This window comes from Eschrichtius robustus, chromosome 20, assembly GCF_028021215.1.
Source record: "Eschrichtius robustus isolate mEscRob2 chromosome 20, mEscRob2.pri, whole genome shotgun sequence".
NCBI classification, from domain to species: Eukaryota; Metazoa; Chordata; class Mammalia; order Artiodactyla; family Eschrichtiidae; genus Eschrichtius; species Eschrichtius robustus.
Genome location: NC_090843.1, coordinates 19179419 through 19314320, shown reverse-complemented (window position 1 = coordinate 19314320; position 134902 = coordinate 19179419). Strand labels below are relative to the sequence as shown.

At 52.1% G+C, this 134902-nt stretch overlaps 7 protein-coding genes, 1 non-coding gene and 1 pseudogene across 9 annotated transcripts; 4 read left to right on the top strand and 5 right to left on the bottom strand.

Moving 5' to 3' along the window:
- The first annotated feature begins 4214 nt into the window (after positions 1-4214).
- Positions 4215-11837, top strand: NR1D1 (nuclear receptor subfamily 1 group D member 1). The gene is made up of 8 exons (XM_068531083.1): positions 4215-4854; positions 7560-7898; positions 8198-8286; positions 8384-8528; positions 8875-9518; positions 9810-9995; positions 10508-10718; positions 11357-11837. The coding sequence occupies exons 1-8, from the start codon at positions 4824-4826 to the stop codon at positions 11554-11556; spliced, it is 1845 nt and encodes a 614-aa protein (XP_068387184.1). The 5' UTR covers positions 4215-4823; the 3' UTR covers positions 11557-11837.
- A 1857-nt stretch (positions 11838-13694) lies between these two features.
- THRA (thyroid hormone receptor alpha) lies at positions 13695-35492 on the bottom strand. The gene is made up of 9 exons (XM_068531084.1): positions 35292-35492; positions 24496-24843; positions 21568-21635; positions 20918-21018; positions 18872-19019; positions 18056-18261; positions 16902-17048; positions 16112-16370; positions 13695-15490 (listed from the first exon to the last, which is right to left on the bottom strand). The coding sequence occupies exons 2-9, from the start codon at positions 24546-24548 to the stop codon at positions 15240-15242; spliced, it is 1233 nt and encodes a 410-aa protein (XP_068387185.1). The 5' UTR covers positions 24549-24843; positions 35292-35492; the 3' UTR covers positions 13695-15239.
- MED24 (mediator complex subunit 24) lies at positions 34989-67018 on the top strand. Of its 2 annotated transcripts, none has more exons than XM_068531081.1 (27): positions 34989-35110; positions 41996-42727; positions 43143-43353; positions 43442-43524; positions 52999-53037; positions 53387-53460; positions 53825-54057; positions 55702-55813; positions 55965-56115; positions 56408-56521; positions 57033-57080; positions 57490-57572; positions 57858-57944; positions 58385-58496; positions 58954-59096; positions 59867-59904; positions 60347-60429; positions 60770-60948; positions 61067-61166; positions 61481-61656; positions 63527-63791; positions 64092-64273; positions 64450-64540; positions 64863-64962; positions 65831-65911; positions 66167-66315; positions 66478-67018. In XM_068531081.1, exons 3-27 carry the CDS (start codon positions 43224-43226, stop codon positions 66592-66594), a joined length of 2970 nt encoding a protein of 989 aa, XP_068387182.1. In that variant the 5' UTR covers positions 34989-35110; positions 41996-42727; positions 43143-43223; the 3' UTR covers positions 66595-67018. The 2 variants fall into 2 exon arrangements, with proteins under 2 accessions (XP_068387182.1, XP_068387183.1); XM_068531082.1 differs by having other exon boundaries at positions 66167-66365; positions 66478-66595.
- On the top strand, positions 60165-60268 carry LOC137755682 (small nucleolar RNA SNORD124). The gene has a single exon (XR_011072072.1). It is a non-coding gene; the product is annotated as a small nucleolar RNA SNORD124 (small nucleolar RNA).
- Positions 67019-69168: 2150 nt separating the features above from the next.
- On the bottom strand, positions 69169-70808 carry CSF3 (colony stimulating factor 3). Its single transcript, XM_068531134.1, has 5 exons — positions 70784-70808; positions 70516-70670; positions 69967-70074; positions 69673-69819; positions 69169-69333 (listed from the first exon to the last, which is right to left on the bottom strand). Exons 1-5 carry the CDS (start codon positions 70794-70796, stop codon positions 69169-69171), a joined length of 588 nt encoding a protein of 195 aa, XP_068387235.1. The 5' UTR covers positions 70797-70808.
- A 6175-nt stretch (positions 70809-76983) lies between these two features.
- PSMD3 (proteasome 26S subunit, non-ATPase 3) lies at positions 76984-90583 on the bottom strand. Its single transcript, XM_068530484.1, has 12 exons — positions 90205-90583; positions 87640-87830; positions 85857-85994; positions 84500-84636; positions 83395-83585; positions 83117-83220; positions 79627-79741; positions 79403-79522; positions 79157-79260; positions 78716-78871; positions 77640-77690; positions 76984-77443 (listed from the first exon to the last, which is right to left on the bottom strand). Exons 1-12 carry the CDS (start codon positions 90422-90424, stop codon positions 77366-77368), a joined length of 1605 nt encoding a protein of 534 aa, XP_068386585.1. The 5' UTR covers positions 90425-90583; the 3' UTR covers positions 76984-77365.
- Positions 90584-93460: 2877 nt separating this feature from the next.
- GSDMA (gasdermin A) lies at positions 93461-101883 on the bottom strand (the record flags this gene model as incomplete). The annotated part of the gene is given in 13 exon segments (XM_068530988.1): positions 93461-93703; positions 94226-94299; positions 95018-95132; positions 95617-95678; positions 95681-95770; positions 96443-96463; positions 96979-97005; positions 97397-97444; positions 97960-98056; positions 98893-98956; positions 98958-99006; positions 99009-99057; positions 101848-101883. Coding segments are annotated over 13 exon segments (975 nt in total), but the record flags the coding sequence as incomplete, so codon positions are not given.
- A 21828-nt stretch (positions 101884-123711) lies between these two features.
- LRRC3C (leucine rich repeat containing 3C) lies at positions 123712-125375 on the bottom strand. Its single transcript, XM_068531742.1, has 3 exons — positions 125285-125375; positions 125093-125224; positions 123712-124694 (listed from the first exon to the last, which is right to left on the bottom strand). The coding sequence occupies exons 1-3, from the start codon at positions 125373-125375 to the stop codon at positions 123712-123714; spliced, it is 1206 nt and encodes a 401-aa protein (XP_068387843.1).
- Positions 125376-127260: 1885 nt separating this feature from the next.
- On the top strand, positions 127261-128930 carry LOC137755232 (ribose-5-phosphate isomerase-like; annotated as a pseudogene).
- Positions 128931-134902: the final 5972 nt, after the last annotated feature.

The following is a 134902-nucleotide window of genomic DNA, read 5'->3' as shown; positions in this document are numbered from 1 at the left end:
CGCTTCACTTCAAATACAGCTTCAAGACAAGTTGCCTTGTCTCTGGAGCGTCCTGGGCAAGTTAATAAATGTTTCTAAGTCTCAGATTCCCCATCTCTAAATGGAGAATGAGGACTTCCCTGGTGGCGCAAGTGGTTAAGAATCCGCCCGCCAATGCAGGGGACAAGGGTTCGATCCCTGGCCCGGGAAGATCCCACATGCTGCGGAGCAACTAAGCCCATGCGCCACAACTACTGAGCCTGTGCTCTAGAGCCCACAGGCCACAACTACCGAGCCCGCGAGCCACAACTACTGAAGCCCGCGCGCCTAGAACCAATGCTCTGCAACAAGAGAAGCCACCACATGAGAAGCCCACGCACCGCAACGAAGAGTAGCCCCCAGTTGCCGCAATTAGAGAAAACCCGCGTGCAGCAACAAAGACCCAACGCAGCCAAAACTAAATAAATAAATTTTAAAAATAAATAAACTAAGAATGAGACCTACAGCATAGGGCTGTCATGGACATTCAATGAAATAATGTGTGTAACACACTTAGCCCAGTACCTGGCATACAGTTGGTACTTAATACATATTTATTATTTCCTTTCCTTGGAAAAAGGAGTAGTGAGGTAAAGATAGAATCTGAGGCAAAACACATCCATGGAACCCAGCCTTGGATCATACCTCACCCTCCCTTTTTCTATCACCCCCAGAGAAAACATTAATTCGGACTTTAACCCTCCTACTTAATTCTCCTGAAATTCTCCCCAAGACATCAAAGCTTTTGGTAGGTTAGGGAAAGCTGGCTGGTCTTTCAGAGAACAGAAAAAGGATCTAGTAGGGCCGGGAATGAGTCTCTCCCAGGCACAGGGCTTGCTGCCTGGGTCTGGGGCATTCCCAGCGTTTCTGTCCTGGGTCTGCATCACCTGGGCAGGCAGGTTATTTTCCTGGGGCAGTGGTTCGTTCCATGAGAAAGGAGCGGGGAAGGAAGGCACCTACTGAAGGCTGACCTGGTTTCCAGCAAGGACCCACGCCAGTCAGTCAGTCAGTCAAGCAGTCAGCCCAAGATTTAGGCCACCCAGGATTTGCACAGGGTGTTGCCTTGTTACCCAGAGCATCCTACTGATGAGGAAAATAGGTCTTGGATCAAACACACACATCCACACACATTCTTGCCATTCACACTTACACACTCACACGTGCAGTCTCTCGTTCATAATCCTATGATCACACACACACTCTGGCCAGAGCTTGGAGCTCTCACTCTCTTCTCTTCCTCTACCCTATTTCTGCTGTCCTCCCCAGACCAAAGAAATTCAAGAGAATTTAAGACATAGTTGGAAACATATACACACACACAGGATTCCACCCGGCCCCTAAATGGTGAGGTCAGTCTAGAATCCCAGACTCTGAGGAATCTGAGCAGAAGTGGGCAACATGGAGCCAGGTGTGCTTTGCTGTGCTGGGTCTTGGATATGCATCCGTTCCCCATGGTTCTATCTGGGCACTGTTTATTAAGGGTCCATGTTGTTCTTGGGCTGAATTTCGCTATGGGAGATATGGTGTGTGAGCATGCACAGGTGTGTGTGTGTGTGTGTGAGAGAGAGAGAGAGAGTGTGTGTGTGTATAGAAGTGAACTGGAATGTCCAGCTGGCAGGAGGGGTGGGAGGCCGTGTTGAGATACACCTGTTGTCTTAGGTCAAGGTTGAGGTCATAGAGAGGCCAAAGCTAGATTCTATTCCAGGTTCCCAAAGGCCAGACGACCCAGCCTTTTCTCCCTCCATTTGGTGGCTCTGAGTCCCATAGTCTCTGTCCTTCTCCCAGCAGCTGTTGACAGAGAGACGAGCAGGATGGATAGACAGAAGCTTCTGGAGCCAAGGGAGAGTCCTGCCTTGTCATTTTTCTGTATCCTTCTCTCCAGTTGTAGAAGGAAGATCCCAAAGTTACTTCTTTGTCAGGGAGCAAAGGAGGGGCCCTATAAGAAGTGCAGAGGAAGGAGGGCCCAGAAGTAACCCCCCTCCTTTGCCTCCTCCTTCCCTGCCTCCGCCTTCATACCTCACACAGACTGCAAAACAACCCAGCTTCTTGCCAAGAGTCAGGCTGACTGCATTTCAGCTCTGGCTGCCTCTGCTTCCTCCTCCCTCTCACTGGCTGTAAACTCAGGGAGGGAGTCTTGACCCCTGCCCTCCCCGAATAGGGATAAACACCAGCAAGTAGAACAAGGGGTGGGCAGGGTGACCACAGCAGCAAGCAGAACCGTAGTTGCCAAACAGGGCAACTAAAGGGAGTGTGCTGACGGGGCTGCTGGGCTGGTGGGGAGCTAGAGGTCATACCAAGGTCCCTGATTTTGAGTCTAGCCCTGGCAGGTCCCTGGGCTCTGGCCCTGGCCCTGGCTCTGATGGAGACTCAGGAAGGGCGCAGAGAGCATGCATTGCCGGACATGGCAGCTCACCTCCCAGTTTTCCCTCCAGAGCCCAGCAGGAGGAGGGAGAGGGGGTGGAGGCTGAGTTCAGAACCAAGTTTTCCTGAAAAGCCTCTTTCCTTGTTTGTCCTAGCCCCTCCCAGGTCCTCCCACGCTCTGCTGCAGCTTCCCAGCTCTGGGCCAAGGGGCCAGGGCAGGCCAGGGAAGAGCCCACTGCCCTCTCTCTCCCACTGTTCTTGGGGGCAAGGGAACAAAGCTAAAGCCCAGGCCATTCTAGGGAGCCCATCTGTCTTCCCCTGGGAGTCAGAGGGTCAGCGAGTGGTCAGGCCAGCTGCCCAACCACCTCCCCTTCAGTCACCCTCACAGCCCTCTCTGCTTACTTCCTCACCACCCAGCTTACTCCTTCTTTGGTGTCCACACGCCTCCGTTTCTTTACCTTTTCGGTAGCTGTTTCCAGGCATCCATCAATGCTGTCCCAGGAGCTATCTGTGAACAAGTGGAGAAGGGCTTCCTGTATGGAAAAAAAAAAGACAACAAAAAAACCCTCCCTAGGAGCTGTGGGGCTGAGAAGGGACTAGCAGGAAGAAGCAGGTGGCCCAGGTTCACTTGGCTGCTTCAGGAAGAGGCTCGCAGCTCTCCCCGCAACCCAAGTCCTCAAACAGGATAGACCTCGGGAAATACCTGGCAGCCCAGTGGTTAGGACTCCCAGCTCTCACTGCCGAAGGCCCGGGTTCAATCCCTGGTTGGGGAATCCCACAAGCCGCACAGCCAGACCAACCCCCCCCCCCCCAACAGGATAGACCTCGACTGGAGACCCTCTTTCGCCAATGGGGCAGAGTTGCTCCTCTGAAGGGAGATGCCGGCTGTTTCTAACCCCTGTTCAGCATTTCACTTCCATGTCGGCCCACCTCCTTGATGGTGGTCAAATGAAACTAGCAATGGATGTCTGACCTTGGGCCAATCACTTCTTCTAAGACTCATTTTCCTCGTCAGTAAGGGAGGGAGGGTTAAGATGGTCTTTGTGTTCCCTTCCGTGGAATCCACGCTACCCTGAAGCACTGAGGGTGGGGATGGGGGTGTCACTCTGCCCCCAAGCCCTGCCTCACCTCTGGCCCCTTTAGGACTTCAAAGCACTTTCACCACAAAGTTCTCCTCGCTTGTCCTTTTTATTTCCTAGACAAAGGGAAATGACTCACCCCAAAGTCACCTTCAGTGGGTGGGGTGGTGTCATACACAAAAACAGGGAGTCCCCAGGGACATCCTCACCACGCCCCCCCCCCATGGCAACTCCCTTCCCTAGGGGAGTAGAATGGAACAGGGGCCACATTTCCTTTCCATCTCAGGACTTGGCTCTGCAGCAGAAGTTCAGCTTAAGCTCCTGACCGAGGGGATATTCCTACTTGTCATCTCTCTCGTGTCACCAGTAACCTCAAGGCGAAGTCAGTCCTGCAATCACGTGAAGCCCTCACGTTTGCAAGGTTTGCAGAAAGGGGCTGTTAGCTTTGATCTCCCAGGGAGCGGCCAAGCTTGCCAGCCCCTCCCCAGGAATTCACATGCCTCTGCCATACAGGCTTTCCAAACACGCCACCCTGACTCTCAGCGCACTCCACCCCACAAGGCTCTCAGCTCCTCCCCGGTTCCAGCAAGAGCTTTTGCGAGGCAGAAACGGGGAAATATACGCAGTCCGCCCACTTTGCCAATGGACTACATATCCCGACAGGCTTGGCTTTACGCAGGCGCACGGAACTCAACGTGCCTGCTGCTGGAAAAGTGTGTCACTGGGGCACGAGGCGCTCCCTGGGATCACATGGTACCTGCTCCAGTGCCGCGTGCGGCCCGGGAACCCTGGGTTGCTGGCGCCTGCGCAGAGCCCTCTGTCCCAGAGAAAAAGGCTGGGGCAAAAGGCCGTTGAGATTGGCAGAGTGAAATACTGCTGCCGAGGGAACGTAGCAGGGCACACGTCTCGCTTCTTTGCGCCTGGGTGCCCCGTTTCTCCCATCACGTACTTACTTCCTGACTGCAACCTCTCTCCCTCTGGGACTTTTGCACCGGGAGCTCCAGATTCGCTACCCTGCAGCGCTGCGGAGCCTTCAGGCAGTGGCACCCCGGGCACTGCAGAGACCCGACCCTCCTTGCTACCTTCTAGCCAGAACTACTGCAGGCTGATTCCCTCCGCCCCCTTCCCCCACACTCTCTTGCTTTTCCCATGCAAAGCAGACCTCCGTTGCCTCAGCGTCCTACCCTTCTGCAGGGCTGCAGTCGGCCACCCCAAGACCTTGCTGCAGGGTGCCTAGGATTCTTATCGTGAGCCGCGGGGTCCACTCCCCGTCCTCGGTCAGTTCCCAGGGGGCGACAGCGGCAATTGTAATCTCCAGTTTGTGTCAAGGTCCAGTTTGAATGACCGCTGTCAGCTGGTGAAGACATGACGACCCTGGACTCCAACAACAACACAGGTACTAAGATTCCTTTGCTACCATCATTCTTTCTCTGTCACTGTCTCCTCTCCTCCATCTACGCCTTTGTAAGGAACTTTGTAAGGGACTGGAGACTCCCTCGGCCTGGGGATTTGCTAGCGTGATGGGGGCCATAGGCTGGGATTTCCAGAGCGTGTTGTTCGGCCTGGGAATGCGCCCGGAGGCGCCCCACCATCACCCCTCAGAGCCCCTCTCTTTAGCCTGAAAGACTCGGATCGCGGGGAAGGAGGAAATGGAGAGCGGGTACGTGTGGTGAGATGAACAGTTTACAGGAACTGGGAGTTTTGGAGCAGTGCCCCGAAACGCCCCCATCTGTCCACCCCCTGCAGCTGTGGCATGCCTGGACTTCTCGGAAGGAGGACCCCCTCCTTCCAATCTTCCTCTTCCCTTAGTTCCTGCAGGCTCGAGGGAACTCGAGAAGCAGTGGGGCGATCTGGGTTCCAGGCAGGAGGGGCTGGGGGAATGGGTCGGATCTCACTGGTGAATCCTCAGTAGGGAGCGGCACTTGAGGAGCCCCACGAGTGGTGCTCTGCCCCAGGAAGGACACCCAGAGCGCCCCGGCAGCCCGGAGCGCTCACATGGCTGCGGAGCCGGGCCCACGTGCTGCGTTTGTTTTCATTCTGCAGAAGCCGTGGCCGCCACCCCATTGGTGGTTGCCTCCCGGCCCCGTTACATAATGAGCTCCGCCCCCCGTTGCCCCGGCAACGCGTGTACCCTTCTCTCCTCCCCTTAGTAGTCCTGACCCAGCTGGCGTGAGGGGCCCAGCCCTAGACTGGGACCCCGGACGCCGAGGAGGGGCGGGACGGGGGGCGGGGCTGCTGCTCCCAGTTGAAGGGAAGCGGAGAGGCGGAACCTCGGGTTCTGGGGTTCCTCGTTGGGGAGCCACGTGCAAGAGGCACACGTGGAGCCGGGACGTGAGGCCGGCTGAGGGCCCGGCTCCCGCCCCGCCCCGCCGAGATCTGGGTGAAGCTGGGCTGACTCACCGCCCCCGCCTGCCTCCTTTTCCTGTCCGCCTGCCCGGCCCCCTCCTCCTTCCCCATAACCGATGCAGAGTAAGACAGAGCCATCCCTGACCTCTCGTGGCCTCATGTTTACACTCCTCAAGGGGACCTCACATCTAGCCACCCTTCTCACTCTTTTCCTCTTTATTCTCTTTGCACCTACCTCACCGTACTGTCTTTAGACTCAGCTTCTCCCCATTACAAATTCTTTCTGTTCCCCAAGCATCTCGTTTCTTAGTCCTGCAAACACTGTCTTACGCCTACTCCCACCACACAAGAAGCAGTTTGTCTCCTAAGGACTTCCCTCAAAACAACTACATCCCAGAAACATAGCTGAAAGGATATTAAGTCTCTTTCATCTTTTTTTTTCACAGAAAGGAAAACTGGGACCCAGAGAGGGGAGTTGATTTCCTCTGGGTCACAAATCAAGTTGCTGGTGATAGATCCAGATCTAAAACTAGACTCTTTTGAGTGTGCCCCACACTTCCAGGTGGAAGTCTCTTCGGATGAGTCTTACTTCTCTTTGGGGGATGGCTGAACTGGGTCAGGTTCATTTACCACCAAATAAATATCCCATTCCCCCACCTCAGCCCTGAAACTGTAGGAACTGATCTATTGTGCAATTATTTTACAGGGAACTCGGTTCACCCTGACCAACCTTGAGCTATTTTAGGGTTGCTCTGCCCAGCTTAGTGTGTGTCAGTGGGTGAGCAAGACATGTGCCTCTGTAGACACGGTGGCATGCCCTGTGTCGGCTCACACGTGTCCTGGGATCCTCCCTCCTCCCACCCCATCCATGGCAGGCCATGCGAGGTACTTGGCAAAGGTGTGGCAGGCAGGTCACCTTTTTCTCCTGCTAATGCAATGGGAACACAGCCACCTGGTTGGCAATATAACTAGAGGGCCAAAGTCTCTGAATGGCCAGAGAGCCAAGGTCATTGTCATCAGGCAGAGAGATCTAGAAGGGGGAATTCCAAAGCCTTAGGCTGGACAGTTTGTCCTTCACTTCCAACTCCTGCAACTCATACTGTTAAGCCCTTCCTGGATTCAGGGATAGAGTCCACTCTGACTCTTGATCTTGGAGGCCAGGGGAACAGTACCTTTGGAGAATACGTCTTCCAGTTTTGAGGGAATGTGATTGTTTTACTCTTGTAAGACCCCCACTCTCCTCAATGTTGGCTAGCTGCCCCTCCATGGTCTCATCCCTGGAATGGTCTTGGTATGAAAATCAGCAGCTGGTTTTTTTTTTTTTTTTGAAGCCTGGGCATTATGAATGGTTTTCAGCTGCTCATCCCATCCCGAGGTCAGCTGCTGACAATTAAGTCATTAGCTGCGGTTGATATTCTAAAGGAAGGCATCCAGGGCGGGGGTGGGGGGTTGGTACATATGTGAAATACTCACAGAGCACCACAGAGGTCATGCCTCTAGAGAGGTACCTCACACGCCAGGCAGAAGCTGAATGTACCTGCCAAGAGTTGCGGTGGTTGGTTGGCCATGTCTGGTATGTGTTGGGGAGTTGCTTATTGTGGCTCTTCTGGGGACTCCAAGATTAGGTGTTTCACATGGTTAACTTCTGGGTATCCAACAGTGTTTTGGGAGGCAGGTGAGGGATGGGCAGAGTGGTGACCTAGGACCAAAGATATATGGCGGTTGACACGCCTTTCCCTTGGGTTCTCCTGCCAGGTGGCGTCATCACCTACATCGGCTCCAGCGGCTCCTCCCCAAACCGCACCAGCCCCGAGTCCCTCTACAGTGACAGCTCGAATGGCAGCTTCCAGTCCCTGACCCAAGGCTGTCCCACCTACTTCCCACCATCACCCACTGGCTCCCTCACCCAGGACCCAGCTCGCTCCTTTGGGAGCACTCCAACCAGCTTGGGTGACGATGGTTCCCCTTCTTCTTCATCTTCCTCGTTGTCGTCATCCTCCTCCTTCTATAACGGGAGCCCCCCCAGGGGTCTACAAGTGGCCCTGGAAGACAGCAACCGAGTGTCCCCCAGCAAGAGCACCAGCAACATCACCAGTGAGTAAATTTCCAGCCGATTTGGGGGGAAGGGAAGGTGTCCCGGTTGAGGTGGGGAGTTGACATTCATGTGACACGGTTATTCCCAGGACCTACGCTGGCCTCAGGGATTTCTCCTAGAGTTGCACCAGCTGCTGTCAGCCCTGTCTGCTCATTCGAGTGCCCCCTAGATACTTAAGCTCCTCCTCAGTTTCCCCCCCCACCCCGCCCCCCCGCCCAATCTCCAGCTCAGAAAACCTCTAGCTCTCTGGCCACTCAGAAACCTGCCCTGTTCACCCACTGCCCCTCTTTTCCTGCAGAGCTGAATGGCATGGTGCTACTGTGTAAGGTGTGTGGGGACGTGGCCTCGGGCTTCCACTATGGCGTGCATGCCTGTGAGGGCTGCAAGGTGAGGCAGGGTGTGGGTAAGGGCAGGTGACCCTCTCCCACAGGACACATAGGCCTGGCCTAGACGGAGGTGCTCACTAGCTGCCCCTGCTCCACAGGGCTTTTTCCGTCGGAGCATCCAGCAGAACATCCAGTACAAAAGGTGTCTGAAAAATGAGAACTGCTCCATCGTCCGCATCAATCGTAACCGCTGCCAGCAGTGTCGCTTCAAGAAGTGTCTCTCCGTGGGCATGTCTCGAGATGGTGAGGCAGCACCGTGCCCACGAACTTCCCCTCGCCCTCCCCCTTTCTTCCACTCGGAAGTTTCTGAATTAATCCCTCCCTTAAAAAGGCCCAATACTAGGCATCTCATTTGCATAGGGGATGCCCACATTTCATCGGGTCTCAGGTAAACACACACATCTTTCCCATTAGTCCCTCTGGTCACCTCTTACCGTAATTCCTACTTGGAAAACCCCCTCGATGGGTGTGGCCTTGTGGGTTTTATGTGGAACCCCAAGCCCTAAGGGGCTTGCCCATTCAGGAGGAAGGAAGAGAAGCATGTGAGTGTGTATGAGAACTTCCTGACACTGCTCTCATCCTGTCACAGCTGTGCGTTTTGGGCGCATCCCCAAACGAGAGAAGCAGCGGATGCTGGCTGAGATGCAGAGTGCCATGAACCTGGCCAACAACCAGCTAAGCAGCCAGTGCCCGCTGGAAACCCCACCCACCCAGCACCCCACCTCAAGCCCCATGGGCCCCTCACCACCCCCAGCCCCTGCCCCCTCACCCTTGGTGGGCTTCTCCCAGTTCCCACAACAGCTGACGCCTCCCCGATCCCCAAGTCCTGAGCCCACGGTGGAGGATGTGATATCCCAGGTAGCCCGGGCCCACCGAGAGATCTTCACCTACGCCCATGACAAGCTGGGCACCTCACCTGGCAACTTAAATGCCAACCATGCCTCGGGCAACCCTCCAGCCACCACCCCACATCACTGGGAAAGTCAGGGCTGCCCGCCTGCCCCCAATGACAACAACATCATGGCCGCCCAGCGTCATAATGAGGCCCTGAACAGTTTACGCCAGGCTCCCTCCTCTTACCCTCCCACCTGGCCCCCTGGCCCTGCCCATCACAGCTGCCACCAGCCAAACAGCAATGGGCACCATCTGTGCCCCACCCACGTGTACCCAGCCCCAGAAGGCGGAGCACCTGCCAACAGTCTGCGGCAGGGCAACTCCAAGAACGTTCTGCTGGTGAGGGCATTGGGGGTGAAGTGGGCAGGGGACTGGGGAGACTGGATTTAGCACAGGGCCGCTGGGTGTGCCTGAAGGCTAGGTGCAGGGAGGATGTTCAGCCCTGTAGGAAGGGCTCTGCCTGGGAATCCCTGATCTCCACCGGGCACCTGATTGCTACGTTACCTGAAAGACCCATCCTCCAAGGCCACAACTCTAACACAAGCAGAATCTGGGGCCCAGCACTGCTGGGGAAGCCTATCTGAGGCAGCCTGACTGATACTCCCCTCCCCAAATTCTTTCCTCTTCCAGGCATGTCCCATGAACATGTACCCGCACGGACGCAGTGGGCGAACTGTGCAGGAGATCTGGGAGGATTTCTCCATGAGCTTCACGCCCGCTGTGAGGGAGGTGGTAGAGTTTGCCAAGCACATCCCTGGCTTCCGTGATCTTTCTCAGCACGACCAGGTCACCCTGCTTAAGGCCGGCACCTTTGAGGTGAGTGACCCTTTGTGCTCCCTGCTCTTGACCTTGGGAAGGATCCAGCAGAAAGGGTGTCTGGGGTGGGCAGGGGCTCTGAAACCTTACTCGTGACGGATGAAGGAAGGGGCAGAATCCCCCCCAGTCCTGCCTATGGATGGCTAGGACTTCTGTCATCTCAGCTGGGGTCTAATTACATCCTACTACCCTAAAATAACACTTTAGGGTACAGCACTATTCCCGTTCTAGGCATGAGTAAATTAACTTTGGTGAAGTGCCTTGCCCAAGGTCACAGGGAGTGACAAGGTTGAGACTCAGATTCAGGTTGGATTCCAAAGCCAGTGGGATGTTCCCCATCCTAACACCTGGCACTCCCCCCCCCCACCCCCCCGCCTCATTGCTCACTCAGAAACTAGCCCCAGTCTTGACTGGGAAATCTAAGGCAGCACCAGTAACCCTTTCACAAAACTTTAGGGGCAACTTGGCAATTGCTCCTCCCACTCCACCCAGGATGACTGTCCCCGCTTTAGGTGCTGATGGTACGCTTTGCGTCGCTGTTCAACGTGAAGGACCAGACAGTGATGTTTCTGAGCCGCACCACCTACAGCCTGCAGGAGCTCGGTGCTATGGGCATGGGAGACCTGCTCAATGCCATGTTCGATTTCAGCGAGAAGCTCAACTCCCTGGCGCTTACCGAGGAGGAGCTGGGCCTCTTCACCGCGGTGGTGCTCGTCTCTGCAGGTAGGTCAGGCTCTCGCCTGAGCCTGACCCCGGGAGGAGGCGGACGCAGTTCGATTCAACACACCTTTTATGGAGTACCTACTCTAGGCCAGGCCCTGCACCCGGGCACTGGGGATACAGACATGATTCAGACACAGTCTAGCTCAGGAGACAGACTCATGCCCGACTAATTATAAAACAGTGAGATAAGTGTCACAGTAGAAGCATGAACCAAGGGCTTTGGAAGCACACACAACTATTTCTGCCTGGGGAGCTGGGGAAGGAGGTGACACTTGAGTGGCGCCTCAAAGGACAAGTAAAGATACTGCCAGGCAGAGAGAGGGGGAAGGGCATCCCAGGCAGAGGGAACTACAGAACAAAAAGCAAGGGAGCCTGGGCGTGTTTGGCCTGTTCAGGGAAGGAGAGCGGCCTGGTGGGGTGGGAGGGGGCCAGCCCTGCTGAGCCTGGGCTCCCAGATCGCAGGCACCTCCTGCTCTTGGAGAGGGAGTCATGTTCCCCCTCCTCCTCCTTCCCCATCGGCCCTCTGAGGGGCTTCGGGGAGAGGCCGCATGGCCGCCGCCGCGTCCTCACAGGCCTCCGGGTCCTCCTCGTCAGAGGAGCTCAGGGAGCCTGCCTCACTGCCGTCGTCTTCCCCACAGACCGCTCGGGCATGGAGAATTCCGCTTCGGTGGAGCAGCTCCAGGAGACGCTGCTGCGGGCTCTTCGGGCTCTGGTGCTGAAGAACCGGCCCTCGGAGACTTCCCGCTTCACCAAGCTGCTGCTCAAGCTGCCGGACCTGCGGACCCTGAACAACATGCATTCCGAGAAGCTGCTGTCCTTCCGGGTGGACGCCCAGTGACCCGCCCGGCCGGCCTTCTGCCGCTGCCCCCTTGTACAGAATCGAACTCTGCACTTCTCTCTCCTTTACGAGACGAAAAGGAAAAGCAAACCAGAATCTTATTTATATTGTTATAAAATATTCCAAGATGAGCCTCTGGCCCCCCGAGCCTTCTTGTAAATACCTGCCTCCCTCCCCCATCACTGAACCTCCCCGGCCTCCCCTATTTAAACCACTCTCTCCCCCCTCTTACTCTCTAGCCCCCCGATTTGTTCTATTCCTGTCTCAAATCCAATAGTTCACAGCTGAGCTGGCTTCTGTGGTGTGTGCTCGTTCTGGGGGGTGGGGCGGAAACGTGGCCAAGGCTGGGGGCACACCTCTCCATCTGGTCAGTTTGTGGGGTGGGTCCTCTGGCCAGCAGATGGGAGGATACAGGGAAACAGCACACAAGTCTAAGGGGGGGGTGCCCAAGGGGATTATTTTCATCATATATTTATTACATAAATATATAGTAAAATAGACGAGCAACAATTACCATAAAAATATCTTTCTTTAAAATCCTGACCCAAAACACAACGGGGTGAAAAATCGCACATAACAGACATACTGATTGTCAACGTGGGGCAGGAGTAGGAGCCCCCCAAGTCACCCCTACTGGCCCCACCCCTCCCTGGGGAAGGGACCTACCTCCTTCCCTGTTTCTGGCCACAGCCCCCCTCCCCCCACCCCAGCACCAGCTTCTCATACATTCAGTAGCGCCTGCAAGGAAGTGTCTCCCTCCTCCCACCCAGGAGTTCCCAGGGCAGGAATTACTGTCCCCCTTATGGACGGTGTCTGTGTCACACGCCCTGCCCTCTCCCAGCCCTGTAGACCCGCCACCAGGGGAAGGGGTAGGGGCTCCTCCTCCCCCACCCTCCCCAAGTCTGAGCAGGGAGGAGGCTGGATGAGGTATGTGTGTTATGAGTGATGGGAGGGGGAATACTGAGATGGAGAGGCGGGTGGTGGGGGCGGGGTAGTGGTCATGGCTCTGGCACCCCCTTGTCCTGGCCTGGCACCCTCCTCCTAGTCCCAGCAGCCCCTCCTCCCACCAACACTGCACCTGCTGCCCCACTCTGCCTGCCCTAGTGCCCCGGGCCAATACTAGGGGAGGCACGCTAAGCACCCACATCAAGGCCATCCCCCTCATTAGCACCAATGGCCCCCAGGAGAGGGCCCTGTCCCTCACTTCCAAAGCAGGGACTGGGACAGCTGCCTCTCTAGAGCAGGTGCGTGGCGCTCCTGAGTCCCCCCGGCTCCTCCCCCACCACGTGTACTTGCTCACACATTCACGCAGAGAAACGCACACATACACCCCACGTCACTGAGAGTGGGGGGAGGGGTCGGGGGTTATGGGGAAGAGTGGGGGATCACAGCTCATATGATTGGGGAGGGGGAGGGGGATTTCCCAAGTGCCTGTAAGAGGCCAAGCCTCTTGAAGGCCTTTTCTCCACCATGGGCATGGCTGAGAATGGGAACGGAGGGGTGGAGGTGGGGATGGAGGGGTGGGGAGACGGCAGACAGGTCAGGAATTCCACTGGGCCCCCAGGGGGTGGGAGGAGGGTACAAGAGGGCTTATCCATGGGACTGGAGTAATACAGGAATCAGTACCCCAGGAGAGAGAGAGGGTAGAGACGGACAAGGACAGCACGGGCAGCCCACGAGCCCAAGGGGGGGCGGGGCAGGCACACGCACAGGTGATAGCAGATGCTCTTCTAGGCCCTCCAGCCCTGTCGGAACACCTGAACAGTGGGGGAAGGACATGCCCTGATGGGCAGCATAGCATTGCCTTCCCGTGTGTGTGTGTGTGTGTGTGTGTGTGTGTGTGTGTGTGTGTGTGTGTGTGTGTGTGTGTGTGAAGGGGGCTGTGGCAGGCTGAGGGTCAGGGTGGGGTGGCAGGTTCCCCACTGCTTAAGACATTTTTGCCCCAATAGTGCAAAGCGCAGGAAGCCCTGGCACCCCTCCCCCCGCCCCCTGCCCCATTCCCCATGGCTTCCGGGGGCATCTGTGTCCACCCATCCATCCCTGCCGACATGCAGCCCTGAGCCCAGGGCCCTCTGGTCTGCTCCGTCCCTCTCCCACCCTCCCCTCCCCCCACCCTCAGAGGGCTACCTCCTCCCTCCCTCTCTCCCCTGCGGAGTGGGCGATAGCCAAAGGGAGGAGGAGGAGGGCAGCTCACCCAAGTGCAGACCAACAGAGCACTCCTCACCAGGAGGGTGGGAGGTGGCTCAAGCCAAAGTCCCTGAATTAGAGAAGAGAAGAGGGGAAAGGGGCTCCAGGGGCGCAGGGGCGGCTGGCCTAAAGAGCTTCAAAGAAAAAAGGAGGCGCACCAGCCGCCCCCTCCCCCAGGGCTTCGACTAAGTGCCATTTATGTAAGCACCCCCATTCCGGTGCCTGCCTGCCCAGAGTCTGGGATAGTGCATCGAGTGGGAGTGGAAAGGAGGAGGGCAGGGGTTAGAGAGAGCCCAGCAGACAGATGGAAACAGGGGCCTAAGGGGGTGGAGGCTCTGGGAGAAGCTCACGCACACCCCCCCCCCACCCCCCAGGGCAGCAGCATCTGGATCGTAGCTAATACTGCAGGATGTGAGGAGGGCGGGACCTTGAGCCACAGTTTTTCCTGTGTGGGTGCCACGATGCGGAAGGAGTTGGGGGGGGGGGGCACAGGGAGAGGCCCCTGGGGCTGGGCACTTGAAAGGGGAGCTGTGTGGGCAGCAGGGCAGGCTGGTGAGGGGCCAGTTGGCATCCAGCGTGAGAGGTAGATGGAACTCAGCGGGCACGAGTGGCAGAGAGCAGAGGGAGTACTGGCGTGGGGGGTGCCAAAGGGGCACAGAGGGAGGGGCAAGGCAAGGGGGGGTGGCCAGGACCCTGTTGTATTAACTCACAGCTCTGATCGGCAGCCCTACCCCTGGGGACCTGGTGTTGGGGGCAGTTCTCTCTGATTTGGGGGGAGGAGGGGCAGCTCTCAAAGTGCTTGGGGGTGGGGGGGGTCCTCCCCTCTGGCCAGCCTCAGTTAATAACTTAATATCATCTCTCTATCAATCGCTCGCTCTCTCTTTTTTCTCTTTTTTTCCTCTGTCTAGTATTTCTTCATTTATCTTCTCTCCGTGCCTGGTTTCCAAAGTGCAGTTAGAATGACTGTAATTTTTAACCTCCAGGGGAGGAGCCAAGCCAAGCCTTTCTTTGCACCCAGGCATCTGGGGAAGCAGAGAGGCCCTTAGCCTGGAGGGGGAACCTAGGCCAAGAGACTGGGTGGGGGGCTCTCTCTTGCGTGTGTGTAGGGGGGGTGAGTTGAGGGCATCTTCCCCCATCCCACATTCCTCCATCCCCTACGGTCAAGATGGCTTGTCCCCTCTTAGCTCTCCCTCCCTTCTCCTACCTTCTCGGAGGACGGGGTCCTGGGAACTGCAGGACACAGTCCCCCCCGCCCCCCGACCCCCCCGCCTCCCACACTGTCCTTTTCATAGCAAGTTCATTTGTTTGCCCTGCCCCAGGGCTGGAGGTTCTGAGGAGGGACGGGGCAATGCGGGGGGGTGTGTGGGGAGCTGAATCTATCCGAGGACGAGAGGGAGGAGAGAAGAGGTGTGGGGGTCTCCCTCAGCCCCCAGCTCTGCCCCTTCTCTCCAGGCTCCTCCCCACCAGCTCCGCACACCCTCTGGCCGCCTGAGGCTTTAGACTTCCTGATCCTCAAAGACCTCGAGGAAGAGTGGGGGGAAGAGTTCGGTGGGGCACTCGACTTTCATGTGGAGGAAGCGGCTGGCGTGGCAGGCCCCGATCATGCGGAGGTCAGTCACCTTCATCAGCAGCTTGGGCCAGAAGTGCGGAATGTTGTGTTTGCGGTGGTTGACGTAGTGCTCGAACGCCAGCAGGTACGCCTCCTGACTCTTCTCGATCTTGTCCACACACAGCAGGCCCGAGCGGTCTGGGGGAAGGAGGGGCAGGCGGGTGAGTGGGCGGAGGGGGGCAGAGGCGGAGAGGCTGGGGGAGAGGGAAGAAAAACACGTTCTGGGCAAGTGTAGGGGCAACCGCAGGGCAGAGGGAGGGGACCAGGGGGTGGAGGGGCAGGTAAAGAGGACAGAGGGCAAGAGGTAGGCCTGGAAAGAGAGGAGACCTGGAGACAGGGCAGAACTAATGGGCAGAGAGATGGAGGGGGGAAGAGCAATACAGAGGGCATTAGGGGCAAGAAAGGGGTACTGAGAACAGAGGGGGGATTGGGGAGAGAAGGTGGATGGGAACAGAGTGGGGGATGGGGAACAAAGGGGTCTGGGGGAGACAGAGAGCAGGTGGGGGCAGACAGAACAAATGAAGCCAGGATAGGAGTAGAGGAGGGACTCGGAGGTAAGAGATGGGCCTGGATATCAGAACGGAGGGGGGATGGGTGACAGAGCAGGGGACCGGGGACAGAGGATGGGCCTGGGGATAGAGAGGCAGCTTTGTGGAGCAGAGAGACCATGGGGTTAAAGAAGGAGCATGACAGGCCCAGGGCCCAGCCAAACTCTGGGCCCCTGGAAGCTCCCGAGCCCTCCCAGCCAGGCCTCGGTACCTGTTGACATTAGCAGCACAGCCTGCAGCAGAGCCACTTCCGTGTCATCCAAGTTAAAGGCAGAGAGTGACTTGCCCAGTTCAAAGATGGCATCGGAGACGACACCCAGGCCGCCATTCTTGAGCTGCTCCCGCTTGACAGCCATCTCCCCACTCAGTGTCAGGGTGTCGCTCTCGGGGTCATAGCGGACAGCCGCCCGCAGGGACATGATCTCCATGCAGCACCCCTTCAGGAGGATGATCTGGTCTTCGCAAGGCAGCTGCAGAACCACAGGGACACTCAGCAGGCCCCTCCGCATGAGCATCCCCCACGGGTGCCCCCTGGGAGCCGCAAGGCCACCACTGGCCAGGAACGTGTGCTCTGAACAGCTCCCTTGCAATGAGCGATGGATCTGCCCTGTTTCATTAAGCCTCCCAACTATGCCTCTGAGTTAGGTCCCGTCAGTGCCTCCATGCCCACCGCAGATGAGCGAAGGGAGGTATAGGGAGTTAGGCCACGTGGCCAAGGAGAACTTCTAGAGTCAGGATGGCTGCGTAGACTTCGGGGGAGACAGGAAGGGAAGGGCTGGGGAGGCTGGGCCCGTGGAGCCTGTTGGTTCTTTAGGGATCAGCTCACCCTGTGCGTGTGCGTGCGTGCATGCGTGTGTGTGTGTTGGGTGTGTTGACCTACAGGAATTGCTCCCCATCCAGAGAGCTTCAGATGAGCACGAGCTGGGACTGGGTGACCTGGGGAGCAGCCCGAGGTTTCCCTCCAGCGTGGCACCGTGTCTCTCCTCCCATCTGCCACTCACCTCAGAGAACATGGGCAGTTTTTTGGCAAAGTCCACGACACGGGTGATGGCCGGGGTGATGATCTTGGTAAACTCGCTGAAGGCCTCAAGGTCCACCTTGTCTCCGTCCGGCATGGAGACGATGGGTGACTGGCCAATGTCATCCGGCTAGAGGGAGAGATGGGGGTCAGCTGGGGCTGCAGACCCCTTTCAACCTCTCACCGAGGCTCCCTGCCCACCAGGGGGAGCTCCAAGGCAGCTTGGGGAAGCGGAGCCACTAGCACCTGGGGGCAGCTGTGTCCCAACCCAGGGCTAAGGCTTCTCCCATCTTGGGGCAGAGAATACACCAGCGCCAGAGCTCCAAGTTGGCTAATAATCACAAGGATCATAATAGCAGTAGAGGTAATGTCATAACAATAGAAGCTAGATTTATTGAATATTTAACATGTAACTAGGCATTAAGCCATGTGTTTTACACATACTATCTCATTTAATCCTCACCACGACTTATCACCATTAGTTGATGTTATACGTATCATCATTTCACAGATGAGGAAACTGAGACAGACTGCAGCTAAGTAATAAGCCCAAGGTCATGTGACTAGTAAGTGGTAGAAGCAGGATTGGAACCCGGGCAGTCTGATCCCCGACAGTTACACACACACGTGCTTGGTATCAGAGCCAGTGCTCCTAGGAGCGTACTGTTCCACCTGCTGACACACTCCACCAGGAGTTTTCTGCCTTCCCCACCATACACAACCAACTATCCATCTCCTCCCAAGCTGACCGTTTACTTGGCGCTCTGTTTTGCCGGGGCCTAAAACAATGCCCAGCACCCAAGAGGTCCCCCAAAATACTGTTACATGACTGCGTCCTCACCCTTCCTCCCAGTCACTGTGGGCAGGAAAAAGAGGAGAGCTCACCTCCGTTCACTGGAAATTCGATGAGGAGGGCAAGGCCCTGCCCCCATGGAGCTCCCAGTCAGGTGGAAAAGGCAGGACCCTGACAGCAGCGACACTTACACAGGTGTGCGAATCAGCACTGTCGAGTTGCAGAGACTATCAGCCTTGGGTCAGACTAAACTAAGAAGGCTTTCTAGAGGAGGCAGGACTCTGAGTTCACTCTCCTCTCCTGGCTACCTGGCTCCCGCTCCCCCGGGCTCCCTCTCTCCTTACCAGGAATTTCCGCCTCTGTTTCCAATGGCTGCCCTGGGCATTTGTGCTGCGATGGGCCTCCGTGGCAACGTGGATCAGGTCCCACTCTTCGGGAGTGGGCTCTGGTCGCTGCTGCAGTGATCGGATCATCTCCTCCTTCCGCCGCCGCTCCCGGTTCTGCTCAATCAGCTTGCGTTTGGCCACCCGCTTCGAGTCATCTAGAACCACTGTCAACAACAGACAGGCACGATGCCCTTTGCATGGCACACTCCGTAACCCACTCAGAAACTACTCTTCCCAGTAGGCCAAGAGAGGCTAAGTGACTTCCCAAATCACCTAGCAGTCGGGTGGCACAACCTGGATCATGAATGATCACTGGGACCACATCAACTCCAATTTGGGCTGACCCAGAGGAATACCATGTTCTGATCTAAAGGGTTATAGTGACAGTAGTTACTAGAAGACTGCCATCCAATCCCTAGCTAATGAAAAATGCCCTCTCTCACCCAGAAGTGGGGTGCCTTCTCTAGTAGTCAGAGACACTGTGCTATTGGGGGGGGGGTACTCAGGACTTATTTCGACCCAACAACTCTAAGGCCCTGGAGTGGTGAAAGGCAGGTAGGCACTGAGGCCCATGCCCAGAGCCCAGAGAGGGATCCTGTTACCTTTTCTTCAGGGATGAGGGCAGCAGGGACCAAGATTCTGAACATTCATTCTGCCACCAGCCTGACCCAGACTGTCTCTCTGCCCTGTGGGTACCTGGAAGGGAGCTGCCATGTCTGAACGCACCCCCCCCCCCACAGCTGCCTGGCCCGCTTCCCCCACCCATCCCCTTACAGTCCATGGCCATGCCCACAGCGATGCACTTCTTGAAGCGGCACAGCTGGCACTGATTGCGGGTGATCTTGTCAATGACACAACAGCTGTCATATTTGCACGAGTAGGTGGGGTGGAGGTTCTTCTGGATTGTGCGGCGAAAGAAGCCCTGGAGTTGGGGGAGGGCAGGGAGACGGAGCATGTTGTGATCACAATCTTCCCTTCCTGAATCAACCGTGCAGTTCTCTGGGGTGGGGGGGGCGGGCTGGGGAACTATTGAGGGAACCTGGCATCCTCTCGACACAGCAAGCCCCGCATCACTGGGCTCTGCCAGGACTTAGAAATACACATCCTCAGCTCCCCCAGCTGCCTAGGGGCCGGGGTACATGGGTAGTGGTGGTGGCAGAGTTAAGGATGGTGACCGCAGTTAGGAGATTTGAGCCTGGGATGGTGTGAGGTGCTAAGAGGCCTGAAGGAATAGCCGCTTTGGACACCAATGAATACCTGATTTTCCATCTTGTTAAACGACTCTAAAAACAACACTGGCCCCAAAACCATTCTCATACATGCTGCCTGTTGCCCATGCAGGTAGAATTCATGAAATGGGGGGCGGGGGGTCAAAAAGTCAAGAAAAGGCATTGGGTATGAACTCTACTAGCATGAAGATAATATTTTCAATTTTATATAGAGAGTTTAGTCTTTGCTTTAAAGGAAAAACCTCAAGACTCAAGATGGCAGTAATAATATGAAGAGCTAATGTCTGTTGCATACTTACTATGTGTCGGGCACTTATAAGCCTTTTCTATCCTGTATCATCACATTTAACGCTCATGTCAACCCCATGAGGTAGGAACTGTTATTATCTCCATTTTGCCGACTAAGAAACTGCAGCTTGGAGAGATTAAGCACTTTGCTCAAAGTCATATGGCTAAATGGGCAGCAGAGACTCAGAACTGGACCTGAGGTATAAGACACAAGGTCTGAGCTCTCAGATTTTGGGGTGCAATTATAATCACCTTGGGTAGCCATCAAAAATACAGACTCTTGGGCCTCACGTTAGACCTACATCAGGCTCTCTAGGAGTGGGAAGGCATCTCTGTCCTTTCGGGATGCCCCGCTGGGACTCAGATGTCCTTGAGGGTGAGGTTCCTTGTTGTATATTACACTGCTGGCATTGCTTGCAGGAACACTGCTAGGGGACTCTATATCCCTGGTGGTCTTGGTCTGATTGACACCAGGAAAGAGAGGAACTTGAAGCCTTGACATATTCTTAAAGCTTTCTGTTTCTTGAAAGGTCTTACACTGTCAGGAAGTGGTGATCCTGGAAAAACCATGTAGGCTGAAATGTCCAAAGTGCGATCTAATTAAGCCTCCCCAAGTCATAGACCCCCTCTGCCCAGGGAGACTCTGCCATCCTCTTCTCTGGGCTCCGCCATGCCCCCCAGCACTGGTTCTCACCCTTTCAGGTGCAGTGGAAGCAATCCAAGGCAGATTCCACCACAAAAGATTCTGATAGAGTAGGGTTGGGATGAGGCCTTGGGATCTGCACTTAACAAGTACTGCAGGTGGTCCAGGAACTACATTTTGAGAAACACTGATGTTGCTTTTAACTGATGTCAGTCTTTCTCTGGTAGGCTGTGAGCAACTTGAGGGAAGGGCATATACTGCACATGTCACACTTAATACGTTGAATGGATGGATGAAAGCAGACATTTATTGAGTGCTTCTTTTGTACTTGGCACTGTTTTAAGTACTCTATGTGCATTATCTCATTTTATTCTTCTAGCCACTCTATGAAGTAGGTAGTATGTTTATCCCCATTTTATAGATGAAGAAACTGAGGCTCAGAGAGATTAGGCATCTTACCTATGAGTGGCAGAGCAGGGATTATGCATGAACAAATGAATGAATGAATAAGAGAAGAGAAATGATGATATAACAGGTGGGCTTTAGGTTACCTGTTTATAGAGCTGTCTGTTGTGCCAGGTGCTGAGGGACTTAAAGGGAATGTGATGGGGGGGTGGCGTTCAGGTGGTGGGGGAGGGGCAGGAGCTGGCTGGTCCATACCTTGCAGCCCTCACAAGTGATGCAGCGGTAGTGATAACCGGTTGCCTTGTCCCCACACACGACACACTGCTCGTCTTTGTCCAGGTAACTAGGGATATACCCTGGGAGGGAGGAAGGGAGGCAGGCAGGCAGGCATGGCTTGGGTCCCCAGCAGAGAGGCTCCTACACTTTCTCCATCCCCCAGCTTTTCCTTCCTGGCCCATCCCCTAGCCCAGCCTCCCTGAAGGGTTCTCTGTCTCCAGGTATAATCCTGGAGACACATCAGAGGTCACCTTGTCCATCCCCTTCCCTAAGAATATGGAGAATCCAGTTCTTCTGACTGCCCCATTCAGGGCTTTTCTCTTGCTGCATGCCAGGGGCAGGGGATACGGGAGAAGGAGAAGCAAATGTCAGAGCGGCTCATCTTGAGGACCTCGGGCAAGGGGGCTATGGGGGAAGGGAAGAGGCCCTTCCTGACCTAATCCATCCTCAAAGGCTGGAGCGTACCCCACATCACCCCTCTCACCCCAGACAAGTCCATCCCACACTCTCCAGGAGGCTCTCCCCATGCGACACAGGAACTGCTGGTATAGGCCCAGGCCCTGGAAGTGCCCTGGCCTGGTTCTGTCGGGTTGAGGGTGGGAAGGAAGGGCACACGCAGCCAGGCTCACCTGACATGCTGGTTTTCAGGGAACATTGGCCGTTCTTTCTTTTTCGCTTTCCATCTGGTGACCTGGCACTGGATGGGGGCAAAGTGGGCCGAATCAGAGAGCAGTCCTTGGGCAGCCCCCCTTCTCATCCAATAGGCTGAAGTCATCCCCCAGGCCTGACTCCCTCCTTCTTGTGTCCTCATCCTACCTCCCACCCCCAGGTCAACTGACAAAACTGAGAAGGGTCTAGCTATCTGGAAGCTTTGGGGCGAGAGATAAAGGGCTTGGCTGGGGCACAAGCATATTCTAGGGCCCCAACATACACACACACACACACACACACACACACACACACACACACACAAGCACGCTCATAATCTATAAGATAGCCACATATTTAAGCCTTCAGTACATGACACGTATGCAGAAAGAATCTTCAGGACATGCTTAAAGCTATATAACCTTTAGAATACACACAAATATGTGCAACATAAGACCAGCACACACGAACAACTATGCTGCCTTCAGTATAAACCCAAGCACGGTAAATAAGCAGCAGGCTCTACTATCTATATCTATGCAACTTGCAAGGCTTTCTCAAATGTGTTATATGACCTCTAGGATATGCCCACATGTTATACAACCCTCTAGACGGGCACCTAATAATACCATGCCCCTCCCCCAAGTGAACATGTGACTTGATTTCCAGGTCATGCACACATGCTAAATAACCACAGTGGGACTTTCCTGGTGGCGCAGTGGTTAGGAGTCTGCCTGCCAATGCAGGGGACACGGGTTCGAGCCCTGGTCCGGGAAGATCCCACATGCCGTTGAGCAACTAAGCCCGTGCACCACAACTACTGAGCCTGCACTCTAGAGCCCGTGAGCCACAACTACGGAAGCCCGCGTGCCCGCCACAGCTACTGAGCCCACATGCCGCAACTACTGAAGCCCGCACACTGCAAATACTGAGCCCGCGTGCTACAACTACTGAAGCCCGTGCACCTAGAGCCCGTGCTCTGCAACAAGAGAAGCCACCGCAATGAGAAGTCCACGCACCGCGACGAAGAGTAGCCCCCACTCGCCACAACTAGAGAAAGCCCATGCGCAGCAAAGAAGACCCAACACCAGCCAAAAATTAAAAAATAAAAATAAAAATAAATAACCGCAGTGGACCACTAGAACCTAGACCCAAGAATATGAGAAAAGGATGGGACTCCCAGAGCTGCCCAGTCCATGACCTCCCTTTAGCAGAGCAGCAAACCTAGGCCCCACTTGTGCCTGGTGACACTGTGGCTGGAGTCAGAGCCAGGACAAGGACCCTGGGCCCCTCTAAGTAAGGTATTAGCAACCCTCAGCCACTGCACACATATGTTGCCAACCTCTCCACATACATGTTACATAACCTCGGCACACACAGGTTACATAAGCTTTCTACATGCATGCACGGATTGTATAACCTCCCACACCCACCCTGTGCGTGGCATGTTGCAGGGTCCTCCCCCCCCCCCACCCACCCGCCTGGGGCCTGATGCGGCTCCCAACACACTGACACAGTGACCTTGGCCAGGGTCACAGCCACAGACAACTCTGTGTTCCACACGCCCTGGGGATTACCCCTGTCTGATGTCTACAACAGTTCGAGGGTCGGATCTCCCTCCTGCCTCTGGAGGGGTGGGTGTGGGGGGAACTCCCCGGCCACCTAGGCCCCAGTCGAGCTGGCAGTCTTCAGCAATTAACTAGACTCACAGCCTCTGGGTGCAGTCCCAGGGACAGCCACAAGGTGGCGCAGGGACATGGGGGAGGGGAGGCAGACAGGGGAGGGGCTGCAGTCCTGGGGGACCAGGAACTGGCATTCCCGCCTTTCTCAGAGTTAGCAGCAGACTTTCCCAGACCCACAGAAGTCTGGGCAGGGAAGTACAGAGGCTGTAAGTGAGAGCTACGCAATGACAGGCTAAATCTTTTTCAGAGCCCCCTGGGGTGGGGATTGCGGGGGGGGGGGATACCCCCATTGCCCTACCCAGCTGCCAGCCCCATCCACTTCCTCTACCCCTCCAGGGACCCAGTCTTGGGCCCCAGGGCTTTGCTGGGCCAGGCCTCCGGCCTCCTGGCTCAGGATCTGGTCTCCTAGGCAACGGCCACACTACTCCCCAGAGCACCCCTCCCCCACCCTCTCCCTGGCCATAGGCACAGGCTGTACCCAGCTCCCAGGGCACCACGCCAACTGAGACTGAGCTCTGTGCCACTTGGAGCCGATGGGAGAGGCAGAGACCCTCTGGGCTCCTGAAGCACAATGCAGATCATAGGTAACCCATCCCTCGTTGTGTGTGCAGGGCTGATGCCTCCTCCACGTGGAGCAAAACCTTCGTAGCTGGCATTCACTCTCACTTCCTGGGAGGAGCCCCATGGCAATGCCCGCCCTTGCCCATGAACAAGGAAGAGCTTGTGAGGCTCCCAATAGGTTCCAAATATAAGCGTGAGCTGTGACCAACAGCTACTGGTGCATGTGCCCTGAAATGTCATGTCACACGCACCATGGCTTCTGGACCACACGCTGGTGGTCAGAAGTGAACAAGCTGGTAGGGAGAGGAGGGAAATGGCAAGGCTTGGATTCCACATGCTCAGGTGAGGGTGGCTGAGGGGACACTGGGGGGCATTTGAGACTCCCAGCACTGTCAAGGGAGGGGCCACGTGTCTGCTGCCTGTAATTACTCTGCTCTGCATCACCTCCCGCCTTCAAAATGGGCATCTTTCCATTGAGGTGCCTAATTCCCTGCCGCATGGGAACATGACCTCATCTCCTGGGCAAAGGTAGGCAGCAGGCTTGCTGGCCTCATGCCCATCCCCCCAGAGGTGCTTAAAAGGCCCAAGCTCCACTCTCTCGGGCCCAGCCAGGTGACCCTTCCTGTTGCCTAGGAGTTGGCACGACCTAGTTGCCAGACCCATTACCTGTTCTCCTCTGGGTCTGACCCACACTCCACCTTGCTTGGCTTCTGTTCCATTCACTTTAATTCCATCCAGGATGCCCTCCAGCACGCCAAGAGACTGGGGTGGGCACACTGGCCCCCCCGGCACGCCCACAGGCCGCCCACCCCCCGCCACCCAGGCCCTAGGGCCCAGCACCCATGGTGCCTGTCTCAGCACTTGGCCTTTCACACCATGCCCTGCGCCCCAAGGGGGGCGGGCGGTGAGAGGGGCCAGGGAGTGGCAGGTAGTGGGGTTGGGGGGGAAGCCGGGTCTGTGGGGGGGTCCTGGGCTGGGGGAGTAGCTTCGGAATCTTGTCCTGTCCGGAGGTCCCTGCAGAGAGAGGAAAGAGGCAGGGATAAGGCGGCGCCATGGTGGGGCTAGGTGAATAGGATTCCTTTGGTGCCAACATTTTGGGGCTCATAACGAGGTGGTGGTAGTCATGGAGGGCAGGCACAGGGAGAGGACCAGGACAACCCTTCAGACCAACAGACAGCAGCCAAGACTGGAGATCCACATCCTGATCCCCAGACATGGAAAGGGATGGAGGGAAAGAATGAGGTCATCCATGTACCTCGTCTCACTCCTCACATTCAATCAAGTGCCTGGCCCTTAATATGCGTCTATTAAACATCAGCTGTTGTTACCACCCCCCAGTTTCCCTAAAACTCATCAGTATTACAGGGCAAGAGGCCACCAGAGATGAGCAGCTTCAGCCCAGGCATGGGGGGTACTGGTGAAGGAAATGTGGTTTGTGGGGGCAGCATGCAGGGACATGGGTGCCTTCATGGAGAGGGACATTGAAAATAGTAGGGAACCCACCTCCCCGGCTGCTGGCGCACTTATGACTCCCCAGTCCCGGCCCCCCAAGGAGCTTCCCATACAAGGTCCCAAATCACACTTCCCAGTCTGAGGACCAGACTTCCCAGTTGGTTTAGCTGAGCTGCCACCCACCAGGATGGCAAGAGGAGGGGAAAGGAAACTAACCCGCGTTAATGGAATAGAGAATATAGGCCCTCTGGTATCAGAACTTCACAGGTGAGGAAACAAAGCCTCAGAAAGCTTGACCATTCACTTGAGTTGGCACAGCTAGTAAGCAGCCTGCCTCCAATGCTTGCCTTGTCCTGCGACCTGGGGTCCAGGGCAGTGCCAACCTGGGCCAACCATTCCCCCCACGCTGCTCCGCTGACCCCAGACTGCAGACCCGAGGCTCCGTGTCTGCACACACAAGGCAGGTGTGGGCACGTGAGAGGGGACAAAAGGTGCAGCTCTCCGCACACAACCTCCATCGAGTGGCTGCTGCACCAGAGTCCTTGCCCCTGGGCCCCCCGGCCCCACCCCCAGGAACTGATAAGGAGCCAGGGTGGGAGGAGAAAGGAGAGATAAGTCAGGCCATTGGGCAGGGTAGGACAGGGCTGGACCATGGGACACGGCGTCTGCACTCAGGCAAGTCCCCATGCTGGGGAGCAGGGCAGTAGTACAGAAGGGTGGCCTACTCTGCTTTCGATGCCCCTGCAGACCAGAACTGGGCACTGGGGGCTGGACGGGAGACATGGGGTGGAGGGGTGCGAGCAGGGAGCCTTAGCCCAGGGAGCCGTCAAGAAAGTAGGTCAAGTTTTTCTTGGCTTGCGGAGAAATTCCTGTTATAAATTTATAATGGCGTAGCCAGCCCTAAGGGGTGGAGATGGGGGGAGAAGGAGTGGGTGGGGATGCCCAGGGCCTGGGCATAGGGGCCTGCTGCGCTCAGCCAGAGCAGTGAGGGGCTGGGGGCCGAGACAGGCGTGGGCCTTGGGCTGGACAATAGAGGGCTATTTTCTGTCGCCTCTGTTTCCACTTCTATCTGTGCCCAGTGAAGCTTCCTTTGGTCTGTCTGTCTGCATCTGAATGTCTCTCTCTCTCTCTGGGTCTGGGTGTCTCCCTGTCTCCCCCTCCCCCCAAGACTGTGCCTCGGTGCTTGGCACACCCTGGCTGCGGTGCTGCCCCCGCCCATCTCCTGCCCACCTGGCATACTGCCACCACTTGTTTACAGAAGCTGGAAAAATCCACTCGCCAGCCTGAGGCCCGAGTGCCCCCGGGGAGGGGAGGAGGCAGGCACAGGAGTGGGCATGCTGAGAGAGGGGCAGCCCTGCGAGCAGGCCCTGGAGGCAGGTGAAGGGAACCGTGGTGTGTGGGAATGGGCATCAGCGGCTATGGGCCAGACAAGGCAGGGAGCACCGGTGGCAGCGCATGGCATGCGCAGCTACTGCCCCAGGCCATAGCTCTGGAGGACCCCTCCCCCCGACTTCTGCCACTGCCAGTTGCTACAGGGCACACCTGGGGCAGTGCCAACCTAAGCCACCATGTTTATTTTCCCTTCCCCCGACCCAGACTGGCCTTAACTCCAAATGTGGCTGGGCACTGCCAAGGGCTTGCACGTGCCTGCTGCGGGGGGTGGAGGGAGGAGGCCCCCACTCTGCCCCACCTCTATGCTGAGCCGAACGGTGCCTGATGCCGCCCAGGGCCCACTGAGCCCCTGGTAGTGGGCAGAGGAGCAAGGTCCTGCCCTCACTGCTTAGGGCACCCTTGCCTGGCACCTAGCAAGAGGTTGGAACCCTTGGGGAGTCCTTGTCATCTCTCTGGGGACATACCTGGGCCTCTGAGGCGACAGAGCAGGCAGAGGGCCCAGCATGCGGGGAGGCACATAGCACATGAGCTTGTGTTAGCTGTGGGCAGAAAAAAGTCAGTAGGGCAGGGGGGCGGGGCAGAGATACCCATGCTGAAGGGCAGCCTCTCTCCCCTCCTCCTGGAGTCCTGCTCAATACCCCCAGTGCCTGCCTGGCACATCCCCTGCAGAGGAAGAGGCTCAGTATCCCCCCAAGAGGCAGAGGGCTGGAGCTATGGGGCTCTGAGACCAGGCTGGACAGCCGGCAGGCAAGGCCCACCTGTTGGCTGGCCTGGCCACCCACTCCCTCTTTGTCAGATAAGAGATGCCTGGTGGCAGTGTGGGCAAGGTGCCCGCGGAGGGGGAAGCATTTCATTAAGCTTAAGTGCTTCTGCAATGGGGGGACTGAGACAAGAGGCCAATGCGGCATCCATAGGCACCATGCCATGTTCCCGCTGCTGGACTGTCCCACTCCGCAGTCCTGTGGACCCAAGGGACTCCCCGGAAGGACTCCTAGGGCTGCCAGAGGGGACCCTCTGCCCCAGAATCCAGCCCCAAATTCTGTGCCCACCACTCTCCTGAGTGTCTGCTCTTGGCTTTGGCCCCACCTGTCAGGGCCCGTGAACTTTGTCCTTAATGCTCTAAGGAAAGCCCAGCCCTCCTCCTTGCCAACCACAGAGGGAAAGACTCACATATAGAGAGGGGGGCTGAGAAAATGGGAGAAAGAGAAGAAGCAGAGGGGTGAAAGGGACGATGGGGGAAGAGGGGAAGAAGGATGAGGAGGGGCAAGAACAAAGAGATGGGCAGGGGTGGGGGTAGAGGCAGGGATGACAATGAAGTCAAGGGAGAGGAAGAAAGGCAGCAAGGAGGTGGGAGTGGAGAGAGAAGGGTGAGGGAGAGAGGAGGACAGAGGAGGGAAGGAGAGACAAAGGCAGAAAGGTAACAAAGAAAGATGGGTGGGGGGGTGCTTCATGCCCCGCCTAAGTCCCACCTCATGGAGGCTGGGGGGAGGGGAGAAGAGAAATGGTTTCCACGGTGACAGCTGGTTCTTGGTGGCCTGGCATGTGGGCTATTAATAGTGCTGTGGGGAGATTCACACCTCCCTCTCCCCTTCCCCTTTGCCTGCTGCTAGGGTGGGGGGAGGTATTTCTCCCCCACTCCCAATTATCTGGCACTGATGCCCTGACTCCACACCATGGGGGCCAAGAAGGGTGGCCAGGTGGCCACTGTAGCCCAAACACACACACACACACACACACACACACACACATGCGCGCGCGGGCATGCACAGGCAAACACAGGCATCTGTGTGCAGACACTGCTGCCTGTGCCAGCGTGGGCTCCCATGGACAGCCACAAACACCAACAGCCCCGGGAGTCTGGAGATGGTGGAGGCTGCGGCAGCAATACAGGCACCCAGGTTGAGGGGCAGATGCCTCTCAGGGCTGGGACCTCTTCCTCCTCTCCCAGATCCCCCCGGTTCTATTCTCAGGTATGGACTGAAGGGGACTGCCCCACCCAACTCCCTGTTATCCTAGTGCCAGGAGAGAGAGGAGGAGTGAAGGCGGGAAGGGAGGTACTATTTGGCAGGTGTGACATGGCAGAGGAGTACACAGACACAGGCACCAGCTTGGCAAGCGCGGCGGGGTGGGGTGGGGTGGGCGGGGCGTGGGTGGGCAGGGGGCGAGGCAGCACTCTTTGGTGGGCTCTCGCGGGGCCCGCATGAGATGGGATTCTGGCGCTTAAGGGCAGTGACCCTTAAGTCTGATCTCCTAGCCACTGTGGGGCCTTGGAGGCTAGAGAATGGGAGATGGGGTTGGGGGATATAATATAAGGGGGAGATAGGTTACTTAAACAAAAGGATCCTCTCCTCCAAAAGAATATAACAGGAAATTCCCCCCTGCAGGTCACAGACAGAAAGACATAAACAGTAGCCTTGACTTGGGCCAGATGCCCAGTATTAACATCAAAGACTCTGCTTCCCGCCCAACCCCACCATAACCTCACCCACCTGCTGCTCTCCTGTCCCTCCTCCCACCCCAGGCCAGCTCCAGTCAGGCATTAAGGTGGGCACCCAAGTCTAGGGCTCACCTCCATCCCCCCCACGCCTACTGACGATGGTTGTGCCCACATCCATGCTCAAGAGCTCAGCCCCTTCCCTGTCAACCCACAGAACTTCGTGCCCCATGCCCCAGTTCCCTCCAGAAATGGAGGGGGAGATCCAAATAGCCAAGAAGGCAGAGTTAGGAGCACCCCCAAGCTGGACGTACTCTCCCTGCCCTCCCCCCAGCAGCCAGTGGGTAACCGGAGCTGGGAGGTGGGGCAGCTGAAGGCTGGAGGCATGAATGTCACAGGGCCAAGGCGATCACTGCAGATGGCATCAGGGGCACAGGGCTTGGGGTCCTCCCTTCCCCACTCCCCTCTTCCCAGGAGGAGGCTGCAGAGAGGAGTCTGCAAGCCCTGGGGAGCACGCCCAGGAGGGAAGGGAATGGTGGAGGGGAAAAGAAAAGCAGGGATGTTCTCCCAGGCACCCCAGAGAGGCGGGAGATAGCCCCCACCCAAGCAGAACTGGCCGAGGCGGGGAGGCGGGGGAGAGGGACGAAGAGAGAAGGGGGGAGAGAGAAGCCGGGAGAGGGAGGGAGGGAATGGGGGGAGAGAGAGGGAGGAGGAGGGGGGGAGAGAGCGAGAGATTGAAAATTGTGTGTGTGTGTGTGTGTGAGTGCGAGAGAGAGAGAGAGAGAGAGAGAGAGAGAGAGAGAGAGAGAGAGAGAGAGAGAGAGGGAGAGGGAGAGAGGGAGGGAGAGAGAGGAGCGCATACGAGTGAGCAAGGGAGAGAGAGCAGGCGAGAGCGAGCAAGTAAATGCAGCTGAGTCTCCCGCACACACACGGACACGTGCAGACACATACACTCACCCCGCATGCGCAGAGCCTCGGGCTCCGGGTACCCCATTCCAGCAGATATTCAGAGCCCTCCCCAGCCCACACATGCACAAAACACGCATACATGGATTGCGCGCGCACAACACACCCACTCACTGATGTGTACAAAGACGCTGATAGCCACCAAAGCCTCAGGTCCCGGTCCCCTTCCCTCGCCCACGCCCCACGCGCCTGGGTAAAAGAGAAAATGAAACAGGCAGTTAAGGCTCTAGGAGCCAAGAGCTCATCTCTTCCTTACAAGAGGAAGAGAGGAGGAAGAAGAGGGCTGGGGGCTGGGTCCAATCACACTGCTCTTTGCCACTGCTGGAGGTGTGGCTGTGCCTTTGGCCCTAACCTTTAACCCCAGTCCCCAGTGCTGGGTGCCCACCTCCAAAGCAGGGGACCAAGGATAGCATTTTCTGGGCACCAGTAAGTTCCATCTTGCTCCCCTTGTCTACCCAGAGAACTTCTGACCCCTCCCTCTGGACCACCTCACACAATGGCATGCAAGCGGGAGGTCCCCTTTGGTGCCCCAGCCTTGGCCTGCCAGGGAGGAAGGCAGGCAACACCATATGCCTGAAAACCACATGCTCCCCTCCCTCCACCAGCCCCAGATGCCTCTGTGAGAGACTGAGAACTGTCTCTGGTTCCAAGCAGCACGTGTATCCGCACCCTGGAGCGTTCCAGGCCTTGGGAAGAGAGGAGAATCCACAGGCGTTGCTTGCCGTGCCAGGATGCAATACCGACTGACCACAGGTGTCACCCCACATTATGTTACTTACCCTCACTCTGAGTGAGGTGGGCACCATTGCCTCCAGATTATGAAAACCTAGGCCCAGAGTCAGCAACTGGCAAATGGTGAAAACCCAGCCTCCAACTCCCAGCCAGTGCTCTTCCCACCATGGTCACACTTGCCTCCCTCCCCAAGAGGCACAAAAGTCCCCCAAGCACCTTTACAGCCATGAGAACCAGGGTTGAGATTAGCCCCCTACCCCAGAGGCTCCCCACTGGCCCACCACAAGGCATATCCCCACCACCGTCCTGGGGGAGCTGCATAAAAGGGATTTGGGGGAGAGAGGAGTCTTATCACCAGATGCACAGAGGAAAGGTGGCAACCCAGGACAGACCCTGGATCTCGAGGTGCCACGCTTAACACCCTCCTTATTCACTGCCACCGTCCTCCACACTAATGCCCCCTCCATGCAGGGGTGGGGAATCTGTCAGCCAGGGCTGGGTCCTGGTTGATTGATCAATGGTAGGTAGCTGAGATGCTGGGTCCCCAGGAGAGAGGAAGGGTGCCGTACTCTACTCATAAGAAAGGAGCGGGGTTGTGGAGAGAGCCTGCTTTCCTTGTTTTTTCTCTCCCCCATTCCCAGTGCTCTCAGACTTGTCCTAACCAGAGATGCAGTGATGCCCAAATATTCATGCATTTGCCCCTAAGTGGGCAGGCGTGTCCCAGGCTGAGATGTCAAGAGCTCCTTTTAAGAAGCAGCTAAAAGGTGAAGATCAGAGGAGGGCAAGGCAGAGGGGCTCCAGGCTGCATAAACTCACGGGGGAGAGAGAGGGGACATGGAGGATGAGGAGGCTGGAGATTAGGGACCCACTATCCCTACCACCCCCCCCTCCCCATCCCATCCCTGTGATGTCTAGGAGATCCAGTTCTCCACCAAGCTTCTCCAAGAAGTGACCTACAGACTTCCTCGTTGTAACAGCTAACACATACAGTGCTTGTTATGCACCAGGCACTTTTTAAAGCATTTTGTATATTCTGACTCCTCTAATCCTCAAAAAGCTGAATGAGGTAGGTATTATCATCCTCAATTCACAGACAAGGCAAGGGAGAGGTTAAATCGCTTGCCCAGGATTATACAATCCACAAGTGGCAGAGCTGGGATTCAAATCCAGGCAATCTAGCTCCAAAAAAAAACCAAATATATATATATATATATATCTATATATCCCTGCTTTTAACCATTACAGCATATCACCTGCTAGAGGAACAACATCTTGTTCTTTCATCCAGCTATGTGTTCCCTGTGACCCAGCCTCAGTTTCCCTTTCAGTAGCAGCCATGGATTCTCTATGGTAGAATCCCTACCAGTGCCTCCTCATCCATGGTCTAGGCCACAGCTAGAGGGGAGCATGGCCAGAAATGGTAGATGCCCCCTGCTCAAACTCCCTCTCTGGAAGACTTGCCCATTCTGCCACTCTGGGCTGGAGGGCCAGCCCATGGGAGAGGGCCTCACACAGCCCCACACAAAGTCTGGGCAGCTGTACCCTCAGAACCAGGCTCTGAGGCTGGACAAAGCAGACACAGCTGTTGGGCATCTCTGAGGTGGGTCTCAGCTGCCAGGGGTGTGGAGAAAGGCCATTGTGAGTCCTGCCAAAGACCCAGCTCAGCCGGGTCCTGCCAACTCCTGCCACTGCCCCTGGGGGGCGATTATTTTCCAGCGGGTCAGTGTGGAGGGAGCCCCCTCACCGGCCTGTTTGGGAGCTAGCTAGCCATGGCCTGCACACCCAGGCCTTCCACCCAGCTGGTGTCCCCTGGCTGAGCCTGCCAGCCTGAGAGGTCAGCATGGGCAGTGGCTGACCCCCTTTCCTTCTCCCCCCCACTCCCAGCCCCCCAAACTCGCTGGCCGCAGCTGCAGTACTGAGGAAGCGCAGGATGTCCTGAGCAGCCAGCTGAGCCCCCTGCCCCCCACCCCAACCTCCCGCTGACCCCAGAGGCAGGGCAGGCGGGCCGAGGGGCGGGGTTTGAGTATTAACAACTGGAGAAGAATGAAGAACATCACCACCAGTTCCCAGCTCTGAGAAAGGAGGCTGTGGCAGAAACGGAGACCAGAACAGGGGTCGACGGGGGCAGGGACAGGTGAGAGTTACAGACTAGCAGAGAAACGAGGAGGGAGGAGACACAGCGGAGACAGAGCATTGGAGCGAAATTCCAAGTCAAAAATACACATCACTCACCCAGACACTCACCAGCATACTGCCTCCTACGGGAGACTTCCAAGTTTAGACAGGAGGGCAGAGGTGGGAAAAGGGGCCAGACTCACGGTGGGAGGCAGGAACTCAGCTGGGGGCCCGTGAGCATCCCCAGGAATGGCTCAGACAAACAACCCCAGCAGGGGCAGCTAGGTTCCTTATTTGCTTTGGGGTAGGGATAAAGGCTGCTTCCTAGGAGCCAGGTCTCCCCAAGACCCCCCTCCCCCCAGCAGCCAGGATCATCCCAGCTCCTGAAGTCACTGAACACTGCTTCAGGTCCATGACTCGGCCCTCTAGAACTCCCCTACCCACTACTCTCTTTGCTCTAATTTCTCTGTCCCTCAAAAAAAAAGAACCTCAAAAAAGAAGACAGGAGGAAGCTTGAGGGGAAAAGTCTATGACTGTATGTGCATCTAGGGGTGTGCCTGACTGCACAACTACACTGTGTGCATCCAGATTGTAGACCTGTGACTGTGTGGTCCTGAGCCTTGTAAATGCCTTCTGCACCTGAGTCCCTGGGACTGTGTGCAAATGAGTGTACCTGTGTCCGGAGTTCCCACAGTCAATCAATTAACAAATATTTACAGAGCACTTCCTATGCTAGGCTCTGGGTGGGATCCAGAGCAATTCCAGAGATTCTCCCAGGTCTCAAGGAGCTCACCATCTGGGGGAGGGGGGCGGGGAACGACAAGCGAAAGAGACGGAAAATGTTATCGTGAATGCGTGCCTTACACCATTATGGGAGCAGGGGTTTTGTGGTATACAGAACCTCAGAGAGCCACAGTAAGAGTCCAGGAAAATACTTGTTGCTAAGCAGTGTATCCGTGTGTTGATGTGTAACTGCATTTGCGTTTGACTGAGTGACAGCGACTGTTACGGCAAGGAGATGATGCCTGTGTGACTGGGCTCATGCGAGCACGTGTGTGCCTGTGAGTGACAGGGTCTTTTGTAATGTGCGGCTGTGTGCAATTGCTCTGTGTTCATGCAGGCGTGCGATAGTGACTTTTTCTGTGTGGGTGACAGCGACTCCTCCTTGTTGTGTGTGACAGCATCTCCGTGTGACCCTGTGCATGGGTATGTGCATGGGTTGGTCTCCCTACGGTTGGTCTCCCGTGGGTGTGTCCCACCCCTCTGAGCTCCCCTGTGCAGCGGCAGCCAGCCTCTTCCCTTGTCCCCATGTGGGTGTGTCCAGCAGCTCCTGTCCTTGAATCCGCCTGGGTGTCCCTGGGTGTGCATGTGGCTGTCTATGTGAGCATATCTGTGTGTCTGCATGTCACGTTTGCTTCCCCCCTCATCTTGGACAACAGCCCCCTTCATCCCTTCCCCCTCCTGGGGCCAGAGCCAGCACTGAGAGGTGGGCTCCCACCTCACTGACTTTCCTTCTGCGACCTCCACCCCTGGAAACGCGTGGTTCTCTCCACTGCCCCTATCATCCCCCACCCCGCAGGCTTTTCCTTCACACTGGACTAGGGAGGGCCCCAGGCAGAGAAGGGGCACCAGAGACACGTTGCAAGGGGAGGGAAACGGGTGGCACACACAACACGGGTCCATTCCTCCCTCTCTTCCCTAACCACCCAAGCTTGCAACTCCCCTAATCACCTAGGAACCCTCAGATACACCCCCCGCCCCGCACACACACACCCCCCCCACCAGCCGCGTTTTTGCAATTAAGAGTGTTGCAACCAGAGAGCCATGTTCAATTGGGGAGGCGGGTGAAGGGGAGGGGACTTCCTCCTCCCGGGGCCAGTGCAAGCCCACCCCCCACCCCACTCCTACCGCCCTCCGCAGCTGGAGGCAGCTTTGCAAAGGCCACTCGGCCTCGGCCTGGGAGGCTAGGGGTGGGAGCTGGGGGGGCAGGCCTCCGGCGCACCGTAAACAAACCGCGGCGCGGCGGGCGGGGGAGCTCCGGCGGCCGGCAGCGGGGCCGGGCCCGGGAATGCGCAGCGGACGGGCCGGACAGAGGCCGGGCGGGCCCTCGAGGGGGAGGCCCGGATGCCATCTCCGCCGGCGAACCCCGGGGCCCACCGACCTCCCAGCAACGCCTCTCTTCCCCAGGGCGTAAGTTGCAAGCTCCCGGCCAGTGACAGGGTCACCGGGGCGTCCGGGAAAGCTGAGGCTGGCAGCGGGTACCCCTCGGGCGCCCCAGCCCGCCTGGGAGCTGGCCAGAGAGCCCCGCGGCTTTGCATAATCAATCGCGATGCATTTGCATATTAATGCCCCCTCGCTCCCTCCCCCTTACCTCGGCGTGGCGCGCTGGACCGGGCTGGGCAGCGACGCGGGGGTCTCAGCGCCCCGTGCCGGGGGCGTCCATGGGGGGCCGGTGGGGCCCAGGCCGCCCGCCTCCTGCGCCCGGGTGTGAGTGCGAGTGAGCGCGGGGGGGCGGGGGGCGAGTGTGGCGGCCCCGCGGCTCCTCCGGCAGAGGCGGCGGCCGCTCTTGGCTCCTCCCTCCCCCGCCCCGCTCTGGCTGGGGCTCGGGCTCTGCGCGCCCGGCCGGCTCTCGGCTGCTCCCTGCAGGCCGCCTAGCTGCCGCCGCCGCCGGCCCCCGCCCCCCGCCGCGCCCCGGGACCCCGGCCAGCCGCCCGGCCGCCCCTCGGCCGCCTCTGCCCCCGCCCCGCCCGCACTTGCCCGCCCCACTCCAGGCGTCTCCGGCGGGAGTGGTACTTGGTGACATATTTTGGAAGAGATGTCATTTAGAAAATAGCCTTCCCTTGCTGGAAGAATTGCAGGGTTGGGGGAGATGCACCACGGGGATGGAGAAGGGCTTATCGGCGAGCCGCCTGCACCTTAGAAGTCGGGGGGAAAGTCTAAATACCAGACCCCAGGAGGTTTAGAGTTTGTTTTGAGTTCGGGTCCCTTCTCTGCCAGTAACTCACTGTGTGACCTTGAACAAATCACCACCGCTCTAGGTGGCAGAGCTTCCTCAACCTTAAAATTCGAGGATTGTGCACGGTTACCCCTGAGGTCCTTTTAACTTCAATCATCCTATGTTTTTAACCCTTTTGGAGGTATGCTTCCCCATTCCCTCCCTTGCAGGCTCATTTCTAACATCATTACCTGATCCACTGCCTCCTCTTTCAAATGTCACCCTCCTCCAGTATAGGCTTTTTCTATTCACTGTCACCAGTCATTTCCTCAACAATCTGGTCCTCTTGCTGAGCTGGGGAGGGGGTAAGGCTTGCCCTACCCCGTCAACTCTCAGCTTCACAGAGGTGGGTTTTCCTCCCATGTTTGCCCCCCCCCAACCCAATCCAAATGTACAGGGCCAGTCTAAGGAGGAGGGTGGGCTGTGTAAAAATGGATTCCCTTCCCCAAAGGAGAGGTCTCCATAATGCCAGCCCCACCCCTCATGCACACACACACACACACACACACACACACACACACACACGTGCATTCATGGACATAAAACCAACCCAGTGACGCCAGATCCTTTCATTTCAGGATCTCCCAGCGCCAGGCAGAGCCCTCATTACCCCAGCACCCCCCCTGACCCCGCCGGTTCACCTGCTGTCATTAGCTCAGTTTTTACCAGCGGGGGCCATAGCCTTCCCACGGCTCCCAGGGCGGGGCCCTGTCTCCATGGTCTGCTCTTGGAGAGGTGTGTGTGTGTGTGTGTGTGTGTGTGTGTGTGTGTGTGTTAAGGGGAGCTGTTCTACCAGTTGCCCAGTTTGTACTGAATCACTTGTCAAATGTGGGGTTCTGACCAACAGCCTATCTGAACTGGGCTGCCCTCGCTCTTGTTAGTCTCAGCCACCTGCATCCTCAGCTCTGTTGGAGCCACTTCTTTTAGGGGGTATTGGGGTTTGCAATGCATGGGGGAGGGGAGGGTGACTCTCTTGGGACCCCCTGGAATCAAGGGGATGACAAAGGCAGTTGGGATGAAATGCATGGGATGCAGAGTGGAGTGGTGGTGATGAGGGGTTTGCAGTGGGGGAAGGGAGCCTGCAGTGGGGAATTGGGGCTGCAGCGTGCAGTGTCAGCATGCAGTAAATGAACCTGTGGGTCCAGCCTGGGCTCACGGTGGACATGCAATAGCTGCAGTGTGGGGCAGGAAGCTGATCACGCAGGGTCAGGGCAGCATGCAGGGGGAGGTGCAGTGATGGTGGCTGTCTGCCAATCAATGCCACCTCCTCAGTGATCGGGTTTGGCTGATTGGGGAGGGGGGTCGCGGGGCAGGGCTGCGGTGTGCAGTGCTTAGGGTGCAGGCTGTACCATGTATGGAAATTGTCCCTTGGGATTGGGCTGCCCAAGGAGTTAGGAGAGAATCTCAGTGCATAAGATACATTTATGAGATGAGGTGCATGTATCCTCTGCATCCATCAGCCAGAACCAGGAGGCAGTGGAGAGGTCTAGCAGCAATCTGGATTAGGTAGGGCAGGGTGATGGAGTCCAGAGCAAGAAGGTGAAAGTGCTATGGTTTTTGTCTCCCCTCCATTCTGGATTCCCCACCACATCTCTTTGATGAAAGGCCCTAAAGTTATTGGATGAGGGAGACTTTTTGAAATCCTAGACCCAGAGCCATAGAAAATGAAGTGCCTCCTGATCCATCTTTTTTCCCCAGGGCCAGAGCGAGCACCTTGAACTCAAAGACAAAAGTTCACCATTCTTATCTTCTCCTTACCTCTCTCCCTTTCCTTGCCTCCAGATGTGGGCTGGTAACAGACCTGGGCAAGGGCAAAGTGAAGGGCATACTGCCTCCAAAGCAGGCATCTTGCCAGATGCCAGGATCCAGCCCAAGTCTGTGCTTATAGCCCCTGGCCCTGTGTTGCATCACTCCCCTTCCCACCGCACTCACCCTGCCTACCCCCATTTCTTGAAGCTTATAACTCGCCTCATAGTCATTTCATCCCCAACTCATGTTCCCTCCTTGCCATGAAACCTCTACCGGGCTGCTCCTCCCATCCCCGCCACCCCTGCTTCAGTGCTGAGTCGAAGGGGAGAACAGAATGGTGGGGCATGACTGAGGATGGATAGAGACCCCGCAAGGGGATACATCTGACGGCCCCCTCCCTCTTAGATTTTGGTTGCCAAGGAGGCAGCAAGAACAGCCTGTTCTCTGGGCTCCCATTGGAACAGCTATGCCCAGGCCCCTCCCTCTCTTCCTTCCCTTTCCTTCTCTCCCTCCCAGACTGTTGCTAGGAAGCACCCCAAGATTTCTCAAGGGTCCCACCCCTAGAAACCAGGGGATCCAGATTGCTTTCTGAATAGCTTCCCCAAAAGCCTGGAAGCCAAGACCCCACACAGCATTCTCCACCCCTGCCAAGAAGCCCCAAACAGTTTGGGGGAACAGGGGACAAGCCCTCTGCCAGCCTGCCCTGGAACTAGCTCAGTGGCCTGGGCCTCAGTAATTCCTCTCCCCATCTCATCTTGACCTCCTGGGCTCTGGGTGATGTCAGCAAGTGATGAGGTGTCCAGCAGATACCCCTTGACTCTGCAGACACAGCCCCACTTATTGGGGAGTTCTGGAAAGACTCTGGAAAGCAGAGGAAACTGGGGTATCACCAACTAAGAGAACTTAAAACCTAGGTATTTCTCCCTCTTACCAATTTTTTAATCAAGAAAAGATGGTGGAAATGGAGGAAAGAAAGGGGGGTCAGTTTATGGGAATTGGGGATCAAGTGTCTGGCAGAGATGAGAGACTGGGAAATTAGCAAACAATTGTCCTGCTAAGAGTAAAGTGGCCACTTAATGCCCCCCTATCGACCACATTTGTCCCATCACGTGCCCTGGTTATGGGTCACAAAAAAAGAATCAGCGAAGGGACTCAGGCCTGGCTGAGCCTTGCTTTTGGTATCTGAGGATAGAAGTGGAAAAAGAAGCTGACACCTTCTCCAGGTTGTCTTTCAGAGTTTCTCCTACATTTATTCATTCATTTGACACTTTGTATTGAACATTTAATACATGCCAGGTATTGGATCCCCTGAACTTGCCCAGCTTCTGGTTTCTCTGCCGTGTGGAACCCCTTAGTCCTGCTTTGCCAGGAGGAGAGAGGAGGGGAGGGGGAGGGGGCAGTCTCCTTTACCTACCACACTGCAGCCCTCCCCCTTCAGTTAAAGGAAAGATGGGACAGGTTGATGTGGAGGCCAAGAGGACAGAGTGGCTTTCAGGGCCCGGAGGAAGGAGCAGCTGGCCTGTCCAGGATTCAGGATCACAGCACTCTTTCCTCCGCGCTGGAGGGTGCGGGGAGGGAAGGCATCCTTCAGGGTGTTAGAGAGGAAACAACTCCAAGGATTGGTTCAAATTCTGCCTTTCACTGTCCTGGCTGGTCTCTTTCTGGACCTTTCCTGGGGGCAGTGGGAAGACAGAGATGGAACTGTGGGCATCCAGGAGGTGTCCCTGGAACCACCTTGTAGGCTTCTCCCCCATCCTCCTCTTCCCCAGATAGACAGAGAGCAGGGATTCTGAGGTGGGGACTGGTGGGGGGAGGGAACTGGTTTGGAGCCAGCTGTGTATGAGTGTGTGGGAACAACTCTCTTTCTTTCCCACCCACCTGCTGCCAATTAACTCCCCGTAGTGGGGGGACCCAGGCAAGCATCCAAAGGAAAATGTTCCAGTTAGAGGAGGGAAACGAGTCAGTTACCCTATAGAGAGAAGGGAAGATGAAACCCTTTGTGCGTTGTATGCTTACCAAGTATTTCAGTGTTTCTGGGTCTAGACTTGCCACTTTTCCTTATACTTCTTTCCAGCCTAGGTGAGGAATGATTCCATGTCCTCAGTTACCAAAACCCCAATTCTTCACAGCCTCTTACCCCACCCCAAGTCCTCACTCTGACCTAGTTCCTTTTCTGTTACTGCTCCAGTGTCGCCATATCACTCTGCCTGGCTGGCTTCTATCTACCCCTCTTCTCCAGCCAGACCCCTTCCCCAGCCAGACCAGCCAACAAGATGAAGAGCTTGGGGCTCAGGGCTACAGAGCAGAAGTGGGAGCCCAGTCTGTATCAGTGCTGGGGGAGAAGAAAAGGACAGCCAAGGAAAGTGGAATAAGTAAGAGGGATATGTGAGAGGGGCTGTGTGTGGGGCAGGTTTCCTTCTACACCCAAAGGGGTTGTTGGCACCTCTTCTCCCACCCACAGGAGTATTATCATGGAGTCCTGTCCTTGTGGAGGGCAAGCCAAGAGCTTGTGGGTCCTAGGAAGCTATTCTGGTCTGAAGGGAAGCGGTGGTGTACAGAAAGGCTGTCTCTGAAATTGACAGACTGGAGAGTCAGGACAAAGTAGAGAAATTGGAAATAGCCCTTGCCCAGAACTAAGGAAGCCCTTTTAGGGAATTCCCTGGTGGTCCAGTGGTTAGGACTCCACGCTTTCACTGCCAAGGGCCCAGGTTCAATCCCTGGTTGGGGAACTAAGATCCCACAAACCATGCGGCATGGCCAAAATAATAATAATAATAATAATAATAATAATAATAATAATAATAAGGGAGTCCTTTTACACCCTTAGGAGTCCAGTCCTTGGGGAAACTCTGCCAAGCCTATAGAAAGGGCTGCTGGTGACAGGTGGGGGATAGGGAAGGCAGACGGTCTCACTACAGAAGCCACCTCCCTGCCACTGTAAAGTGGGGAGGAGGTGCCCCCCTGGAGATCTGCCAGCTTCCTGACAGAAGGGGATGATTTGAGTTCAGACTCTCACTATCCTCAGGGCCCAAACATTCTCCACTCCCATGTGTATTGGACCAAATACCTACTAAGTCAGGAGGAGTAACAAAGTTGACAGTTTTTCTCCAAGAGGGCAGTTTGGGCTCTGAGGGATGGGAAAGGAGCTGCAGGATCCAGGGATGGGTCAAGGTGGGGAGCCCTAAGCTGCAGTAACAGCAAAGAGATGAGAGGAGGGAAGCAGGCAAAGGTAGAGTGAGGGGCCTGGGAGAAGAAGGGAAGCCAGATATGTGAGGGACTGCTGAGAAAAAGGGTCTGTGGCTGTCTCCAGTTTGTTTGTGTGTGTGTGTGTGTGTGTGTGTGTGTGTGGCTGGGGGGATTTTGGAGGTTAAGTGTGAGGAGTCTGGGTTCTCCCTCCTTCCTGCTTTGGAAGCTTTGGCTACACATATTTGGCAGCTGTTTTGTATAAACATTATTTCCCCGTGGTGTCACTTGGGCAGGCACTAAAGGGAGCAGAATGGAAGGGGTTGTGGGTGGGTTATGGGGATGGAGGAAGGCCATAGGCAGTCATGACCTTAGAGGGATGTGATCTGGCTCTCCTCCAGGTGCACTCTCCTCTTCAGAACAGGAGTTCTTGTCTCCCTGTTTAGACTATGCTCCAGATACCCAGGATCCTGTTATTCTCTTCCCTGAGGGCCTCATGTTTGCTTCCAGGGCCTTAGTGGACTGCTCTTCCAGAGTCATCCCTCTGAGAACTGATTTTGCCACTGAAAGTATGACCAAAGAATGGTTATTGGGAAATATGGATTGAGCTTGGACTCATGGACGGGGATATGAGGCTCCTCACGGTATGGGATGGGGGGCTGAAAATAGGGGTGGCAGGACACTGGCTGGAGGCTTCCAAGTTCTGATTGTAAATGTTAGCGATGACCTGTCTACGGGACAGGACAGGGATGAGGGCTGTGTATAGGGAAGCTCAGATGAGGCCCAGATGTTGGAGTCAGAGGTGGGTAGCATTTGCTTTTGGCTTCTCACTGTGGGGAACAGAGGAAGAAGGGCTAATACCCCAAACACTGGACATAGTTATCTACAATATGGTTCCACAGGATAAAGCGAGACATCATATTGTTTTTAATAAAAGTTTCTTTAAAGAATAGTTTTAGATTTATAGGAAAACATTTGAAGATAGTAGAGGGTCCTTATGTACCCCACACCCAACCGCCCGCCTTTAACCTCTTACATTAGTATGGTACATGTTACAATTAATGAACCAATATTGACACATTTTTATTAACGAAAGTCCATGCTTTATTCAGATTGCTTAGTTTTCACCTAATGTTCTTATGTTTCAGGATCACATCCAGGATACCAAGTTACATTTAGTCATCGTGTCTCCTTAGGCCCTCTTGACTGTAACAGTTTCTCAAACTTTCCTTATTTTCTATATCCTAAACCTCAGTTTCCTCCTTACGTCTCCCTGTAGTCAAGCAGTATTCTGGGCCAAGAGATTCTGAGAGGACTTCCAGATTTGGGGGTGAAGTAGTGGGTGAGGTGTGTACAACTGACAGAGACTCAATGTCACTTCTGGAATACAGGTGTGGAAATGAGAAGAACTCAGGTAGACCCAGGGGTTTAGGGGAACAAAAAGAGGCCAGGAAAGAGAAAACCTATTGCTGAACGCCACACCTTTGGTGTGCCTACTAACTACGGGTAATGAAAGGGTGTCGGAAAGTGATTTAAATGCTCGGTCGATAGTGACGTCACTGGACGATGCCTGAGAGCGGGAGACCTTTCGAGAGCCTTTCTCCCTAAGCCCCCCGAATCTTTGCGATGCCTCAGCTCCTAGTAGTCTTTCCCTAAAGGAGAGAAACAATGCGAGCTGACCAGCTTCGTCTCTTGGGTTCCTCGCTTAGCGTCCTCGCTAGCGGACTCCAAGGAACTACAATTCCCAGAAGACATCGTGGCATGAGCGATCTCTTGCTGCATTCCTATTGGTTCATATTTGTTACTCCCAGCCAATAGAAAATTAGCTCTTTGATAAGTGCCAAAATGGCGGTACCTAGGATCTAGAACTAGATTGTCCGGTAGGCTTAAATTTGGTGAGGTGGTGGATGAAAAGGAAAGAGGGGATTATAGTTTCAGGGTTGGGGAAGGTGGAGGGAATGGGTGGCGGGGGTGGGGGGTGGGGGCGGAATCTGGATTTGGGGTAGTAGTGGCTGAGGGACGCAGCCAGAGCTAAGGGAGTATTTAGGCAACCGGAACTGGCTTAACCCCTTGCTACGCATTTATTCTTCGTATTAAGCCGCTTTGACACCCTCTTCTTAGTGCTCCAGTTTAGAGAAAGTTGACTCAGGAGGGAAAAACCTGACAGGATCCCTACTTTGCCCCTTTCTCCTTTTTCCCATTCTAGTTCTGCCTCCCTTAAATCTTCCTGTATCTTCTCCATTCCATTTAACTCTGTGCTGCTCCCCCCCCCCCGCCCCCCGTTCTTTTCCTCAGAATCCCCTCGCCCCTTCTCTAGCTCGACTTCTCCCACCTCAAGGCTGACCGCCACCGGCCCCGCCTCCTCAGAGTAAAATCATGAAGGTGGTGAACCTGAAGCAAGCCATTTTGCAAGCTTGGAAGGAGCGATGGAGTGACTACCAGTGGGCAATCAACATGAAGAAATTCTTTCCCAAAGGAGCCACCTGGGACATTCTCAACCTAGCAGGTCTCAAGTGAAGTAGGAAGGAAGGGTGGGAGGGTTAAACCCAGAAATGTTGTAACCACTCAGTCTTCCTTTGTTATTCCCCTTGCAGAAGCACTACTGGAGCAGGCCATGATTGGACCTTCCCCCAATCCTCTCATCCTGTCCTACCTGAAGTATGCCATTAGTTCCCAGGTAAACTCTTCCACCTATGCCAGAGAATGAGGGTTTGAAGGTAAAAGACTTGGAATACAGTTGTCAGCTCACACTTTTTAGGTGAATTTGTTTGAACACATCATTTCTCTGAGCCTCAGTTTTCTTGTGAAAATAATAATACTTCATTGGTTATGATGACTGTTACATTAACTTATTCTATCAATAAATATTCACAGATGCTTGTATGTGCCAGACGGTGCCATAGGCTCTGGGGATTTAGCTGTGAACAAGGTCTAATCCAAGCACACAAGGAATATAGTGGGTAATACAGGCATGTAAATAAGCAGTCAGTCACAGGATGGGATTATGATATAGGCTTGGACAGAGTACTATGGGAGTACATAGGAGGGATACCTAATCCAGTCTGAGCAACCAGGTAGGGAGTGATGTTTAAACCAAGACGTGAGTGTTGAGTGGGAGTTAGCCAGGCAGATTGATGAGCGTGTACAAAGCAGAGAGAAAAGCATAGGCAACGGCTGGGAGACAAACATCACATGACGTTTAGGAACTGAAAATAATGTGGTATGGCTAGAGTAGCAGTTTTGGTTTCAGGACATTTTGTATTCTTAAAAATTGAGTCTCCTACAGAGCTTTTGTTCAGATGTATTATATCTATTCATATTTACCACTTTAAAAATGAAAGCTGAGAAATGTAAAAACTATGTATTTAAAAGTAATAAAAAGTAAACCCATTATATATTAATATAAGTAAGATTTTAATGAAAAATAACCATATTTTCCAAAACAAAAAAAAATTAGTGAGGAAAGTGGCATTGTTTTACATTTTTGCAAATCTCTGTAATTTTGGCTTAATAGAATACAGCTGAATTCTCATAGCTGCTTCTGCATTCAGTTGTTGCAGTAGGCTGTTTCAGCTGAAGTATATGAAGGAAATCTGGCCTCACACATCAGGTATTTAGTTTGAAAACGGAAGAACATTTTAATAAGCCTTTCAGATAAATGTGGATATTCTTTGACATTACGCTAAAGTTCAATAGGTGATGTGAAATCACATCAATGAACTTTTAATACTCTGTTACATTAAAATCCATTGGTCTCTCTCTTGCGCTTTGAATAGAACTTTTACCCATGCCTGATTTTATAAATTGTGAATTGGTCATTTGGTAAATATCCATTACTAAGTTATATAGATATTCTAATTGTTGACACATTTAATCACATAATGTCATCACATGTCATGGAGCCTCTGGGACATTCCACTGTACAATTGTGAGAGAATAAGAGTAAAAAAAGGGGGGCCTCCCTGGTGGTACAGTGGTTAAGAATCCGCCTGCCGGTGCAGAGGACACAGGTTCAACCCCTGGTCCAGGAAGTTCCCACATGCCGTGGAGCAGCTAAGCCCATGAGCCACAACTACTGAGCCCGTGTGCCACAACTACTGAAGCTCGCACGCCTAGAGCCCGTGCTCCGCCACACGCAAAGAGAAGCCACCGCAAAGAGAAGCCTGCACACCACAATGAAGAGTAACCCCCACTCGCTGAAACTAGAGAAAGCCTGAGCACAGCTACAAAGACCCAACGCAGCCAAAAATAAATAAATAAATAAATTTATATAAAAACGCACACACAAAGCATCCCATTGCTTTAAAAAAAAAAAAAAGTAAGGCAAATGACATCTTAGTATTTTAAAAACAGTTTTGACCTCACAGGTCCCCAGGGGCTCCTGGACCATATTTTGATTAACTGCTGGGTTAGCACTTCAAGGAGGAGAATGGTTTAGAGAGAAAGACAGAGGTTAGGTCATAAGTGACCTGTGGATGATGCTAAGGAGTTTGGACTTTATCTTAGGGTGACGAATAATCATTTAAAGGGTTTTAAGTGGAGGAATAGTGTGATAGGATTTATATATATATATATATATATATATTTAACGTGCAATAAAACGTATAACTCTTAAGATTAATTCATTGCGTTTTAGTTATTGTGTATACCCATGTCACTAACTTCCGAAATAAGATACAGAATGTTTCCATTCTCCCAGAAAGTTTCCTTGTACCCTTTTCTAGTCCATCTTCCTTTTCTAGTCCACGAAATGTTTTCTATCATCATAGATTACTATTGCCTATATTTGGATTTCATAGAAATGGACTCATATAGTATAAACTCTTAATGCTGTCTTTTTTTATTTAACATAAATGTTGTTGAGCTTTATGTTGTTGTGTATGTCAGTAGTTCATTCTTTTTTTTAATACATTTATTTATTTATTTTTGGCTGCATTGGGTCTTCGTTGCTGCGTGTGGGCTTTAGTTGGGGTGAGTGGGAGCTACTCTTGGTTGTGGTGCGGTGGCTTCTCTTGTTGCGGAACATGGGCTCTAGGTGCATGGGCTTCAGTAGTTGTGGCACGTGGGCTCAGTAGTTGCGGCTTGCGGGCTCTAGAGCACAGTCTCAGCAGTTGTGGCGCACGGGCTTAGTTGCTCCGTGGCATGTGGGATCTTGCATTGGCAGGCGGATTCTTAACCACTGCGCCACCAGGGAAGCCCTTCATTCTTTTTTTAAATTGCTGAGTAGGGACTTCCTTGGTGGTCCAGCGGTAAAGAATCCACCTTACAATGCAGGGGACATGGATTTGATCCCTGGTCAGGGAACTAAGATCCCACAAGCTGCGGGGCAACTAAGCCCGCATGCCACAACTACTGAGCTCGCACGCCTCAACTAGAGAGCTTGTGTGCTGCAAACTACAGAGTCCACGCGCTCTGGAACCCGCATGCCACAACTACGGAGCCCACGCGCCCTGGAGCCTGTGCGCCACAACTAAAGAGAAAACCCGCACGCCGCAACTAGAGAGAAGCCCGCGCACCCGCAACAAAAGATCCTGCATGCCTCAACAGAGATCCCATGTGCCGCAACTACAACCCGACGCAGCCAAAAATAAATATAAATAAATAAATAAATAAATAATAAATCTTAAAAAAAAAAAATTGCTGAGTAGTATTCCTCAGCTGGCTCATGGTTCTTATGCTTCCTTTTTCCTCTTGGCATTAAGTCTGCTTTCTGTGTTGGCACATATTCATCTACCTTGTTCTTTTTTTTAATAAATTTATTTATTTTTTATTTATTTATTTTTGGCTGCGTTGGGTCTTCATTGCTGTGTGCGGGCTTTCTCTAGTTGTGGCGAGTGGAGGCTACTCTTCGTTGCGGGGCGCGGGCTTCTCAACTGTGGTGGCTTCTCGTTGTGGAGCACGGGCTCTAGGTGCACGGGCTTCAGTAGTTGTGGTGCGTGGGCTCTAGAGCACAGGCTCAGTAGTTGTGGCACATGGGCTTAGTTGCTCTGCGGCATGTGGAATCTTCCTGGACCAGGGATCAAACCGGTGTCCCCTGCATTGGCAGGCAGATTCTTAACCCCTGCGCCACCAGGGAAGTCCCTACTTTTTTCTTTTTAACTGCTGCCTAATGTTCCATATGTAGTGTAATTTAAGTTGTTTTAAATTTTTTACCGTTATAGTCAATATTTCACTGAACATTCTTGTACTTGCCTCTCTGCATATCTGGGACTGTTCCCCTAGGATAGATACCTAGAAATGGAATTGCTGATTTGAAGAGTGCACACATATTAAATTATAGTAGATCCTGCAGATTGCCCTCAAAAAAAGGATTGTATCAGTTTACACCTGCCCCATAGTGCTTGATAGTATTTCCCCACACCTTTGCCAAGGTTGAATCTTTTAAGATTATTTTCTAGAGAGGCAAAAAATTACAACATGTTATAAGATGTATTTCCATGATTGTGATATTGAGCATATTTTTTCATATGTTTATTGGCTCTCTGTGTATATTCTGTGAATTACTTGTGAATATCATTTGCCCATTTTTCTGTCATTAGTTTGTTTTCTTAAATTTTTTAGTAACAGCTTTATTTGAGATATAAATCACATACCATACAGTTTACCCATTTAAGGTGTAAAATTCACTGGTTTTTAGTATATTTAGAATTGTGCAAACATCACCACAGTCAATTTAGAACATTTTCATCACTCCAAGAATTCTTACTGATGTTTAAGTCTTTTAGTATATTCTATCTTGTAATCATTGTCTGTTTTTTATGTTTTAAATTTTCTATCACTTTTTTACTTTATCATTTTATTTTTCTTAGCATGCAGAATTTTATTTATTTATTTATTTATTCTGGCTGCACCGTGTGCCTTGCAGGATCTTAGTTACCCAAGCAGGCATTGAACCCAGGCCCTCGGCAGTGAAAGCGTGGAGTCCTAACCACTGGACTACCAGGGAATTCCCCAGAATTTTATTTTATTATTAATTTTAAAAATATTTATTTATTTGGCTGCATCGGGTCTTAGTTGCGGCACACAGGATCTTCGTTGTGGGTGCGGACTTCTCTCTAGTTCTGGCTCACGGGCTCTAGAGCGCACGGCCTTAGTTGCCCCACGGTATGTGGGATCTTAGTTCCCCGACCAGGGATCGAACCCACGTCCCCTGCATCGGAAGGTGGATTCTTGACCATTGGACCACCAGGGAGGTCCCTCCCCAGAATTTTAAATATGTATTTGTTGTCAGATTTAACCACTTTTTCCTCTATATGGCTTTTGTCTTGCATAAGGGCTTCCCTGCTCCAAGGATCAAAATATAGTCCTTAATTTCTGCCAACACTTCACTTTGTTTAATCCATTTAAAACTTATTCTGGTGTGAGGAAGAGATCCAAATTTATTTATTTTTCCAAATAGATGGACAATTGGCTCAATTGCCTTTATTGAATAGGCCATTCTTTGTCATATCTTAAATTCTCTTACAGACTAGGGTCTATTTCTTGACATTCTAGTATATTTCATTGACATATTTGTATTTTCTTGTACCAGTACTTCACTGTTTTAATTACTATACCTTTATAGTATGTTTGATATCTTGTTAGGGAAGTGTTCCCTTAGTTGTTTTATTTTTCAAAAATTTCTTGGCTGTTTTCAGGCATTTTCTTTTCCAGACAGATTTTAGACTCAACTTAAGTTCCTTAAAAAGGCCTTTTGCATTTTGATTGGGGTTCCCTTGACTTTGTGGATTTGGGGGATTTGTGGATCAGTTTTAGAAACATCACTCTGATTGCAATTTGAAGAATGAGTTGGAGGGAGGTAAGACAGAAAGCAGGGAGACAATTTTTCTGTAAAGGACCAGATAGTAAATACTTTCAGCTTAGCAGGCTGTATGGTCTCTGTTAGCAGGCCTGTAACGTGTAGGCGATACAGAAGTAAGTGGACATGGCTGTGTCCTGATGCAGCTTTATTTACAAAAAAAGGTGATGAGCCAGATTTAGCTTGCGAGCTGTTGTTTTCCATCCCCTGATTTCGGCTGTTGCAGTGATTCAGGTAAGAGATGATACTAGCATAAACTTGAGAAGTGGCAGCAGAAAAAAAAGATGAATTCAAGAACAAATTAGGAAGTGGCATTGCGAGGACTTGGTGATTAACCGGATGAAAGGTGTGAGGGAGAGGAAGAAGTCAAGGCCAGTGTCTAGGTTTCTGGTTTGGACATCTGGATGGCTGATGGGATCGTAAGGAGACGGTGGGAGAAGAGCAGGACTGTTGTTCACGTTGCAGATGAGGGGTGGAGATGCCTTGTTTGATTCTGGCCTTCTTTCGTGGAAAGCGCCTGTGTGGGCTGTCAAAGAGAAGACACTCAGTAGGCAGTAGAACATCGATGTCTGGGACTCAGGGGGAGAGGTCAGGGCTGGAGCTACGGTTCAGGAGTTGTCAGCCGCAGGTGGTAATTGAAGCTACAGGCATGGATGAGATTTACCCAGAGAGAGCGTGCAGAGGGAGCAAAGAAGTGACCCAAGCCATATTTCTAAGGAACCAGTCACGTTTAAGGAACACACATAGGAAAAGAATTCCTCATAGGAGACTGAAAAGAAGGGACCAGTGAGGAGAGAAGGAAAACAAGGGAATGTGGTATCAAGAAAAGCCCAGGGGGGACTTCCCTGGCAGTCCAGTGGTTAAGACTCCGTGCTTCCAATGCAGGGGGCGGGGGTTCGATCCCTGGTTGGGGGACTAAGATTCAGCATGCCTCAAGGCGTGGCCAAAAAAGAAAAGCCCAGGGAGGAGAGGACCAAAGGATGAGGAGGTGTTTCCTGGTGTGAGATGCTGCTGAGAGGTCAGTGAGATCATAACTGAGAAGTATCCATGGGGTTTAACAAGTTTGTTGATGAGCTTAATGAGAGATTTCATGTGGTGGGAAGGACAGAAGTGATTGGAGTGGGTCGCATTGTGAATGGAAGGTGGGGAGGTAGAGTGTAGAGAACTCCTATGACTGTGAAGAGAGCGTGGTGGTTAATTGGAAGTATAGGGTCTGCGGGAGTTTCTTTTAAAAAGAGAAGAATCTTGAGATGTGTAAACTGGTGGCAAAGGCAAGAGATAGGAAGAGCCTGAAGTACCAGTGAGTGAGAAATAAATATATATGCAAGACCTCCATGACTTGTAAAGTGCTATGCAAAATTAGTAATTTATTCTTCCCTCGGAGTCAAGAGGCTCTTTGGTCCAGTGCTGTGCGTGTAGAGGGCACTTAGGAGTAGTTGAAGGCGTCGAATATGAAGAAGAGAAGGGGGATTAGAGAGCAGCTGCAGGGTCTCTCTGGGCTGGCCAGGTGTGCACTGCGCTGTGTCAATGGGCTCCAGCCTCGGGGGCTGGTGGTAGTTTAGAGCTTCTCCGTTGATAGATATAGTAGGACTGAGATAAGTTATAAGTCCTGCTGTGAAAAACAGTTCACCATGTGGAAAGTATTTTTAGGTCTTTAGAGTAGAGGGCTTTATTGATACTGTTAGCAGAAATTCACTGAACACAATTCTGAATTTGGAGACGATAAATTCATAGTAACTAACAACATCCCTGAGAACGTACAGAATTGGGGCTTTCTCTTGTGGTAGTTTGGGGTCAGCTTCTAGTGGAAACATCCAGCTCCCCCTTCAGGTTGGTATCCAGCAAGGTTCAGTTCACTGCCAAGCTCTTGCTATGGGGACATCAGTTATAAATAAACAAACACTCGCCTGGAACGTTATGGTCATCCTGCCAGGCAGGCTCCCAACTTTCTGGTCCCTGTCAGACACCAGCTAGTGCTTCACAGCATGACCCGCTGAGAGTGGCACTAAACACTAATTGTGTATTTAAATCCTCTGTGTGTTTTGCTCCTCTTTATCCAAGAATACTGGTTAAAAAATGTCTGAACAGAGAGCAGCCTGTTCATGTGAGGGAGAAATTATACATGGAAGGCATTGCCAAGCATGTGAAATTTGCCATACTGAGTCATTGAGGGTGACTTAGCTTTCTTCTTTTTTTTTTTTAAATTTATTTGTTATTTTTGGCTACGTTGGGTCTTCTTTGCTGCACGCGGGCTTTCTCTAGTTGCGGCGAGCGGGGGCTACTCTTCCTTGCGGTGCACGGGCTTCTCATTGCAGTGGCTTCTCTTGCTGCGGAGCACGGGCTCTAGGTGCACAGGCTTCAGTAGTTGCGGCTCGTGGGCTTCAGTAGTTCTGGCTCGCGGGCTCTAGAGCGTAGGCTCAGTAGTTGTGATGCACGGGCTTAGTTGCTCCGCGGCATGTGAGATCTTCCTGGACCAGGGCTCGAACCCGTGTCCCCTGCCTTGGCAGGCTGATTCTTAACCACTGCGCCACCAGGGAAGCCCTAGCTTTCTTCTTAAATCTTTGGAAATTTCTTTTCCTCTAGTGAAGACAACCTGTGAGGCAGGTGATTATCCTGACAGTTTCTGGCATTGTATTCTGCTTTTTATTTTGGTATATTTTGCCACTGATTTTGAGTATAGAGTTGTAACTATTTTCTATAGTACTATTCATATTTGATCAGCATGCTATAATTATTTTTTAAAAATATGACAACTTAAAAGCTCTCTGTAAGGTTTGATTTCGTTCAGGACAGATTATTTCTTTTGAACTACATCTCCAATCGTATAATGGTGATAATAGGTTTTACTAATAGAAATTTGTGTTAAGGTAAAATTTTTTCAGAATGCTAGTTACTAGAATTCATCAAACCAAAGCAGTCCTACTATGTGGTAGGCCCCAGACTAGGTCCTAGGGAAACATATAAATTTAACACGATTTCTGTTCTCAGGGATCTTGCTGTTCAGATGGCATTTTGCAAAATGTGTTTTGCAGATACTAGTTAAATGAGATTCCTTGGTCAAATACATTGGAAAAATATTGCTTGCTTCGTCTCCAGTGATCTTAGAGAGTCTCATTGTATACAAGTATATTGTTATGGGTAAGAGCAGTCCTACAGTAAAGAAAGTTCTTTTCTAAAAGAACCCTTTAAAGAAAGCTCTTTGTATATGTTTATTTCAGGGTTTTTCAAATTCACATCACACAGAAGCTCTGTGCATGTGTAAAAGTTTTTAACATCTTGAGGACCCTTTGGAACAGCATTACCCAATAGAACTTGCTACAGTGATAAAAATGTTTTATAACTGCACTGTCCAATACAGCAGCCACTAGCCCCATGTGGCTGTTGAGCACCTGAAATGTGGTTACTATGACTAAGGAACTGAATTTTTAATGTTATTTAACTTGAATTTAAACAGCCATATGTGGCTAGTGGCTTCCCTATTGGACATTGCAGCTTTGGAAGCTACTTTGAGAAATATTGATCTAAGGGTGTGTTTTACTTATTCATTCTACAAACATTAACAAGTTGATGGTGGTCACTGAGTAAAAGCACCCTTGTCTTTTTTTTTTTTTTTTTTAACATCTTTATTGGAGTATAATTGCTTTACAACGTTGTGTTAGTTTCTGCCGTATAACAAAGTGAATCAGCTATATGTATACATATATCCCCATATCTCCTCTCTCTTGCGTCTCCCTCCCACCCTCCCTAAGCACCCTTGTCTTCAAGGAGCTCCTAGTTTGGTGGGGGCAGCAGGTACCCACTGTGTAATGATGGGTCTAAGGGGATTACTTGGAGCACCGAGAAAGGATTTCAGCTTTGGGTGGTGTCCTGGAGGTATCCTAGAGAATGAGTATGTGTATGGAAATTCACTTCCTATTTCAAAGTGGAGTTACTACCTATTCATTGCAGGAACAGTTCGTATGTCTCCATTCTTGTCCAGATAAAATCACCCTTGGTAGGAGTTGCAGGAGTAGAGTAACATGACCTCACTCGTGTCCATTCTTCTGCCCACCAGCAGTCAAACCTCGTACTATACGGTGGACAGTGTGTGGCAGGTGAACATGAAACATGGCCCCTTTGGATACCCCCGTATCATCTTCTTAGTGGGTTTATGCTGGTGCTGTCAGTCTTAGTGAGTTTGATGGAAGCAGGGGGCACAGTGCCTGGTGTTACTGCCTCTGGGCTTGTGGAAGGCCTCTTGAAGGGGTTGAGATTTTAGGAGCAACTTTAAGTGTCTGTGTTTTGTTCCTCTCAACTGTGTTGTTCCTCTCAGACACCAGTTGTCTGAACTTTATCTTTCTTCTTTCCTTCCAGATGGTGTCCTACTCCTCCGTCCTCACAGCAATCAGCAAGGTATGACCATAGCCACTCACAAGCTAGATGGGGGATGAGGGGGACAGAGATGTGGTAGTGACAGATGGGGCCCCACCTCCTTGACTGCTCTGATCGAGTGACCTCTGTGGCTGGGCAGGCAGCACAGCATGCCTCTGGCTGGCATGGCTGCCTTCCATTAGAGGGAGGGGGATCCTGGGAAGTGGGCACTGGCAATTAGGAGCCAATTTCCAATGTTGAAAGGCTGCCGAGTCTGAAACCTGGGGTTGGAGGAAAGATGAGCAGGACTCCTGAATGTGCCAGCTGCCTCACGTGTGAGACCGGGGGGTGACTGGGACACTCCGTCGCATCGCCACTGTTCTCTCCACAGTTTGATGACTTTTCCCGGGACCTGTGTGTCCAGGCTTTGCTGGATATCATGGACATGTTTTGTGACCGACTGAGGTAATGGCAGGGATGAGGAGCTCACCACCTTCCAGCATTATCTTAGTGTAAAGGAGAAGCTCCCGGCATATAGGCTCAGACCACCTCTGTTGGTTCCCACACTTCTTCCCACCTGCTCGTCTGCACCCACCCATCCACATCTTTTTCTACTTACTCCCTTAGGACTAAAGTGCCTCTTCTCTATTTGGAGTAGCTCATTTGAAATCTTATCCAGTGAAAGCCAACAGGGCAGTCTTCCCCAGGACTTTGCAAGCTTCCCAACTTTCTTCCCTAGTAAGGGAGTGCCAGGCACTCTGGGGAACATGGGTGTGGGTCGGATTTCAGCCTTTGGATCAAAGACAGATTTTGCATCCTTTCCCGGTAGCTGTCACGGCAAAGCGGAGGAGTGCATCGGGCTGTGCCGGGCCCTTCTCAGCGCCCTCCACTGGCTGCTGCGCTGCACCGCAGCCTCTGCAGAGCGGCTCCGGGAGGGGCTGGAGGCCGGCACCCCAGCGGCTGGTGAGAAGCAGCTTGCCATGTGCCTGCAGCGCCTGGAGAAGACCCTCAGCAGCACCAAGAACCGGGCCCTGCTCCACATCGCCAAACTAGAGGAGGCCTGTATGTCCCCTGGTTCCCTGAGCCCCACCTGTCACTGCTCCCATAGCCGGTTCTTTAACTGAGAGGGGAGAGGCAGGATGCCATCCCACTTTTTTCCAGGAGGATCTGAAATCATCCCACTTCCTTTTTTTTCTCCCCATAAGCATTGCATACATCCCAGGGACTTGGGCAGGGTGGCACCCGAGCCAATCAACCAACAGGTATTTACTGAGCATTATTGTATGCCCAGCACTGTGCCAGGTGCTGGGGGTGGGGGCGGGGGGCTACCAAAGGGGCATGTGGCAGGGTCCCTGCCCTCAACAAGTGTACATGCTAGTGGGGAGCAAGGCTAGTACATAATATACATGGAAAAAACGAGAGGACAAGACAAGCACACCATCCATCACTGTGTTTGTCTCCATGTTACTCATCTGAAAGCAAATAACTTTTGTGTTTGAGTGCTGCCTAAAACATCCCTTTAAATGCAGTACCTGCCTGCTGCCAGGCCTGTTGAGCCATACGCCTCTCGACTCAAGTGCAGATATTAAATGTTGGAACCCTCCAGAGCCCGGGATCAGACAGATCACCTGGTGGGAGGGAACACGGGTATTTCTGGACATGGGGCCTGAAGGCCACGGTCTTGCTGATGAGGCTTGGGACTACCTAAGGATCTCTTGTTCTCCAGTAACGAGAATGCTGGAATGGGTTACACCCAGGTCTTTAGGACCTGGTTGAAGAACTTGTTATAGAATTAGTATATTTATTACTTCTCAAAATATGGTTATTGGCTATGAAAAGTCCAGAAAGGTGATCAGTATGTAAAAATGGGCTGTGTTGACAGTTTATCTATTTAGAGCGCTTGACAAATGTTTATTGGCTGAAAAATGAATGAATTTTTAACTTAATTTTATTGGATCTCAGGTCTTATCTTTTTGTTTTTTTTCCCCTATGCTACATGGAGGTTAATGGGCTAGTTGGTGCCATTATTCATCATTTGACCCTCTGGAAGTGTAACTAGGATAAGTGACTTATAAGTGCCAAACTATGTGGTATAGACCATGAGTTCAGGCATTTAGGAGTAAGAGGTCAGTGGGTTGGACCAGTTGGGTAAGTTGTTAAAGGAGCTGGGGCTTGAGCATAGACTCGCAGGATAGTGAGAGTGTGAGGGGAGAAGGTGAGTAGGAGGGGCTTTTCAGAGGGGAGAACAGCGAGAGCAAAGGCCCAGCCAGGGAGCAGGTGAACACAGAAGGCTGTTCAGGAATCCGGCTTGACTGGGGTGGAGAGCGGTGGCCGCTGGCAAGGCTGGCCCACTCTCGAAATGATTTGTGGTCACCTCCCTGTTCTGGCCACTGGACTGCAAGCCCCCTGGGCCTCTCCCTATCACTGCCTGTCTTCTGCCGTACCTAGTCTCTGAAGTCAGCTGTGGGCGACCCCTAAGGAATCGGGCTTCTGGGAATCGTTTCTAGCGGCTTCATTATTGGTGCTCACCCCCATTCTGGAAACAGTGCATGCTGCCCTCAGGCCCCTAGCCTCCACGCCATCCTCGGGGGAAGCCTCCCTGCGTGGTTTTTGTGGGCCCAGGGGGGGCCAAGTCAAGGAGTTTGGGGCCAGTCTCTCTCTCTCCTCTGCTCCCCATCATTCTCTGCATTTTCTTTTCTCTGCCAGCCTCCTGGACTGCCATCGAGCATTGTCTCTTGAAGCTTGGGGAGATCCTGGCCAGTCTCAGCAACCCCCAGCTCCGGAGCCAGGCTGAGCAGTGTGGCACGCTCATTAGGAGGTACCTGCTCCCGGGGTGATCCGGTGAAGGGAAAGAGCAAAGGCCCGGGTATGGGTGGGAAGATGTGGCCTCTGGCCCTGACCCCTCTGCTCTCACCTCCTCTCTGACTCTTCCTCACCCCCCGCACGCTGTCCCCTGCGTGTCCCCTCAGCATCCCCAGCATGCTGTCCGTGCACTCTGAGCAGCTGCACAAGACTGGCTTCCCCACCGTCCACGCGGTGGTCCTGCTTGAGGGCACCATGAACCTGACGGGCGAGACGCAGCCCCTGGTGGAACAGCTGATGATGGTGAAACGCATGCAGGTGGGAGGCCAGGGCTGCTTCTCTGTCCCCAGGGTGGGCCGGCTGTACGGGGGCGGGAGGGAGGATCTTCTGGTCTTTCAAGGGAGAAATAGGGTTTCTCCTAATTCGTGGTGGAACGTGCATGGTTCTGTCAGGTGGAATGGTTCTGCCATGTCACCTGCTGTCCCTGGTTCTTGCACAAGAGTCGGGGAGGTGCCTGTGCTGCCCGCCTGTGACCCACTGACCCCGGGGGGTCAGGAGACGGGAGGGTAGGGGGGCGCCCTCTTATGCTCTCCCTTGGGTCTTCCCACAGCATATCCCCACCCCGCTCTTTGTCCTGGAGATCTGGAAAGCCTGCTTCGTGGGCCTCATCGAGTCTCCTGAGGGCACGGGGGAGCTCAAGTGGACAGCTTTCACTTTCCTGAAGGTACCGGGGACGTGGGAGCCACGGAGAGCCAGTCTCAGGATGGTTCTCAGGAAGAGCGGAGACACCCTGGACCTTTGCCCCGCATTTCTCCCCGCTGACTTCGTGCCCAGCTTGCCAGGTCCCCCAGCACAAGTTGCCCTTGGTGATTTTCCCTGAAGGTCCCAGGGCCGTTCAGCCTGCTTGGCAGGCCTCTGCCATGTCTTGGCCCACAGGTGCTGGGAGCTTGGTCATCAGCCATGTTGGCACGGGGCAGCTCCGGGAGCCCACTTTCACTTAGAGCATTTCCTTGTTGAGCCACGGAAGTGAGGGGTTCCTGGGCCCTGCAGGCTGAGGGCAGCAGGCGCTTGGGTAGACGTCAGCTTTCTCATTTGGCTCTTTGAGTGCTCTCACTTCCAGGGCAGGAGTGTTCCTGTCTCAACCCAGAGCAGGGGGACGGAAGGGATGCCTTTCGTTCTGGGTGAAAGAGAGAAGAAATTGAGCTTCCTGTTTTTCCCCCTGCCTCACCCTCTAGATTCCACAGGTTTTGGTGAAGTTGAAGAAATACTCCCATGGGGACAAGGTAAGTTCAAGAAATGGGCTGGGGAGTTGGCATGGGAACGGGTGAATCCTTGTTACAGCTCTGGAGAAACGAGGGCAAGGGAAGGGTCACTTGGCCCTACCTGGGCAGTAGTGCGTCCTTGTGCTGGGGAAGGCTGGAAGCGGGGGCATCCCCTGAGCATCCGCGGGCATCCACGCACAGAAGGCAGCCAGGCTGCTCCGGAGGCGCGAGTGCCCGAGATGCCCAGGGCCGAGGTGGCAGGGAGCAGCGATGCCCCATGCTGTCCTCGTCCAGTCGCTGGAAGCCAGCAGTGGGCACGGCCGGCCTGTAGGCTGCTGTACCCAGCAGGGTGTCTCCGTGAGCCCGCCTCACGGGCCATGGGTGGAGCGGAGGACCTGGAAGCCAGATGGCAGTTTCTGTCTTTTTGCAGGACTTTACCGAGGATGTCAGTTCTGCTTTTGAGTTCCTGCTGAAGCTCACGCCCTTGCTGGACAAAGCTGACCAGCGCTGCAAGTACGAGGTCCCCTGCTCACCTCGCTGTACTGGAAGGAGTTCTGGCTCTTCCCCTGCTCTTTGTGCCAGATCAGCACCAGGGGACTGGCTCCTTGCTCCTGCTCTCGGCAGGGGCAGGAGGCAGTAGCCCTGTGGTTGCCGAGCGCCCAAGCCCCTCTCCCTTCCCTCAGGCCCTCAAAATGCTCTTCACCCTAAAGGAGGGAGGATGTTGGGCAGGGCCTCACGTCTCCCCATTAATAATCCCTGCAGTATGCCTAGGCCCCCCATCATCTTTTTCCCTCACAGCTGTGACTGTACAAATTTCCTACTCCAAGAATGTAGCAAGCAGGGGCTTCTGTCTGAAGCCAGTACGAACAACCTCATGGCCAAGCGGTAAGTATGAGCTCCCGGGCTGGCCCAAGGGCCCCTTGACCACCCGCCTCATGTCCAGACTGGGCTGCTGGGTGCCTTTCCCCTCCTGTCGAGGGTTTGAGTGTGGGTGACGGGAACCACACCTAGGGTTACCAGGGACAGGAGACGCTGATTTCTGCAGACCAGGGTTTTGCACTGTTAGGGCTTTAACCCTCGCCTTCCTTTGTGATCGAAGTAGAAATTGTAAAACTTCCCTTCAGTCTTAAATGAACTTTCAAAATAGATGTAAGGACTAGAGACGGTTTGAAGCAATTGCGATACCGGATGCACTTTCATGAGCATCACCGAGCCCAGCGGTGCTTATGTGCTTCGCGCCTTCTCTGTGCCTCTGCTTCTGGGCCTGGACTAAGGAGCGTGTCAGGAATTCATCTCTGTTCCCTGACCTTCTCTTGTGGCCACAGCAAAGCAGACCGGGAGCACGCACCCCAGCTGAAATCAGATGAAAATGCCAACATCCAGCCCAACCCCGGGCTGATCCTCCGCGCGGAGCCCACCGTCACCAACATCCTCAAGGTGAGTGCGCTGTTCCCTTGCCACCAGGGGCATGCCTTCCCTCTTTCCAGTTTCCCTCTTCTTCCAGATAAGTAAATAGGCCACGGACCTCTCTCTCTTCTGGTTACTTTGGAAGTAGAGAAAGGGGGAAGTTGAGGGAAGCGCCCCTGGAAACAAGTGTTTGTTGAGCTTCACTGGTCAGCCAGGCGCTGTGGTGGGTGCGGAAACAACGCTGAATCGCACAGCAGAGACCTCGCCCATCCTGACTCCAGCGCCATCGTCCCAGTTTAGTTGAGAGGAATGGATCGGAGAGCAAAGAATTTAAGGAACGGATTTCCAGATTGGAGTCAGATGTCGATTAAATGGCAGGTCCTGGTATCCCGTTTAATGGAGACATGCAGAGAGAGAAACTGTGGCTAGGCTGTATCTGGGGGGTCTTCAGTGTCCTTCAGGACTTGATGTCCTGTCTTGTCCCCAGACAATGGATGCAGACCACTCCAAGTCCCCGGAGGGGCTGCTAGGGGTCCTGGGCCACATGCTGTCTGGGAAGAGCCTGGACTTGCTGCTGGCTGCTGCTGCGGCCACTGGGAAGCTTAAGTCCTTTGCCCGGAAATTCATCAAGTAAGGAAGCCTGAGCCCCTGACCGGGGTCTGGGAGGCAAGTGTGAAGGAGGAGGTGGGGACTTCCCTGGTGGCCCAGTGGCTAGGACTCTGTGCTCCCGATGCAGGGGGCCCAGGTTCGATCCCTTGTCAGGGAACTAGACCCCACATGCCGCAACTAGGAGTTCACATGCTACAACTAAGAGTTCACATGCCGCAGCTGAAAGATCCCACATGCTGCAATGAAGATCCCGTGTGCCGCAACTAAGACCCGGCACAGCCAAATATAAATAAATAAATATTAAAAAGGAAGAAAGCAAAAAACAAAGGAGGAGGTGGCAGAATGAGGGCGAGGCACTGGGGTCTGAGTCTCCCCAGAGATGCCAAGGCAGAGCATCCCAGCTGGAGACCTGGGGGAAGGGCCCATTCTCTGGACATGAAGTGCTGTTTTCTCTTCAGCCGAGGATGGAGTGGAGGTGTTTGGCAAGGTGACGAGGTGTTGAACAGCAGATGTGGAGGGATTGTGTTCATACCCACTTATTAATAAGGGACTCTCAAATTCTGCTGACTTTGTGGATTGACCTGGAATTTGATGTATAGAAGGTTGTTCCATTCAGTGAGCCATTCTCTAGGCCTTGGAAGTCTTTTAAAAAGAGAGTTCTTGTTTCTGTAGCAATGGTGTTCCTTTTAAGTTGAACCCATAATTCAGACTCTAGTGGGCGGAGCCCCTGATCCCAGCCGCTGCCCAGCCCTTGCCCTGGTTGATGCGACCTGTCTCCATTCCTTCTGCAGTTTGAACGAATTCACGACACACCGCAGTGAAGAAAGCAGTAAGTCAGCGCCACACGCCCCCAGACCCAGTGGTGCTGAAGGAGGGGTGTGGAGGGAGAGAACAGGGGAGGGAAGCGAGCGCTTTTGCTCATCCCGGGGAGGCTGTGTTCTCCCCTAGGCATGGCTGACTGAAGCTTTTGGGGAGCCTTGAAAGAGGGTCATGCTGGGAAAAGCATTCTTCCCAAACCACCCTTTGTCTCTCTCCATCCCCTGTTACGATTTGGTCAGGTGTTGGGGGAAAGGAGGGTTCAGGAGTCTTTGGTTCCAAGGAAGGGATGATGTTCCAACTGAGACTCAAGAAAAGGATTCTGAGCCTCAGAGCTTTGAAGGAGCCACTCGGTCCCTGACCTTCCTCGAGGCAGATCCTGAGCCCCTCCCGACCCAGACAAGGCCTTTGGGCCCCTGCCCTAGGCTAGGGGTCAGCCTTTTCATCCTTCACAGCCAAGGCGGCCTCAGTTCGAGCCTTGCTCTTTGACATCTCCTTTCTCATGCTGTGCCACGTGGCCCAGACCTATGGCTCAGAGGTGAGTGACGGGGAGCAGTCAGGATTGGGGCACTTGGGACAAAGGGGAAGGTAACAACCAATAACTCTCCCCACCTCACACCCCTACCCCACCCCCTGTCAGTGTCCCAAGCCAGTTCTCCTGGCTGCAGAAATCAGATGCCCCCGCCCCAAGTCAATAGATGCCCCCTTGTCATGTCCTGAATCCTTCAGTTCCACACCCACCACTGGGTGGCAGCATAGCCCCTGTCTTTCTCCCTCAGATCAATTTGTCCCCAGTTCTTCAGGCTGGGAGCTGGGAAGCCACTGGGCAGGAAACCAGGTGCAGGGTGCTGCACCTCCCAACCCCCCTCCTTTCTCAGGTGATCCTGTCCGAGTCAAACACGGGAGGAGAGGTGTTCTTCTTTGAGACCTGGATGCAGACTTGCATGCCCGAGGAGGGAAAAATCCTGAACCCTGACCACCCCTGCTTCCGGCCCGACTCCACCAAAGTGGAGTCCCTGGTGGCTCTGCTCAACAATTCCTCGGAGATAAAGCTGGTGTCAGTGGCCTGGGCGCCCACTCCAAGGGTGGTAGTGCGGGTAGGGCCCAGACCCTCTCCCTCAGCCCATCCCACGCCCCCCAGTGGTGATTTTTCTGCCATTCCCACCCTCTTGTAGGCAGATGAAGTGGCATGAAGCCTGTCTCAACATTTCGGCGGCCATCTTGGAAATCCTCAATGCCTGGGAGAATGGGGTGCTGGCCTTTGAGTCCATCCAGGTAGCCCCACCTTTCCAGCAGCCTTCTCTCTTCCCTGAGACTCAGAGGCAGTCTTCGATAGCTTGTTAGATTTCGTAACAACGAAAAGGCCCTTAATCCAGGAGCCTGTGTGTGGCTCTTGATCTTTCTGTAGTCAGAGTCTTAGCTGCTCCCTCCCCGACAGGGAACTTGGGGAGAATCAAACTTGTGGTGAAAAGAGGCGTGGAACGTGGCCCTGGATCCCACTGCCGCGTTGAGCTGCCCACGGAGGCCGGGGCAAGTGGTGGCCAGGGAAGGGGAGAGGGTGGCCCCATCACCCTTTTCCCCTCCCCCAGAAAATCACCGATAACATCAAGGGGAAGGTGTGCAGCCTGGCAGTGTGTGCCGTGGCCTGGCTTGTGGCCCACGTGCGGATGCTGGGGCTGGACGAGCGTGAGAAGTCGCTGCAGATGATCCGCCAGCTGGCAGGGCCGCTGTACAGCGAGAACACCCTGCAGTTCTACAACGAGAGGTCAGTGGCCCATCCCCTCCCTTCTGGAACTCTGCAGGTCTGTCCTGAGAAGGCAGCGCCTCCAGAAACCACTCTCTTCCTCTTCTCTTACCTTCCCAAACGTGCCGCTCGCCTGTGCACTCTCTTCCTCACTCACTCACGTTCTCAGTCACGTCTTCACTCACTGACTGAGCAACACTTAGTGTGTGTCTCTGTGCCGGGAGTGTTATTATCCAGCACCTGCTGTGTGTGCGCCAGAACTACAGACCCCACGTGGCGATGATTCCTGCCCTCAAAGAGCTCGAGTCCTGGGGAGCTGGCTTGCCAGAACGGAATGGTTATCTTAGCTCTGTCACTCTTAAGGAACTGTGAGCCCATCTGTAGATTTTATAGGCCTTGGGCCTGTCCACCCCCTCCCTGCCCTGCCCCTCCAGGCCCAGCTATCTTCTGTGCCATTTTCCTGCCTGGGCTTTTCAGGGACTTCGAGGACCTCCCTAGCGACTTCAGCTGTGTTGAGTTCAGTGGTGTTGGTTCATTTGCCCATCCAATAAGCTTTTTTAAAACAATATGGTAAAAACTACATAACATAAAGTTTACCACCTTAACCATTTTTAAGGGTACAGTTCAGTAGTGTGTTAAGTATATTCACACTGTTGTGAAACATATCCAGAACTTTTTCATCTTGTAAATCTGAACCTGGACCCGTTAAACAACACCCCTTCCTGTCCTTCCCCCAGCCCCTGGCAACCACCGTCCTACTTTCTGTTTCTATGAATATGACTTCTTTAGGTACCCCATGTAAGTGGAATCATATAGTGTTTGTCTTTTTGTGGCGGGCATATCTCACTTTGTGTAATGTCCCCGAGGTTCAACCATGTCATTGCATGTGTCAGAATTTCCTTCCTTTTTAAGGCTGGATTGTATGTGTATACTACATTTTGCTTATCCATCCCTTGGTTGATGGACACGTGGGTTTCTTTCACTTCTTGGCTTTTGTGAATAGTGCTGCTATGAACGTGGGCATGCACCAAGCAATGAGTTATGAGTGATGACCCACCAGGTAGCCATCAGGATGTCTTTTAAGAGAAGTGGAAACACTGAGCTGAAATGAGGTTGGGAGGGTCTGTAAAATGACATCTCCTCTTTTTTCCCTCGCCTCCTCTTTATTCCTCCCCTCCCTCATCATCCTCCCCGCAAAAGTAATGGACTGTTTTCTATGACGTAATCCATTCTAAGCACCCTGACTCCTATCTGGGAAATCTGTGGCTCCATCATGCAGGTGGAAATAGTGGCCGTGAAAGTCATGGTGACTTTCCCAGAGCCACCCAGTGTTCCCCGAACGGTTAGCGCTCAGGCCCAGGCCTGCATTCACTGTCGAAGACTCTTCATGAGAAAATTCCTGGATATACACTTACATTTGCCCAGCTACCAACGGCCGGGAAAAGTCTTGTGGGGCAGCCCTTGGGCCCCTGTCCTGGAAGTAACAGTTACTTTGGGAGGAGGCCAAGGCTGGGTGGGGAACCCCCGCAGGCACTCAGCCTAGAGGGAAGTGATTGTATTTATTTATGCCAGAGGATTGTCGGGGCCCAGGCCTGGGGGATGGAGGAAGTTGGAGAGAGAGAGTGAGAGAAAGTATGAATATATTGCTAGAATGACCTGGGGGAGGCAAGTGCCCCCACCCCCCGTAGGCTGGTGCCGGAGCAGGACTCGTGGGGTCAGGTCTCCTAGGGGTTTGCAACTTCCCCTTGTCTCCTCCCTCAGCATAGAATGGGGTTAATTTGGTATTCCGAGTCCTGGGAAGAGTCGGGCCTGCATGTTCCTGCCCCCACCCCAGCTATTGAACCTGCTGCTGCCTGAACCACAGGCCCTCCCGCCTCCCTCCTCCCATCAGGGTGGTGATCATGAGCTCCATCCTGGAGCATATGTGTGCGGACGTGCTGCAGCAGACGGCCACACAGATCAAGTTCCCGTCCACGGGCATGGACACCATGCCCTACTGGAACCTGCTGCCCCCCAAGCGACCCATCAAGGAGGTGCTGACGGACATATTTGCTAAGGTGCTGGAGAAGGGATGGGTGGACAGTCGCTCCATCCACATCTTTGACACCCTGCTGCACATGGGAGGCGTCTACTGGTTCTGCAACAACCTGATTAAGGTACTGGGGTCGGGGGTGGGGGTGGGGGTGGGCTGGGGGGAGCAGGCGTCCTCAGACTGCTGGAGACAGCTGAGAAGACGCCTGACAGGACCAAGCGTGGTCTGGTCCTCTGGTTTCCCAACCCCCAGCCCAGTCGGCCGGGCTTCTCTGCGAGGCCCACTGAATGCAGAGAAGATTCCTTGGACTCCAGAGGCCGCTCCTCGCCTCGGGAGCTCCTGGGGTCTGAAGGGAGTTGCAGGACGTCATTGGCCACGTTGAGGGCCCTCAGCTCCTCGGTCCTCCTCTGCCCCGTCCATCCAGGAGCTGTTGAAGGAGACGCGCAAGGAGCACACGCTGCGGGCGGTGGAGCTGCTCTACTCCATCTTCTGTCTGGACATGCAGCAAGTGACCCTGGTCCTGCTGGGCCACATCCTGCCTGGCCTGCTCACCGACTCCTCCAAGTGGCACAGCCTCATGGACCCCCCTGGCACCGCTCTCGCCAAGTAGGATTTTGTGGAGAGCCTTAAGTCCCCCCAGCCCGGAGTGGGCACCCTGCCTGGGCCACCCAGGAAGCTGGGCTGTGGGGAAGCCCTGTCGGGTGGGGCCTGATCAGCATGGGCACAGAAACCGCGTTGGGGCCTCTTTGATTTTACCCCCTTTTCCTGGACCCCTTTGCCAGGCTGGCCGTCTGGTGTGCCCTGAGTTCCTACTCTTCCCACAAGGGGCAGGCGTCCTCCCGCCAAAAGAAGAGACAGCGTGAAGACATCGAGGTAGGATAGGGGCCCCTTCCCCCGTTCACTGCCCTTGTGCTTGTTCAGCAGATGTTCACTGAGCCTCTTCTGGTAAGAGGCGCCTCTCCGGGCACAGGCAGCCAGGCATGGTCCCTGCCTCTGGGCCACTGTGTCAGGGGTGACTGTGTGGGAGGGTCTCTCCCTAAGGTAGTGGGAGGGGTGAGGAGAGGGAAGCTGACCCCCTGGAGATGCTGCCTGCGGCCTATGGGGGCTTGACTCCGACCTGAGCTCCAGCCCTCTTCCCAGTCCTGGAAGATTTGGGGATGCAGCTGTGGGTAACAGTGGCTCTCCTGCCCCCCAGGATTACATCAGCCTCTTCCCCTTGGATGACATGCAGCCCTCGAAGCTGATGCGACTGCTGAGCTCCAATGAGGAAGATGCAAATATCCTTTCGAGTCCCAGTGAGTGTGTGGACAGGGGCCGGGCGGGCTGTTTCCTTTCCCGGGAACTCACTCCTTCTGAGAGCTGCTCTGCATCTCGCTGGCTGGTCAGAGAGGCTGTGGTAGGAGTCTGCCCCATTCTGTCCCCTACAGCTGCTCTGTTTCCTATCCTCGAGCGACCAAAGGTTGCTGTGGATCACTCCCTCAGGGCTGAAGCTCTTCTGCCCAGATCCCATCCCAGCCCGGGGTGCATAGTTGACCCTTCCCCACTCCTCACGGCGATGAGTTCAGTGCCTTGGGCACAGTCTGTGCCACTGACTCACAGCTCTGGCCTTCCTTCCCCTGAAACAGGCCCCGAGACCTGGAGCAGGCCTGGGCTGGTACTTGGGACTGCTTCCCACTCTTCCTGCCTGGAGAGCACCCTGACTCCACCTGCTTCCCTAGATGTCATCGCCTCTCCCTGCTAAGGGCTCTTCCGTGGCATTTAATTTTTCCTGTTTCCAGAGATTTCTCCTGAGCCTAGAAGTTTCTCTGAGGTCTTTTAGGGACTAGGGGACCAATGGTGCACTTGAACAGAGGAAAGATGCTATGACCTTTGGCTAGTTACTTAGCAAATCTTAGTCTCAGCTTCTTTGTCTATAAAATGGAGACGTGAGGATTGGCGGTTTCAGCCATATGCAGCCCGCAGATTGGCACCTGGCGGTGCTGACCAGATGGTAGTTCTTCTCTCTTACCTGCTTGTGGGGAAGTCTGTATTTGGGGCCCGTGTGACTGGACCCAAGCATCTTCTCCGGCCGGGCCCTCCACCCCCGACAGGTGAGGGCTCCCGTGGGCGGCGGTTTGGAACGCAGGAGGCCGTTTCCTCAGTGCTCCCTCACTTGCCCCGCAGCGGACCGGTCCATGAGCAGCTCCCTGTCGGCCTCCCAGCTCCACACGGTTAACATGAGGGACCCGCTGAACCGAGTCCTGGGTGAGTCCTCCCACCCCTGCTCTGACCCTCCTCCCCTCGGCCCTCCGTCTCGGCTGATTGCCAGCTCTCCTGTCTCCCCCGGGCCCCCACCTCGTCCCTCTCTGGCTCGCCCCCAGCTTTCCTTTGTACTTTCTCTCTTTGACGTCCGCATTTGGGGGGACACCCTTAGCACTTCTTTCTTCTCCCAGAATCTGACCTCTTCGCAAACCCTTCTCACGGAATCCTTCTCCTTCCCCCGCCACCCTTTCCTCACAGCCAACCTGTTCCTGCTCATTTCCTCCATCCTGGGGTCTCGGACCGCCGGTCCCCACACGCAGTTCGTGCAGTGGTTCATGGAGGACTGCGTGGGCTGCCTGGAGCAGGGCGGCCGAGGCAGCATCCTGCAGTTCATGCCCTTTACCACCGTGAGTGCCGCGCCCCCGGGCCCGCCGGCCCACCCTCCAGCTCAGAGCGGGTCAGCAAGTCTCAGGAGAGCTTGGGGTCCGGCGGCCGGTAGGGAGGGCTCCTTCCTCCTGGGCATCGCACCCACCGTTACCTTGCTGAGCAGCTGTCTGTCTGTCTGACAGGTATCGGAACTGGTGAAGGTGTCAGCCATGTCCAGCCCCAAGGTGGTTCTGGCCATCACGGACCTCAGCCTGCCCCTGGGCCGCCAGGTGGCTGCCAAAGCCATTGCCGCCCTCTGAGGGGCTTGGAGTGACCGCAGGGGCTGGCAGGGAGGGTCCCAGCCCCGGGCGCCTCAGAAAAGGCCGTGTGGAAAGATGAGGCATCATTGCTCATATCCACAATGTGTAACCGCCCTCGGTCGGTTTCCGGATCTTTCCCTTGCTCCTGACTTCTGACCTCTAAGACAGCTCCCAGTTTCTTTCATAATTTCCTTCCCCACTGCCAGTACCTGATGCGTGTGAGCAGCCTGGTTCCTTGACTCAGGGCGGTCTCACTGCAGCCCTCCCGCCCGACCCCTGTGCGCGCCTCCCGCTTCCAAGGGTGGGCTTACCTCCGGGGAACTTGATAGGTGCAGGGTATATGTGTATGTATGTATTATCTCTTTTTACACGTGGTGTGTTCACCTGGGCTGGCTTGTAAATAAAGACCTTGTGGATCCCTGTGTGCCTGTTGGTGCTGTGGGTGCCTGTGTGCGGTGGGGGTGGGGAATGCCGTGCGGCCCGTGGTGGAGGGAGCAGGAGGGTGCCCAGAGGAGGGCTGGGCTCAGGGTCCCTTGTTTCCGCACTCAGTAGGGGCGGGGCGGGGCGGCGGGAGCAGCTTCCCTTCCTCATACCTGCCTGCCGCTTCCCCCCACCTCGCAAAGTCAGACTTACTCTGGAAAGGGAGAGGTCTTGGCTAAAGGCCCGCTGGTGCTGGGGTAGGGTGTCCTGTTCTGATGTTCCCCAGCCCGGCCAAGCCCCACCCAGCGTCTGACTGGCCCTGAGCTGGATCTTTCCTCTCCAGAAGAGGACTGGGGCTATGAGGGGTGAGGGGCTGAGGGATGAGGGGGGGTGAAGGCAGGAACTCTGTTTAACCCTTCTTTGCCTGCTCGTCTCCAAGCCCCGTTTCTTCAGGACCAACTAGAGGCGGGGGGGGACCCTGAGCCGTGCAGCTGCGGGTTCTAGCCCCACTCAGCCCGACCCTGCTTCTAAGGAACCAGATGGGGAAGGGAAGTGGGAAGTGACTCAGGAGCTGAGGATGGGGAAGTCTTGGGAGGGGACCTGGGGACTGGTTGGCCATCTGGACGTCCTTGGTCTGGTGGTGGCAGCCTGGAAGCATACGTGCGTCTTCAGCTGAGAGCACAGAGAGGCTTGTCTTGAACCTGTGCTGTGAAGCGGCCCCTCCGGTCTCCCCAGGTGTGAGCTCAGGCCTCTTCAGCCCATGAGGCCCGAGACAGGTAGGAAGGCTGCGGGCTCCCTGCCAGATCAGAGGCAGTGCTTGACGGACAGAAGTGCAGAGCCTGGAATTTGGGGTCCAACCCAAGCTGTCACCTTGACCTCAGCTTCCTAATCGGTAAAAGGCCCTTCATAATTCTATCTTTGTGGGCAGCTGTGAGCATGGATGGGTGAAGGTTTATGGAAGATGGTAAACTGAAGCCCTGTGCACATGTTAAATCCTCCCTCACTTCAGGCCCGTGTCCATCTGTGTCTGGACTGTTGAGCCCCCCGTCCCCCTCTCCCAACCCTACTCTCTCCTCTCCCGGTACGGGTGACCCATCTACTTTCCATCCTCCCTGCTAGGCGGTGGCTCCACGAGGGCAGGGACCACGCCTGCCTTGTTCACTGCCGTGTCCTAGCACCCGGCCCAGTGTCTGCACACAGTGGGTGCACCTCCTCTTCCCCTCCTTCGGGCCTCGCCCTCCATTCAACTCCCCGCCCGCGACCCCTGGCCAGGCACCAGCTGGACTCAAGAAGGAGGAAGGACATTTACTGGAGACAAACACTTTATTATCGTGAAGTTTGGCTACAATGAGAAAGTGGGGGCTGAGGGGGAAGGTGAACAGTCGAGCGTCCCTCTCACACCCCGTCACACGAGCCCCCTCATCTTTTCCCTCCCACATTCCCAGTCCCACCCGGCAAGGCAGAGACACGACTGCCCAGCCTGAAAAGGAGTCAGAATCCCGACCCTGACCCCGGCGGGGTGGGGCAGGCGCCACTAGCCTGATGGTGTCTGTAGCGCATCCAGAAAAACAAGAGGCGTCGCTGATGCCTGGGCTCCCCACACAAGGAGTCAAAATGTGCCCCCAAAAAATCTTAAAACGATTCCCCAGCAAATTTGCGGGACCCCAGGGTCAAGCGTCCCGGCTCCGGCTGCCTCTGACGGGCTTCGTGCCCGAGGCAAAGGGGACTCAAGGGAAGCAGCCAAGTCAGGCCAGAGCCAGGGGTGCAAGGACCCAGTTGGGGAACACTGCTGTTTAAATATTAAACAGGGCTGTCTCATCTCCCACGTGGGAGACTTCCCGATGATTCCAAGGGCCCCGAGGTAGGCACCCTCAGGGTAGGGGTTCGCTGTGGCTCTCCCCAGAGCCCACCACGGAGCCAGGCAGGGAGCAGTCACAGGAAGTAATACTTGGTATTTACCAACTCCCTCCCAGTCCAGGGGACGGGAAGACGGGAGTTTTTCTCCCTGCTACAGGCAGGAGAATGAAACTTGGAGGTGCAGGGAAGGACCCAGGAGTCTGGGGCTCCTTTCTGTCTTCCCCGTCTTTAAATACTAGGTTTAAATAAGCATAAATATTAAATAGAGATAAATACACTGGAGAGGGAGGGCTTTGCTCAGGGCTCGGCCAGGTAGCGCAGGACACGGTACGCGAGCTCCAGGAAGCTCTGCAGCTTGGAAGCAACCAGGACCCCTCCTGCCCGGCGCTGGAAGGCCGAGGTGAAGGTCGGCATGGGGCCCTGGGTGGGCTGCACGGCAGGGGCCACCCCCAGGTCTTCCATCTGTGGGGGAAGATGAGGTCAGCAATCAGGCCCTGCTGAGTGGGTAGTTAGCACAGGGAGGAAAGGCGAAGGGCTGATGGGCTGCAGACGATCCAGGGTTCATGGTGAAGCCAGGACCGAACCCAGGTCTCTTTAAGGTCCAGTGACCCCGCCTCATGCCCTCAACTAGGGGGGATGGGGGAGGGTCCTGGGATGAGGTGGTAGCTCCCTACATCCAGCCCACCGAGAATGTTCCTGCCCCAGCCCTAGAGAACTCCGGGGTCCCCAGGCTGGCAGCACCACATTTGAGGACCGGCTCGGTCTGGGCCCCTAACGCTTGCTGCTCCCAAAGAGACTCACCTGCAGCCAGATGTTGGTGCCAAAGTCGGTGACGTCCAGCTGCAGTATGTCCAAGGTGGGGGCCAACTCTGGGGAGATCCCCGCCAAGGCCTGCAGGAGGCCCTGGTAGAGGAAGAGGCCGCCGTGCAGCTGGCTCAGGCAGCCTGTCTGGGAGATGGGATAGGAGAGTCAGGGGACGCTGCCTGGGCTGCTCCCCTCAGGGCCCCAGCATGGAGCCTGGAGGACTGGGGAGCCTTCCAGGTCATCCTTTCCCGCCCGTCCCCCTCATCTCCCTTCTCCCCTCCGGACACTCACCAGCTGCAGGGCCTGGCTGGAGCAGCTACTCAGGGAAGCCTGGGGGATGCCCAGAGAGTGCCCAAGCAGCACCAGCTCCTCAGGGTGGCACAGCTTGTGGGTGGTACACTGGGGATGGGAAGGATGCTGAGTGAGGGGCACTGGCAGAGCCGGGCGGCTCCTTCCCGAGTGCCCCCACCTCTCCACATCCACATCTTCCCCTCCCTCCACGTCCTGCCAGGCTTCTCAGCCCCGTTCCTCCGTCCAAGCCCCCAGCCAGCCCCTCCCAGCACTGTCCCGTAGGGGTTCTTCCCCCAGTTCCCCACCAGCCGCCCAGGGCTCTGCCTCTCCTAATTTTCTCCCATTTCCCCTGAGTCTCTCCTCTCCCATCCCATGTCCCTTCCTGATGCCGTCTTCCCCACGGTTCCCTTTGCTTCCCTTTGCTTCCCTTTGCTTCCCTCTGCTTCTCTCTCTCCCCTCAGCTCTGCCCTGCGCAACTTCTTTCCTCCCTGCCCCCTGCTGCAGCATCTCTATCCCCTCCCCGCCCCTCCGCAGGCTGCCCTCACTCACCAGCCTCTCCTGCAGCTCGGTGCCATCAGCCTGGATTTTCCTCACTTGCTCTAAGCACTTAAGCAGGAAGCTCTGGGGCAGGGAGCTGGCAGGGCCGAGGGGGGTGGCTTCTTGCACCATCCAGAGTGCACTGTGCCAGAGCAGCAGCTGCAGGGCTGGGAGCAGACAGGGGCTCAGGAGACGTGCAGACCTTTCTGGGAGCCCAGGGACCCTGCCCTCTGCCACTACGGCCCCCGCAGCTCTCCCCTCCTGGGGCCCGGACACTCACCCATCAGCTTCATGGGGCTCTGGGCAGCAGGTTCAGCCGGGGGTCTGGATGGGTCTGTAGGTTCTGGGTTCTGTCAGGGACCAGGTCCAGGGGCCTTTATACACAAGCCCATGGAGGCCTGGGAGGAAATTACCTGGTGCTGCGACTAAGGCTTAGTAATAACTTCCCAAGATTTATGCAAATTTGGTGTCCAGGACAATGCAGGGGGGTTGGGACAAAAAAAGTGTTTGCGAAAGTTTTGTGAAATTGTGGAATCTCTGATTCTTCTTTGACGTCTTGCCCCCATCAAACTCCCTTCCTCCCCTCAGCCCCACCCAGGTCTGAATTGCCCCAGAGTGTTTGAACTGAACCGCTGAACAAAAGCTGAGCCAATGATAAAAGCCAGGGAGGCTGGAGTCTGGTCGACCCTAGGGAAGAGGCAGGCCTAGGCCTCGGGGCCCTCCCTCCCGCCCTCCCCTGGCACATCTCCTGGATCAGCCCCATTTGCCACTCTCCCTTGGGATTCTCAAGCCACCTGCTCCCTAGGCCACCAATTCTGAGAAGGAAGAAACTAGTTGCCCTATTTCTATCCCCCCAATTCCCAGAGGCTGCCTCTCTGAGTGCCCTCTTGAGGGGCCAGGGGCCTGAGATAGGAACACTGGGGTCTTGCCTCCTGTCCCCACCCCACATGTTGAGCGGCATCATCCTGGTTCCTGTGCCGAACTGGTTAGCTGGGAACTCCCCAATCCCCCCCATGACTCATTCCTTTAAGCCCCCGGAATCCTGGCAGAGACCAGAGGAAACCGGATGTGTGTCCCGAATGAAGCAAGACCCTTTGAGGCTCTCGGTTCAGGTTCACCTGACCTTGCCCTTCCTCCTCCTCCCGCCCACACTGCCCCTCCCCCCTAGTGTCGCAGTGCTTTGGAGTTGAGGGTCTGGGACAGGTGGCTTCCCTGGCCAGGTTCACTGCCAGCGGGCATGTGTGTGCTGCCCTGAGTGGAGAAGGGCTAGGGTGAGAAAGAAGAAACCACCCGGCTTCAAACCCGAGAACCACATACTGTTAGCGCTGGAAGGGACTTTGGAGTCCGTTCCAACCCTGTGAACCGGGCCAGTGAGGGAAGAGGCTTGCCCAAGGTCATGGGTAGCAGAGTCAGAGTTGTAATCCAGACCTCTGCCTTGGGCCTGAGAGTTTTCCACAGGCCATTGGGCCTGCCTGGGGAAGTCTGACCAACCGCACCCAAGACTGTCACGTTCTGTCCCAACAGAACGTTGTTCTACCCCACGACGGGCCAGAACAGAGTCTCTTCGGATGAGGAGCGGGTGTGTCTGACTGGGCCAGGCCATCTCTGGGGTGGGGGTGCCCCCTGGTGGCCACAGCTGGCAGGGCCTTCACCTGTTAATCAATTCACGTCCTGCCTCTGGTCCCTGGTCCTGCGGGGCAGCCCCGGCCTCCAACTCCACCTTAGGCCAGGCAACTGGCCACCATGCCCCTATTAAGCCCAGTTCTGTGCCCACCTCCGTGGGAGGAGAGGGGTGGGTTTAACAGAACTGTGGGGGGATGGCAGAGGTTCTCACAAACATGCCTCCTCTCCTTCCCCCTAAGAACCTCCAGAGGACCCAGCCTGCCCCAGATGTTGTGCAGAGCATGCCCTGTACATTGGCAAATGCATCGCTTTCAATAAGCCTATGAGGAAGGTACCAGAACCATTTCCCCTTTTACAGAAGATGAATCTGACCTTGAAGAGTTTGACTTGCCCAAAAATAGCAGAGCCAAGGTCTGCCCTGTGCCAGAGTCTTTAACTCTTAACCATTGAATCTCTTTCATTCATTCATTCAGTATTTATTTATTTAAAATTTGTTTATTTATTTGGCTGCGTCAGGTCTTAGTTGTGGCACGCAGGATCTTCCTGGTGGCACACAGGCTATTTCGGTGCAGTGTGCAGGCTCTAGAGGGCGAGGGCTTAGTTGCCCCACAGCATGTAGGATCTTAGTTCCCTGACCAGGGATCAAACCCCCATCCCCTGCATTGGAAGGCGGATTCTTAACCACTGGACCACCAGGGAAGTGCCCACCATTGAATCTCTTTACCAATGTTTGGTCTTCCTCACCCATAACCAGGCCAGCTCTAGACCCAAACTTTAATTTTCACTTACAGTCCAAGTGTGTCAGAGGTTTGGCTCAGAAAATGCTACTTCTAACAAGGGTGGCCAGAATGGTGAAAGGACTTGAGATCATGATTTGAAGAAAACAGGCCATTTTGTCTGGTCAAGAGGAGAGGGTTGTTGCGTGGTCTCAAGGGCTAGAAGAGGGACAGGGAGTGGAAGCCCAGCTACCCAGCTTTCAGCTCAAGGAAAGAGCTTTCTAACCGCCAGAGGTGCTGGAGGATGGGGTGGGCTACTTCCAGAGGAAGTGAACTGCCTGACCAGGGAGGTGTTCTGGCCTCCATTCCATAGAGAGAAAATCCGAATGTTGGCTGGCGGTTACCGGACACCTCTTATATGCCAGGCACCTTCCATTACACTTGTGTCTTTCATCCTATCAACCAAGTGTGGATTATTCCCGTTATAGACAAGGGACAGCCTCAGAGAACCAAAAGGCCCAAGATCACAGAACAAGTCGGGGGCAGAGCAAGGCAGGATTTGTGATCAGCCTTCCCAAGCCCCCATCATTCCTATTACACTATCTTCCTGTTCAGAGAGCTGTATGTACTTCTTGGATGATGGCTCAATCCAGACTTCATCCCCACCCATGAGAGAATAAAGACCAGGCAGAGAGAAAGGCCAGTTACCAGTCCTGACACATGCGGGCTGAGCCAGGCTGAAATGATCTGGCAAAGGCCCTGGCTCCAGAGACCACCCTAGCTGTTATTCATCCTTCCAGCTTCCTAAAGGCTTTCCCACTTATTTCTCAATGGCCAGAGGGGGTGAGTGAGTGGCTTCCACTCACACTTCCTGTTTTCATCTGGAACTGGGCTTGGAGTGTCCTTTTAAAGGCTTCCGCGTAATGCCTTTGTTGCAGGCTTGGCCTGTGGGCCAAGATATGTAAACCCTGAGTTAAGAATCGGTTTTACATGTTTTAAGTGGTTGGAAAAAAATCAGAAGATTTTTTTTCTTTGGCTGCATTGCGCAGCATGCGAGATCTCAGTTCCCTGACCAGGGACCTCGCCCCCTGCAGTGGAAGCACGGAGTCTTAACCACTGGGCTGCCAGGGAAGTCCCAAAAGAATATTTTATCACAGGTAAAAATCATGAAAAGCCAGTGTTCATAAATAATTTATTTACATATTGTTTATGTAAGGCCCCTTTCAAGAAGGGCAGAAGTGAGTAGTTGTGACAAGAGCATATGGCTCGCAAGCCTAAAAAACGTACCATCTGGCCCTTTAAGAAAAGTTCGCAAACTAGTACACAGGACATATGTACAAGGGGACATACAGAAATGTCCTTTGCAATGTTGTTTGTAACAGTAAACCAATGGCCACCAATAAATTAATAAACAAATAAATTGTGGCCCATTCATACCACAGGTGCCTCTCCACCCTTCCACAATAGAAAATCCATGAGGAAAGCAGTTTGTTTTATTCAGTTGTGTTCTTAGTCCCTAGAACAGTGCTGGGCACGGGTTTAAACGTGATTAGATCTCAAAACCCATACTGAGTGAAAGGAACTTACTTTCACGTGACACATCATTTACAAAGATTTAAAAACTCAGGACAATACTATATTTTGTAGTAAAAGTATAAAAACATAAACTGGAAGGATACCCACTGAATTCATCAGAGCGGCTGCCTTTAGAGAAGGAGGGAGGAGGCCTGGGAAAGGAAGATGGGCTTTTAACTTATCTGTCGCGTTTTATCTTGCATGAAAAAACTTGACACGATAACAAAAGGTTGATATTTATTAAAATTGGGTGGAAAGTGCATGGGTATTTCTTATGTTATTCTTTGTACTTCTCTGTAGTTTTCTAATTAAAAAACAAAACTGGAAGGTAGAGAACGCAGTGAACTCTCCAAGCATAAAAATAACACTGAACTTCTCCAGGAAAAGAAAGCTAAGCCAGTGGCGATGAATTACAAGAAACTTCCAGACCGTGAGCAGACAGAAGAATGGTCTATAGACTCAAGGTGGGTGAGAACCAGGAAATCATGACAAATGACCCCAACTCTGTGTAACAGGATGACAGACTCTCCAATCCATTACCAACCAGGAAAGGGTATGGGGCACTTTGGGCTGGGTGCTGACTTTAAGATTTGTCATTGGGAATAATAATAATTACAACTAATTATCACACACTCAAAAAGAAGGTCATTTTAGAGGTCAGGTAAAGTGGTCATGGGTCAGAAGGACAGCCATGTAGGGACAAAAACCAGCCAACAAACTAACCAACCAAATAACAGAGCCACAGACTTGAGGCTGGGAGAAGGCTGCACAGCCTACAGAACGCGACCTGAACTTGGTAGCACGTAGGCCAGTGTTCACGTCCCACCTAAGCCTGTCCTCACACCCTGGAAGGGCACGGAGGGGTGCTCACCGTTAGTCCCCATCCTTCCTGGAAGGGAATTAAAGATCTCCTATTAGATTTTTGAATTGGCCTGTAAAATGGGGAAAAGATTGAATCCTTTAAAAAAAAAATAATGGAAAGTTTGGATGCTGGAATAATAACATCTTCCACAAAGATCAAGGGGGGAGTTTGGGAAAAAAAGTGCCGTTTCACAAAGCAAACTTTAAAAAGTTTCACTAGGTACTTCCCTGGTGGTGCAATGGTTTAGAATCCACCTGCCAATGCAGGGGACATGGGTTCGAGCCCTGGTCCGGGAAGATCCCACATGCCGCGGAGCAACTAAGCCCGTGCGCCACAACTACTGAGCCTGTGCTCTAGAGCCCACGAGCCACAACTACTGAGCCCCTGTGCCACAGCTACTGAAGCCCGCGCACCTAGAGCCCGTGCTCCGCAACAAGAGAAGCCACCGCAATGAGAAGCCCGTGCACCACAACGAAGAGTAGCCGCCGCTCAGCGCTACTAGAGAAAGCCTGTGCCGCAACAAAGACCCAATGCAGCCAAAAAAAAAAAAAAAAGTTTCACTACCTGGGGAGGTGGCAGAAACTTAAAGGAAGTGGGCAATACCAAATCACTGTGACCGAGACTGGGGTGGGATCAGGAACCAAAGCAAGGCCTGTCTAAAACATGCCTTTGATGGAAGTTAGGGCTATCAGGGTATGAAAACCTGCAGCTGGTGATGAACACATGGTGTACCTTTCCTAACAAACAAGACATTATCCAGCTCGGTGTGCCAGGTACTGAGCAAGGCCCTGGGGGGACAGAAGTGCCTCATGCTCTTTAAGAAGTTACAATCTAGTTGGGAGGATAAGGCTTTCACAGTGACAACCTCCTAAGAGAATCTGATTATCAAGTGAGTGGTTCAGAAGCCAGGGAGTTGAGTCACTGTGAGGCAGGATGCCTGGAAGATGTGTAGCAATCAGCAAGGTGCAGAGCGAGAGCTGCACAGGAGAGGGAATGCAGTTGAGGACAGGCAGAAACCCACGAGGCATCGTTCTGATAGCAGAGCTGGCTCAGCAGGAACGAAGGGCACACGTACGGCAACGCCCCAGGTGCCAACCAGAGAACGTCAATGATGCGAAGGACCCAATGTGGGGAGCACCGCTGGCAGCGGCTGGGAGACTTAGAGAGACCCTGGCAGGTGCATTTTCCCACCACATGCAGCTCGAGGAGGTGGGCTGGGGGTCCACAGGGAGCCCCCTCTCGCCCGACCCCCGCCCTGCTCTCAGGGAGGAGCCTATCCCCCACTCCATAAGGGCCACTGGGCAGAACCCTGCTCTCAGCCCGCCGCAGCCTTGCTGGAGACCCTTCTCTCCTCTGCGAACCTCACCTGAGGGTCAGACTCGCACCTTGTGTTTCATCCACTGGAAGCCTAGATTCCCAGTTTTAGAGCCAGGAGGTCACCGAGTCTTATCATTTATTTGGCAGATATGGGAAAGGGGCCTGAGAAGTTTGGAGAGCTGCCAGTTATTTGAGAGCCAGTTGGATGTGAAAGAGTAAACCCAGGCCCTCTTCTCCACCCAGCCCTCGGCCTCCTCCTCCTCTACAGCTGCTTCGGGTCCTCGGGTCACGCCTGGGGCCAGCACTCCCAGGCCAGAAAAAAATCTGGGCCTGTTAACATTGCACATGTGAGAGTGAAATAAGAGTAATTAACTGACGCACAAAGAGTCCCGGAGAACTTTTTATTGTTTAAAAATCACAACTGAAGCTTCAAAAAACATACAACCTAACACATGTCCCAATTCAGTGCCCTACGCCCTGGAGGAGAGTACAGGGCTAGTCCCTCCCATCTTGCTGCCCACACCGCTAGCCAGGACCCTGCCCTGGGGAGGCTGCCTGCTCGCCCTCCTGCCCACGTGTGCTAAGTCACCGGCTGGGGAGGGGCCCTGGGATGAGGTGCGGGTGCCTGGCTCCCTGCACCCCTCCCCCCTGCACATGTGCAGTCTGTGTGCAGCGTGTGGGAAAAGGGGCCGGTTCCCTGGGCAGGGGCCCCAAGGGGGGAAGATAAAGAGCCAGCCCCACTCGTCCCACCCCTCCCCAGCCCCCCAGCTCAAGGAAAGCTGTCGTCATCGTCCTCTGCCATCTCCTTGGCAAACTCCAAGTCCTGCTGCTCCCGCTCGCGCCGCTCCTGCGGAAAGAGGGGCGGGGCCGGGCTGCTGAGGACAGGTCGGGCTCTCTCACTCGTCTACACCCAGCCCGACCCACCCAGGGCCAGAGATCGCCCAGGCTTCAGAGGTGCCCCAGCCCTTCCAGAAACCTCCCCTCTCCCCTTTCTGTAGGGAAGTGTGATCTTTCAGTCTTACCCAAAGCAGAAGGCAGCTTACCTCTGCAGACTCCAAGTCCTTGTTGTACGATTTGGGAGGAAACCTCATGGCCTGAAGCACAACGGAGAGAGGAACAAGGTGAAGAGGAGGCATCAATGTAACACACACTCATCGTGCTCCCGCGTGCCAGGCGCCAGGATGTGCGCGCGACCGGTGATCACTCCCTAGTTCAGTGCAGTGGGGGAGCCAGGCATGGAGACTAATTCATTACTACGACGCCGCGGGATAAGTGCTAAAGACGGAGAATTAGAAGAAGCCGCCGGAGGTATAAATGATTAACCCTCCTGATGGGGCCGGGAGAGGCACTGGCACTGAGAAGGAAGAGGAGGAAGAACGGACGGGCTGTGGGAGTGGAGGAAGGGCGTTCCAGGCAGAGGGTTCAGGCTGTGACAAGGCCGGCCTGAGTTCAGTGGGGCCAACTGGGGTGGAGGGGAGGGGTCGGCGGAGCGGTCCTGGGGAGGGAGGCCAGCGACGCAGGGGGCCAGATCACGAAGGGCCTTTCCTGTCTAGCAGAGCACAGCATTTGCCTGGTTTTAAGTGAAGCTATATCCCTGGTTTCCTGGGGGAAGAGAGCAGGAAAAAAATCGGCAGCCCAACAGTACCAGCACCTAACCCAGCGCCTGACACAGGGTAAGAGCTTAAGAGCCTTTTGTGGAACGAGACGGCAGCCCTACCTTTTACACAATTCAGACTTCGCTAAGTGCCCCAAGACGTGATTTCATTTAATCCCGTCAACCCTGCGAAGCAGGCAGGGCAGGTAATACCTCGTTATCAGCTTCACAGAAGGAGAAACAGGCTCAGAGAAGGTAAATGACTCAAACTTGGAACCAAATCCAGAACACTGCACTCTGAATCCCTGTCTGATCCTCCCTGGCAACCAGACCCCTGAAGAGCAAAGGGAAGGTGTTGTGGTCCCACAAGCAAAGTCCTTTGCCCCTTCTGGACCCCCCAGTGATTTTACAGAGGTCGTCTGGGAACTGCGCCCCAACCCAAGCCAGTCGTCCCTGAGGAACCCGTGGGTGTGGAGCGGGGCATGCTGCTGCCAAGCATCGCCTCTGCAGCCCAGGGCTCCGCACCTTGACGGACATGTTGTGAATATCCAGGCAGAAGGAGATGCGCTGGTGGAAGGCTAGCTGGGGCTCACGGGTGGAATAGATGTCAATCATCTCCTTGGACTGGACGTAGCCCTTCTCGTGGTTGATGCTGGCCTCAATGACGCCATCCCGGATGGCCTGCAGGCCCCAAAGGGAGGAAGAGTCACCAGAAGGTCCATCTTCTAAGTCCTAGAACATCTTGTCCCATCTCTTTGTCCTCCTTGATCTCTCACACACTCACTGCGTACACACACTCTCTCTCTCTCTCTCTGTGGCAACTTCCGGGCTTCACTGCAAGACGGGCACTCCCTGAAAAGACTATGCCACTGCTTTAGCCATTCCCCTCCTTGGTCAACCTCCTCCCACCCCCATCCCTGAAATAAGGCAGGAAGGTGACAACCGCGGTCCCTGAGCCAGGCCCACCTTGGCAACAATGAACTCTGCATCCTCCGGGCTATCAAGCTGCAGCTTCTGGGCGATGTCCGCCAGGGAGATTCGGGAATAGGAGAGGCTGATCATGCGCACCCCTGGGCGAGGAAGGAGCGGTGGCGAGGCTGGGGCGGGCACAGACCCTTCACCCGCCCAGGCGCGCACAGGGTTGTCCCTGCCCCTGGAGAAGCCTAGTCCGGGTCCTGCTCTGCCAGGGGCCCCTCAGACCCTGCTCCACACCTGTCTTGATGACGTTGTGTCGTAGTCGGATGATGAGGGTGTAGGTCCCATCTGCTTGAAACTTCTCCCCAAACTGATCCAGGACCTGGTTGAACTTGGCCAGGTTTCCCGTCCTGACAGCTGCAGTGGGGAGAGGAGTGGATCAAATGCTGCGCAGGGTGCACACAAAAAAGGGGCCACAGTGCCAGGGGTCCGGCAAGCTCTGGGAGGGGACCAGCCCTTACCCTGGGTCAGAAGGAAGTAAGGCATGAGCGAGCGCTTGAGGGATGGTTGACGGAACTGCAGCCGGTCCGGGATCTCCCCCAGCAGCAGCTCCACCACAATCAGAAGCTTGTGCACCTGGCAGAGTGTGACACAGGAACACAGTGGGCAGGGAGCCCCACCGGGTGGGAGAAGAGAACGAAATGGGGCTTCGATGCAGTCAGACACACGGGGAAAGAGGGAAGGTGGCACTGGGACCAGGCCCACAGAGAGAGGAAAAAAATCCTCAAGCTGTGCTGGGCGTGGAATTGAAGCTCTGCCTTGGGAGACAGGCCTTGTGAGCTTCTGACCCTTTGACCACACCAGGCCCTCAGCTTCATTTCATCTGGCCAATCGGTGCACAGCGCCCTGAAATGGCAAAGCTCTAAAGTACAGGCAGATGGGTAGGTTCTATGGCTCAGAAATGGTGAGGAAGCAGGGCCAAGAGGCCTAGGCAATGGGATGCGAGTCAGCCAAAGATGCTGGTAGGGAGGTGAACTATGTGCAAAATTAGTTATCTGGGTAGAGGCAGAAGCTCAGGAAAGGGCCTGCAGAACCTGAGTGAGCCGGTTGGCTGGAAAATCAGGCCCCTCCTCCTCCACAAGACCTCCTCCAAATACTACTGTGTGCTACTTCTGAACGGCGCCTCCCGTGGATTCAGCACCGTGCAAGGACGACTACGGTGGAGGGGACGATGCCCAGCAGTTAAGGAGCCTCCCACCAAGCAGGAGGGACAGGAGCACAGACAGCTGAACCACGTGACAGCAAGTGTCACGAGGGAGGTAAGGGGTTAAGATGGGTGGTGGCTGATGGTGCCCACCCTGGGCAAGGACCCTTTGCTCCTCCACACACTCCCACGAGGCTGCCCTGTCCCTCGGCCCTCGGCGTACCCCATGAGTGAGGGGAAAGCCATGCCGATGGCAGAAGTTAACACATGCCTTAAGGATTCTGATGAAGCAGAAAAGGAGGGAGGACGTTTCAGCCAAGGGAACAGGCTGGAGAAGAGGCCGGCATACTGGAGGGGGTGTGTGTGGGGCCACCTGGAGAGGTGATCGGGGACCGTCTGGGGACGTGCGGTTTTGAATGCCAGGCTGAGTTCTGAGTTTGGAGACAGAACTAGCTAGCCTGTACTTGCTACCTAGGAAACGCCGAGCAACTGAGTCTTTGGTTTCCACCTCCCTAAAATGGGCATAACAACAACAATAATACCTGGCTCGCCTACTTCACAAGACTTACAATACTCTACCGGGCAGGCAATGGGGAGAAATGCGAGCTTCCTGGGCCAGGCAGACGGGCCTGGAGCTCCGCTCAGTTAGGCGGCTGTGCGGAAGCTGGGCTGGTGGAGGGGAGGATGGCGACCAGCAGGGTCAGTGGCTTGATCAAGGGCACTGGTAACATCAGAGAGGAGACGAATACCAAAGCCATGGAGGCAAATCAACAGATGACTCAGCGATGGCGAAGGGGGGGAGGAGGAGTCCAAGATGACCCGGAGGCGCCCATCTGGATCAGGAGAGCAGGAGGGAGGACTGGCAAGGGTGCCCAGAAGGGTCTGTCTGGACAAGCTGAGTGTGAGGAGCCGGGCACTATCTCTACAGAGATGTGTGGTGGGAAGTCGGATTTGCACGTCTGGCTTCATGAAAGGGGTCAGAACTTGTATTATGGGCTGAACTGTGAACCCCCAAATTCATATGCTGAAGCCCTAACCCCCTAGTACCTCAGAATGTGACTGGATTTGGAGATAGAGCCGTTAAAGAGGTAATTAAGGTAAAAGGAGGTCATATGAGTGGGCCCTAATTCACTATGACTGGGGTTCTTATAAGAAGGATTAGGATACAGACGTGCACAGAGGGGAGACCATTTGAAGACGTCAGAAAATGGCCAACTATAAGCAAAAGAGAAGCCCTCGAAAGAACCCGGCCACGCTGACATCCTGATCTTGGACTTCTTGCCTCCAAAACTGTGATGAAATAAATTCCTATTGTTTAAGCCACCCAGTCTCGTAATAGCAACCCGAGCAGACTAAGACAGTTCACAATGGACTTTGGTGAAGCATCATGGAGGTCACAGCTGAGCCATGGAGGCAAATGAGATCACCCAAGGCGAGAATGTGGATTTTCTACGGATGGATACACTTTCAACGTGCTCTGTTTTGGACTCCATGTTAAATTCGATGTCTCTCTTTACCCATTCTCACTCTCCCTGTTTTTACTTAAAGCTGGCTTCTCCATGTGGGCTCTCTATCCCATTCCTCCTACCTTGTTCAAGGCCTTGGCCCATCGCCTATTTACTTAAGTCTCTCTGGGTGGAAAGTTCCCCCAACTCTGCCCCTTCCCCTCTCAGGCAACCCTCCCACCTCCTTCCTGGCTCCCTGGCCAACAGTCCACAGGCCAAAGACCTCACTCCAGCCCCCTCTGCTCCTTCTTCCGGCGACCTGGCTCCACCACAGAAAACTGTGAAACCTTATCCATCCATAGCAAAATCTGGTTTGAAAACACCGCTTTACCCCACGAGACCTCTCCCTGGTGCACAACACAGCCTATATGTTAAGTACCTGTATTTTTAGTGAATTTTCGAAGAAGGCTTAGTGTGCGTCCTACGTTGTAAAAGCAATCTCACATTGTGCAATGCACCCCATGTGTCTGAAAAGCCATTCCTTTCTATGAAAACTCTACCCATCTTTCAAAACCCAGATCAAATTTAACTATTTAAGACTACTTTAATTGTTTGACCACAACTGAATCTGCCGTTCTCTGAACTTCTGAACTGAAACAAAGCAAAGCTCCTACCACACTGAGCTAATCACTGTACGTTCTCATCCTGCTCTCTTTCAAGGGCACTAGGAGGTGGTTGTGTTAATGTGAGAGCAGAGGTTTGTAGCTGGGAAAGCTGGGTCCTAATTCTGGCTACCAGGCTCTGTGCCTTTACACAGGCCCTCAAGCCTTTCTGAGTCAATGTTCTTTACCTATCTCTTCGAGGGCAAATACCATTTCTTATCCTTCTTTTCTACCCCTCACAGTGCCCAATGTCAAGGTCAGCACTCAAAAAACTACCTGGTGACTGACAGCTTTGCCACGGCCAAGGTTTACCTCCACCTGAGTCAGCCAGCCTTAGGGAGAGCTCTGGGTTCCCTGGCCACAGACAACACTGCTCCCGAAGGGGTATGTGAGGGACCAGGTAAGAGCCTGGGGTTTATCAACACAATCCAGGCCCTCACCTGGAATGACTATAGGGGGTTCTGGGGAATCAGGAATATTCTAAACCTACGTACCAGGGAGAATACTGGGAACATAAACTGCCAGAGGTGCAGGCGGTGTCTGCCTAATGTACCCTGAACAATGCCACGTGCAAATAGACATGTGATGCCACCTTTAGGGTAAGAAGATTAAGGACCTTCTGGGCTCCTCAGATAGGGAAACGGCACTAACATGGTATCAGACGAGTAAGGGGGTCAAAGGGGTGAGAACTGCTGCTCACCGTCTGTTTGAAGCCGACAGCTGTGTGCTGAGGGGCCTTGCGGAGGGCGTTGGTCATTGTCCTCCGGGCCTCTGAGTACTCCAGCTGGATGGCTTTGATGCGCCCTGGGTGTGGAGAAGAAGAGAGCTGGTCAAGAGGATGGTGTGATCCAAACCCCGGCCCCCCGCAAACCAGAGTGCCGAATGGGCACTCCTATGCACCAAGGGCACCACTTTCTTAGCAAATTTGCACCGAGGGAGCCCGAGACACCTTCCGGCTGGGGGGCGGGGCCTGCTCACCTGTATAGTAGAGGTACCTTGCCCACTCATTGTTGTTGGCCTGCTCGGGGAACACAGACTTGGACACCAGCTTCTCGGCCTGGTCGTACAAGCTGTAGTGTAGGTAGTTCCGCAGCAGGAGGTTCAGCAGTGTGGCCTGCCCGTCCGCGTCGTGCCGCAGGGTGGCGGTCCGGAGCCGAGCGTGCAAGAAGCTTCAAGAAGGAAAGAAACGGGAGGTCAAAGCCTTCACATAACAACTCTTCAAGCTGCCTCTGACCTCTCCATTCTCTCTCAATTCCTAAAAAAGCGATGCAAACTGCTTTTCTGGTTATTCACCGAATACTCAACAAATGAAGCACTAGTCCAGGTGCACAGAAGGCCAGAACTCTGCTCAGGGAACCTGCATTCTAGTGGGGGAGACAGACAGCCATCACGATGAACAAGTGTACCATGCAGCTCCACAAAAGGTGGTGGGGTGACGTCGAAATCAGGCTAAGTGCGACGGGAACCGCAGAAGGAGAGGAGGATGGGACTGCGGCTTTAAATAGCCCAGTCAGTGCAGGGCTCACTGAGAAGGTAACAGTTAAGCAGAGGCTTGAAGGAGGCAGGGAGGAGAGCATTCTCGGCCGAGGGAAGAGTGCGCTGGCGTGCCCGTGAGAGAGCGAGGTGGCCAGCGTCGGCGGAGCAGTGGAAATAAAGTCAAGGAGGCAGTAACGGGGGCCAGACCCCGTGGGGCCTTATAAGCTTTTACATCATGAGGGCTCCGGCTTTTCCATGAGGGAAACGGGGAGCCACTGCAGGTTTCAAGTAGAGGAGTGAAAGGTTTTCCAGCCTGAACTTGCTTGTACCTCTGACCCACTAATGAGTCCTCCCCTGACGTGTGGTGAAGGGAAGAGCCTGGGAGACAGTACTTAACAGGCCAGTGGTGGCCTCCGTTTCGTCATCTAGTCTCAGCCTCGCTCTCAAGCCCTCGCACAGCTCAGGGCGTGTTAACCATTACCCCCACTTCCTGCTGGGCACGTTGCATCTCCCAGCCCATGGCCCCCTGCCAGGCCACAGCTCTGTGGTAGTGCCTGACCATGTCTCTGACCCCACAGGCCACGAGCCAGACCCCTGGCCACAGTACCTGCGCACCACATCCAGCTTGTCCAGGAACTCATAGACCCGAGCATGGTAATAGTAACACTTTGCAGCCACAAGGTCCAGGGCCCGGCGGTTCTGAGTGCTGATCTTCTGCATCAGGTCATCAGAGATCTTCTGTGCCTGGGGAGGCAGCCAAAAGAGAATCAAGCGTCAGTGCTTCAGAAAGTTAAACACGGAGCCAGCAATTCCCCTCCTAGGCATATGTCCAAGAGAACTAGAAACATATGTTCACATAAAAACTTGCACACGAACATTCATATCAGCATTATTCCCAATAACCAAAACGTGGATACAACCCAAGTGCCTATCACCCAATGAATGGATAAACAAAATGTGGTATATCTATATGATGGAATTTTACTCATCCATAAAAAGGAACAGAGTACAGATGTATGCCACAACCTGGATAAACTTAGAAAACATCATGCTACAGAAAAAAGCCAGACACAAAAGGCACATATTATATAATTCCATTTAGATAAAATGCCCAGAATAGGAAAATCCATGGGACATAAAATATTAATAGATTACTGGGCTGGGGTGAGGGGAGAACAAGGAGAGACTACAGATAGATATGGCGGTTTTTTGGTGGGGGCAGTGATTAAACTGGTCTGGAATTAGATAGTGAGGGCGGTTGCACAACCTTGTGAATATACCAAAAACCACTGAGTTGGTTTCAAGGGAGTGAATTATTTCTAAAAACCAACCAAACAAAAGCCAACCAGTGGCAGAGCAAGGAAAAAACAAAACGGAGGACTGAGGAGACGTGTCATTTCTTGGGCGTGCTCTTGGGACAGCAGCTAAGCCTGACAAAGGAGCTGGCCCCGGTTGGAAGGCGTGGTGGAAGAGTGGTATCCAAAATGGAGCCTTTCAATTTCGTAATAATAGCTACCATTTATTAAAATGTTGTGAATGCTTACTACGTGCAGATCACTGTGCCAAGTATTTTTAAAGTATATTACTTTATTTAATACTAACAATAATCTTGTAAGGTGGGCAGTTTGTCTCATTTTACACACAGCTGGGAGAAATTAATTTGCCTAAGGTACGAACGGGATTTGAACCCAGGTATTTCTGTCTCCAAATCTACTCTTCTCAAAAGCATCCACTATACTGGGATCGCGCCACAGACGGGTACAGAGTGACCACTGCCAGCCCTTTCCCAGAGCCTGAGCAGGAGTTGAGGGGTCTTCCCCGGATGTGGGGCTGGGCGCATTCCCACATGGGGGAAGAGTCTGGGGGACAGTTAATAACCCAGTGATTGTCTATTTCTTCACTAGAGGCACTCTCCCCCGCACCCCGCCTGGGGCGCGTCAGTCACTTGCACCGGCCCTGGCTACCTCTTTGTAGCGCTTGCTGTTCATCAGGAAGATGACCACGAGGAGCTGGAGGTAGGCTTCCACTTCGGGCAGGAGCGGAGCCGACGCAGCTTTTCCTGTTCGGGGACGGAACTGCAAATCGGCTTCTGTGTCCATGGGCTGGAGAGGACATGAGTTACCGTGGAAGAGCTCAGTCAGATCAATCAACCAAGAATTTATTAAGCACTCACTATGTATTTCAACAAATATTTAATAAGTGCCTACTACATGCCAAGATTTTTCTAGGCGCTGGGGATACAGAAATAAAGATGACACAGTCTCTTTCTGAAGGGAGTCAAGGAGGCTGGCAATACAATAAATACAGAAAAGGGTTACAGGAGTATAACACCCTCACAGAATATAATGTGGACAGAAAGGATGATGTAAGGACCCCTCAGAGAGCCTACAATCTAAGTAGAGATTAAACCACCATACCTGGAACCACTGCGAATTCTATCAGGCAGGGTTAACAAAGGGATATAATTCTAGACATGAGATCAAGAATAATGAGACAGGGAGTTCCCTGGTGGTCTAGTGGTTGGGATTCTGGGCTTTCACTGCCGTGGCCTGGGTTCAGTCCCTGGTTGGGGAACTGAGTCCTGCAAGTCGTGTGGCGTGGCCAAAATTAAAAAAAAAAAAAAAAAGGATAATGAAACAAAAAAAAATTTTTTTTTTGGTGGGAACAAAGGAATTTTGGGGGAAATTGACATATACATACTACTTATCTTCAGATCTAGTCACCAAAACTGGAATAATGTGTAACAGATCAAAAGATGATCATGGTGGGTTACTTTAGAGATGTAAAGGTTAAAAAACATTCCAGGTGGCGTTGGGAGAGGGTGCTTTTCCTTTTTCCCAGACAGTAAAGCCTTCACTGTCCACCTCAAGGATTTTCTGAGTTTTTACATCTATGAAACAGACTGTAAGCATACAGGATTTTAGGGAGATGAAGGTGGCTGAAGGGTCAGTGAGGTTTGAGCAGGGGCAGGACCTGAACTGTATCCCGGATGATAAGGGGAGTTTTACAGCCATAAAGGAAAAGGAGAGGTTTCTCCTGGCATGGAGACCACTACCACCGGCAAACTAACTTCATCAACATGCACTCTGTGCCACACACTGTGCTAAGAGCTTTCCCCCTCCTCCTCGCCCCCCCAAATCTGTTCATCACATTTACCAAATGAAGAAAATGAGGCACAAGGAGGTTAGGTCATTTGCCCAAGTCCCACAGATACCAAATGGTAGAGTTTGGATTCGAATTCAACACCCCCTCCAAAACCTGTGCTCTTAACCACTGTTCTTTTGTTCCTTTTTTTGTTGCTTTTTTTTTTTTTGGCCGCACCATGCGGCATGTGGGATCTGTGGGATCTTAGTTCCCCAACCAGGGATGGAAGCGAGGAATCTTAACCACTGGACTGCCAAGGAAGTCCCTTAACCACTGTTCTATACATCCTTCATGGTGAAGCTTCGGAGGCAAAAAGGCAGTGGAACCTTCTCCTAGGCCCCCTGTTGGGGGTGGTGGGAAATGAGTGTGGCTGGAAGGGTCCTGATTCCCGGCTCCTCTTCCTGACTCAGAAGAACGACTCTACAGGGCAGAAGGACGGTCGCCTTGTTAGAGGACAAATGAGTATTAAGAGGGGCTGTTTTGCTTCATGACTCTGCTATGGCAGGTAACAAGACAGGTCTCCAGGATAGGAAACAGTTACACAGGGTGGAATGTGTGTGTCAAGCCAAGCCTGCACCCTTCACGCTGGCCTGACTCACTTACCTCTTCCAGGAAGGGTAGCAAGAAGTCTCGAGTGGCATTGTTGGAGGTGAAAAAGCCATGCACAGCCTTGTACAGAACGTAGTGGTTGAGGCGGCGTGATGTGGAAGGCAGCATCCGCAGGGCCCGCAGCACGAACCGAGGCTCCTTGCCCGAGACTGCCTTCTCCAGCTGTTTCACGTGCTCCTTGATGTCTGTGGAGGACAAGGGGAGAAAAATGTTAATTCCAACTCCTACTCCCCCCACCCCTCGTCACTCCAGCCAAGCAGTCCTAGGGAGCCTCTTACAAATGGCAGGATGTGGCCAATCACCACTTTTGCCCTAAGAGCAATAGTTATGAATGCCATACATTGATTTTAAGACATAACCAAGAGACAAAGAAAAATAAAGTTGGGGTGGGGGAAGGAGTAGAGGGTGACAGAAAAAAGAAAAAAACAATGAAAAACAAAAACACATGGTGATTAAAACAATGAAAAACAAAAACACGTGGAGATTTAGCATATCTTCAAATAGGAAAAGACTTCTAAAATTCTTCTGAGAACCGTAAACAAAACAAAAATATGTGCAACACATGTGACCAGAGATTCATATTCTTTTTCTACAAGGAGCTTGTATTAAGGATTAAAATAGACAAAAATGAACATGAATGGACAATACAAAAAGAGGAACGACAAATAACAGATGTGAAAAGTATATTTCACTAGTATTCAAATAATCCTAAGCGAAAACATTTTTCAATTACCATTCTAGTGGTATTTGAAAAATGATAACATATAGAGTACAGGGGTGAGCAAGACATTTCTGCTCGTATAATGTATATCAGTACAGTTTTTCTGGACAATAACTACCAAAAACCTTAAAAACAAACCCTTTCAATTCAGGGATCTCTACTGAAGAAATAATTATAGAGGTAGATCAAAAACTTGGGCACAGAGATGATGGTTGCAAAGCTATCTGTAACAGGGAAAAATAGAAACAACTTAAATATCCAGAAATAAGGGGATGTAATCAATTGGTAGTTTTAGTTACCTTTGTATTTTTAGCATAGGGTGCCGGGGTCACGTTAATGATATAATAGTAATAACAGCTAATATTTATGGAGGGTTTTACTATGTTTTCGTCACCTATTAGGCACAGTTGTAAACATTTTAATCTTCACAACAACCCAATTAAGTAGGTACTATTACTTTCATTTACAGAGATGAGGAAACTAATTCCAGAGCGTATATTCTTAGCCATCATATCAGTTATTCAATAAACGTTTCTGGAACACATTGAATGCTTTGTTTATGGATATGTTACATGAAAGCACACAAAATAATCTGTATTTAGTTATGCCTTGTTCCTAACTGTATATATAAACTTGATCTCAATTATGGGAGAACAGCTCAAAAATTCATAGGAAATAATGTTAACCACAGTTGTTTTTCTTCCCCCCCTGCTACTTTAGACCTCTCATATTAAAATGTTTATAAGAAACATATGTATATACCCAGTAGGTAATGCTGAATGGCACCTTTGCCACTGGTTGACTATTGTTATTTTATGTAAAAGGATCTTTATTAGATACTGAGCCTGCTATCCAACTTCAGAGTAGAAGCTGATGCAGTCCACACTATCACATCCTCAAAACACCACCCAGGAGCCTAACTTTGCTTATTTCAATGTTTTCGAGCTAGTTTCTCGTGCAGTTAAGTAGAGAGAAAACCCAATAAATAGTTTGGTCCTACTTGATCCAGAACCAGAAAAGAGCACCAGGGTCACAATGGGAAGCTCTCACTCTACCCACTCCAAATGTGGACAGGACGCTCTAAGTAGGAAAAGTGAAATATGAACTTGGAGGAACAAGAGGATGATAGGAAACAGGGAACAGGCACCTAGGAGAAAAGAAATGGGGGTATTGGTATATAGTTTACGTGGAAGGTGAACATTAGGAACTCAAACATCCGACACCTAAAAAGTTGAAGTGTGTAATGTGTTTAAACTCTTTAGAAACAGAGTAGGAGTAAGGGCTTGCAGGGAAAGAAAAAGCAATGGGATCGTTTGGGCACCTCAATTACAGCAACAAGGAAGCAAGATACTAGGTAGAAAGGGCTCTTTTAGAGAAGTTTGCTAAAGGTAGTTAAGACAACAGAAACCATTCTTAAAATGCAGGGGCCAGTATTCTGCGTCATTCTGACCCCCTTCAAACATAAATACAGACACTGGTTTTTAGAGAGATCAATCGTGCACTGGGGTCACTAGAATCAGTCCGGTGGGATGTAAATGGAGTAATAAGGTCAGAGGAGAGAACTTAGAGAGTCTATGGGCCCAGTGAGACCTACTTCTAGATGCAATCCCCGGTGGGGGTGGTGTGTGCGAACGGAGGAGTCCTGAGCCTAGAGAGAGTGTTCAGTTATCCGGCTGGGGTCGGGAGTGTCAGGGTAGTGGGGGCAGGCATTTGGGGGTGATCCCAAGGAACCCCCAAGTCAAGGTGGTGGAGGCTGCGCTGGGATCCCAAGGAGAGGGTGGATCACCGCGGCGCTGTCACCCGTGATCATGGCACGTCCCCGGCCCGAGCTCTCATACCCTCCAAGGTGACAGTGTCCAGCTCTCGCTGGGAGTGCTCAGCCGCCGCAGCCGCTGCCTTGCCATCGGTCTCGCCGGTTGATCCGCCACCCGCCGCCGCCTCCTCTTTCATCTCCACATCCTGGGGCGCCGGGGGCGGCGGTGGTTCTTGTTCCCCTCCGCCGGGCGGCGGCTTCGCCTTGTCCGCGCCGCGGCGCCGCGCCGAGCCCTCCTGCTTCATGGTGCCTGGGGTCGCGGCCTAGTCCGGGGACCGAGGCCGGGGCCTCGCGTGAACCCTCGCACCGGAGACCAGGAACAGAGCCGGGCCTGCCCACGAGCGTGGACTCGCGTCGGGCCGCACGATGACGGAGCAGCTGCAAACCCCTTCCCGGCGCTTGGCCTTCTGGGAAACGCCAGGCCGGGCTGGCCGACGGCCGAGTCATCAAAGGGGAAAAAAGTCAACCGCCGAGATGCAGGATGGAGGCGGATTTTCGCAGAAGGAGCGGGGAGGAGCCTTCATGAGTTTGCGGGGCTTGCTTTGGAGTGCTCCAGTGTGTTGATTTTTTTTCTTGCTCCTCTCGAGTGCATTTCCGTATATGTCCACAAGAGGTCAGCTCAGGCTCCAACTGTGTTACCGCGGACTCAAAGAGCACCCCACCCCGCGTGGAGTGGTTAGGGCCTATCGGAACGCAGGGCGTGATGACGCCACGAGTTGCTGGGTGGGTTTCGTGCCTAAACTCGCTCAATTTGTGCCCGGCAAGGGGTCACTTTTGATATCCACGAGGCTGGTCCTCAACCGCCGCCCGAAGGGATGTGGAGCTAGGTTTTTGCGCTTAAAATAAAACCAAACTGGAGACAAGGAAGAACCCTATGGGATTCAGACTTCCTTGTCCGAGTTTAGCTCGTGCTGAAAATAAGGCATAAAATCTCTGCAGCTTGGGAGTGCGGATGGGGGCAGAGTGCATTTGTGTGCGATTACTTAAGTTTAATAAAATTTAGGGGTCCACTCTGTGAGGCCCAGGGCTAGCACATTCAGGGGGAGGGGTGGTAAAAAACAGCTCCAGGATGTAGTCTGCTGGAAGCTTTGCTCTGGGCTGCTGTGTATTGTGAGGCCGGAGGAAAGAGAGAGGCTTCAGGGGGTACGTTGGGGGCGCCTCTATGCATCCAGACAGACACTGTAGTGAAATGGGGGGACAGAATAATAGTACACCTAAGGAGCACCTAAGAATCCTCCAAGGGAAAGAAATTGGACCTGAAACCCTGTCCACTTATTTTTCAAAGGAATCCTCCAGCGATTCTGCAGGAGGAGGATACAGGTTCCAATTTCTTAAGACACAAAACAAAAACTCCCTTCCTATCTTGGAACGTTTTTATCTCTTCCATAAATGGAAGTTTTGAGTTTTAGACCAGGTCAGACCCTGCAAGACAATCTAGCCCTGTTGTAAGGTCCTAGAGGGCAGATAACATGTTTCGACTATATTCTCCTTTCTATTTATACAGAGAGAGCTTATACTTTGCATTCCTCCTTTTACGCTATTGCAGCGAATAGCTCCTTTCACTAAACAGCCACTTGCTAAATGGAAAAGTGTGTGCTCCAGTTTTAGGGAAAAACGCCTTGACCAATTCCTCCCTAACTGTCCCCCTGCCCCCTAGGACTGGGAGACGGATAACCGGACTTTTGAATCATCACTGGAATAAACTCATGAAAACCTCTTCTTTGTAACACCATATCTGTAACTGAAGGTGCGTGTGAGAATGGTAAAGGAAGAAAACAGACAGGTTTTGTTGTTCATCTTTATGAGGTTACCCTTCTGGATAGTTAGGGTGTTAGCTCACTTCATTGTTAAGTTTACATCACAAGGGAAAAACAATCAAGTCAGCAGATAACTACCCAGTATGTCCTTGAGCAATATAGCGAGGCCTTGGAAGATGCCCCAGAATGGGGGAGGATGGCTTAACGCAAAGCTTTTGTCAGTGGGTCATGAATTCTTGGTGAGCGAGGGAAGCAGCCTGGGTAGGGGGTGTCTAAGAAGGGGGAGAGTCTGACTCCTGGGGCCAAACACCTTGCAGAAATTATTCCACCCATAAAACTATTTTAAAAGAGATTGGTGAAAGATGTTAAAACCCAGCTTTAGGCAGAGGAGGCTGGTATGAACCCAGCAGTTTTACGAGACTGAATGTCTATATTAGCCCTTCCACATGCCAAGCCTACCCACATGACAACCACCCTAATTGAGGGCAGAAGAAGGAAAGGTGAAATGAGAAGATAATATCACACTTTCTTTTTTAAAGTTTTGCATCAGTCTAATTCTTGGGTATCGTTTATTTATTTATTTTTACTTATCTGCATTTTAAAAGAAATTTTATTATTATTTTTTTGGCTGTGCCGCACAGCCTGCGGGGTCTCAGACTGAACCCGGGCCCCCTGCATTGGGAGCGTGGAGTCTTACCCACTGGACCACCAGGGAAGTCCCATCTTCTGACTTTAGAATCTAGACTCCATATTCCACACCCTCACAGTTCTTCTCTGAGCATTTTCCAGGTGATCTGAGGACCACATGATAGTATTCATGTACATATAATCTATACGTAGTATGATAATGTTTTTTTTTTTTTTCTGGCACAAATTAAGAATTTCCTTAGGATAGATTCTTCAAAGAAAACACCAAAAGACATTTCACCCAAGGTGAAATAATATTTTTTTCATCAATTCCAGTAAAGCTTGATTTTTGAAATCATAAGTGGTAGGGGTTTTACCCAGATGATGCACTGGAAGATCTACAACTGGATAAACCATTTCCTGAGCTGAGAGAACATTTTCAGTCTTATGATTTGGATCATATGGGGGGAAAACGTCCACAGCCACACTCCATAGATTATAATCATCGCTAAATATTTAGCACAGTGGAACAGTGAAACAAACGGATGAACACCTAAAATGTATAAAGAAAAAGAGGACTTCAGGTATTTGATTAGATAGGGGGTTCTAAAGGGGTAGGGGTTGGGCTAGGAAACTATTTAATTTTGGTTTTGCTGAAATGGTTCATAGTTTTAAAAGTTCGAGTGTTTCCACTTTAAGCATCAGCAGGTGGGTTGTGGAGCCATGGGGCAGGGGGATATACAGAGCTGGACAAGTGGAAATTGATTATCTTGGGTAATCAGCTAAGGTTTCCATCATCCTCAGCCTGCTGGCTCCGAAATGCCCTTGCGTGTCAGGACAGGGCACAATCAAGTAGGGAAGGCCTTAGGGAAGCAGGAAGCCAATGGAAAAGGCAAGTTAGGAAGCCTTGGTCAGTAGCTGCAGGAGGGAGAGGCCAGCGTAAAGGGCACAGAGGCAGGGAAGGGTGACTGCGTCCCATGTGTACTGGGGGCCCGATCTCTGCACTTCCAGGCCACTCAGCTCCACTAGGGCCTCTGTGAGGGTCAGTTCCTCTTCCCCAAGGGAGGAAAGCAGCTCAGGTTGCAGGGGGAAAACATCCTCTTTATCCTGGAGGAAATTCTGTTCCATTGTGCTCTCCATCTGGAAGGAACCAAAGTAGTATGAAAAGAAAGAACTAGAAACCTCTCTTCCTTTTTCCTAACTCAAAAAAACCATGAAGAGGGCTACCGTTCTTTTACTATAACCCCTTTTGTTACATTACATGACAACTCTGTCTGGGCCTTTTAATAAATAACCCTGAATGATGAGCGGCACATTTGTTTTTAGCCCCATTTAACAGAGGAGTGAATTGAGGCAGACTCAGAGACATTAAGATTTGCTCACATCCCTTGGCTAGGAATAAACCAAGTCAGAGTTTTCTGTCTCTTCTCCTAGGATCAGGTTGAAAAACCCAGATAGTTGCCCAGAAGTGTGCTCTTCTCCCTCTAGTTGTGAAATAGCAAACAGGAAGAAACATGGAGAGAAATGAGAAGTGGGCATGAGCTCCTGGGATAAGACAGAGGCCCTGGAGGATGGTTCTGTCATTAGGCAAAATGGTATCTTTCCACTGGTTCTAGTTGACTCCCTCCCAAACTCTCCCCGACATCTGCCATTTTTTCTCACCAGCTTTAGCTGCAAAGGTAAGATCTTTTTCTCCATGGATTGTACCAGCAGCTTCTGTTGGGCTTCACTTAGCTCTGGAGAAGAAAAGCAGAGAAAGAGATGTGTGGGTGCAAAGGGGACTACAGGCTCCCAGTGGGTGTATTTCCAGAATGTCGGCATCCATTGATTCATACATTCATCCATGGTTGAATGCCTGCTCTAGGCCAGGCCTCTTTGCTGGATGTGTTAGGTAAAAATCATCCTCTTCTCACTCAAGGAACTCGCAGTCTAGTGGAGAAGACAAAGTAACATGCAATTATAATCAGGCTGTTACAGGAGCCATAGCTGAGGGTCTACTTTGGTCTTGGTGTTTGAGGGCAGGCTTCTTGAAGGAACAAACACCTCAGCTTACACGTGAAGGTCCAGAGTTTTTCAAGGTGGGGGAATGTTTCTTGCAGAGGGAAGAAGAGAATTCAGGGTCAAGATCAGAAGATGTTGTCCTCAAATTAAAGCTAACAGATATCGATATAAAAGTGATGAGCTTAGCTATATGTAGAAGTTTTGAGTATATGGCTGATAAAACTAGGGTTATTTCCCAACCTCTGTTAGCAAGACTAGGCTATGAGGACCAAGTGGATCCTTGGGAATGAAACCAATTTTTAAAAATGTAGATATAAACTACTTAACTGTAGTATAATTTGCCTGACATTTACTTATTTACTCATTCATTCATTTTTTCATCTGGGCATTCATTTAGTGACTCATTCCTACCACTGAATAGGTATATAAATGAAGACCTCACTCCCCACTTACCTGTTAGAGCTCCAAGGAACTAGAGGACGGCACCCATTGCCTCCTTTGAGAGTAGGACATCTTTTGGGAGTGCCTCCAGGGTTAATTCATGTCCTTTGTCTAGAGCTCCTTCAAGCTGTGGGGAAAGTTGGGTGACTATTTAAGATAACATAGTTAAAGGACATAGTGCCTGGCACATAACATTCCCTTGAGATGTGTTAACTATCTCCATTTCCTCGTTTCTTTTTCAAGGTATCAAGTCCTGAAAAGTATTGGACACCTGGGTTCCTTGGTGTCTGAGCCCTGGACTCTGGAAAGGAAAGGTCCAGCCCCCTTCCAATGGAGGGGGGGCCTACCCTCTGTCCATGAGGAGGGAGCATGTGCTTTGGGGAAATCTGCACTCTTTGCCCTTCTCCAGAGGGACACAGGGAGCAGTGGCGACCCTGGCAGCCTGGGGAACACTTGACCAGCCTTGGGGAAGGCATCCACTGTCGATTCCTCTAGCCACTGCCCACCTTCTGCCAGATCCGTCAGATCCCCCACCAGCTGCACTGCCCACACACACCTCCACCAAAAGCCTTCCTTCTTCTGCATCTCCTACCCTTTCCTTGGGTCCTCACCGTGAGCTCCAGGTCTTCTAGCTCCTTTTTCTTCCCTAAGAGTTTGCCGAGGGAGCTGAGCGGGAGCTCTTCCCTTCTGGGCTCAGCTTCTCCACTTCCCGGGTCTCCCTTTGAAACTCTTCTTTTAGGGTCCTGAAGTCCTTGTGTACCTCCCCTGTGGGGACAGCAGATGTGGTACACTCCCCATCAGTTCAATCAGTGCTCTCCCTGCAGGCTTCCTTCACTCAGCCCTGCTCAGGCCCCAGGCTCTGATGCCCCCCGGGCTTTGCTCTTGGCTGGAGCCTGTCCTCTCTCTTTGCTTGACCAAGGAACACAGTTATGAAGTCATCCCCCAGCCTTGACTTGAGGTGTTGGGGGTGGGGTGGCGGGAGGGGGTGAGCCAGGACCCACATTATCATCCAAGACAGGCGTTCATTCTCCCTGAGATCCCAGGCCCCATCCCGGATCAATAGACAATTGACCTCCCTTTCTCTAAGACCCCAGCTAAGAGTTGATAAGGAAGGTCTATTTTCCCTTCTCAAGAGTTAGTTGACAAAGAAGAATAATTTTGGTGACTGAGTAAAGACAAGGAGGGGACTGCTCCACAGAGCAGTGGGTCTAAATCCAGGGATGTGGGTGGATTAAAGATAGCTTGCACCTTGGCCTGCCCCTCTAGCGGCCTGGCATCCTAGGAATATGTCCAGCCTGCTTTGGAAAGAGTGGCTTCCTGGAAGTGGCTGCAACCCCCAGCAACTGGAACTCAGCACTTGTCTTCCCCTCCCTTCACCCCAAGGTTACTTCCACTGCCTTCCTGCCAAAGTCTAGGGAGAAACACAAACTTCCTTACCAACATCAGATGCCTGGATAACTGAGGGGAAAAACAACACAAAACAAAACCATTTAGAATGCAATCCTCCAAACCAGTAGCCGTACCCAGGGGATGAGACATGAATGAGGAAGTATATCCTGTCTCCTGGGACATCCCAGCCACCTTAAGGATGCTCTTGATCCATTCGTGGAAGGCAGGACTGGGGCAGCACAGAAGCTAATGCATTGTGAAAAGGGGCACCTGGATTGAGTTGGCATCACTGTGACTCAGCAGCTCCCACCCCGGGCACTGGGTGGCATATGACAGGTTATAGTTACTAAGGCCTTGAGGACAGAAGTCGGAGGCATCAGACCACCTGGGCATCTCGTCCAAAGACTTTCCCCTTCCACTGCTTTTTCCTAAGCTGTTGGAATTCCTGCCACATTTCAGAGACAATAGTTTGCTGAGATCTGCTCTGCCATGTTCCTTGTCAGTCCCAGAGAGAAGGGAAGAAAAAGATTGGAGTTTTAAAATTCTGTCAAGAAAGTTGCAGTGAAATGACAGGAAACGCTTACAGGTGAGCTTCTCCTCTTCTGGCTCTTCTGAAGACAGAAACAATGCACATATGTCAGCATAAAACCTCTATGTGCCTTTTTATCTAGAGCAGTTGTCAAGGCAGCTTTATCAGTGATCATTATAAAAACACAGAGCTCACCCGCCCCCGCAATTTGGGAACACACACTGTCTCCGGTATTTCTGCTTCTGATGGTGCCTTCCGGTCTCTTTCTGTTTCTCTGTCTCTCTTGGGCAAATTTCTGTGCCTCTATCTGCCTTTCCTAAAGTTGAGGATAGATATCTTTCGGGCCTTGGGAAACAAAATCAGGGGGCTCCTTGGGGGATTATGGTATACCCTATTAGAGGGTGCAGGATTTCAGCAGATAATGTCAGGGGTAGGGAGGAAGATGTGGGGAGCTAGGAAGCAATTTCACTCACCCCTGGGAGGGAGGGTTTGCATGTTATCATTGCAGATGTGTGGAATGTCTGTAAGGAGCAAGAGAGGGGAGGGCAGAAGGACTCTTAACAGCCGTCCCAAATTTTCTTCTCTGGTCTCAAGCCCATGGGCTCTGCTAAGGGCTAGGACCCTGCCCTCGAATGCCTCACCTAATCCCCTGCTCCACCTCTATGGCTGGAAGTAATCATTTCTTCCTCTGTAAATCCTTTCCTATGATACCACTCTTTTCTACCTTGCATTCTAGTGCTGGTGTCTGTGTGTCTGTTTCCTCCAGGGGCCCCGGACTTCTTGAGAGCAGAGGCTGTGCTCATTCATCTCTGTACTCCCTTCCCCCATCTAACACAGTGCCTAGCACTCAGGAGATGCTCAGAACCCAGGTGTTCCTCACTCCGTCTCCATAGCAGCCTCTGCAGTTCTGTCTCTGTCGGTTGGACCACAATACAATACACTCCTTTACTCCTCCCCTGGCGTTGCCACAGGAGGGGACCAGGATGCCTTAGGAGTGGTGCAGGTAATTCTTGTCTTGAGGGGAGAACATGCTCACCCCACTCATCTCTGCCTTTGACCACCAGCTGTCTCACTCGAAATGCCAGGACACAGCCCTTGGGGATGGTGACAGCCTCCTTGTGGTTTATGGATCCCTAGGCGTAGACAATGAGGATTTGTGAATCTGCAGAGATCCTGAGTTATGAGACATTGGGAGTGAGGGGTGGGGGACAAGTGGAGGGCCAGGCCCGAGAGCCTTTGGGGAGATCAGAAGTTGGGAGCCCTTCAGCGGTGTCCCTGATCGCCTTTCCACCTGGTGGAGTGAGCTTCAGAGCTCTTCTGCTCGTTTCCGCTGATCATCCCTTCAATGATCTCTTTCTCTCTTCCTGGTTCAGACACATGAAGGAACTGGGCTCCATCACCTGCCTGTGCATCCCTGTCCCACTTTTGGGCTTCCATCCAGGCCCTGGTTCCTTCTTCCTCTTCACCATCTGTCCCATGCTCACCTCCTCTGGGAAGCCTTCCATGACTACTCCCTACTCCCGGTTCCCACTCATATAGGGATAGGTATGTCCCTATAGATATAGATATAGATATAGGTATGTAGAGCACTACTTGTTTACATTGAATTTTCTGGCCTTTAACCTCTGTGTCTCCTGCATGAGACGGAGAACTTTCTGACAGCAAGGATGCCTTTCCTGTAGATTGGGAGCATCGTGAGGGAAAATCCGCAACTAAGAGTGTCCCCTTCCCTGGTAGCTCCCTGTGGCATCTGGCACAGGACTCTACCCAGCTGGGCACCATTGACGATGGGGATGATTTGTTTCTGGCCAACTGGGGTCTGGATGTTGAAGAGCAGGGGGAGGAAGTGGGTCCTTTTCAGTATCCTGAGGGGGCACTGATCGGGTTAAGTAATGCAGCCTCTGAGGGTAAAGTGAATATGTGTGTGTGTGTGTGTGTGTGTGTGTGTGTGTTTGTGTGTGTACCTAACCTGTAGCCCCAGCGGGGCGAAGAATGGGAGGGAGAAGCAGCGGTCAGCCTTGCCAGCTCTCGCCAGTCACTTCCTGCGCGGTCTCTACCACCTCCATCACCACGTACAGATTCCTCCTCGCCCTCGCATCTCCTCCAGGAACGGGTGCTCTGCTGCCAGCTTCCTGTGGCAGGAGAAACATCAGGGAAACGTCCGGACCTTTTATTCATCTAGGCCCTCCCCTTCTTCTTTTTTTTTAAATAAATAAATTTGTTTATTTATTTATATTTTTGGCTGCGTTGGGTCTTCATTGCTGCGTGCAGGGTTTCTCTAGTTGCGGCGAGTGGGCTTCTCATTGCGGTGGCTTCTCTTGTTGCGGAACGCGGGCTCTAGGCGTGTGGGCTTCAGTAGTTGTGGCACGCGGGCTTCAGCAGTTGTGGCTTGTGGGCTCCGGAGCGCAGGCTCAGTAGTTGTGGCGCACAGGCTTAGTTGCTCCGCGGCATGTGGGATCTTCCCGGACCAGGGATCGAATCCGTGTCCCTTGCATTGGCAGGCGGATTCTTAACCACTGTGCCACCAGGGAAGTCCCTCTTTTCTTCTGTCATTCCCAGGAGTGAGGCCTGGTGGTATCAGGGGAAGCGTGAGGACTCTGCAGTGAGTAGGTTGAAGCCCAGCTCCTCACTTCCTGGCAGGGCAGCTTCTCTGAGTCTGGGTTACCTCATCTATAAAATGAGGATAATGACATCTACCTCCAGGGTTGCTGAGAGAGAGACTGGGTAACCCTCAGGCACAGCATCTGGTCCAGAATGGGGCCTCATGGCTGCTTCTTTTTCCCTTGGATTCCCCTCCTTTTCCTCCCTGTTCTTAGCCCTGTGTATATCTCCCGGGGTCCTTGCTCACCATTTCCCCCCACCACCTCCCCACCTGCCTGTGCTGCGTGGCTTGCAGGATCTTAGTTCCCCAACCAGTGATGGAAACGGTGCCCTCAGCAGTGAAAGCGCCGGGTCCTAATCACAGGACCGCCAGGGAACTCCCTCTCTCCATCTCTTATCCTCTCTCTTGTTATCTACACCAGTTCCTTCTTTCCACTTGCTTACATATATAAACACATTCTTTGACCTTGCTACTTCCTCAAATTATCATTCTGTTTCTTTCCTTCACTTCAGTGGCAAATATCTCACAAGATAGGCCCATACCCACTGTCTCTACTTCCTCACTGACCACTCCAAAATTCTTTACAAGTTGGCTTCTATTTCCACTCCTCAACTGAAATCACAATGACTGCCTGCCCACCAAACTCAATGACCTTCCCTGACTTGACACTGGACCCTGATGTCCAAGCCCTCTGTACGATGCTGCCTTCTCCTATCACACTTTGCCGTCTGGGGTTCCGCTCCTGTCTTTCTGGCTCCGAATCCTATCCATTCTGTCTGTGACTCATTTTCTAGGTTTCTCATTTTCTTTGGTTCCCTATAATTTTATGGTCTCTAAGATTCTCTTCTCAGCTCTCTGAACTCCCTCCAACAGCTCCCCCTGCCCCATTCCTATAGTTTTAATCTTTAAATTGCTGACCACCACATACATATCTTCACCTTGACTCCTCTCCTGAGCTCCAGGTCCTCATTTCCAACTACTTTTAACATTGTTAAAAATTGAGATATAATTGACATATAATATTGTACTACTTTTAGGTATACAGCATAATGATTTTTCTTTCTTTCTTTTTTTTTTTGGCCGCGTATTGAACCTGTGCCCCCTGCATTGGAAGCACAAAGTCTTAACCACTGGACCGCCAAAGCTACACTGTAATGATTTGATATATGTATATATGGAAAAACGATTGGGAATTCCCTGGTGGTCCAGTGGTTAGGACTTGGTGCTTTTTTTTTCTTTTTTTTTTATACAGCAGGTTCTTATTAGTCATCAATTTTATACACATCAGTGTATACATGTCAATCCCAATCGCCCAATTCATCACACCACCAACTCCCCACCCCTCCCCGCGGCTTTCTCCCCTTGGTGTCCATACGTTTGTTCTCTACATCTGTGACTCAACTTCTGCCCTGCAAACTGGTTCATCTGTACCATTTTTCTAGGTTCCACATACATGCGTTAATATACGATATTTGTTTTTCTCTTTCTGACGTACTTCACTCTGTATGACATCTCTAGATCCATCCACGTCTCAACAAATGACCCAATTTCGTTCCTTTTTATGGCTGAGTAATATTCCATTGTATATATGTGCCACATCTTCTTTATCCATTCGTCTGTCAATGGGCATTTAGGTTGCTTCCACAACCTGGCTATTGTAAATAGTGCTGCAATGAACATTAGGGTGCATGTGTCTTTTTGAATTATGGTTTTCTCTGGGTATATGCCCAGTAGTGGGATTGCTGGACCATATGGTAATTCTATTTTTAGTTTTTTAAGGAACCTCCATACTGTTCTCCATAGTGGCTGTATCAATTTACATTCCCACCAACAGTGTAAGAGGGTTCCCTTTTCTCCACACCCTCTCCAGCATTTGTTGTTTGTAGATTTTCTGATGATGCCCATTCTAACTGGTGTGAGGTGATACCTCATTGTAGTTTTGATTTGCATTTCTCTAGTAATTAGTGATGTTGAGCAGCTTTTCATGTGCTTCTTGGCCATCTGTATGTCTTCTTTGGAGAAATGTCTATTTAGGTCTTCTGCCCATTTTTGGATTGGGTTGTTTATTTCTTTAATATTGAGCTGCATGAGCTGCTTATATATTTTGGAGATTAATCCTTTGTCCATTGATTCATTTGCAAATATTTTCTCCCATTCTGAGGGTTGTCTTTTTGTCTTGTTTATGGTTTCATTTGCTGTGCAAAAGCTTTGAAGTTTCATTAGGTCCCATTTGTTTATTTTTGTTTTTATTTCCATTACTCTAGGAGGTGGATCAAAAAAGATCTTGCTGTGATTTATGTCAAAGAGTGTTCTTCCTATGTTTTCCTCTAAGAGTTTTATAGTGTCCGGTCTTACATTTAGGGTTCTAATCCATTTTGAGTTTATTTTTGTGTATGGTGTTAGGGAGTGTTCTAATTTCATTCTTTTACATGTAGCTGTCCAGGTTTCCCAGCACCACTTATTGAAGAGACTGTCTCTTCTCCATTGTATATCCTTGCCTCCTTTGTCATAGATTAGTTGACCATAGGTGTGTGGGTTTACCTTTGGGCTTTCTATCTTGTTCCATTGATCTATGTTTCTGTTTTTGTGCCAGTACCATATTGTCTTGATTACTGTAGCTTTGTAGTATAGTCTGAAGTCAGGGAGTCTGATTCCTCCAGCTCCGTTTTTTTTTTCCCCTCAAGACTGCTTTGGCTATTCGGGGTCTTTTGTGTCTCTATACAAAGTTTAAGATTTTTTGTTCTAGTTCTGTAAAAAATGCCATTGGTAATTTGATAGGGATTGCATTGAATCTGTAGATTGCTTTGGGTAGTATAGTCATTTTCACAATATTGATTCTTCCAATCCAAGAACATGGTATATCCCTCCATCTGTTGGTATCATCTTTAATTTCTTTCATCAGTGTCTTATAGTTTTCTGCATACAGGTCTTCTGTCTCCCTAGGTAGGTTTATTCCTAGGTATTTTATTCTTTTTGTTGCAATGGTAAATGAGAGTGTTTCCTTAATTTCTCTTTCAGATTTTTCATCATTAGTGTATAGGAATGCAAGAGATTTCTGTGCATTAATTTTGTATCCTGCAACTTTACCAAATTCATTGATTAGCTCTAGTAGTTTTCTGGTGGCATCTTTAGGATTCTCTATGTATAGTATCATGTCATCTGCAAACAGTGACAGTTTTACTTCTTCTTTTCCAATTTGTATTCCTTTTATTTCTTTTTCTTCTCTGATTGCCATGGCTAGGACTTACAAAACTATGTTGAATAATAGTGGTGAGAGTGGACATCCTTGTCTTGTTCCTGATCTTAGAGGAAATGCTTTCAGTTTTTCACCATTGAGAATGATGTTTGCTGTGGGTTTGTCGTATATGGCCTTTATTATGTTGAGGTAGGTTCCCTCTATGCCCACTTTCTGGAGAGTTTTTATCATAAATGGGTGTTGAATTTTGTCAAAAGCTTTTTCTGCATCTATTGAGATGATCATATGGTTTTTATTCTTCAATTTGTTAATATGGCGTATCACATTGATTGATTTGCATATACTGAAGAATCCTTGCATCCCTGGGATAAATCCCACTGATCATGGTTCATGATCCTTTTAATGTGTTGTTGGATTCTGTTGGCTAGTATTTTGTTGAGGATTTTTGCATCTATATTCATCAGTGATATTGGTCTGTAATTTTCTTTTTTTGTGTATCTTTGTCTGGTTTTGGTATCAGGGTGATGGGGGCCTCATAGAATGAGTTTGGGAGTGTTCCTTCCTCTGCAATTTTTGGGAAGAGTTTGAGAAGGATGGGTGTTAGCTCTTCTCTAAATGTTTGATAGAATTCACCTGTAAAGCCATCTGGTTCTGGACTTTTGTTTGTTGGAAGATTTTTAATCACAGTTTCAATTTCATTACTTGTGATTGGTCTGTCCATATTTTCTATTTCTTCCTGGTTCAGTCTTGGAAGGTTATATCTTTCTAAGAATTTGTCCATTTCTTCCAGGTTGTCCATTTTATTGGCATAGAGTTGCTTGTAGTAGTCTCTTAGGATGCTTTGTATTTCTGTGGTGTCTGTTGTAACTTCTCCTTTTTCATTTCTAATCTTATTGATTTGAGTCCTCTCCCTCTTATTCTTGATGAGTCTGGCTAATGGTTTATCAATTTTGTTTATCTTCCCAAAGAACCAGCTTTTAGTTTTATTGATCTTTGCTATTGTTTTCTTTGCTTCTATTTCATTTATTTCTGCTCTGATCTTTATGATTTCTTTCCTTCTGCTAACTTTGGGTTTTGTTTGTTCTTCTTTCTCTAGTTCCTTTAGGTGTAAGGTTAGATTGTTTATTTGAGATTTTTCTTGTTTCTTGAGGTAGGCTTGTATAGCTATAAACTTCCCTCTTAGAACTGCTTTTGCTGCATCCCATAGGTTTTGGATCGTCGTGTTTTCATTGTCATTTGTCTCTAGGTATTTTTTGATTTCCGTTTTGATTTCTTCAGCGATCTCTTGGTTACTTAGTAACATATTGTTTAACCTCCATGTGTTTTGTGTTTTTTACGGTTTTTTCCCTGTAATTCATTTCTAATCTCATAGCGTTGTGGTCAGAAGAGATGCTTGATGTGATTTCAATTTTCTTAGATTTACTGAGGCTTGATTTGTGACCCAAGATGTGATCTGTCTTGGAGAATGTTCCGTGCGCACTTGAGAAGAAAGTGTAATCTGCTCTTTTTGGATGGAATGTCCTATAAATATCAATTAAATCTATCTGGTCTATTGTGTCATTTAAAGCTTCTGTTTCCTTATTTATTTTCATTTTGGATGATCTACCCATTGGTGTAAGTGAGGTGTTAAAGTCCCCCACTATTATTGTGTTACTGTTGATTTCCTCTTTTACAGCTGTTAGCAGTTGCCTTATATATTGAGGTGCTCCTATGTTGGGTGCATAAATATTTACAATTGTTATAACTTCTTCTTGGATTGATCCCTTGATCATTATGTAGTGTCCTGCCTTGTCTCTTGTAACATTCTTTATTTTAAAGTCAATTTTATCTGATATGAGTATTGCTACTCCAGCTTTCTTTTTTTTTTTTTTTTTTTTTTATAAATTTATTTATTTATTTATTTTAGCTGTGTTGGGTCCCCGCCTCTGTGCGAGGGCCCTCCCCAGCTGCGGCGAGCGGGGGTCACCCTTCACTGCGGTGCGCGGGCCACTCACCATCGCGGCCCCTCCCGTTGTGGAGCACAGGCTCCAGACGCGCAGGCTCAGCAGTTGTGGCTCACGGGCCCAGCCGCTCCTCGGCACGTGGGATCCTCCCAGACCAGGGCCCGAACCCGCGTCCCCTGCATTGGCAGGCAGACTCTCAACCACTGCGCCACCAGGGAAGCCCCCCAGCTTTCTTTTGATTTCCGTTTGCATGGATATCTTTTTCCATCCCCTCACTTTCAGTCTGTGTGTGACCCTAGGTCTGAAGTGGGTCTCTTGTAGACAGCATATATATGGGTCTTGTTTTTGTATCCATTCAGCGAGCTTGTGCCTTTTTGGTTGGAGCATTTAATCCATTCACGTTTAAGGTAATTATCGATATGTATGTTCCTATGACCGTTTTCTTAATTGTTTTGGGTTTGTTTCTGTAGGTCCTTTTCTTCTCTTGTGTTTCCCACTTAGAGAAGTTCCTTTAGCATTTGTTGTAGAGTGGGTTTGGTGGTGCTGAATTCTCTTAGCTTTTACTTGTCTGTAAAGCTTTGGATTTCTCCATCGAATCTGAATGAGATCCTTGCCGGGTAGAGTAATCTTGGTCGTAGGTTCCTCCCTTTCATCACTTTAAGTATATCATGCCACTCCCTTCTGGCTTGTAGAGTTTCTGCTGAGAAATCAGCTGTTAACCTTATGGGAGTTCCCTTGTATGTTATTTGTCGTTTTTCCCTTGTTGCTTTCAATAATTTTTCTTTGTCTTTAATTTTTGCCAATTTGATTACTATGTTTCTCAGCGTGTTTCTCCTTGGGTTTATCCTGTATGGGACTCGCTGAGCTTCCTGGACTTGGGTGGCTATTTCCTTTCCCATGTTAGGGAAGTTTTTGACTATAATCTCTTCAGATATTTTCTCTGGTCCTTTCTCTCTCTCTTCTCCTTCTGGGACGCCTATAATGTGAATGTTGTTGCGTTTAATGTTGACCCAGAGGTCTCTTAGGCTGTCTTCATTTCTTTTCATTCTTTTTTCTTTATTCTGTTCTGCAGCAGTGAATTCCCGCATTCTGACTTCCAGGTCACTTATCCGTTCTTCTGCCTCAATTATTCTGCTATTGATTCCTTCTAGTGTAGTTTTCATTTCAGTTTTTGTATTGTTCATCTCAGTTTGTTTGTTCTTTAATTCTTCTAGGTCTTTGTTAAACATTTCTTGCATCTTCTCGATCTTTGCCTCCATTGTTTTTCTGAGGTCCTGGATCATCTTCACTATCATTATTCTGAATTCATTTTCTGGAAGGTTGCTTATCTCCATTTCATTTAGTTGTTTTTCTGGGGTTTTATCTTGTTCCTTCATCTGGTACATAGCCCTCTGCCTTTTCATCTTGTCTATCTTTCTGTGAACGTGGTTTTTGTTCCACAGGCTGCAGGATTGTAGTTCTTCTTGCTTCTGCTGTCTGCCCTCTGGTGGATGAGGCTATCTAAGGGGCTTGTGCAAGCTTCCTGATGGAAGGGACTGGTGGTGGGTAGAGCTGGCTTTTGCTCTGGTGGGCAGAGCTCAGTAAAACTTTAATCCGCTTGACTGCTCATGGGTGGGGCTGGGTTCCCTCCCTGTTGGTTGTTTGGCCCAAGGCAACCCAACACTGGAGCCTACCTGGGCTCTTTGGTGGGGCTAATGGTGGGCTCTGGGAGGGCTCATGCCAAGGAGTACTTCCTGGAACTTCTGCTGTCAGTGTCCTTGCCCCCACGGTGAGCCACAGCCACCTCCCGCCTCTGCAGGAGACCCTCCAACACTAGCAGGTAGGTCTGGTTCAGTCTCCCCTGGGGTCACTGCTCCTTCCCCTAGGTCCCAATGCACACACTACTTTGTGTGTGCCCTCCAAGAGTGGCGTCTCTGTTTCCCCCAGTCCTGTTGATTCCTGCAATCAAATCCCACTGGACTTCAAAGTCTGATTCTCTAGGCATTCCTCCTCCCGTTGCTGGACCCCCAGGTTGGGAAGCTTGACATGGGGCTCAGAACCTTCACTCCAGTGGGTGGACTTCTGTGGTATAAGTGTTCTCCAGTCTGTGAGTCAACCACCCAGCAGTTATGGGATTTGATTTTACTGTGATTGTGCCCCTCCTACCATCTCATTGTGGCTTCTCCTTTGTCTTTAGATGTGGGGTATCATTTTTGGTGAGTTCCAGTGTCCTCCTGTCGATGATTGTCCAGCAGCTAGTTGTGATGCTGGTGTTCTCGCAAGAGAGAGTGAGAGCACGTCCTTCTACTCCACCATCTTGGTTCAGGGCTCTCTTATTATTATTATTTTTTTTTTGAAGTATAGTTTTTAAAAAATTTTATTGAAGTATAGTTGATTTATTGGGTTGGCCAAAAAGTTCCTTCGTTTTTAAAGTAAAAATAAAAGACACATTTTTCATTTTCACCAAGAACTTTATTGAACAACGTACTCACTGGTTTGTTCCACTGTCTTCTGCCATTTTTCAGGGAACTTCATAATTCCATCTTTTCAAAACTTTTTATCTTTTTGAGCAAAGAACTGTTCCAGGTGCCTTTTACAGTCTTCCAGGGAATTGAAATTTTTTCCCTTTAAGAGAATTTTGTAAAGACTGAAAGAAATGGAAATACAAAGGTGCAATGTCTGGTGAATACCGTGGGTGAATCAGAACTTCCAGGCAAGCTGTAACAGTTTTTGCCTGGTCATCAAAGAAACATGAGGTCTTGCGTTATCCTGATGGAAGATTATGCATTTTCTGTTGACTAATTCCGGACGCTTTTCGTCGAGTGCTGCTTTCATTTGGTCTAATTGGGAGCAGTACTTGTTGGAATTAATCGTTTGGTTTTCTGGAAGGAGCTCATAATAGAGGACTCCCTTCCAATCCCACCATATATATACACAACATTCACCTTGTTTGGATGAAGACTGGTCTTTGGTGTGGTTGGTGGTGGTTCATTTCGCTTGCCCCACAATCTCTTCCATTCCACATTATTGTACAGTATCCACTTTTCATCTCCCGTCACAATTTGTTTTAAAAACGGAATGTTTTCGTTACGTTTAAGTAGAGAATCACATGAGGAAATACAGTCATGAAGGTTTTTTCGCTTAACTTACGTGGAACCCAAACATCAAAGCGATTAACATAACCAAGCTGGTGCAAATGACTTTCAACACTTGATTTGGGTATTTTGAGTATGTCGGCCATCTCCCACGTAGTATAACGTTGACTTTTCTCAGTTAATGTTTCGATTTGATTGTTATCAACTTCAGCTGGTCTGCCTGACCTTGGAGCATTGTCCAGAAGAAATTTCCAGCACGAAACTTCGCAAACCACTTTTGACACGTTCGATCAGTCACAGCACCTTCTCCATACACTGCACAAATCTTTTTTTGCATTTCAGTTGCTTTTTTACCTTTCTTGAAATAATAAAGCATAATATGCAGAAAATGTTGCTTTTTTTCTTCCATCTTCAATATTAAAATGGCTGCACAAAAATTCACCAATTTTGGACTTCCCTGATGGCGCAGTGATTACGAATCCGCCTGCCAATGAAGGGGACACGGGTTCGAGCCCTGCCGGGAAGATCCCACATGCCGCGGAGCAACTAAGCCCGTGCGCCACAACTACTGAACCTGCGCTCTAGAGCCCGCGAGCCACAACTACTGAGCCCGAGTGCCACAACTACTGAAGCCCAGGTGCCTAGAGCCCGTGCTCCACAACAAGAGAAGCCCCCACTCACCACAACTAGAGAAAGCCCGCGTGCAGCAATGAAGACCCAACGCAGCCATAAATAAATACATAATAAAAAAATTCACCAATTTTGATGTTTTTTAAAAATGCACGCTGATATGACAGCTGTCACAATACAATCTAACAGAGTTGTTTTGAATGAAGTTAAAGACAACTAAGCACTACTAGAGCCATCTTACAGAAAAAACCAAATGATCTTTTTGGCCAACCCAATACAATGTTGTGTTGGTTTCAGGTGTACAGCAAAGTGATTCAGTTATACATATATGTACATATTCTTTTTCATATTCTTTTCCATTATGGTTTATTACAGGATATTGAATATAGTTCCCCGTGCTATACAGTAAGACCTTGTTGTTTATGTATTTTATATATAGTAGTTTGTATCTGCTAATCCATAACTCCTAATTTATCCCTCCCCACCAAAGTCTTGCTCTTACCTTAAATCCCTGCCTGGAAGGAATTTTAAAGGGGACTTTACACACATGGCAGATCTCTAGATGACAAACCAAGACATTTACAAGCAAGGCTCCTGTGGTGTTGGGATATGTGTCTGCGCATCCGCATGTATAACCTGAATACCACTGAGCCTTCATACACTCACCTTTAGGGTCTCCTCAGTATCACCCATCAACAATGAAATGTGACCTTGAAGGCTATGAACAGCAAGTTAGGTCTTTTTTTTTTTTTTTGGCTGCACTGCGCAGCATGCGGGATCTTAGTTCCCCGACCAGGGATCAAAACTGCGCCCCTTGCATTGGAAGTGCGGACTCAACCACTGGACCGCCAGGGAAGTCCCAAGGTCTTTACTGGAGGTTTTCTTGAGGGGCTGGTGGTGAATGGGGGGAGATTAGACCACATAACACTCAGCAAAAGTCCTAAAAACTTGACTGTTCCTCCTCTGTCCCCAAAGTCTCATTCAATATGACAGCTGCTCCCAAATCTCTCTCCCCTGTCTTGAAACAAAAGAAGACTTTGCCCCTGCTGGGCCTCTGGTCCCTGCCCCCATCTTTTGGTTCACTTCCCTTCCCATCCACCCTGGGCTCGTCTTGTGCAGCTATCTAATACCTCCTCCTTCGACAGCTCTAACCATTACCTTAAACAAACATCCCTTCTCCTTAGGCGGTGGGATGGGAGCTTGGGCATGTGGGAAGGCTGCCATTAGTCATGCGGTTCCTGTCACAATTGCACATGTATGCAGAAATGTGTGTCTGTGTAATATCCTTTCCATCTCTCTTTTCCTGGTTCTTCCTGGATTTCCATCTCTTCCTCTCTGTATCTCTTATTCAGCACATTGATGTGATACGACAGCAATCCAGCATGTGGTCCTGGGCTGTGCAGTCTCCCATCCTTTAATCAGCTCCAGAGAAGGCAGCTCCACTCTCCACCCTCTTCCCAGCCCACCATTGCCTCAGCCAGACTTTTGGGAGTTTCTTCCTAGTGTCTATCTTCCTCCCACTGACTGCAAGCCAAGGTTTCCAGTTCAGCTCATCCTCCAAAGATTTGGAGAATAGAGATTTCAACAAGTCACACCTGGGACTTCCCTGGTGGTCCACTGGTTAAGAATCCGCCTTCCATCACAGGGGATGAGGGCTTCATCCCTGGTCAGGGACATAAGATCCCACATGCCGTGGGGCTACTAAGCCCCAACTACTGAGCGCCACAACTACTGAGTTCATGCACCTCAACGAGAGAGCCCGAGTGCCGCAACAAAAAGATCCTGCGTTCCGCAACTAAGACCCGACACAGGGGCTTCCCTGATGACGCAGTGGTTAAGAGTCTGCCCGGACATGGGTTCGAGCCCTGGTCCGGGAAGATCCCACATGCCGCGGAGCAACTAAGCCCGTGCGCCACAACTACTGAGACTGAGCTCTAGAGCCCACGTGCCCAGAGCCCGTGCTCCACAACATGAGAAGCCCGCACACCGCAACGAAGAGTAGCCCCCGCTTGCTGAAATTAGAGAAAGCCCACGTGCAGCAACAAAGACCCAATGCAGCCAAAAAATAAAATAAAATAAATAAATTATTTATTTATTTATTTAAGAAAAAGACCCAACACAGCCAAGAATAAATAAATAAATATTAAAAAAAATAAGTCACACCTGTTTCTGCTCTTCCTGAGGACCCAGAAAGTCCATCAAGCCAGCTTTCTCTCCTCCCACCTAGAAACCTTGCTCCTTTATTTCTCTTGCCCTCCTTCATTCCCTCTGAACTCTACCAAGCCTGTCCTTATTCTCCTTGTCCTGCTCCCACCCCACCTTCACCCCATCGCACCGTCCCCCCAACTGCCTGATGGTGTTCCAAGCAGGAGCCTTTGAGGGTTCAAGGCACAGAGAAGAAATAAGGGCTTGTGAGGTCAGTCAGGTTGGAAGGTCTTGTGCTTTTGGAATAAAAACATCCATGCCAGGCTTGTCCTGGTGCTGTTCCTCCCACCCAGAATATCCTGTCTTTTTGTCACCCTCTACCCCATTCAGCACCAGCTCCTCAAGAAAACCTCCAAGAGACTTCTTTTTCTCAGAGTCCTTGTTTTTTTTTTTTTTAATTAATTAATTAATTAATTTTTGGTTGCGTTGGGTCTTTGTTCCTCCACGCGCGGGCTTTCTCTAGTTGCTGTGAGTGGGGGCTACTCTTCATCATGGTGCACGGGCTTCTCATTGCAGTGGCTTCTCTTGTTGCGGAGCACGGGCTTTAGGTGCGCGGGCTTCAGTAGTTGTGGAACGCGGGCTCAGTAGTTGTGGCTCGCGGGCTCTAGAGCACAGGCTCAGTAGCTGTGGTGCACGGGCTTAGTTGCTCCGCGGCATGTGAGATCTTCCCGGACCAGGGCTCGAACACGTGTCCCCTGCATTGGCAGGCGGATTCTTAACCACTGTGCCACCAGGGAAGCCCAGAGTCCTTGTTTATGTTCAGGGGAATCTGGGACACAATTCAAATTGTGCTGGAGGAAATTTAAGTTGGGTTAATGTGTAAGTACTCTTTAGGTCAATTAATAGTGATTTATTGAAACAGGAGCCTGGGTAGGGCATGGTGCTGATGCAGGCAACAGGCTTTGCTCTCTATCTCCCTCTGGTGGTCAGTTAAGGGAGGTAATGGGCGATAATCATCCCTGAGGTTTGCTCCAATCTTGTGATTTGTGTGTGGTTGCTAGGAGATGGGGATCAGGCAAGGGAATCGACTTAGGGGAGGAAGCCCCAGCCACCTGTTCTCTAAGACCCTGACCCACAGAGTACACTGCAGACTCTGAAGACAGACACAGACATTGGGACGGGGCATTATTTACTTACCCATTTTCTTCTTTCTTCTTCTTTTTTTTACAGTTTTTTTCTTCTTTTGGGGGGTGGGGTGGGGTGGGGTTTCCTTCTGTTGTAGATTTTATTTTATTTTATTTTTTGGCCATGCTGCGTGGCATGTGTTATCCTAGTTCCCCGACCAGGGATTGAACCTGTGCCCCCTGCATTTGAAGTGTGGACTCTTAACCACTGGACCGCCAGGGAAGTCCTTCTTTATTATTCTTAATTTTCTCCTCAGGAAGGGGCCAAAGAGGAAGGAGAGAGGGGTAGGCTACTGAAGTTCAGGAGGGTGGAAGGCACTGATCCTGGCAAGAATGGGAAGAAGCTGACACCCTGGGAGTTATGAGGGCAGGAAGGAGCTTAAGGAACGTGCCTGTAGCAGACAGAGCCAATTTGTAGGGTGTGGGAAGCCTGGAGCACTTGGGGGAAGGGACCCCCTGCACAGACATACTCCCAGACCTTTGCTGAGTAAAAGGAGGTGGACTAGCTAGGGATGAAGACAGGCTGGAGTGGTGGAGAAGCAGGAAGAATGTGCCGTGAGGGCGTTGCGTTTTATATTTCTCATGGGGGATTTCCCCGGCGGTCCAGTGGTTAAGATTCTGCACTTCCACAGCAGGGGGTGCAGGCTCGATCCCTGGTCGGGGAACTAAGATCCCCCATGAAAGGCCAAAAAGAAAAAATTATATCTCTCACGGGAGGTTGGAAGTTTTGGGGTGCAGTTTGCCGATCGGGAGCTATACTTCCATAAACTATACTTCTTTTCTGAATGGAGTAAAACCCCCAGACTCTTTTCTTATCCCCTAAAAAAATGTTCTTCCCAAATTCTTAAATTCGCTTTGGAGCCTAAGACATCTCCAAAATCCTGGCTGAGCAGACACTGGTCAGTGGCTTGTGACACTTACTCAAGTTGTGCTGAATCACTGAAGAAGTACGTCAAACTCAAGGTCAAACTACAAGGTGCCAGCCCTCGCTGCCCCCAGCCCTCTGCTGCCAGGCCCCCTACCCGTAGTCAGGCTGAAGATGCAGCTGCGCCAGGTGCTGCAGCTCCTGTCCACTCACAGCTGATGAAAGGGAAGCTTTCCTCCTCAGCTGTGACTGCTAGGCCCTCGTGTTGGGACAGAGGTCCCAGATCCTTGTTGAAGAGACTGGGTCCCAGATGGAGCCTTTGAAGCTCTGCTTCCAGGAGAACTTGGAGTCGAAGCTCCTCTCCATTTCACCAGCTCCCCCAGGCCTGCGCCAAGCCCCACTCTGTTTTCCCCGGTTCTGGTTGGGGAAAGCCAGGTGTTGTTGGCCACACCTGAAATATGGCGAGGATGGCACGGAGGGCGCAGAATGGTGACAAGGCATTGGGATCCCGGGTATAATGGTGTCCATCCCCTTGTATGTCAAGGCTGCAGAGTCCGACCAGGGCTGGGTGACCGTCAGCTCCTCACCCTAAAAGCCCCTGAGCAGCTTGAAGTGAAGACAGAAGAGCACTGCATCCCCCTGGAAAAATTTGGTCCAGGATGGTCACCACCTGCACAGTAGAGAATAAACATCACAAGATGCTTTGCATTTGGGGAGCTACCAACTTCAGAGGTGGTCTGCAGTAAAGTTTTATTTTTAAATTATTTATTTATTTATTTATTTAGGCTGTGTCAGGTCTTAGTTGCGGCACGTGGGATCTTTGTTGCTGCATGCGGGCTTCTTAGTTGTGGCGTGCATGTGGGATCTAGTTCCCCAACCAGGGATGGAACACAGGCGCCCTGCATTGGGAGCATGGAGTCTTACCCACTGGACCACCAGGGAAGTCCCTGCAGTAAAATTTTAAATTTCAGCCCCTGCCCCCATCCTTGACCCCTTCTGCCCATTAGTGCTAGAGCAGAGGAAAAATAGGCATGGGTTAAGAATTTGGAAACCTGAGCTCTGTAGAGAGCTCTGCCAAGAGCCTGCCGTGTGGCCCTGGAGAAGTACCTTCTGCTCTCTGGTCCAGAGTGCTCATCAGTGAGAGAGGGGGTGGAGCTGGATGCGCTCCCACATCGTTTCTAGTGTTCAGTTTTACCCTAGTTGTCATCCCTGACCCCATCTTGCGACCCTCAGATCCTCATCAGCTCTGTCTGTTGGGGAAGGAACCCTTTTTCCATGGACATGGCTAGTAGCCGCTGTTGCTCCTTGCTCAGCTCTGCAGAGGGTAAAGGAGTGGAGACCACATGAGGGACAGGGGCACACTCTCTCCCTCTGGTGGGCAGTGGATTGTAAGGCAGCTCTGGTAGTTGGTGTGTGTGTGTGTGTGCGTGTGCGTGCGTGTGTGTGTGTGTGTGTGTGTGTGTGTTGGGGGGCAGCAGATTCAATCCCCTCCAGGAGAGGATAAGAGAAGATTCCTAAGAGGATACATTCCCCTTTCTTTTAGGAAAAATGGGTGGGTGGGTGGGGTAGGAGGGCTTGCACTTCTTGCCTTTTCCTCGGAGGTGACACCTGGGTTTGGACGCTGAGTCACTCTGCTTTGTAGCTTGGTACCACAGCTGGCTTGATGGGCATGCAACCTGTGTAGTTGCACTGGGTCCCATGCTTGGTTTAACGCTCTGCTGTTGTCATCTTGAATATTTCTTAACAAATTTTTAACAAGGAGCCCTGTATTTTTCATTTTGCAGCGGGACTTGTAAATTATGTTGCAGGTCCTTCTTGGTACAATTGGGCCCAGCCCAGTAGGCCCATCAGTCACATCAGAGACTGACCCTCACCACTCAGAACTTCCAGCACGTAGACGATGTATCCAGCCAGTATGGAACTGAGTTTGCTAGAAGTCTCCTGTAGTCATTCGAGGACTGAGTAACTGGGCCCGCCCCTCGGACTCCCAGAACCTCTGGCTTGTTAAGATCCAGGGCCCCATCCACCTGGCAGAGAGATGGGAAGTGATCAGCTAGATATTCCTGCAGTTAGTGAGACAGAGAGCTCGCCGCGGGAGGGGGAGCAGGTCTCCCCACTCAGAATGAGGATTCCCTCAGGGCGGGAGCCCAGTCTTTCCCTTAGCATAAAGAATCCTCCCTCGTGGACGTGCTGGCTGAGATCTCCCTGGAGTAGGCCAGTCACGCCCCATCCAACCTGCATCTGGCCCCTGCAACCCGTAGCCCCGCCCCAGGCTGCCCACTCCTGCCCCCAGCCATATTAAGCCCCTCCCCTCGCTCCCGTAGCCCCGCCTTCACCATCCGGCCCCGCCCCCGCAGCAGACAGTCTAGCCATCACCAGTTTGGCCCCGCCCCCATCTCCCCCCCAGAGACCCCCGCCAGCCGTTGAAGCCCCGCCTCTCGCCCCCTCAGTCCTGCAGTTACCACTCCAGCGTGCTCCGGAACTCCCTCATCACCCCGCCCCCAGCCTCCCGAAATCCCGCCCACTCCGTCCAGGCCCCGCCCCCAGGCGCCCCAGCTCCGCCCCCGCCGTGTCCCACAGCTCCTGCATCCTCCGCCCCTGGCCCAGCAGCGCCAGTCCTTCCCTCAGCCCGGCGGTCTGCTGTTCCGGGTCAGGCCCTTCAGCGCCAGCAGCTCCTCCTCCACCTAAGCCTGTAGCTCCCGAAACCTCGTGGGCTCCCGGGGGACCGGCTCAGGCCCAGACAGAGATATGAGTACAGGACAGTGGTGACTAGGACCCTACCTCGCCCCGTCTGCCTTCACATAACTTCACCCAGAGGGTCCCCCCACCCCCGGGCACAGAGGCCCCCTTCTGAGGCTTGGTGTCCTGTGTCTCCCTCAAGTACCCCTCCCCAGGGAGGATCAGGGCAGGGTCTGGTGTGGGGTGACGGGGGAGCTCAGCTCCTTACAGTATTTTTTGATGGACGTTGAGGATCCTGCAGAGGGGAAAGGGACACCACGGGTGACTGTGACCGAAGAAGGAGGACTGAGAGCCCTAAAGGAAGAGGCGTCCTCCTGACCGGTGGTGCAGCCCTGGGTGGGTTCAGCCTCATCCTGCCTAGAAGAGCCTGGTGGAGCCTGGGGCTGGGGCAGGATCAGGATGCACTTAAAGGCCCAGGAAACCCATGGCTGGGATGCCCATCATCACTGCATCCTGATAGACCCCTCTGCATCCCACCCACCAGCACCCCAGGGTTTTGAGAAAGAGTTCTGGGCTTGAATTCCTCACTTGACCGGTTTCTTTCCCTTGCTGGAGAAGGGGGATCTTTGTGTCACTCTCACCTTCTGAGACTTTGTCCACCCTTCCCCAGCCCCCATCACATTATGGGATGTGGAAGGAAGAAGAGTCCTTCAGCTTCTCTCACCTTCAGAGGGGAACAGCTTCAGGTTCTGGTCCTTGAATGGGAGGATGTCTGTGAGGGCTCAGAAATGGGGCACTGGCTGTCACTGACTCCCTACTCCTTGCCTTTTCTGGCTGGCTCACCTCACCACACATACCCACATAGTGTGGTCTCCGAGAGGGGAGGAGTGGTGAGAGGTGTATGATTTAGGGAGCTGCACAGAAAGGGTGGGAAGGGCCTGAGGCGGGGGCTGGGGTCATCAGTTGGTTTGGTGGGGCAGAGCCGAAAGAGGAATGGAAGACCCCCACCTCCCAGATTTCAGCCCTGAGACTGGGGCACCAACCCTGGACTGTTTGCCTCCCCTCCTCTCCTTCACATTTAGCTGGCTTCCACCCAGGGCACTCCACTGCTCTACCCAGTGACTACTGCTTGGGGTAGGCTGATGGTGGTGTTGGGACTGAGAGAGCCCTGGGGAAAGACAGGTTGTCAAGGGGCAGGTGGTGGTGGGGGAAGATGGAAGAGAAATGAAGAGAGGGGAACTTGGCAGAGGGAGGTGAGAAGTCCAGAAGGGGCTGGAGCTGTGAGGGGAAAGCACCGGCTGGAGTCTCAAAGCCTGGGTTTTGCTCACGGATTCCCCACTGAGTAGCTGGTGAGCCACTGGACTTTTCCGAGGTAGTTTCCTAAACATGTGAGACGGGGATTGCAGTAGCAAGTAGCCTACCTATTTCATGTGAAATAATAGATGGAAAAGTCCTTAGAAAAGAGAAGAGCGGTATTATAAAAGATGAAGATGCCATTGTTAGGGGGAACTGGATGAGAGGCAGGTATGGACGGGAGAGAGGTACATTAGGATGCCCTAATGATAGGCAAGGATGCAGGGGAGATTCAAGGGCTGTGGGAGGGAAGGAGTGGGGGCAAGCGTGTGTATGGATGGGGTGGGGCATGGAAAGCATCTTGGAGGTTCCCAACTCTGAAGCCAGCAGCAGTGAGGAGGGGGATGGAATGGCCCCTCCAGTCCTGCTCCCCTCCTCCAGGGTGGCTTCCCTCAGCATCTCACAGCCTCGCTCACCAGGTACAGACAGGTTTTCCCCATGCTCCTGAAGCTTCCTAGCTTCTTGTGCTGCGGGGGTGGTGCTGGCTCGGAGTGGGTGGGGCTCTCTTCCGATCCATGTCCAGCTCCCTCAGTGGCACCCCTAGGTCTACCCTTCTCTCAGCCCATTCCCTTGGAAGGAAGCGTGTGTGTGTGTGTGTGTGTGTCTGTGTGTGTGTGTGTGTGTGTGTGTGTGTGTCTCAGAGGGACAAGGGACCTGTGGGTTCTAGTCTTGCTTCTTCCCTGACTCCCTGTGTGACCTTGAACAACTCACCATCCCTCTCTGGGCCCTTTTGTAAAGTGAAGATCCCTGCCAGCTCTGTTAGCCTGAACCACTCTGGGCGGGGGCATGCCCCTTGGTGCATGAAGGTGAGGTTGAATCCTCAACCTGCCTCCCCACCTCACTCGGCAGCTCACCCCTTCTTAGGTTTTCCAGATCATTCACAATGCTGAGGTTTTGGATGTCCGTGGAATTTTGACATTTGCTGCTGACTGTGACAGAGATATTCACCAGGAGCCCTACGACTGCAGTCTTGGTGATCTTGGAGTCTTTTCTTGGTTCTCCAGGACAGACACCATGCCCTTGTGCTTGTTCCCATACATCCTTTGAGAGAACCTTCCCTGATGCCTTGACTCTGCATGATAAATTGCCCCGACCCCTAAAATGAATGAAAATTGAGTGCTGACTTCAGACATTAGTTTTAGTGTGGGGACTTGAGTTTTTTTTTTTTTTTTTTTAGACATTCTAAAAGAGGAAGAGAGTAATTGTCATAAGTGCAGAAATGAGTATTGTGACTGGGAGGAGATAAACTGGATTTTCCAGGGACCTGAGGCAGGTGTGTGGGTGTGGTGGTGATTGTGGGACATTAATCAGGGACAGAGAGACAAGAACAGAGAAGGACCATGATGTGCTGAATCAGGTGCTGGAGAGCCATCTTCACCCATCCAAAGGGCTGTCGTTTCCAGGGAGACTGGGCTACTCTGCACAGCGTCAGGGCAGATCTTGGTCCCGTGGAGGCAGGAACAAGGAGGAAGCCCTGGTAGAACAAGTATTTTTCCAATAGTCGTTCTGCATTATTTACTTCTGCCCTGATAGGAGGGAAACTTTCTCAAATGCATCACTGGCTCCCTGTCCCTGAAAGTGGACACTCCAAGATTTGACCTTTTTTGCAGGTAACTCAAAGTCAGTGAGATTAATATTATGCATTTTGCCAACATCCATAGGCCCCTTAGAGGCGGGGAGAATTATTTGTCCACACAGGGTCATTTAGAAGACACTACATGTAAATTGGTGCAGCCACTATGGAAAACAGTACAGAGTTCCTCAAAAAAACTAAAAATAGAGTTGCCATATGATCCAGCAATCCCACTCCTGGGCATATACCTGAAGAAAACTGTAATTTGAAGAGATACATGAACCCCAGGGTTTATTGCAGCACTATTTACAATAGCCAAGACATGGAAACAACCTCAATGTCCATCAATAGATGAATGGATAAAGAAGATGTGGTACATATATACAGTGGAATACTACTCAGCCATAAAAAAAGAATGAAATGAAATAATGCCATTTGCAGCAACATGGATGGACTTAGAGATTATCGTACTAAGTCAGAAAGAGAAAGACAAATATCATATGATATCACTTATATGTGGAATCTAAAATATGACACAAATTAACTTATCTCCAAAACAAAAACAGACTCACAGACATAGAGAACAGACTTGTGGTTGCCAAGGAGGAGGAGGGGTGGGGGAGAGACGGATCGGGAGTTTGGGATTAGCAGATGCAAACTATTATATATAAAATAGATAAACAACAAGGTCCTACTGTATAGCACAGGAAACTATATTCAATATCCTGTGATAAACCATAATGGCAAAGAATATGGAAAACAATGTAGGTACTTCCTTGGTGGTCCAGTGGCTAGGACTCCATGCTCCCAATGCAGGGGGCCCAGCTTTGATCCCTGGTCAGAGAACTAGATCCTACATGCCGCAACTAAGAGTTTGCATGCCACAACTAAAGATCCTGCATGCTGCAACTAAAAAGATCCCGTGTGCCGCAACTAAGACCCGGCACAGCCAAATAAATAAATTAAATAAATAAATAAATATTAAAAAACAAAAAAGAATGTATATACATGTATAACTGAATCACTTTGCTGTACACCAGAAACTATCAAAACATTGTAAGTCAACTATACTTCAATAAAATAAATTTAAAAAAAGAAGACATTACAGGGCCCTACTGCGTTGCTTTTTGAGTTCTTAAAAATACTTTTAGTAACGTCTCTCCCTGCTGTCAGGCTGTTGATACTCCCTGCTGTTATTCTATCTGTAGTGAACTTTTTTCCTACTTCAAATATACTGCTTCTAACCTGTTGTATCAAGGAAACCATAGTTCCAAAATTATTAGAACTCTATGTAAAATAAGATTTTAAAAAATAGGCAAAATAAATGGGTTCTGAGTGAGTGCTCCTGTGGACAAAGTACCTGAACCTTTGCTTTAGATGCCCCTTCTGGGCTCACGTGGCCCCTGTGCACACCTCTGTCGCCCGGGCTGTCATCACTAACTGTCAGGTCTTCCAAGGATGGGCACCACAATTTCCTCATCTTTGAATCTGCAGCGCCTGGTATGTAGTAGTAACTCAATAAATGTTTGTTGAACGAGCCAGTGGACTTGTGGTGGCATCCGCTTTGGCAGCTCAGATGTCTTGCTCTGTCTGCTTGCTTTTCTGCCTTCCTGGTTTGGGAAATCATGCCTTACAGGCAACCGAGGTTGCTGATAACAGGGCCCCAGAGAAACGAGGGGAAACTGTTTCTGGTTGGAACTCCCCATAGTCTAATAGGGGGGGTACTTGGAAGAAGCTGCCTGGGTTCTCCTGGTTTTGATACTGACACCCCTCATTCAGGGTTGCACTTGGAATGTCTGCACAGGAGCCCAGGACAGGAAGGGTGGGGCACTACTTCTTAACGGCCTCCCTCAGCTCCCTGGTACTCGGTTTGTTCTCTCTCCACTTCCTTTAGTAGATAACTAGGCTTTTAGGTGCTTCAGTCTCTGTGTCTGGGGGATGTCTTGGTCTCACCAGCATCAGAGCTCCCCAAAGAGAAAGGACCCTATTTCTTCCATTAGTCTGGGGGTTCCCTGAGAGATAGGGTCATAGCTCTCCTCCTCAGACTGGGGCTCCCTGAGGGCGGCATCTGCTTTCTCTGCTGCTCCAGAAGCTGGTGGTGGAAGGGCTGAGTGAGGGACTCTCCTCTCCTCCCACCCCCACCCACAGACCACCGGCTCCAGGGTGCTGCCCATGGATGACAAGCCGGGATCTGCCTTCCTGAGTTCTTGCATCAGAGCTGGACCAGGCATGTGGCTGGGCTCTCTTGGTAGCTGGCAGCCTTTTTTTTTTTTTTTTTTTTTTTGGCTGTGTTGGGTCTTCGTTGCTGCGCATGGGCTTTCTCTAGTTGCAGCGAGCAGGGCCTACTCTTTGTGGTGCGCAGGCTTCTCATTGCAGTGGCTTCTCTCGTCACGGAGCACGGGCTCTAGGCGCACAGGCTTCAGTAGTTGTAGCACGCTGGCTCAGTAGTTGTGGCTCACAGGATCTAGAGCACAGGCTCAGTAGTTGTGGCGCACGGGCTTAGCTGCTCCGCGGCATGTGGGATCTTCCCGGACCAGGGCTCGAACCTGTGTCTCCTGCATTGGCAGGCGGATTCTTAACCACCGCACCACCAGGGAAGCAGCTTTGTTCCTGGCTCCAGCACATCCCGTTGGGAGAGGTTGGTCTTGACATAGCATGTCCCCCTTTCCTCTGTACCAGGCAGAAGGGCCAGAAGCAGGCAACAAAAATGAGGCCATCCAGCTGCCTTGCCAGGGCCCACGTGGCATCTCGGAACACTGGTCCTATGATCACTGGTCTCCGGCAGAGATAAGGATGGGGCTGAAACCACTTATGCCACCCCTTCCTGCCTGCCCAGAGGACAAGCACAACCCGGAGGCCAGGGTGCTGATGGTAGGGCTTAGGGGTTCAGTAACTTGTCCTAGCAGGAGCTTCTCTGAGTCTGTGGCCGCCCCACTTTGTCCAGTCTCCTGTGATGGGCTGAGCAGAAGTTACTGCGTTGGACACCCCCGTCGCACCAAGTTCTGACTCAGAGACCCCCAACTGGCTCGGGTGAAGGGGTCTCTCCCTGGGGAGGAGAGTCAGTGAAGCACCTGCCTGCCACCTCCCCACCCTGCCCCCCCATCTTCTGCCCCACTTGGCCTCTCTCTCCTTTCCCTCCTGTCCTAGCTCCAGAGAGGGAAAGAAATTGGAGCCAGAGGGGAGCCATAATGATAACTGGTGGGACGTTTATTATCCAGGGCTCCAGGACCCCTCCTGACCTGGGCTCCAAGCAAAGCTTCCTTCCCTGGATCCTTTCCCATCCTGAACTTACCTCTGATCATTGGGGTTAGGGGTGACGGTAGGGGAACCCACTCTCTGCAGACCTTAAAGATGCTATCTCCGCTGCTCAGGATGACAGGGAGTTGAATGAGCCTCCAGGAATGGGCATCAACGATAGGGACACGGGGCCCCACCCGACCCCCACCCTCCCACCCCCATGGGTCTCCACAGTCTATTTCCCAGAACCTAGGGAGATGAGTCCCAGCCTGATTCCAGAAGGGGGTGGGTGAGCAGAGTGGGACAGATTCTGAGAGTGGCAGGGGAGGGACTGATGGAGGGTTTGATAGGGATGGGGCCAGGATTCTAAGGCCCAGGCCAGGATGTGGCTGGGTGGACGGTCAAAGGTACAGCCTGAAACTTCCCACATCCAAGTTCTTTCCTCCATCCCTGAGCACCTCTGGAAATGAAGAGGGAGGCCCATGTCTCCTGAGAAAAGAAGATGGGGGGCTGTCCCACGTTCTTCTGAGATGAGTAAGTTGAGGTTTCCTGGATGAGGTGAGGAAGCTCAGCGTTGGAGTGCTGGGAAGAGCCTCAGGGATCGCGAGAGGAGGGGGCAGGGCTGGAAAGGAGACAGGGAAGTCGGGATGGGTCAGAGGGACCAGGGGAGGTGACGGATTCCTCTTTGCCACTCCTTGAGTGGCCTCCTAGTCTGCCCCAGGCTCTGCCATAAGTTGGGTGGAACCCTGGTTCAGTGGTTCTTATCTTCAGTTTCTACTAGGGTTCCCGAGGGCTTTCCCAAAGTGGCTGTTTCCTCCATGGAAGCCACATGATGAATCACCCTCACAGGGGCAAGGGACCTTGAAAAGCCTATTTGGTGATAGCGATGTCTCATATGGCCCCCTCCTTCAGCCAACCTGGTCTCTGCCCTCCCCCTCTGCCCAGGAATTCTTTTACTAACTTCGGGCACATCCAGTTTCTCCCTACCCCCTGCCCAGACTCCCGCTGAGAGAAGGGACAGACTGCTAAGAGAGTACCGGCTCCCTCTTCCTTTACTTCCTGCGCACCCCGAGCAGGGTGGAGACTGATGCCTGGGCTTTGGCCTCCTTCCCTCCTCCCTTGTTGTCCTCCCTCCGTGTCCCCTCCCATGCCCCATCCTTCCATTCCATCATCATTAATGCATAGGCCCTGGCAGGCCTGGCAGACAGACTCTGGTGTCAGGAGCTGGGAGGTAGGATGGGAGAGAGGAGCTGGCACCCAGCCCAGCGGGAGCACCCGCACCAAAGGGGTGGTGGAGGTGGCAGAGAAGATCTCAACACCCTCCCACGCCTCACTGCGGGGCCACACGTGTTCAGCAAACTGAATGATAAGAAAGAGATCGGGGCATCAATAAAGGGGCTTTATTGAATTGTCCAGTGATGTTCTGGGGATGGGAAACCTCCCCACCTCCCTTCCAGCTCTCTAGTGACCCATCCCCAGCTCAGGCAGAGCAGAAACTTCTTCTCCCCCAAGGGAAAGGGTTCAGGAAGCCCTTCTGGGTAAAAAGGAGAGAGCAGAGAGATAGATAGGGAATCTCCGGAAAAGGAAGCAGGGAACCCTAAGCCAGGGGGTCACAATAGAAGGTACAGGGAGAGGAGCCTGGGGCCGTGAGAGAGGCAAGAAGCACGGGGCAAGGGGCGGGGAGGGGAGCTTTTCGGCAGAGGCGGTGGGAGAAGAGAGGAGGAGCCCACGGGGTCCTTTCTGACCTCACTGCCAGCTTGGTCCCACCATCCCCTCGCCCCTCTATGCGCCCTCTTCTCCAGCCCCCAGGTATGTCTTGCCGCTGCCCAGACATTCCAAGTTGTTTTACATCTTCTTCGTCTTGGCCCACCATCTTTCAGCTGGGGGCCTCCCTCTTCTGCCCAAAGCCCCCCTCATTCTTGCAGAGTCAGTTCAAACATCCATACAGCGCAGCCTTTGAGATCACCTCTGCCACGCTCTCAAGCTGCCTGCTCCTACCTCCAAGTTGGCATACGTGACCATCTACCATCATTCTCTGTTCTGTGGTCCCCCCATCACTGTGGACTCAGAAGCTCTGGGTCTCTGAGTCTAGCACAATCCAGGCCCAGAGTCGGCATCAAAACTCCCAGGCACCAAAGATGGTGTTGGTGGAGTGAGAGAGATCAGGTGTTTCGGGGAGACAGAGGAGGAAGGACGTGGAATTGGGGGATGGGAAGGGGCTGCAGAGGAGGCAGAGGGGGTCGGAGGAGAAGAGAGGGCATAGGAGCAGGGGTGTGGGGTGCAGGGCCGGAAGAGGAGCCCTGGTCATCAGACCACCGTGCTGAGGGTAGAGGAGTCCTCAGAGCGCGCAGGCAGCGCGGGGGCCCGCTTGAGGGGACGTCGGGTCTCATCCCGGTTCTGCCACACGTACTGGGCCAGATAAGCCACCACCAGCACCAGCCAGCCCCCCATGGTGACCAGCAGGGCCACGTCGGTGCTGTGCCGGGCCCCGCCCCGCCCCGTGCCACACAGCTCTTCCTCCCTGACCAGCGGCAGGAACTCCTGCCCCACGAGGTCTGATCGGGCTCCCGGGCCACAGACGATGCCCGTCCCAGTGCCCGGTGCCAGCCTCACCCGCCGGAGCACCTCCTGGAGGGCACAGTCGCAGCGCCACGGGTTGGCAGACAGGTTCACTTGGATCGGCAGCCCCACAAAGGCCTCCACGGGCACCGAGGCCAGCCGGTTGGCAGAGAGGTCGAGGTGGCGCAGCGTGCCCGCCAGGCCCTGGAAGGCAGCCCCTGAGAGGTGGGCAAGGACATTATGGGAGAGATCTAGCTCCTCCAGGACAGGCAGGTGCTGGAAGGCCCCAGCCGGCACGGACGCCAGCCGGTTGGCATCCAGGTAGAGCTTGCGGGTGTCGTTAGGGATGCCGGTGGGCACAGCCCTCAGGCCTGCCCGGCTGCAGCGGAACGTCCGCTCCCCAGCTTCTTCTGCCACGTAGCAGCCCTGGGGAGCCAGCCGGGGGCTGGGCACTGTACCCCGTGTGCCTATCACCAGCAGCAGGGACAGGAGGTGACCAGCTGGTGGGAGCATGGCCGCAGATTGGCAGAGTCCTGGAGTGGAGCAAGATCTGGGGAAGAAAAAGCCCCATAAATGAAGAATGAGCCAAGAGACTTCCGTTCCCACGGCCAGCACTCTCTTCCTGAAGCCCCCCTGTGGATCCCTTTTGGGCCGGGGCCTCTCCTTTGGGGGGTCTCTCAGGCCTGGGTGGCTTTTATGCTTCTTTGGGGTCCAAGACTCCTTATTGGGCCCTTTGGGTAGAGGGTCCCCTGGGCCCGAGACTCTTCTAGGGTCTCTCTGATTCTGGCAGGCTAATCTATGAAATCTCTTGGTCCAAAGCCCTACTGGTCATTCTGGGTCTGGGGGCTCCTCAGTGTCTGCTTCTGCTCATGTATTGATTTCCTTCATTGGAATACAGGCTTCTCCAGCCGGCCTACCTGGATGGCTGCCAGGTGGGCCAGGTAGGCACCAGAGGGCCCGATTAGCAACAGGGCTTTGCAGCATCCAGCTAGGCTAGGTGATTCAGGCCCCAGCTTCTGTACCCGTTCACCCTTTCTCCTGCAACGTCCGCCCCTCTGCCCATCCCGGCTTTGTCCTCTCCGCCCCACTCTTCCTCCCTGTCCTCTCCCTCCTCCTCCCAGCCTCTCACCCCTGCTGGTGGGAGAGCCTTCTCCTGTGCTGCCCCCTCCCCGGAAGTAGCCTCCCTGCCGCTCGGCTCTGGAGACCCGCTTCCTCCTCCAGAAGCCTTGCTCGCTCGCTTGTAGCTGCTGGAAGTTGGGGGCTGGGGCCCAAGGGTGTTGGGTTTCCTGGCATGTGACTCCAGGCCCCAGGTGTCAGATACCTGAGCCATGGCCTGGCCAGGCGATGCCAAGAGAGGGCAGATCCCGGACCCTGATGAACTCTGTCTTGGGAAGACTGGGCCCCAATTCCATGCCCTGCCTCAGGCTCCCCTTCCAAGGCCTTGACATGCTATCCTCCATCCTTCCTCTCCCAGCCGGGGCTCAGACTCTGCCTCTTAGAACCTCTGCCCTCCGCCCAGAGCCTGGCTGAGCAGAAGGGTCCCTGCTTGGCAGGCCTGGGGGGAAGAACCGGGGTGGGCCCCCTCTCACATCCACTGTCTCCTGAACTCATCTCCCTTCAGCTCCACACCTCCCTTCTGCCCTCCTACCGTGCACCGTCTTCCATGGTGAACAAACTTTCCTCAGCCTTTTCCTTGGAAAACTTGTCTCTCTCTCTCCAGAGGACCTCATCTCCTGGCTCCTCGCAGGGTGCCCGACCTCCTTGCCTGGCAGGGGGCACTGCGTTAGTTCTCTGCACTGTTGGTAGATGGCCCCTCAAGGAGTTGGAAGGGGTTCTTCAAGGTTTCTGAAGTCCAGTACGGTCATCTACAAGTTTTCACGCTGATTTTCTGTTCTGGATTGGAGCTGACTCAGATTCTCTTAGTTTGCTGGGGCCTTGAGCTCCTAAGTTGGTACTGTTAACTCTCCTCGGGCCCAGGAGCCAAGGAGGGCTTGTACGACTTATTCCCCAGGGCCTCTTGATCCCTACCATCATTTGCAGCCATGCCAACCCATCACACCACCCTTTCTTAATGTAAGGGAAGGGAACAGAAGACTGGGTGTCACAGAGATTTGCACAAAGGAGACTGAGGTCATACGCTGTGGAGACCTTTCTGAGAAGGAAAACCTTGCTGGATTTTGTAAGAGACTACGGGTGACCAGGATCGGACAACAGAAGGGAGGGCCCAGTGCAAAATGAAAATGTGGGAATCCTTTGTTCAAAACCGTTAGGAATTTCAAGACGGCAACAACAGCACATCGTAAAACCAGGTGCAGGGCCCTTCGGAATGCAGGGCGTGAGGCACAGGTCGCAGGCCCCTGAAGCTGGCCCTGTAGGTGACCTTTGAACGAGCAATTTCAGACGCGTGATGGAAGCCAGAATCAGAGGGTAGGATATTGGATGATGTTATCTCTGGGCATGTATTTACCACGGACTCATTCTGGTGACATCAACAGGGTCATTTCTCAGACTCCCATTTGTCCAAGGAATCAGATAAGACACAGCTTTTACACCTGGGCAGAAGTGAACATTTTGTCTGTGGTTGCTTGTTAGTTAGGCCAGGCACTCTGCCACTGAATACCTGGGAGTCCATTTCGGGATTGGGCCTGAATGCGGAAGAGGAAGCACATGGAAGCCTACCCCTCCCACTGCTCTCCCATCACACTGGGCAGGGGCTTTAACTAAGGCACAAGAGGTGAGTTATCTCCTTCTCCGACTAGGCCAGCTACCAGGAAAGAGTGGGACTGCGGTGTCCAGCACAGCAGCTGCTGGAGAAGTAGGAAGTCTGCTCACCTAGGAGGGTCCAGCTGGCTCATGGACGTGGTCCACTGAGGGTGGTTAAGTGCAGTGCTCAGTAGAGACGGGAGAACAGAGAGGAGGGAGGAACCACACTCAGGACGGTGCACAGTGCAGACTGGGGGTTGACAAGGTTGGAGCAGAAGTTCTTCCCTGCCATTCATTCATTCATTCATTCGTTCAGTGAGGGTTTCCTGTGAGCCCCATGTTATAAGTAGTACTGTGCCCAAGATTCAGCCCCTGTTCTGAGGGTCTCAGATGGCTGTGGTTAACCCAGTGGTTCACCCAGCCTGCACATTAGAATCACTTGGGGGAGCTTCTAGAATTAGTTATGCTTGGGTTTACCTGGACCAGTTTAGTTAAAATCTCTGTGGATGGGGTCTAGGCGCTGGTGTATTTTTAAAAGCTCCCCAGGTATTTCTAATGTGCAGCCTGAGTTAAGAACTGCCGGTCTAGACAAGTACTGGCGGCGGAGATGCTAACAGCATCTGCCTGGCCCCCTCCATCATGTCCAAGGCTGAGGAGGCCAAGAAGCTGGCGGGCCGCGCAGCGGTGGAGAACCACGTGAGGAATAACCAAGTGCTGGGAATTGGGAGTGGTTCTACAGTTGTCCACGCTGTGCAGAGAATAGCTGAAAGAGTGAAACAAGAGAATCTGAACCCCGTCTGTATTCCCACTTCCTTCCAGGCCCGTCAGTTCATCCTGCAGTATGGCTGAACTCTCGGTGACCTGGACCGACACCCAGAGACTGACCTCACCATCGATGGTGCTGATGAGGTAGATGTTGATCTCAATCTCATCGAGGGCAGTAGAGGCTGCCTGACCCAGGAGAAAATTGTGGCTGGCAATGCCAGTTGCTTCATCGTGATCAGCGATTTCAGGAAAGAGTCAAAGAACCTCGGGGACTCAGTGGCACAAGGGGAACCCCCATCAAGGTCATCCCGATGGCCAATGTCCCAGTGAGCCGAGCTGTGACCCAGAAGTTTGGGGGCGTGATTGAACTTCGAATGTCCATCAACAAGGCAGATCCCTTGGTGATGGATAACAGTGGGTCCCCTACATACGGATGAGTTCCGTTCGGAGAACGCATTCACATGTCCAATGTGTTCATAAGTCCAACAAAGTTAGCCTAGGTACCAATGAACACAATCGGCTGTATAGTACTGTGCTCTAATAGGTTTATAATACTTTCATACAAATAATACATAAAAAACAAACACAAAAAATAAAGAAGACATTTTTAATCTTACAGTACAGTACCTTGAAAAGTACAGTAGTACAGCACAACAGCTGGCATACAGGGGCTGCATCGGGTGAACAGGCAAGAAGAGATACTGACTGGAGGAGGGAGAGGAGGTGGGAGGTGGTAGAGCTGAAGGATCGTCAGAAGTAGGAGACGGAGGGCAAGGTGAAATTTCACTCATGCCTGATGTCGATGGCACAGGTTCTGGTTCCTTGCTGGATTCAATTCCATCTGCCCTCTTGAAAAAATGATCCAGTGATGTCTGGGTAGTAGCTCTTTTTTTCTCATCATAGATGACATGGTAGCACTAGATTGCATCCTGAACGGCAGCTGCAACCTTCGTGAACCTTTCTACGTTCAGGTCCTGTGCTTCAAAAACTAACAGTGCCTCTTCAAATAAAGAAAATCCCCTTGCCGTTTCTTGCATCCTGAATCTCTTCGGTTCTTTAGTTACTTCTTCCTCTTGTCTCTCTTTGTCCTTCCTCTGGGCCTCCAATTCCACCAGGTCTTCATTAGTAAGCTCCTCATGTTGCACAGCAACAGTACTGTACAGTAAAGTACACAAAAGCACAACAACTTGCAGAGGATGCACGCGTGTGACAATGTACGTACGCCAGACACATGAACTAACTTGCGTGATTGGACATGTGAACGCCCGTTTGCGTCTTTGAAAGTTCGCAACTTGAAGGTTCGTACGTAGGGGACTTACTGTAATGGGAATTTTATCCTGGACTGGAAGTTTGACGGGGTCCACATATGGAGTGACGTGAACACAGCTATCAAAATGATCCCAGGTGTGGTGGACACGGGCCTGTTCATCAGCATGGCGGAGAGAGTCTACTTCGGGATGCAGGACGGCTCGGTGAACATGAGGGAGAAGCCTTTCTAAACTGGCCCTGCAGGAGCGGAATGTGTTCCCCTCACGTCCCCAGCCCACCGCCGAGGCGGACATGCCTCTCCAGGAGCCTTTGCCTTAATGTATCTGTGCCAGGTGGACACCTGGCAGGGTGGGGGGTTGAGGGTTAAATCCTGTCCTCTGAATTATTGTTATTAAATGTCTTTTTAAAAAGAGAAATACAAACATATATATTTTTGCTGTTAAAAGTACTCAGTTTTTTTTATAAAGTAGAATTTGATTTCATGTTGTATATGAACCATATACCAAAAGAAAGGAGGACTGTCTTTTAAACTTTTAACTTGAGGCTGCTGGTTAAGCTTCTGAATGTTGGGTTTGCTGAGAGATGTGAATCAAACTTTTCTTTAAACTGGTGAAATGAAGGGCGCAGCCAGCAGTGATTCCCTGATGCCTTACTGGAAACATTGGAGTTCGTTTACTTTTCTGCCACACTGTTTTGTTTTCAGTTTTTGTTGCGATTACGCACAACATGTAGTTACATGTTTTAAGATGTGAATTACAAAAGTCTGGTGAGTGTAGTGGTGTGGCACGCGTGACGCAGAGTGTGTAAACTATTGAGGGAAAATGTGGGAGCTCTTTTGCTGAGTGGAGGGGGTTCGTTCAGACCCCTCTTGTTGGAAGTCATTGGCCAGAAATACTTGCCAATGCTGCCAACCTACTGCTGTGAGCAACCTTTCAAAGACTGTGTTTTTGTTGTTAATATTTTTTTCGTTCCCTTATTACTCAGCCATAAAAAGGAACGAAGTTGGGTCATTTGTAGTGATGTGGATGAATCTAGAGTCTGTCATACAGAGTGCGGTAAGTCAGAAAGAGAAAAACAAATATCATATATTAATGCATATATATGGATTCTAGAAAAATGGTACCGATGAACCTATTTGCAGGGCAGGAAAAGAGATGCAGATGAGGCGAACTGAGACGAACTGAGTAGCATTGACATGTATACACTACCATGTGTAAAACAGATAGCTAGTGGGAAGCTGCTGTATAGCACAGGGAGCTCAGCTCGATGTTCTGTGATGACCTAGAGGTGTGGGATGGGAGGAGGGAGGTCCAAGAGGGAGGGGATATATATATATATATATATATATATATATATATATATATATAGCTGATTCATTTTGTTCTACAGCAGAAACTAACACAACATTGTAAAGCAATTACACTCCAATAAAAAAATAAAATAAAATATTTTTTTCGTTCCTTTATTGTTAGTTGCATGGCATCAGAAGTTGTTACCTCTTTATGTCGTTTGAGGGCTGAAATAAAACAGGATGGTGCCATTTTGAAAGAAAAAAAAAAAAAAGAACCGCCAGTCTAGAGGGAGACATGGACGTGTGGACACATGTCTGCACAGTGCCTTTAATGTGATGTCTGCCAGAACCAATGTGTGAAGCCCAGAGCTGTGAAGCCCAGAGAGAGGTTAAGTCACTGTGGCAGAATCTGCTGGTGTTGTCGGGGTGGGGGTGGGGGGGTGACATTTTTACCTCTACTCAATTAGGGCTTTTCAGGTGGGCCTGGGAATTAAAGAACCATAAAACAGATTAACAGTAGAAAAGCGTACACATTTATATGTCTTGGAGGGGGAGGGATAAATTGGGAATTTGGGATTAACGGATACACACTACTATACACAAAAAAGATAAGCAACAAGGTCCTACTGTAAAGAGTACGTGTGTGTGTGTAACTGATTCACTTTGCTGTGCACCTGACACATTGTAAATCAACTTGACTTCAATGGGACTTCCCTGGCGGTCCAGTGGTTAGGACTCCGCGTTTCCACTGCACGGGGCCCGGGTTCCATCCCTGGTGGGGGAACTAAGATCCTGCAAGGTGTGTGGCGCGGCCAAAAAAAAAAAAAAAAAATCAACTATACTTCAATGAAAAAAAATTTTTTTTTTAAATTTATATAAATGACACGGGAGCCCTCATAAGGAAATGAAGACCTAGGGAAGTGGTAAAACATTAATACTTTTATACTAGGTTGAATAAAGAGCAGTGATTGTAGTGAAGTGACTAAAATATACGGGGAGCTTAAAGGAAGGGAAAAACTATTTTAACAAGGCCTGTTTGTACAGAATTCTCTTGGCTTTGATTCTCCATTGAAGAATGTTTCTTTTCTCCCCATACAGGGAGGGCATCTTTCACATGGGGGTTTGGTCTCCTGTTTTCTGGAAGAAAAGGGGAGACTAGAATGCTCTTCTTGCATCGGCTCAAAATAATCCTTAAGCCCAAGTGGCATATTTTGAAGTGGTGTATTTTTTTTTATAAATTTATTTTATTTTTGGCTGCGTTGGGTCTTTGTTGCTGCGCGCGGGCTTCTCACTGCGGTGGCTTCTCTTGTTGCGGAGCACGGGCTCTAGGTGCATAGGCTTCAGTAGTTGTAGCGCACGGGTTTAGTTGCTCCGCGGGGTGTGGGATCTTCCCCGACCAGGGCTCAAACACGTGTCCCCTGCATTGGCAGCCGGCTTCTTAACCACTGCGCCTCCAGGGAAGCCTCTGGGGTGGTGTATTCTGCCACCCTTCAGTATCCATTCCTAAGCTCCTTCCTTGATAACACACACTGTTCTGGGAGTAGCAATGTGCTCCGTCCCTCATGACAGAGCTGATTGGTCCTCTCAGTTTGTCAGAAATCTCGTCCACTTTCCCAGTCACCTTGGCAGCTGGGCGTGGTCCACTGTGATCAATGACGTCTAAACAGAAGTCTGCTAAAGGGGTTTCTAGGACAGTCTTTGATTTGCTCATAAAAGAGGATGGTTTGGGCCCTCCCCTTCTCCGTACAGCTTTCTTCAGGCTTTGAACATGAAGGGTCAACTACAGTCTTTTGTGACCTTGAGGCAGCAAAGCCGAAAGGAAAGGTGAAGAGTATCACTGAGACATTGGCCTGGGTATTGCTGAGCCGCTCAACCGACACAGGCAACCGCCTACCTCTGGACTCACTATGTGAGAAAAATAATCTCCTGCTTCATTCAGTGCTTCTCAACTTGGCTGCACATTCGAATATGGGAGGTTTTGAAAATTACGGATGCCTGGGTCCACCTCAGAGATTCTGATTACATTGATCTGGCATGTGTACAGTGATGGGACTTTTTAAAGATCCTTAAGAGATTCTGATGGCAACCTAGGGTCACAAAAATTCCTTGGCTTGGGTTTTCTGTTGCTTTTAACTGAGAGCATTCCTACCTGATACACTAACTTTTCCACGATATTAGGGAAGGCTTTACCAAGGAGTAGCATTTGAGCTGGGTCTTTAAGGCTCAGTTCATCAGGTGAAGCAGCAGAGTATGTGCAGGGTCAAGGGAGCATGAGAAGGCTTGGCTTCTCCTAGACAGTAGAGCAGAAGGGGTGGTGTCAAAGGCTGCAGTTAAAGTGGAAAGGGACCAGATCCCTGTGGTCTTATACACCATGTAAGATTTAGGACTTGGTTCCATGGCTGATGGATTGAAGGTTATTTACTTATTTATTTATTTACTTTTGGCTGCATTGGGTCTTTGTTGCTGCATGCAGGTTTCTCACTGCAGTGGCTTCTCCTGTTGTGGAGCATGGGCTCTGCACCACGAGGGAAGCCCGATTGAAGGGTTTTTTAATTACCTTTGATATTTGGATCATGTTGCTGGCTGTGTGGGGGATGTATTGGTGGAAGAGAGACCAGTTACTACAACAGTCCAGGTGGGAGGTGATGAGGGCCTGGTGGACGCCAGAGCATGGGACTGAAGGAGCTATGCCTGGAGGAGCCCAAGATCATCAGACATTTGTGCCACTGGGCACATCCCTTCCCAATTCCCTTGGGCCTTCGATTCTCTGGACCTCATGGTCTCTGAGATCCCTGCCAGCCTGATGTTCAATGTGTCTATGATGGTGGGGCAGGGAAGAGGCTGAGGCATGTCACCTGGCTCCCAAGTTCAGGGTCCCAGAAAGTAGGTCCTTCAGGCCCCGACCCTGGGCGGACTGAGTCACAACTCCTTCCTCCAAGGGGAGTAACTCCATGCCCCATCATGGGATCTACCATCCCAGATCCAGCATGGGTAGAGGGGGATCGAAAGGAAAGCAGGAGGGCTGGCTACTTTACCCATCATGTCAGCCAGGGACGCATCTAACGCCAGTCTCCTAGGCAGTGTGGGCTGGAGGGGCAGCAAAGGCCTCTGCCATGCCTGTTCCTTGCGGAAACTGACAAGGGTGTATACACCTCCTGCTCCCATCCTCCGATGTACTCTCTCATTTGTTCAACACACACCTCCTGGGCTCCTTAGGCATTGGGGATGCAGAGAGAAGTAGAACAGCCCCCAGACAACGGTGAAGATGGATGTGTGCACAAACACAGCCCCCTGATAGCCTAGGGGTGGGCTCTAGTTGAGGTGTTTGCAGGCGTCAGAGGAGCCTAGAGGAGAAGCAGTGGATTCTGTTTGGACAGTTGGGGAAACCTTCACAGAGAAGGTGACAGGTGAGGGGTGACCTTGCGGGACAAGTAGGAGTCTACCAGATGGACAAAGGCATTGTAGGCTGAGACAAGAGCAAGAAAGAGTAAGGTGTGTTCTGAGAATGGTTAGGGGCTTGGTGTGACTGTAGTTTGGGATGTATGGGTCTATTACCTCCCTCAGCTAACGTTTACTGAGGACCCAGTATATGCAGGAAATGCAAATATGAGTAAGAAATATGAAGCAAGCAGCCTCCAGGGGAAGCGGATGTGTAACAGATAACTTAAATACAGCACCCTCAGTGTAGGAGAGAAGTCTTTACAAGGCACCTGTGGAAACATGAGGGACACATGGATGGAGGAGTGTTTGTGTCCAGGATTGACTTTTGGGAGAAATGCCACTTCCTAGTTGTGTGACCCTCGGCAAAATATTTAAACTCACTGTACGGCAGTTTCCTCGTTTGTAAAGTGGAGATAATAAAAATACCTACTTTGCAGGGCCGTTTTAAAGATTAAGAGAGCTTATGTATGTAAAAGCCTTTGCCCAGTGCCTGGAACACAGCAAACGCTGATAATGTTGGCTGTGATTGCCACTGAAGGAGGAGCTGTGTTAGGAGGAGAAGGAGGAAGCTGATCTGGGGCAGTGACCGCCCAGGATTTCTAAAGAGGTGGGGCCTGCTAGGGGTAGAAATGCGACTGGAAGCATGTGAGGGGAGCTTTTCTTGAAGCTTCTGGTTTTATATCCATTGCCCTTTTGATCTGTAATATTTACAGTTTTCTAAACTGTTTTTTTAAAAAAATTTAATTTAATTAATTAATTTATTTTTTGGCTGTGTTGGGTCTTCGTTTCTGTGCGAGGGCTTTCTCTAGCTGTGGCGAGCGGGGGCCCCTCTTCATTGCGGTGCGCGGGCCTCTCACTATCGCGGCCTCTCTTGTTGCGCGGAGCACAGGCTCCAGACGCGCAGGCTCAGTAGTTGTGGCTCACGGGCCCAGTTGCTCCGCGGCATGTGGGATCTTCCCAGACCAGGGCTCGAACCCGTGTGCCCTGCATCGGCAGGCGGATTCTTAACCACTGCGCCACCAGGGAAGCCCCCTTCTAAACTGTTTTTATTTCACGAGAGAAAATCTCAATTGTCTGTATCAGAGAATATGCAGATTGAGGAGTTCCTAAAGAACAGCCCGCTCTGGGTTCCCAGAGGGAGGTTCTGGTTCCCTGGCCTTGGCTCTGGCCCTGGAGGCCCTGGCAGGCATGGCTCTTTCCCTCTGCAGCACAAAATAGCTAACCACAGGGCCGGGCGAGGGGAGGAGAGCGGGGCGCCCACTGGCACCGCCGCCCGTCCCGGCACCTCCTCCTGCTTCTCATCAGCTTGGTGGCTGTCACTCAGTGCTCCGTCTGCTCAACATCACCGCCCCCTCCCTTCCGCTGCCACTACATGCCCAGGGTACCCCCACCCAAATGAAAACAACTGCCAATGAAATAAACAGCTCCTTGCTTCCTCGCGCTTGCTCTGGGTGTGACCTCAAAACCTCC

Excerpts from the sequence above, each read along its gene's own strand:
- THRA (XM_068531084.1), bottom strand. The coding sequence starts at position 24,548 with ATGGAACAGAAGCCAAGCAAGGTGGAGTGTGGGTCAGACCCAGAGGAG. Across the intron at positions 17,049-18,055 it reads AACAGAGGCGGAAATTCCTG|CCGGATGACATTGGCCAGTC; the intron begins GTAAGGAGAGAG and ends CTCTCCCTCTAG. Across the intron at positions 15,491-16,111 it reads TGTGCTGCTAATGTCAACAG|ACCGCTCGGGCCTGCTGTGT; the intron begins GTACCGAGGCCT and ends TCCTTCCCCCAG.
- MED24 (XM_068531081.1), top strand. The coding sequence starts at position 43,224 with ATGAAGGTGGTGAACCTGAAGCAAGCCATTTTGCAAGCTTGGAAGGAG. Across the intron at positions 59,905-60,346 it reads ACACCGCAGTGAAGAAAGCA|CCAAGGCGGCCTCAGTTCGA; the intron begins GTAAGTCAGCGC and ends CATCCTTCACAG. Across the intron at positions 64,963-65,830 it reads AAATATCCTTTCGAGTCCCA|CGGACCGGTCCATGAGCAGC; the intron begins GTGAGTGTGTGG and ends CTTGCCCCGCAG.
- NR1D1 (XM_068531083.1), top strand. The coding sequence starts at position 4,824 with ATGACGACCCTGGACTCCAACAACAACACAG. Across the intron at positions 8,529-8,874 it reads CGTGGGCATGTCTCGAGATG|CTGTGCGTTTTGGGCGCATC; the intron begins GTGAGGCAGCAC and ends ATCCTGTCACAG. Across the intron at positions 9,996-10,507 it reads TTAAGGCCGGCACCTTTGAG|GTGCTGATGGTACGCTTTGC; the intron begins GTGAGTGACCCT and ends TCCCCGCTTTAG.
- LRRC3C (XM_068531742.1), bottom strand. The coding sequence starts at position 125,375 with ATGGAATTGGGGCCCAGTCTTCCCAAGACAGAGTTCATCAGGGTCCGG. Across the intron at positions 125,225-125,284 it reads CTGGCCAGGCCATGGCTCAG|CCCCCAACTTCCAGCAGCTA; the intron begins GTATCTGACACC and ends CTTGGGCCCCAG. Across the intron at positions 124,695-125,092 it reads AGGCTCTCCCACCAGCAGGG|GGCCCAATAAGGAGTCTTGG; the intron begins GTGAGAGGCTGG and ends CTCTACCCAAAG.
- CSF3 (XM_068531134.1), bottom strand. Across the intron at positions 69,820-69,966 it reads CCAGCCAGGCCCTGCAGCTG|ACAGGCTGCCTGAGCCAGCT; the intron begins GTGAGTGTCCGG and ends CCCATCTCCCAG. Across the intron at positions 69,334-69,672 it reads GCACCAACATCTGGCTGCAG|ATGGAAGACCTGGGGGTGGC; the intron begins GTGAGTCTCTTT and ends CTTCCCCCACAG.
- PSMD3 (XM_068530484.1), bottom strand. The coding sequence starts at position 90,424 with ATGAAGCAGGAGGGCTCGGCGCGGCGCCGCGGCGCGGACAAGGCGAAG. Across the intron at positions 79,523-79,626 it reads TTACTTCCTTCTGACCCAGG|CTGTCAGGACGGGAAACCTG; the intron begins GTAAGGGCTGGT and ends TCCCCACTGCAG. Across the intron at positions 77,691-78,715 it reads TTCACAACATGTCCGTCAAG|GCCATGAGGTTTCCTCCCAA; the intron begins GTGCGGAGCCCT and ends GTTGTGCTTCAG.